Here is a 121896-nt window from a genome sequence, read left to right on the forward strand (position 1 = left end):
AACTCCTGTTTCACCACTAGACCTGGAAGACATGGCCACTCCATTGTTTGCTCTCCAGCCATGATTACCTTTCAAATGTACAGTATATGTTACTGAGGGATCCCCTGTGTGCGTCTTACAGCAACCACATCTGAATCCTTCAGTAAACGTACCACTATGTGGGTAAATTGATCTTCTGGTGTCCTGCCTCCATCCTTCGAGTTTTCTCATCTCTGTTCACCAACCCTGTCGTCCTCTAACCATGGCCAGCACTAGCCCTAACCAGTCACATCTCAAACATACACATTAGCTTAGTTTGACATTTTTCATACCTGTAACTAGATTCAAAGTATCCAAATACACACAAGCATATGTAACACATGCAGACACACATATGTATATGTGCATGTGCACAACACTTAATATATGCATTTTTTGCTTTGTGCATTTCATTTAGCACAAACTCAAGAAAAAATATTTTTACATTTACCTCCAAATGCGTCTATTCTCTTTCTGTCGCACAGGAGTGCCTTTTGTAATACTCTGCCTAATGCATCATAAGGATCATCAGTCCAAGCTTTTGCCTTTCGCACTGCAAAGGCTGTGAATCCTGTCCAATTGCCTCTTGTGCTGTTGTATTGCATCACTAATTTCTTGTTAAAACGCTCCATTATGGTATACTCCGTATCTTTTAAGCCTGGACCTTTCAAAGTACAACATGCAGTGGACTGCACAAAATCTCCATCTGAGAAAACTGGACACAAAAAGGACACAAAAGTATTGATGTCAAATTAATAATTATAAATAATTGACAATAAACAATAAATAATTAACACAACTTACTCAAAGAAAGAAATTTGTATCATTATTTCAAGTGGAAAGTGATGTAACTCACCCAAACTGAGAAGAGAGAAAACAATACAAAAAAGAAAATTCCCAATATACATGTTTTCACATAAACAAAAATCTATAGGAACGAAGCTTCTCTGTCATGAGGCATTTATGAGTCTACAGGTTCAGGACACTAGCAAAGAAACAGACAAGGAAATAAATGCTGGCACACTGATATGTCAGTGACGTGTCCAGTGATATAACAATATGACACAGAATGGCACCACCCTTTCACCACGGGAAACTCCCACTGTATGAAAATTATCATGATGATGATAATTATAGTTATATATATAGTTGGACTAAGGTGTTTTCACTCCATTGTTTCTGTCTGTTAGCATCAGGGACGTGTAAAGAGTTCTTCAGGGGCAGGTGCTCAAATGAAAAAAGGGGCATCTAACAGTGATCTATCAGTGTCAAACAGTCTGTGGAATAATCTCTGTGTTTTAGGAGTACAGCAATGCGGTGTTATATCCCTTTAATCATCTGTTTCCATCTCTTGTCTTTCTGTCTCATTGTCCTTTTCTTTCTCCCACTCATCGCTCTGCATGTCTGTCTGCCTGTGCTAAATATTAAATAAAATAAAAAATAAAAAAATTCTTAAGTGATTAATTCTCGATTATCTTATATTTCTATCATAATAGTACAAGCTGAAAGCTGAAAACAAAATGTAACAATCTTCATTGGATAGATTTTAAGATAAAGTCACTAAATCTATTTTTTTCCTTGCATGACATATGAAGGTAAGTTAGCTGCCCTGCCACCGTCTGACTGCCCAGTCTGCCTCTCACCTGTTGTCTTGAGTCCTTCTAGCTGCCTTCTGCTTTACTTTCTCTTTTACTTTCGCCCTTCTTGCTTTCGAGGGCGTCTTGCAGCCACTCACTATATAATATGTAAAATGAAAAAATAATGTTAGCAAACGAGAGAATCTGAGCTACTGGGCTAAGAAAATCACTATTAGCAGCAGCATCAAGCTACCTAGCAATAGTCAATTCGGTCCAAGTTTCAATTAGCTACATTAATTCATTGACAGCCTAGCATACATGCTTAAAAATAATTGCAGGATATGTGATATATCGCCATGTTTAACTAATGGCTGCAACTATATTTATTAAACTAACCGATACCTATCACAGTCGGTCTCCCTGGCTCGTTGTCCTCCTGCTCTGTGATTCTGTTGATAGCGCGGCGATGTCGGGAGGGGGGGGGGCGTCCACATGTGAGAAGCACAGAGAAAGGGGCAATGCACTATGCAAACAATCTCATTTGTGTTTTGCAGTTGCTCAAATAGTTTTGCTCGCATCGCTACAATTTATTAACTACTCGGAAAATGGCTAAAATAAAATAATAAATTTATATTGGAAGGGGTATTTTGTTCAATTAAGGGAAAAAGGGCAGGTGCCCAAGCACCCAGAGCCCCCCCCCCCCCCCCCCCCCCAACAAGTACAATGCTTCAATGCTAGAATTTGAACAGGCAGATCTCATGTCCCATTTCAGGTCCAGTCATGACAATGTGTTCATCTTGATGAGAAACAAGTTGGTAATGTGGCATGGAAGACATTATTAACTTTTGGTGAAAATCAGACGTGGAACTGGCATATATTGACAACTGCATAGCACTGGAGGAGGTACAGTATGTGCTCTACTGAGTGCCATCTAGTTATTTTTAATATCAGAATTATTGAATATAATTATTAACATTAGTATTATTCAAAAACGTTTCAAAAACTTAATGTAAGCATACAACATTTTATATGCACTCATGAGAATGATGATTCAGTGGCAAACAGTATTTATTGTGAACTGTATTGAAATAAAAGAATGAAAAGAAACGACTGCATGTAGTCTAATCACATCAATTAAATGCCAAATCAAACAACAACAAAAAAACAAAAGAAACATGGTCATCAAGTTAAAAGAGTGTGAAGTGAAGCAGAAGTAGTATATACTCACTTTATGTTCCTTTGAAAATCTACCAGATAATTACTCCATTTCATACTCAGTACTGGATAAAGATATTTATTTCACAATTCAAAAGATCAGTACAGAACTTGAAAAGTTTACCCCGACACAAACAAATCTTTAATGTCTGCCATTATAATAAAAGGATGGAAATCACAGATGTGCTCCTTCTTGAGCTTCATTCATAGTGGTTTCCTTTAACAAAAAGGTACGTCCCAGTAGCAACTCCCAGAAGTGCCAGACTCAGGCCAAGTCCACAGAAGACACCTGGACCAGAACTGGTCTCACCTACGTCAGGCTCTGGGGAGGACAGGAGAAAATAACCAGGGGTTACTCACCAGTTTTCATTTCTTGTACGAGAGGCTTTCACTGTCAACTTCCACCTCCCACAAATCCAAAAGCTATTTCATTTTAGAAATTGAAATGATTGTGGAATTGGTTAATTCTGAACCTAAACCTTCATATGATGCATTCTTATGCCAATAGTGACATTACTGAAATGGTGAGAAGTAGAGACATGTCTCAAAATGTTCCTCATTCATATAATCACAATAGCTTGTTTGAACCCATTTGGAGTGTGCACAGATGTCACTATTTGTTGATTTATTTGTACTCATTTAAAGCTGGGGTAGGCATTTTTTTTCAGCATTGTAATATTTGGTTAAATTCTCTTTACATCCCAACAGGTAGAAATAAAATGACTCCATACAACTCATGCAGCATAATCCAAGTCTCCTGAAGCCAATGATTGCACAGTGAGTGGAAAAGACTCATATTTACGCCATTATTTAGCACAAATCTTCACTAGCCAGTTGTCTTTGAAAAACGTTTGCGCATGCACAGTCATGTGAATCTCCTCCACTTCCGTGTTTACACTCCTAGTCATAGGGCTACGTCACACAAACTGAAAAAGCTTCACTCGGACCTAACATTACCTTTTCGGTCTTATGGATTTTTTTATGGATTTTTTAGGTCTTATGGGTTTTATGGATATTTTTTGTTCTTTTTCTGCTCTTTTTGAAACTCTAAAGTTCGGCCCCCAAAGACTTCAGTTTTTTTGAAGAACGCTGCTACGAAGTCGTGCTGGAAAGCTCCAGGATTGTTTTATGGACTAACAAACTTCACCTGTGTTTCAATTGGCATGAGGGTGAGTAGGTGATGACTGAATTTTCATTTTTGGGTGAACTATTCCTTTAAGATGCTTTTCGGAAACACCTCACAAACTAAAGAGGCTTTGTAGGATGGATACTACGATCATCTTAGCCTTAAGATGCCCCTGCCTGTCAATCACATGCACACAAACAGTCCTTCCTGCCCTGCAAACTGCAGAGAGAAAACTAATATATCCACAGAAGAGATGAGGTGAAACAGCCATAATCCAAACTGAATACTGGGACTGGAATAAGCTTGTTGAGGAAGGAAGCCAGTTATTTTCCCCACTGCACAAGACTGTTCATCAGGAAGGAGCCATATTCAGGTCAGTCAACCGGTGTTAGGTAGCCTACTGTAGCAACTGTGGTAGCTAATCTACTGTATGTGTCACAAAAACATATTTTTTTTTGCCGGCGAATATTTCAGTAACAACTAGACTGAGCTAGCAGAGCTGTGCATAAACTATTTGGAATTTATCAAGTTTGCCGGAGACGGCGCTCTCTCTCCAGTGTAGAGTGAACCTCGCTTGACCAAGGTTTGTAGCAATGTGTGTTTGTAGCCGCAATGGCTAATCTATACTAGCAAATGTTTTAGTACGAACTACATTAAGCTAGCAGAGTTGAGTTTTGTGTAAAAGATTTGGAATTTATTGAGTTTTACAAATGCACGCGCCTGAGCCTCATTTGGAGAGAAGAGTTACAGGAGGGATGGAGGGAGCAGAGAGGGAGGAGGGATTTTTTTTTGTAGACTCTCAAATTCTTGCTAATTTCTCCAAAGTTGCCTCCCCCAGCTTTAATTAAGAACATTAGTTTTTATCCATATTTGTATTCAGATAAAATTGGATATGGGAGTAGTCTGAAAAGGAAGGGTATCAGAAACTTTTACAAAAATAATTTATATTTATTTACAGTGGCTCTAAACACAATTCAATCAAATGTTTTGAACTTGTTAAAGCGTTACCTTGTTTTTAAATAGTTTTGATTGAGCAATGTGTTTTCATTACTAGAACAATATTGTCAGAAATGAAATGACTGCGGAATAATTTGAATGAGAATTCACTAACTTTTAATTGTCAGAACATGTTAGAATATTATGCAGTGACAATGAGCATATTAATCTGTTAAAATTCAATATCGTCTCATTGTGGATGTGGTGGCCCATCAATGAAATATAAAGGTATAGAGTTATTTTATTTTTACAACATTAAGTTTCTGCGTTCTCACCCCAAAACCTGGTTTGAGGATACTCCAGGGCCTCGTGTTCCACAGTACAGGCATAGATGTCTCCTTCTGTGGGGGTGAAGCGCAGGGTGGATAAAACATGGAACGTCCCATCAAGATTAGGTAAGCTTTGGATAAAAGATTCTTCCGCTGTTACTTCTTCATTATTCTTGGTCCACTTGACTTTGATGGTGGGAGGGAAGAAACGGTTGATAAAGCAGATGAGAGTATTCTCTACCTCCTTTGTCACTTCATCTCTGGGGTAGATGATGCTTTCAGGTGCATCTGGGGGTTAAATTAACACTGAATGTAATACACTTTAAAGTTTGCATACTTTTGTAAAAGATAGTTCTAAAATGATGCAGTACCTTTTGTCAACAGCGGATAAACAGTGAACCCTATCACTGACCTGTTGATTCAGTAATTTCACTTACCTCTAGCCTTTGTTACAGCTGACTTGTCTTGTTTCCATGATTCCATTTGATTTTTGCATGAGGCTCTGTAATACTCTGCATATTTGTAGGCCCAGGAAACATGAACCTCAGATGGGACCCGGCCATCCCAAACAATTTCTCCTTTCTTGAAGTCTGCATAGTAGATTTCATCTTCATTCAGCATCACAAAGAGTTCAGTATCACTTGAGTCAAAGCATCCATAGCTGTGACATAACTTAAGCTCATAACTTCCTAAAAAGGAATAATTATAACAATAATTAATAAAGAATGTGATCAAAGGATTATTATGAGAATAATTAAATAAACAATCCATATAAAATTCCAGCAACAACTTATTATATTACTAACATATTCCTAAAAAAAGATTTACAAATGAATTTGCTCTGCTCATTTTGGTCATGTGTGTTTTGTTAGATTTAAAATCCCACTCACTCCCGCACCTACTAAAAGGATTTGTAATTTTTCCATGATCTTGTTGAGGTAGGAACATGATAAAGTTTGAAATCACAGAGGAGCAGTAATAGGGAATAAATGTATACTTACTTTCTGCAGAGATGCAAACAGCTCCAGAGAAAAGAAGCATAATTTTGAAGTACATGGTAAAGTTAAAGTGCGCTGCAGTAATACGTCTTGTTCTCTCTGGTTTGAGAAGGAGGAAGCTACTTGAGGCCACTGCTGTGAAGCGAACCAAATTGTTTTCATTCCATTTTCATGCAAAGTTAGCTGAGGTGAGGTGATTTTTTGAGGTCATTTGTTTGTGTGTGTGTGTGTGTGTGTGTGTGCCAAATGCATCAAGTTGTTTGCAGTTCCTCATGCCTTCACATCACTGAGTGTGACTGATTAATAAACCAGGCCAATTTCCTTCTTCAGGACAGGGGAGAGTCCCTTGAGCACATCATTTTTTATTATTTTTTATTTGCATGTTTGTAAGTTTCTTTGTTTGTCCATTTATGTATTTATGTATTCATATTTTACTGGTTTAGTAAAATACCCAAATCATTCAAAATCGCATTTTAATATCTTTATTAAGTTCTATTAGTAAAATGTAACATACTTTAAAGGATAACCTGGGCGTTATTTTCCTAGTTTTTCCCATCATGATGATTGATTTGGCTCAAAATTTCATCACTTACTTCACTGTAGAGCGTTCATAAGTCCAGGTTGCCGGGAGTGCTGCTTTCCCAAGACACACACACATGGCAAACTGCAACCCAAAACTGCTTGATCTGCTCTTTTCCTCATTATTTCTGACCCCAGACTCTTGACACTGCCGGTACATTTGCAGGTCCTGTACATTTTGTTTCTACCTGTGCTTTTCTTCTGATCAGTGGGCATTCAAATGGCTGCATCTACTTTTTTTTTTATAGTTTCACCACTCAAAGATTATGAAAGTTGCTTGCAGTTGAACAGGGATTTCCAGTTAATGCTTATATGTTGGCCTTGCATTTTCCACCTACTGGGGTTGTGAGATTAGGAAATTAGGCCATAAACATACTTAACACAAATACACACACACACACCATATTACACTTAGCAACTTTTGCCAGCCCGTGCTTGTTAACATGTTCCCAATGACGATACATGCTGAACACCCCTCTGAAAAAAACTAATAATGCAAAATGGGAGAGACAGGTTAGGAACAAACTGTCCAGAGGAGCCAATCTATGAAAACTATCAGTGGAAAAGGAAAGAACATAAGAAGAGGAGCCACACTGGTCAAAGGAGCTCAGTCCTACATGGAGTTCCACCACATTAACACCTAGAGGAGAGGTCGCCGCATGTCACTGACTCTGATGAAGATGGGAGGTTATCGCGTTACAGGTGACAGGAGGCTTTAGAGAGGAATTATGCTGCTGGCATTGGCGGCATTCAGCCTACGATGTTCATTCAGTGTGTCTTCACTTAATACAATGAATGGGTATGCTATATATGTCATATAAGCTATATAAACACTCATGAAGCTTGAAAGCTGTAATAATATGTAGCCATTGTTATAAGTTATCTTCTGGTTCTATTATTTGGTATGACAAGAACATAAAATTTCAAATGTGGCTAAAAATATATATTCTACACATCAATGGACAAGGACACTTATATGGGAAGAAGATGACCGCTGTCATGGCAACAAACCAATTACCTGTGATAATGGTGGGTGTCTGACAGTAACAGCTTACTGAATGATTTAGTTTAGGGCAAGACAGTGATCCAGATTGCTAAAATACTATAGAGAGGCTTCTGTTAAAATGATGCACATGCACACAAAATGACACAAAAACATTTGGACCCAAGACCTGGGAAACGTGGGAAAGATAGTCTCATCAAATCTGCCTCTCATCAAATCCAAATCTTCTGATTCCATGCCTGTGCTTCACTGTGCTACAATACCGTCTGTGTGTCATATCTGTGTGTCGATGAACCATATGACTGATTGAAACGCCAACATATGGGCTGGCTAATTGGGTGTCAGAACGTGCAGCCTGATCAATGGTAACGACAGGAGGGGGTTGCTCAGGGAGAACGGAGCACTTCCCGGCTGGAGAGTGGCACAGGAGGCACCAGGGGAGGAGACTGCACAGTAAAGGCTCTGTCTCACAAACTCGCGGAAAGCTGACCTCTAACAGTAGCAGTCTGCATCTATGCTTTTAGTGAATATGTGTCAAAACGCGCAAGAACACTCACACACATACAGGCCTGTGTACCTGAGCATACTCACTGATGAACTTGAATATGTGCAATACACTGAGTTCCTCCTAAATGTGTTTCAAAAATGGTGAAACAAATAGTAATTTGCGTGCTCTGTCGGTCCTGCTGCTTTCTCTCACACACCACAAACACACACACACGCAAGCAGGATGCACAGATGCATGCAGTTACAGGTGAATCTTCATCAGTGGCACTCAATATTCAATCAGGTAGAAATGGGACTCTTGATGGAGCAGCGCTCTGCTGAGAGAGGAGAGTGGAGGAACACTGTGAGTGATGCTGAGGCCGGAGCACGCTTCATTACTACCCTCTGATTGAATGGGTCTGGATTAAGCAGCTGTCTAATTTGAAATTGATCAACCGAGGTAGTGTGTGTGTGTGTGTGTGTGTGTTCCCATATGTCTATGTTTGTGAGAACCAATTTGAGTTTTAAACCTTCAGTGTGAGGACATTTTTGCAATGTGAGGTGATTTTGGCCGATCCTCACTTCTTCAAGGGGCTGTTTTAGGGTGAAGACTTGGTTTTAGGGTTAAGGTTAGAATTAGGATTAGGTTAAGGTTAGGCATGTAGTAGGGTTGGGCGATATGTCAAAATTTTCCTACCGGCCACCGTCAGCCCAACAACGATTGCCGATATATTCGCCGGGTGTCAGAGCGGCTAAGATTGTCACTACAATGACAATAGCTGGTCCACCTTAAAGGTCAGTCCACCTTAAGTGAGCCTGGTCAGGTTAGCCATTGTCGCTAACTTCGGGGCTAACCCCCTTCATTTTAATCAAAAACTAAACTGTACATACTGTCGCTGCCCGATCTGAGTCAACCGTAGGTGTGAGTCGCGCACATCTCACAGCGACAGTCAACTTCTAGTAGGCTATGTAATGTTAGCTAACTAGAGAAAATGTCCGCTAGCCGTGATGCTAATTTTCGCTATGTTCAACTCCATTGACTTATGCTAAAAACGTTAGCGATCTAAAAGTCCGCTAGCTGCAACGCTAATTAGTGCCAAATCCCATTTAATTATGTTAAAGTGTTAGCGACTTAAAAACTGGATCTGAAATGGGTTTGTCGCTGCCCGATCTGAGTTGAACATAGCGAAAATTAGCATCACGGGCTAGAAGTGTGACGGTGAGGTCACACACGCATATATTTATGTTATATATAACTGGTTCTTCGGATCACGTCGGAAATCAAGTGTGTTTATGTTTATGGTTGTACTAAACGCCACTCTGGAAGGCGGAGTGAAAAGGCAACTGTCATAGAGAGGGTGGAGACGTGATGTCGTTTAAATACGGGATGACGGCGCCCAACTCCAACTGCCAGTTCCTATTCGCACACGCTTTGAATTGCGTTTTACAGGTTAATTATTTACCATTAAATTAGCAAAATAAAATGACAAAAATCGCCCAAAAAATCGCCCAAAAAAATCAACCAGCGATGGACTCAGCCAATCGCCGATAGCCGATATATTCGTCCTATCGCCCAACCCTAGCATGTAGTGGTCACGGTTAAGGTTAGGGTTAGGGGATAGGGTATGAATGTAGTCAATGGATGGACCTCATGAGGATAGAAGTACAAGGATATGTGTGTGTGTGTGTGTGTGTGTGTGTGTTTTGAAGTGCTGCATGTGGGCGGATGTCGTGATTCCCCTCTCCTCTCAAAAGGAGTGGTGTGACTGCATGAACACCCCTGGACACTGCCAAAGAGGCCCACAGGTTGTGTATCATGCTGCACAGACAGAAATTGCAAGCAGTGCGGGTGTGCACACACACACATACACACACACACTTATGTGACACACACCACCTCAGATCATACAGGCTTCCAATTCCACTGCTTGTAGGCTCACAGTACACCCATAAACTCTAAAGAGTTGGGTCAATTAATGATCAAAATCCATTAGCATTTGCTTTAGCCTACCTGGAGTGTGGGATTTCCGCTGTTTGGACAATCCTATTTGTTATATTGTGCCAGACAAGATCAGTCAGTCACAGAACAGTATCTTCAGGGAATTAATGTCTGATCCTCTCACTGGGGAAAGGAACCAATTGATTATTTTCAGATCAATGGCCATGCATTTGTTATGGATTTTGAATGGGATTTATGGGTCAAAGACTCATGAAACGTTGTGTAAAGCTTGAGTTCAAGTAAAAACATTAAGAAATCACCAAAATTGGAGTTGCGAGGTTTTTCCACAACAGCAGCGAAGTGGATGAATGGATGTCTATTACCCCACAGTCACGGCCTGGTGGAGCCTGTATCCACAGCCTTGGCTGACAGCGCACAGTGGTAGCTCAGTGTCATGACTTTACTGCTGCTTTCATTCAACCAACCGAGTAAGTAGAACAGAAAACAGAGGGCGGCTGCTGTTAGGAGACCAAGTCTAAATCCATTGTTAGGAGTCTAAATCCATTGCCTCTAATGAAGTATGTTTCAAGTCATGGAGATTCCCTGTTGGAAGTGATCTCTTTCTCAAGGAAAGAGAGGAAAGTGTAATCCAGAAAATGAAGAAAAATGCTCTGCGTGTGCTAGCTGCTTTTGTGCACTGGAAGCACGACACTACGCTACAGTAAATGGGCCATTAAATAAGCAATTAACATTATAGGTCTCAACTGTCAATTTACTTTCTGGTGAAACTTTGCTTACAGTGTGATATTAAGTCATTCAGTTAAAGAAGCAAAATGAAGGCCTATTACCTCTCCATGTGGTTAATGCGCTAGTAAAATTTAACACCATTCAAAAGAAAAGCAGAGGAAAGAATCACATTATGGATCCGAGTTATGCTTGTCAAGGGGATGAGCGCGGCGCAGCCACTGCCAAACGGGCATAGCAACGACAAAATGACTTCAGAGAGAGACATTAAAATAACAATAAATAAATAGGATACATTATACCTTATCAGTCTGGGTCTGTGTGTGACCCTGTGTGTACATGTGTAAATCCCCAGTTTCCCTAAAATTGGCTTTTCAATGATGTTTTGGATGTTTTGGGGCGTATACCATTTGCTGTGGGCCCTGTCAGGCGCAGGGAAGCAATAATAACAATGACGGAAAACAGAAATAAGAACAGTGAAGCTAAACATGCAGCAGACAAAACCCATCCAAAAACTATCGGCATTGCTTTCTTTTTTTCTTTTTTTTGTCAATCCCCTGCATTCGTTGTCTCCTTTAATGCCTTTACGGATTCCGGTTACCTCAGCTTCAGGCTGGATGCCGTCTCAAAGTAGACAGCTCATCAAGATGAGTGACAAGCGTTGGGGCGTGAACTTGACCAAGGAGGGGAAAGGAAGGCAGAACTAACAATATACTTACTGTCATAAGACGGAAAGTTGCGTATTGTAGCTTTACATGACCAAACTCAGTATTACAGTGATTAATCATTTCACCTTCATTTCATTCTCTCCTCCTGCTAACCCATAAAAACAGCAGGCCACACAGGCTACAGACACATGGACACACATACCAGCCCTTGTCTCTGTATCAGACCTCCCCACCTCAGCCTCCTACCAGCAGTCACCACCATTTACCCCCCACCATCTTGTTAGTTAGTGTAAATGTGAGATATGTGCATCTGTTTTCCCCATAGAGAACAAAGGAGAGAAATTGGAGAGAGGAGGAGAGAAATTGAAATAATGGCTGGATGGTTGGTTGGCTGGTTGGCTGGATGGATTGATGGAGATCAGCAGTTTTCTATGTAAATAAAAATTACAAGACAGAGAGAAACATGGGGGAGGGCAGTGGATACAAATAGTTAGGCTACTCTTGGCTTTAGGTCACATGGAGAACAGCAGCTGCAGCAAGGCCGTACAGCACCCTTTCAAACACACACACACTCATACACACAGGCACGCACACACAAATGACGAAACACGCACACACACACACACACTCTCACTCAGCCCTCACATGAACTCCACAGGCAGTCAGCCAACACTATTTTACTATGAGACCAGTATCCATGACCTCTGTGTCCGCAATAGCTGTCATACATATGAATAGCTGTGTGTGTGTGTCTGTGTGTGTGTGTCTGTCCACGTGAAAGCACACAACAGTGCGTGCATGACTTACACATGTGAATGCACGTCATGTGCTAGCTTTGTCTGGCACTGACCTCTTCGCACTTCCATCCTATTGCATGAACGCATCCATTGCATTGCTGTGATAGTAAGGCTTCTTAACTTAAAATTCTCTCTTATTATAAAATAACTCTTATGGAAGTGATTAATTACAGTGACACGTGGACACTGTTTGAGGCAATGGAAAAGTTGAAGATTTTACCTTAGCACCTTAGCAGAGATGGAGAAAAAGTATAATGACAAAATAGTAGTTCTTGGCAAAAATTTCAGTCTGCATTGCCCCAAAGTCGTCTCCATATCACTGTAATTGAACAGCAATTTGGAGGGACAAAACATGTCCCCAGATCGGTGTGGTCTGCTGTGGACAAACAGACAAAAGCAACAGATGCCAGAGGGAGGGAGTAGCGGATCCATGCTGTTGGCCACCTGCGCCCATGGCAGTAGCTGGCTGCCCAGGAACATTGAGTCAGGCTTTACTGTGTTGTGGTTGTACTAGGGCAAGCCAGACTGGAGGAAACGCATAATAACACACAATAACACAAATGTGACAGATAGTGTTTGGGGAGATACAAAAGGGAGGATAACGGATTTGAAAGCCTGCTAGCCAACAGGAACGTATTGACCTTATCTTCCACAAGATGAGTGGGTTTCAAAGTAGGTCTCAGTGATGGGAAAAATGTCCTTGCATGTGTGTGTATGTCTGTCTGAAAAATGTCTCTGACTGACTGTCAGTCACTCACAGAGAGAGAGAGAGAAAGACTAGTGTGGGTGGATTTCTGATGGTGTCTTTTGTGCATGTCTAATTCCAATGTGGGTGTTAAAATAGAGAATAGGCAGACACACAGACAAACAGACACACACACACACACCAGGACAAAGTCAAGGTGGACACACATAAACACACACATACTCAGACCATCTGGTGTATTGGATGTGGTTCCGTTGCCATGCTGAAGCGCTGAACTTTTACTTTCACTAATTTTTTTAGTGAAAGCTCCCAGGTTTGAGCCTTAGCTTCACACAGAGCCAGTTTCAACATGCTTCATTAAATACATTATAGCTACATAGTTACTGCGACATTTTCAGCAGCTGTTACAGAACAGATTTTCTTGTCTTCATTAATAATCGTTTAAATAACACATTAATAATCATTTAAAAATACTTTAATACTTTAAAGGAACACTTTGCTGATTTTCAACCATATCTCTATCTATCCGAAATCGATATCGGATATAGTGTGAAAAACAACAACAGATTTTTTTAATGTTCTCTGTGTCTCTGGGGCGCAGCTTCAAAATCTGTTGTACTTCCGCGAACCAGTGACGTCATTGGTTCTGGAAGAACAACAGATTTTGAAGCTGCGCCATCATTTGCATATACTACCGACATTGTAATGATACAAAGCTGGTTGAAAATCAGCAAAGTGTTCCTTTAATTAAAACACTTATGTGAAATGGTAATTAATGTTAGTAGTTTTGTGCCCTTCAGCAAAACCTCTGCTTCTGAGATGTGTCCATGGAAACCAATGTAGAATATTGACTTACACAGTCAATATTGTGTGTGTGTGTGTGTGGATTTGAACCCAACTGACCTACACGGTCAGTTGGGTTCAAATCCACACACACACACACACACACACACACACGCACACACACACACAGAAGACCACTTCATCATCAAAGAGATTTCTAATCAGTTGTGAGCTGCTGATGTTCCTATAGCAACCAGGGACACTTGCCTGTTGTCCCCAGTTATTTTAGTATGCTCACCATGTATATGTGCATACACACACACGTGGACGTATTCTTACTTCTGTTTGTGTGTGTGTGTGTGTGTGTGTGTGTGCATATCTCAGGTCCATACAGTAAACTCTTGATACACTGGTAACTCTACGGGCTTCACAGTTTGCCAAGAGCAGGGTGATTTGGCTGTGGAGAGGTAGCCTTTTGACACACCATGGCTTTCATCTATATATAGAGCCACTTGTGAGAGGGTTAAATGGGATATGCAGAGAGAGCTACAAGTCACACATGCTAATTGGGTCTTGGTGATAACCAGGTTGGAAGTTGATGGAGCTTACAGCAGTGCCCAATGAAATGTATTAGCTTTAGGAGGGAATCACACAATTGGTGTGTGTATATTAGAGAGAGAGAGAGAGAGAGTTTTGAGGTTGAGTTTGAGTTAAATTTTTTGTGCAATGAAAAAAGGTGGGGTTGCAATTTTCAGTTGGTCCATATTGATACTTTTGCACCACTATCCACAAAGTGAACATGCTAAATAATTAAACTAAATTGACCTACAGCAAAGCATCTGCAAAGATAAGCTCCCCCTCTACCACCTTACATAGTGCCCAGAACCTCTCAAAACCCTCCAAGACCCTCATTGCCAAATAATATTTAAAGTCCAGTTTGAGTCTTGCTCTTACCGATTGTTTATATACAGTAGCCTATGTACTTGCCCCTCCTCTCCCCTCTTATCATTCTTCCTGGTCTGGTGAATTGCCATTTTTGACTATCACAATATAACATTTAACAATTTACATCTTCATTTCCTTTTTACTCTTATGGACTCATTTAGACACAGACACCAGCATGATGAGGGTCCGACCCCTGTATGACATGCGTGGCATGAACCAGCACCACCTCTCCAAACTGTCCTGGACCCTCTTCAATACTCCCTCCTAGTTCCTTTGCACAGAAACCTCATTCCCCAGACATATCCCCAAGTACGTCACCCCTACTCTAGAGAAATCCATAGCGTAAAAAAAAGGGCCCCACCATTTCCCCTCCAGAAGTTCCACACTTTTCCCCCCCAAGTGAACATTGCTGAAAAGATCCCCCTCTAGGCTTCCACAATAGTTAGCAAATTATCAATATCCTGCTGCCCACTAATTAACACCAATAAGTAGGGATGGGACCATCTGCTTATCTCATGATACGAGACGATACGCAATATGGGGTTCACGATTCGATACAACCACGATACGATGTGATAAATAAAAGTTCAACGACAACAAAGTGCGACTGTGAAGAATTATGTTTATTTCTGAGCCACAAATCTTTCGAGAAATGGCTTTGGCTTGCTAGAATGCAAACAACTTAAAAATGTCATTACAAAGTACAAATAATATAATTTGGATGGAGAGCTTGTGAAATTGTGCTGGTCAAGCCGTCTAATTTGTGATTACGACAGCAGAATAAAATGTAGTTAATATCACGATTCATTTTACGTATTGTCACATTTTTCTATTACGATATATTGAATTTCGATATAGTGTCCCATCCCTACCAATAAGTCACCTGCATAAGCTCAGAAGTGGATGGAAGGCACCCCGGTCGTGAGAGTCAGTCCCTTGAGCTGAGCACGAATGCCATGCCACGAGGGTTCAATAGTGATTGTGTACAACATGGCTGACAAACAAAAGCCCTGTCTAATCTCTCTAAGCACCACGGAGGGGACACTCAAACCACTATTGACCTTCAGCACACATTCAGTGTTACTGTAGAGAACTCTAATCATGGCTGTAAAACCAGAGTGGAACCCCTACCCCCATCTCCCCAAAACAGGAATCAGATGCCCGGTCCTTGCCCTCTGAAGCCTGGAGCCCCCCTCCTCTGGTGCACTGGATGGCAGAAAATACTCACTACAGTCCTCTTCACAGACTATTTTACTACTCTGCTTTAGGGGGAAGGATGTTCAACTTTAGCTTTTGCTTGCTCTGCCTCTCTTTCTTGTTTTCTCTTAACAGCTGGCACTTAACACACCACTGATTCTCCTTCTCCTCTCTTCCTCTCTGTATTTGTATACTTTATTATCCCCGTGGGGAAATTTGTCCTCTGCATTTGACCCATCCTATACACACACTAGGAGCAGTGGGCAGCCGCAGTACAGCGCCCGGGGACCAACTCCAGTTCTTTTGCCAGTGCCACTGACAGGAGTATTAACCGTAACATACACGTCTTTGATGGTGGGAGGAAACCGGAGCACCTGGCGGAAACCCACACAAACACGGGGAGAACATGCAAACTGTTCGACCTGGGACGGACCAGGGTTCGAACCCAGGACCTTCTTGCTGTGAGGCAACAGTGCTAACCACTGAGCCACCGTGCCGCAACCAATAGTTGACCTCTGCAACCTCTGTAGCTGCTGATCTCCCCTCCTCCCTAGTACAACTCTTTGGCTCACTCCCTAGCGCTACAGACTTGCTGATACCAGAGGACAGTATAGCAGCGCTGTCATTTTCCTAATTTTCCTCCCCCTGCTCTCCTACAGCCGCTCTGCTCCCCTCCCTTTCTCCTGCTTCAATCCCGACCTCTCGGATGCTCCCTTTCCCAGCCTCACTCTCCTGCACTTGGTCATTTCCCCAAGCTCTCTTTGTGACAACACTTTGCGGCACTTGACGCTGCCTGTTCGGGCAAGCCTGCACCAAGTGTCTCTCCCTCCCACACCCAAACATTTCATTGTCTCTGTTGTCACATACACTGTGTAATCAAAGTCTTCAACACAATAAACAAATGCTAAATTTCTCCTCATCATTATTTTTCAAGATCACGTGAACTTGTCTTCTAAAAGACACAACATGTCCCAGTGGTGATTTAAAACCAGTATTAATCCTCTTAATTTGCGACACCAGCTGACCATGGTGAGCAGGATCCTTCGCCAAAGCCTCATCTCAGGGAGGGACATTAGAAAGTATTTCTTTCCTCGCTGAGTTGACAAGTGGAAACACTCGCATATGCAGGTTTTTTTTAAATGACACTTCGCTCCATGAGTGCATTCATCTTATCAACCGAGTCCAGACAGAGCACAATAGCACTGTTCATGCATGGACAGACTTAAAACTGTCATATCCAACAACAACTCCCACTGCTAAACTACACTCCTCCACTGAAGTCCCCTCCGGCACAATTTTGACTCCATGCCGCCGTGTGAGCCTCTCAAAACTCAAACTCCCCGCGAGTGGCCACATCAACCAGCAACAAGGCTGGCTGACACCCCAACTACCTACTCCTCTTGCTTAGTGATATCACATATAAAACAATGTGTAAATCAGAAAAAGCAGCAATGACAAAAGCACTTGTAAGTAGCACACACAAGCAACCAGCAGCCACATGCACTTTCCACCCACCACCCTAGAGAGAGAGAGCTGAGACTCAGACAGGATAACTGAAAGACAGACCTACAGACAGATAGACAGACACACTGAAAGACGGATGGACAAATGTGGCCCAGCCAAACATATTTCTACGATACATGAGTATACTGTGGACAACAATAATCAAAAAGGCAACAGTAAACAGTAATGTCGTACAAATGATGCAGTCCTGCTCTGGAACAATCAGTAGTATGTCACCTTTTTTGACCTGTAATTTTAGTGTCCTCCTTGGGGGAATCAGTGTAATTTTGCGAACACCAGAATGCAGTGGTGAGATGCATCATTTTGTTTGTAATTAAGTTTGGTTCGTAAAGATGGATGAACAAACAAACAAACTGAAGGAGACCCCCCCCCCGATGAAAACAATTAATGTCTGTTCACCTATACATCCTATCACCAGTCCTAGTGTATAATGATTCATGATACAATCTGATCACATTATAGTGTGGCATGCCCAGCTGCTCCCCTGCCCATGCTGCATCTCTCCTACCACCTGTCCCATAACTCTACTGACACATGCATAATGTGTCAGCGCTGTTACTATTCTCAGTAGCCATTGTTTCTTCTCGTTCGGACAGGATGTTGACAGTAAGTAAGGTTTAGGGTGTCAGGAAGAGAGGAGGAGATGGGAGGAAGGGGGACGAAGAGACAAGTGCGAGGGGGGGGGGGGGGGGGGGGTACAGGGAGGAACCGAGGGCGGGATGATGAAGAGTTTCCTGTTTGGGTGAGGTGAACGCTGTTAGCTCCCCATCAGACGGGTGGATATGCAGGCTAGTCCGTAGCACACACAAACATGCACACACACACACTAGACGATTGACTATAGACTATTGGTTGCTGAATGCAGGAATAAGTGAGTCCTTACAGCGTGACAAGCATACAGTATTGAGAGAGAGAGAGAGAGAGAGAAAGAGAGAGAGAGCATCTTCAAATTCAAGTGAAAATACAAGTTATAATAACCACCCTGTGCAGAACTTGAAGCAGCTTTGACAACTATCTCTGTTTCAAAAAGATAAAAGCAGTGATGCATTTTTAGCCTGAAAGGAGCCTTACATAAGAAACTCTCAGGCACTCCTAACTTGATCGAAGAACTACTTTTGATCTGCAGCAAGATAAGCCCAGAGGTCTACTATATATATATATATATATATATTTTAACCTTTATTTAGCCAGGAGTGGAGTCTCAGTGAGATTAAAAATCTCTTTTTCAAGAGTGTCCTGGCCAAGACAGATAGCAGCACAGTTACACGGTTGCAGACATAAAACAAACATATAACAATTTAAAACGAAAACAAAGAACAAATTACAGAATCATAAGATATCAAAAAACATTCATCAACATTCAAAACATCTACAGCCAGATGTGCTTGCTTCCAAGTCATTTAGAAACACTTTAAATCCAGTGAGACCAGCTCCCGAAGATTCAGGTAATTTTCCAACTGATTCCAAGCAGAGGGAGCAGCATACCTAAACGCCCTTTTTCCCAGTTCAGTACGGACTTTAGGGACAGTTAGTAGGAATAAGTCCTGGGAGCGAAGACAATAACTTCCCATACTTTTTTGAAGGATGTAGATCCGTAGGTATGGAAGCAGACCAAGAATAGCCTTATAAATAAGGATATGCCAATGGTTAAGTCTGCGGGTTGACAAGGCAGACCATCCAACCCGAGCATACAAAGAGCAATGGTGAGTAAGGGCTTTAAAATTTGTAATAAATCTCAGTGCTCCATGGTACACAGTATCCAGCGTGTGTAGGCATTGCGAAGATGCATGCATGTATATAACATCATAGTCCAGCACAGACATAAAGGTGGCAGCAACAAGTCTCCTTTTGGCCTCGAAGGAAAAACAAGACTTGTTTCTAAAATAAAAACCCAATTTCAACTTCAGTTTTTTCACCAGTTGCTGAATGTGAGGCTTAAATGAGAAAGAATAATAGCAAACAATTTGAAAATACCTATTTATGTTAGAGATAGGCTATATGACACATAGTTGATGTAGGTCTTTACAAAATAGAATATTTTGCCATAGGCTACATATTTTTAAGTGATGTGGCTGCATATGCTTAGATGCCAGTCAGAATATATGGTCTAAACAATTCTCTGACTCAGCTTTACTATGCTGCACCGCAAGTCCACGCTGACTCGAAAACTTGCGTACACGAGTTGAGACTTGACGTGAGATTTGATCGTAGCCTCTGCTCACGTCCAAATTGAAACACCCCCGCCCGTTTTGGGTCGGTCAGTCCTATATACATTATAACCATCAATGCTAATATCCTTGTTCAGAACAGATTTGCTTAGCCAAGTTTCAGATATAACAATTACATCAGCATCAGTTGAATGTGCCCAAATACGGATCATATCCATTTTAGTGATCAAACTGCATACATTCAAATGGATGAAACCAAGACCAGTCGGCAGGAGTGTTAAAACTTATACTTGGGTTGCACATTACCTGAAATCAGCAGCAACAGAACAATTAGACACCTCTGCTTAAGTGGTTTAATGGAGGATTCTTTCTTAGTATGACGGGCCAAGTCCACAGAATCAGAGGAGAAGAACAGAGGCAGGGGTAACGATTTGACGCCCGGCGGACAGCTAGATGCACACGTTCCCCGGCATATTGCATCTGGATTTGAGAGTACTGCACGGGAGTTGTCGGTCCCGTGCAGTACTCTCAAGCCGTGGAGGCTTCCACCAGTGCCGCACAAAATTAACAAAGACAGAACCGCAAAGAGCAGCGACATTGTCGTTTCAATCCCGTGAATCCGGGTAATCCAATAAGAGCACCGGAGATTTAGGCTGCCCAAACCCAACCAGGCGCCGAGTTTCAGACCACCACCACACAATGCAGCCAAGTTTAGCCTCTTCAGCACACAGTCGGATACAGTACAGTCAATAAAAGCAAAAGAGGTGCTGAAGGAAACAGGCTGGAGATCGACGTGTGGTAGGGAGCAGGTATATTGAAGAAATCCAGGTCAGTGCCGTAAAATCCGATCCGTGATTTTTCGTCCTCCTGAGTCAGCTGATGTCGTTGCGTGTCGTCACACGTAAACAGGAAATCAAACCCAGTGAAGCAACGCTGTGAATAAATGAATTAGAATCAGGACCAGCCGGGGTCTAAAACAATAGGAAAACAATTTAGAACACCAGTATCAGAGCCAAGAAAGAAGCACTTTCCTTTATCATGAGAAGTTTGGGCCCATCAAAATCAAGCGGCGAGTCGACATCCCAGCTCCGCGAGGTGAACAGGCTCCATGGTCCAGACAGACGGAGCGATCCAGGTCCTCCAGAGTCGGCGAGAATGTAAGCCACACTTCACATAAGATCCAAGTTGGAATCGAAACAGGTGTAAAGTGGTGGTATTAGCCGAACAACTCGCAGAATTGACTGGTAGTTTTTCAGAAACAGCGGATATCACTCAGTCACACTAGAAGAGTCACACAGACGTACGGACAGGTAGAGACAGGTAGAGACATGCTGCCATCGTGGTATGTTCTTATTTACTCTATATGTCTATATTCCCGGCTGAGGTCGATACTTTGTTCTAGGTTTAAGACAGATAAACATTAAGTGCAGAGCTGAACAGGGGGTAAAATCTCAAATGTGTAACCAGGCTTGCAATGTATTATCGAGTGTAGAAAATATCTTAGACAAATTACAGTACAAAGGCCAATAACTTTTCAAATTTTCTCGGAAAAGTATACTGAAAAAGCACACTGAGGACCTGCCAAGATTATCAAAACTATTTCTGACCTACAACTGTCACCCAGGAGATGAAACTGTGCGTTGGTATTGTAGAACATCATTTTCAGAGTTAGAATGGGGTCAATCAATCCCCATCTGCCCTAACTCCTTCACTGTTCCTCAAACAAAGAATTGAACAGAGAAGGCAATCTTAACACCCTGGGTCCCTGGGTTCTCAAGGTGTGCCAGTACATTGCGTGTGTGTGTGAGAGAGAGAGACCATTTAAAAAAACATGAGCGTCACTCCTCTCGCGAACCCCAGGACCTTTGGTTGGAGCTCAGCGCTGCACTGTGTGGAAGTTCAAACAGATAGCCAGAGGCAGCCAGCAACGGGACCCAAGTAGATGTCAAGCACTGCCTATAGACAGTTACTGACATGATGAAGGCTTTCAGTTCCTTTTCATGTAATGGTATCACAATTTCATTGTCAGGTCGTTGCACAAGAAAGGGTTGTTTTGCTTGGGCTGCAAAATTTGCATATTGCTATTCTATTTCAGTGTAGACCAGACACTAAAATAACATCCTCAAAGTCAGATGGCATGGCATGTTTATTTAAAGAAGTGAGTTGATCCTTTGGGGTTTTTGATTCAACTGGAAACGCAAAAGAGCATCCTCCAAATGCTGTTTTGAGTTTATTCTGTATATCCCGTGGGCATAGTCTTCTCACGAAAGTATTCACACCTTGGAGCCACACATCTGCATGAAATTGGAGTCGTGATTTACTGAAATGCTGTTCAAAAATGTATTGCTTTAGGTATAGAGCACCTCCTCCACCTCACTGGTCACACTGCAGCTGATTATTGTTGCAGCAGTATTTTCCACCAACAATCTCACATCCTCGTTTTCTCTCTCTCCTCCAGCCTGTCCATTTCCCCCTCTCCTCTGTTCTTGCTTTCTCTGTCATGCTATTCTCGCTGTTTTCCATATTTTTCTGATGTTTGCTTGGACATCCAAGATTCCCACATCTGTTCGTTCGTGTAGTCTCTCCTTTTAATTTCTTTTCTTTGTAACTACACCACACAAACTTTTCCTCCTTCCCTGATCCTTCTATACTTTATTAGACATTATTGTTTGCTTTGACTGAGGGTGTCCATGTATAGGCCTCTGACCAATTGTTGCTGGTCTATTTGAAGCTATATTGATGTTTAAATAGATCTTCTGAAGCAATTTATGTAAGCCATCAACTGATTGGAATCTTATTGACCTACTATCCTGTATGACCATTTTCATGTGTGGGTTAAAAAGTTCCCCATGCACAGACCTGAAAACAATCACGAACTCCACCATGTTGCTTAATGTGATACAACTTTAATGTGGCTATAGACTTCTCTGAATGCTATAATTAAAGAGATAATTCACTATAAGGGAACACATAATCCACAAGGTGGCAATCAAAGATTCTGTATTATGCTTGTGATGGATGGTGGCTGTGGAGATCCTCTTTTTTTTCTTCCACTCCCTCTCTCTGTGTGACTCTCCCTCTCTAAATCAGTCTCAGATTTACTCAGGCAGAACGCTACAGATCTAGATATAAAGATGTCCTCGTACAATACAGAATACCTTGTGTCAAAGATTCCTCCTTGAACTCTGCATCATGTTGGCTCCCACCCTCACAGACTCCTTGTCAACTTTCATTAGGCCACCCTCCGGGTTTACAAGCACAATAGAAAGATTACTCTGTTATGTTATTAAAGTTGCAATACAAGCCTTTGCAATACAAGACTGATCATCACTTCAGTGTGTGTGCTTTTTGACTCTGTTTTTTTTATTGGCTTGTTGCGCTGTGTATCTGCTTGGTCTGTTAGGGTTTGTTTTCTGTTTGCCTCTGTCATATGCTGCTTTTCCACTGCATGGTACCGGCTAAACTCGCCTCGACTCTACTCGCTTTTGGTAGTACCACTTGGTTTTTCACTGCAGACAGTACCCCCTCAATGTGCCCCCCCCCACAACTGGTCGTCATAGCGATGCCACATGAAACTGCCGTGACGTCATCTTCAACACGACACACACAGCAACAATGGAGGATATCGAAGGGATGGTGTTCTTGATTCTCGGTATGTGGCTGTTAGTCACAGCAAGGCAAAAGACTGCTCTCTGGTTGCTCAAAGGCGACGCAAAAGGGCAAGCTAACCCCTAACCTGGTAGCTAACGTTAGTATATATGTCCCGTATCGCGCAATGATGACGATTCTCTCTGACCAATCAGTAGTCTGCAGTGTTTTCACGTCACCTTTTGGTATCGCCTCAGGTCACTTGGAACCTCGACGGAGGTGCTACCAAAAAAAGTACCAGGTACCAGGTAATATGGTACCTGGTACTTGCCCAATGGAAAACCAAAAAAGGCGAGTAGAGTCGAGTCGAGCCGGTACCACGCGGTAGAAAAGCGGCTATATTCACCCTATTAATCAGCATGTTTGACTATGATCCTTCCCAGCTCACCTCCCCCTTTGTGTCTGTCTGTTATCGACCATGTGCCTCTAAATTAATAAACATGCATAGTGTGGACTGCGGTCCAGTCGATACCACTTTAGTGGAGCCCTTCAGGCCTAACTAAGCTAAATCATAGATTTAAATGCCTTGGCTGAAGAAGCACATAGCACTCACATGTGATGGTATAGTGGATAGGTTTTTAGTCTGGCTGAGGAGCTATGGGGCTATAATGAAGTAAGGTGAAAGGCAGAACCTAATGCAGAAGCATTTTGGCTTCAGCTGCATGGCTTTAATATTCCTACTCCCTACTGATTCACTCAACAGGGCTCTGTTTTAAAAAAAAAACAAAACTTTTTCTTCAACAAGATGGATAAGTATTCCGTGCATGGATTCAATGGATATATGAGTTCCTTATTTTGCAGAGATGGAGAAAAAAATGTAGCACAACAAATAATGAAAAAAATGATTTATTCAGACAAGTGTATTACAATAGAATCCGTTAACAGGCTAAGCCAGTGAAAGGCAGCCGATTGCCTTTTAAACGTATAGGCTTGCTGTTACTAGTGTAGGTGTACAACCTTGGAATCTGAAAAGTGAAAAGTCTGCAGGTCAGGATGTACAGACAGAAAGAGAGAGAGAGAGAGAGAGAGAGAGAGAGAGAGCATCTTCAAATTCAAGTGAAAATAGAGAGAGAGAGAGAGAGAGACAGACAGACAGACAGACAGAGATAGAAACAGACCACAAACACACACACACACACAAACAAGATAGATATCTTGTCATGTATAGGTGCAGCACATTGCAATTTTAGTAAAGTTACATTACAATTGGTTTGTCAGACATTGTCCAAGAGCTCTGAGTTTGCTGTGTGGTGACTCGCTTCTTACTGCTTCAATCCAGGCTGAAGCCTTATGGCCTGCAGCTGATTGCACCATAATCAGAATCCCCCCAATCGCCCAACTCATCAGGGACAACCAAACACACAAACTGAATGGCTCATTAATTAACCAAATTGCCCTCCCTTCCTCAGCGTGCGTCTATCCCGCATTACCTAGCTTGAAGCAACCTCAATAAGTAAGTGGATAATCTGGTTTAGAAGGCACTCATTTGGATTAAGACTAAAGAAATGTTTATAGGGGAGCTGACTGCATGGTGCTTTGAAAACTGCAAAAAAAAAAAAGAAACAAATTTGCACACTGCCAGAGGCATTGTTTCAGAGCATTATTTGGATTCATTCCAGGCACAAAAACATTAGCCGATAAATGGTCAGCACTCGAATGCAAAACCATTACGACAAACAACACTGACTCAACATGCTCAAATTAAAACACAAAATTATCTATCATCACTAATATTTACATGATTATTTGGCTGGCTTCATGACACACACAACTTCACAACTTCACACACACAACTTCACAACTGGACCAGGTGTTTCAAAACTATCTAAAAGTGTGAAATTATCTCTGCAGACTATATTAACACTGGCATAGTGTCAGAGTTAGGTTGACACTGACAATTTTGCTGTGATATTCTTTTACACCACACAAAACTGGCCCAAACCTCCTTTCACCTGTGTGAGCACTTCATCAGCTCTTTGTGTCTCCAATGCAGATCCGGGGCCAGCCTGACAAGTGAACAACAGCGCTGATTGAAAGTAGAACTGAGCCCCATGTTAATGACCCCAGGGACTCATTTCGCCCACTGCCATGATTAGCAAGATGGCAAACAGACGCTCCCCCTATCATTTAACAGGGCAACGATCACATCCTTGTCCCCGCACTCCCATGCTCATTACTGAGGAGCTGATCAAGCAAGGGGAAAGAACAATTCAAGTGCAGAAAAGCCACTCCCCGGTCTTCATCCAGTGAATGGTTAATTCATTGTGGAGGAAACCACATGATAATTGCCGACAGAGAGGATGAAAGCTCTGCAAAGTGCAGTCTGGAAATATGTTTGTCAGTATTCATTTTCTACTGTTGTCTCTGAGATCCATTTTATTGGTATTGAAGGAGTCATTACCCTTTATTAAAGATGATTGAGCAAGATGGCTATGGTCTGGTATGGACGATATCTCTCTCCTATTATTCTCTTTGAAGACGATTGTACAAATGCATGCAAAAGATGATTATGGTAAAATACTGGTCATGGAGTGGAGTGCCAAATCCTAAAATTGTCTCAATCTCTGTAACCTGTGTGCATTCAGTGCTTAACAGAATCACTGATTTGCCAAAGGACTACACTGGCCAAAGCAAAAACATGCTGACTTAGGCAGATTCAGACGGTTACCCAGGCTATCCATCATCTTGTCAAAAAAACAAAAACAAACACACAGGCATGCAAGTGTGCGACACACGCATGCCCCCACACACACACACACTGCTCTTGCACGCACACACACACACACACACACACACACACACACACACACACACATTTGTTCTCTTTCTCTCTCGCTCTCTCTCTCTCTCTCCCTCTCTGTCTCATCCTTTGACGTCTGGCAGATCATTTGAGTGAGCATGTTTCTTTCCATCTGGTGTGTGTGAGCCAGGTCACTGTCTGGCTGAGCTCTGAGCTCCAGAGGGAGAGTCGAGGGAACAGGCTTCTCGTTAGTCAGAGCACAGAGCCCCCACCCTGGGGACGTAAACAAGATCCTGGGTCTGGGCCTGGAAGCGCTATGGGGCAGCTCAGTATGCAGGGACACAAACAGACATATGTAAACCCCCAGAGTCTGACACTACACTGACTAGCTGATATCAACTTAATCACAACAGGTGTCTCTCTCTGTCTAACATTGGATGCTTTGTATTATTAGTGCAGGCACTACAACTATAAAGAAGAATACAGGTGTCACTTAGAGTCATAGCCATTTACTTTACTTTACTAGTTCACATTTCTGCCTATCATTTTGCAACGCATGCCATTTGTAATTCGATTTTTTAACATTTAGACATTTTTTTGTCATTTTTAAAATGCAAACTTCACAGTGTCAAACCTAGCTTGAAATTAAGCGCTGTCCCAGTTAACAAAGCCGCCCTAAATAAGAAGACATCGATGTGACAGTAAAGTTTTTAAGGCAACATATTTTTGAGGGATAATTTCCTGACGGAGACTTCCATTTCTTCCTGTGGGTGACAGTAAGCAGTGCGTAATGTAATCACAATGGATGTCAGCAACTGGTGAAATGTTTACATCAGTCTACATGTTTACATCGTGACATGCACGCCCTGCAGCCTCATCCAATCAAAGAGCCTGAAATATTCTCCAATGAGTCTGGTCCAATGAAAAGTCTTGGGCCATTTTCAAGTCTATGGAAGTTGTTTTTCATACTGTACAAAAATGAATGGCAGCAAACGGCTTCTTCTGGAGACAGGAAAACATGCCCTGATATCTTCAACTTGCTGACTGTGCACAAACACCACCAGTAATAATGTAAAGGAGAAAGGCACCCTAGACGATAGGCTATCCTTTAAATGCTCTCACAACAAAAAAGGAAATACACAAAACCTTGAGTTGTTTACAGTAAATCACATAAATACAAGTGATTGGAGTACCACTCTTATAACTATTTAGCCTAATTATTGTGCTGTCAAAATAATGAGGAGCTGAAGAAGTATGTAATGCCGTAGTGACATACTGCTGAAATAACTGCAAAAGACGCTTTTCCTGATAAAAACAATATAGATTTTTTTTGAGTCCAGTTATCTTGTTTGTCGACCTGATTCAGGTTTTCCAAACATGTTTCTTATTGTTTCTGTCTAGAGCAAGAGTCTGACTTCCCTCCTAACTCTGACAATGTGTTTAGTGTCCCTGTCTGGGGAAGTGTGGATCAGATCAGCAGTTTAGTTCAAGCTGTTCCGGGATGTAATGACGCCACTGTTTGTGACAGACCTGTCATATGAATACTAAACACCTCATTCCTCATAGGCCTCATTAACATCAGATTCCTTAACAGCTGGATCCCCTTCAAAGGCAAGAACGCACACATATACACAGGCACATATGCACATTTGGATGAATGGACCATACACACACACATATACCTGCCCTGAGTTATTAACCGTTGCATCAGTCAAATATGTCATGGGATGGTTTGCTGTGCTACTCCAGTGTGGCTCCACATGGCCTACAGAGCAGTGAGCAGATAAGAAGCAGTTTGTGGTTTGTGTTTATAAATCAAATACTGATGGCTTAGGGACCTGTGAGAGAAGCTAGGCACCTGGATCCAGAAGCCGCAAGGCAGAGTGTAAATTACTGGAGAAACCTCCACACTGGAGACCTCAACTGAGGTTTGTGAACAATGAGTTTCAAACAGCGCAAACAGGACTGTCAATTTCTATCCAATTTCCAGAGCAGACTGTGCGTCATACGCGTGTTTAACAAACATGAATGTAACAATGTATACTGACACATTATTCCAAGATACACTGAAGATATGCATATGAATAGAGACAGCTGGGTAACAAAATTCACAAATCAATGTCACAAGTTTATGTCAAAATAAGAGGGCACTCACCTCATGATTCATTTAAAGCATTACATTGGTTGCATAATAGTAAAGAAACAAGTAACATAGTCAAAACTTTTGCTCTAATAGGCAATTTGAATCACACTTGCCATGACAAGTTCATCGTGACAGCATACATTTACACATTCATATATGTATGAATTGAGTTTCATTGTTTTACCTGGAGGGCTTCAACTTATTGAGTCACTCTTCAAAGATTAGAAACTCCAAGAGAAGTTGCTGAGGACCGTTGGGAATAAACTTAAGTCCTTTAGAGAGGTGTCTAGTCAGGTCTTTGTGCAACAAAGCTGCAAAGCTGTGCAACAAAGCTGTCCAGTTCACAAACACAATTTTGTCTCCAATTTAGCTGAATAGGAGCCTTTTGTCCTCATGCTGCATTGCCAGCCGAGGAAATGTCCTGATTCATGACTCTTATAGTGTGTTGTGTAAGCAATGCGCATAATATAGACCACCCAACGCACTGACTGAATCATTACTCATCATGAATGCAAGGAAAGACATTTGACTGTGTGAAATGAAGATGTGTTCTATCATGCATCAACATGACATGAGCAAATGGCAATAAAACATGTTATTTATGCCAGTCCACATGATCAGACCACTGGAAAAGAATTTCTTTTTCTAAATTACATTGGTTGCTTGCTGCTGCTTTGAATTAGAAAAGAATGGAACTGTTTAGCTGCTACTTTGCATTAGAAAATTTGCATTAGAAAAACATTTTCTCCCTGCACTCAGAGACTTCACTCACATTCACTCACACATATTTTGACTATTCTAACATTATGTCGGACTATTAAATCATATTGTCATCAGTATCCTGTGTGTGTGTGTGTGTGTGTGTGTTGAAAAGTGGAAAAGAAGAGAGAAAGTGAGAGATTGCATGTATGTGTGTGTGTGTGTGTGTGTGTGTGTGTGTGTGTGTTTACAGTATATTTATTTCATGCTGCAATAATCATTGCATTGCAAATGTTCATTTGTCACGACGATGACAGATCAATAGAGATGATGTTCAGGTTGGGTCTCATTATTAACATTGCATCAACAGATGTAGCCATTAGCCGGCCACAGTGCACAACAACATCTTCAATCACCAGTCAAGCGAAGCGGTAGGGCCAGTCAAGCTGTAGGACAAGATGTGATAAAGCTGCATCTCTCTAATTATAAACATGAAACTCACAGAAACCATTTAAGGGTCGGAGGCAGGACGATCAAGCATGATAAGGATCGATAGATTTCAGGAGGGGCCTTTCAAGTCGGCTCTCTCATTGGTTAGGATGGAAGGAGGCATGGCTGCAATTTCATCTTCGGTCAACCTAAAAACAGTACAATGGTGATTTGCTTGACCGGACTAATAAAGGATTGTGCGTTCACAAACTGCAGTTGACTATACAATTTAATGGTGCCCAGCCTTTGAACCACACACTATGGCAACGCTCTTATTCAGAAGTGCACTCACTGCCTGAAAACAGCAGATCAAGCTGTCACATGTATAAACTGGGTTAAATGACGTGTAAAACCTTTATGACACAGTAAAAACCCAATAAACATTTCAGGTGGAACATCTGTTGTTTATCTTAGGGAACACTGGTTGACATCCCATACCGCCATGTTGTTTAAAACAAGCACATACAAACATGAAACATGGGTGTCCATTCATGTCATTAATGTCACTCCCGCGCACGGTAATATAACAAGGCAACACTAACAGGTCGATAGAGCGGAAAAAGGAGAGAGGGGAGCAGGATTTAGCAAAAATCCTATAAATACAACCATTCACAGGCCAGCTGAGCACTGAGCATAGCGTCATATATGCTGCCTAAGATGTGAAAACACAATAACATTACTTGAACAAATCACTGTTCCTGTGTCACTGTGACCAGGAAGGAACTTCACCCAGACAAATGCATCTCTCTCTCTCTCTCTCCTTCACACTCACACAGTCTTTCTCTATCTCTCATACACACACACACACACACACACACACACACACAAATGCACCCCCCCTCCCCTCCCCTCCCACACACGCCCCACACATACACTATGTGTGCATCTGTCTCTACAAATGAAACATTCTCAGAAAGGTGAGAATTCACATTTTAGTCATTTAGCTGTGAGCCAGAGGGACGTACAATGCAGCAGTAGAATACGCTTCAATTCCAATATGAAAAAACTACAAGCAACCACAAGTGATAATGCAAGACAGTAGTACTTGGAAAAGAAACTGAATTAAACCTAAGAAGAAAGTAGAAGCAATTATTTAAGCAATTAATTATAAACAGACACAAGTCAATCACTCCTTAAATCCTCCACATTGCAAAAGACTCCACCGCATTGCTTGTACAATGACAAAGCAAACAATCACAATCTACTATTCAAACAGAAATCGATGTACATGATTTGTCCTTTGTCGCTCTGTAATAATTACACCAACCCCTTTGCTTTATCCTGTATCCCCATCTCCTACCAAAAATGCTTGACTTCACTTGAACCCACAACAGTAAAACAGAGACAACAGCAGCTCCACCCCGCGGTGGCTCTCTGAACGCACCTGGCTTACAGGAGTTCACTATCACTGTATCATTTGGTGCAAAATGGGAAGCGCATCACACTGTGTTGACCACTTTACAACGAAACAGCTCCGCAACAAAAACTACAGTAAACCAAACAAAACGTGCTGCCCGGCTGTTGCTTGGTGGTCGGCAACCGCAGGTTTGCGATGGAATAAATCAGTTCAGAGGAGCTAGTCGGTATGCAGAGCAGGTGCAAAATATAAACTAAATAAAGAAAACTTCACTTACCTCCTCGACTGTGAGAGGCATGCAGATGCGGTACTCCTTCATCAACATAGTCCTTGCACAAATGGTGGCGTCAATACAAAGGAGGATGTAGGCTGTCGGGGTTCCCTTTCAGTCTTGGTGGCGTTCCCGCAAGTCAGTCATTTGACAGAAATCATTTGTTCAGAGAAAATAGTCCGGGCGACTGAGTTCCTCAAAACCACAAAATCCTTGTCCACCTCTGCATCAGCAGCACCTCCTGCAATCGCTCCGCTATGTGCCTACGTGAGTCCAGACACTACCAGGTCCGAAGTAGTGCGAGCAGAAGAGGGGCTTCCAAACCCTCTGCGAAGTAAACAACAACCGGTTTTATGTAGCTGCTTCAATTAAATTAATTAGGCCAATTGACTATACTGTAGAAAGTTTCAAGAAATCTCAGCAAACTCCAAAACAGTCAAATGGCTCCTTGCAGCCGCTTGCGTCCGGGACAAGGATGGAGCTCCCCGCCGTTCCCTGTCACATTCAGACCAAAACGACTTTTCTTCCAGTCTGTGCTTGACTATGTGCAGCCTGCCAGTCTATCCGACGTTTCATCTGCTCCCCTGCACCTTCCACTTTCCCCTGACAGCGCCGTCCAGGGATGCGCAGCAGTGTTAAGTACCAGCCAAGCGAGCCAGAGATAGCAAGGGACGGCCCGGAAGAAAGGCGATTAGACCCTCACTATAAAAGCGTCATTGTTCCGCAAAAACCGCTGCAAAGCATGGTCAAGGAGGCTTTTATTTTGAATGATTTGACCGGAAGTCTCGTTGTGTATTCTGGTTGACTTGACACTAATGTCTGAAGTGAGCGTCTGCCCTCCAAACGCGCCGCGCAGGAAGAAAGCTTTTTGGGTCTCAGGGATTTCTATTCATAGAGACACGATGATAACCTTTGTGACAGTAGAAAAGTGAATCGGATTTTTAACCATTCATAAAGGATAGCCTATTATAGCACATATCTCACAAAACCTGTTAGAATTAAGCCGATGAACTGTAAAAAATAAAGGGCAGCATTGCATAACAGTAGATTTCATAATTATGCAGCTGATTGGACTTGTGAGCCTGACGCTTTCCCCCTCTCTATTTTATATACTATCAAAGCAGAGTTATAGTTTTATTTGGCTCACCAGAACCACAGATATAGTAACTTTAGCCCAAGCTGCAAGAGAGGAATTACATATTTAATAGTGGATTATTATTAGGACCAGTCAAATAACCAGTCTCCTTTAAAATTAAGTTGCCCGATAAATGAGGAGGTAATTGTAGTGGAGTCCCAAACTAACCTTTATTCGCTTGTCTTTTTTTTTTTTCTCCCGATATTGCCCTCTCTGTCTTTGCGGGCGCTGACCGTGGTGCTGAAGTTTAGCCACGTTTTAACTGCTGGCTGTTTGAATACCAGAGGAAAACATTGCCTGGGTTACAAATAAACACAATCATACTTTCAGTTATCAATGCATTACCTGAGATTATACCGTAGCCTTAGCTTGTGCCTTAAGAGTGTTGGCCTACAGCAACCTATAATATTTCATATTCGTAATATTTCCCCCCATATAATCATTATCCATAGCCACCATTTGTCTTGTAATGTTGTACAGTATTGTCACCCCTTGTCCGGTACTAGCAGATTACTTTTTACTTTTACTTTTATAACAATCGATGCTAGCTTAATACATTTTGAACAGGTGTTATGCTAACATTCCCCTATTTATACCTTGTGTATTGTCTATTGCCTGAGTATTATTGGGCACTCACCATTTTGTTTTGTTTTATTATCAGGTATGCACTCTTTTTTTCTGTGGTTTGGCAGGTTCTTGTTTTTGTCCGGTTTTTGTTTTGCAATGTAACGTACATCAAGTTGTTGCCGGCTAACTTTTTTCTGCACGAGCATAAGCTAATTTAGCTTGCTAACGACATTGTTTGAACTGAAATCAGAGACCGTATCTCTATAATATCTCTGGCTTGAGTAATTGTTTTTCATCTCTGTTATTGCATGTCCCTTTTATAACATTTCATAAAGGAAGAGGAGATGAAGCGTTGTTTCGCACTCACCAGGATCTGTATCTGTATCTGTATCTGTTTTGTTCTGCTTTATTATCAGATCATCAACGGTCGCGCTGACCTACGACATTTCTGTCTGGGTCATTATTCCCATCAACAACTACGCAAGGCAGAAGTTACATCGGTTACACTTGGTCATTGCAGCGAGCAAGCTATTGATCTGAATTGATGGTGATAATGCACCGAGTCATATACTGGACTTTTCTATTGTGTTATTGATCCCAGACCCCCAGGCTTTTCTCAGAGACTACACGGCGTTCTCATTAGCAGAGCTGATCAGTAGATTTAACATGCAGTACTACTTTCTAACGGTAGATGTCACAGGTGATCTTCCTTTCAGTGATGGAGGGAGGAGAGTTGAGGAGAACAAAACCTGCTTGGGACAACCACTTGTAACACTGCTGCCACATTTCTTTGTGTTTTTCTCTCTCAAAGCTCACACACTGAGAATGTCACAGGTGGATCACTGAGGTCCAGAAGCAGTGAGCGCTTTCACTTTTCATTTGCACACCTGAAGAAGTCTGTGGTAAAAAAAATATACATTACTCCAAAATCTGTGTTATTCACTGCAGCCAGGGCCTACTACAGCATGTGTTTTTGACTGTGAGATGTGTTGATGTTTTTGTTTGTCACTTTGGATTTCATAAACCAGGGACTATGAGGTTAGAAGCAGTTAAATTGAGGTCTGCATGCTGAATACTTTAACATTTAAGGACATTCTTCTCCTCATGAAAAACCATTAAGAGGAGTGGAACACTTGTTGTCATTGATAGTTGATTCCTCGCAAAAATCTTTTTGTCATGTTCATGTGTTCTCTTATTAAGAATATAACCATATTGCAGTTCAGTGTGTGTAGTGTACCAGTGACAACACATTTGTAAAATCTCTGTCTTCTCTCTCTTGCTCTTTCTCTGATCCTCACCACCTTCTTGTTGTTGTTTAGTCTTGAGTACAGTAGATTTACTAGCCATGCAGTTTTGGGCCATAGCCTGCAATCCTACATTTTAACCGAGCCCTGTCTTCCTCAACTTTCTGAGTCACCAGCCTCCACTGATCACTTCTTAACCCCTAACCCTTACAATAATCTTAAATTAATTGTAATTGTACCATACTCCTTTATTCTAAAATAAGCCTGATTCCTGAGATGCCATTAAATTCCTCAAATTAACACTTTTCTGGGTTCTCTGGTCTTGTGGGTACATTTGGACCCCACACACACACAGACACATACATTACATATTTAGCACGAGGCCTGCAGTGCGGCCAAATGATATCAGTTGTGCTCCCCACTAACTCCTGCGCTAGCGCTCATTATTAGGAGGCTTAATTGAATTGTGCTGATGGAGTCCCAAGGCCTCAAACACACTGCCTCGGAGCAGTCAGGCTTAAAACGACAGGCACTGCTGAAGATTAAAGAACTAAAGCGACAATGAGCTGCACTTTTTTTAGTCACATCTAGCTCGCACCGGGTTGGACCCCCTCTTGCCTCCAGAACAGCCTGAATTCTTTAAGTCGTGGATTCAATAAGGACCAGGAAACGTCCCACAGGGATCTTGGTCCATGCTGACCTGATAGCATCCAGACTTTTCAGCAGCACATTCAGCTGCTGCTCAGTTGGTACTAAGAGGCCTAATGTGTGCCAAAAAGATATTCCCTACACCATTGCACCACCAGCCTGTGCCACTGACACCAGGCAGGATGGATCCATGGATTCATGCTGATTAAATGAAAATCCCTGTTGTACTGAGTTGTTACTTGTATACTTGGCCCGCCTGTTAGCTTGAACGCGTCCTGCCATTCTCCTCTCTCATCGAGGTGTGTTTTTTCCTCATCTTCCTCACCTTTTAATTATCACACCATTCTCAGCAAACTCACACTACAGTAGACAATGTAGTGTGCAAAAATCCCAGGAGGACGGGCGTTTCTGAGATGCTGGAACCAGCGTGTCTGCCACCAGCGATCATACTACGTTCAAAGTCACTTTGATCATGTGTCTTCCTCTCATCCCTGTCAGCAAGGTTTATATACTGAGTCACGGCTATGCGACTCATGTGACTGTCTGGAGGAGCAAGCTGTTTGCGTAAATGGGAAAGTAGAATAATAAAGTGTAAGTGGTTGCTGAGTATGTCTAACTCAGGCAGCGATGGATTGTTAGCGTTTTGCTTGTGGGATTGCGAGTTGGTGAAAAAACCTTTTCCTCTGTACCGTGAAGGGAAGAGACAGACAAGAGTTCTCAGGTCTCAACTCAAGAGGGTGCAATACACTCTCATATTTTGTGTATCTGAAATGCATTTCCCACACTGTTAGCAGTAGGGAACAAGAAAGCATGCATGTGTGTACACAAGTGCCCCCCCCCCACCCCCACCCCCCACACACACACACACAATCACGCACATTTCACATGTACACAATGCACAAACATTCACGAATGCGCATATCCAGATGCACTCACACTCATTCAACCATAGACACAACACCTGCACCCACACACACACATGCACACACACACACATCACAGCTACATTCGCTAAAGAGCCTAAACAGTTGACACAGATAGGCTGATGATGCACTCTGTTGGAGTGTGAAATCTCTCCAGCATACTGTATTCCAGTTGAATTCATTATAAACCCAAACAAGGAACACAAGGAAAACATGAGAGGTTTATGTGACTGTGTTGCCACAAGACGGCTAGAGAAGGAAACAGTAATTGGACTGAAAAAGAAAATAGGGTGACATTATGCGAGGCTGTTTGTAGTATCAAACTGATCACTCCTGCAACAGATAGGCAGACACACACACACACACACACACACACACACACACACACACACACACACACACACACACATCGAACTCTGTTTATTCCAGCCGGTATCAGTGTGTCTGCAGAGAGAAGAAGCTGTTGCTAAGAGACCCGGCTTCCTCGCCTCTCACACGCTCAACATCATTAGCTGGCCTGTACCCTGTCACTTCCTTAACCTCTCAGCCCAGACAGTCCTCTGTTTCTGGGGAGAAAGGAGCTCGTCTCTGCACTTGTACAACCTTAGTGGGACAACAACTCTGGGAAAGAAAGCACTGGTGCTAGATGGGCGTCACAGGTCGCCTTAATGATTGCATTTCATCCAGGTGAACAGGCTGGGGGGTGGAGGGGGGAGGGGGGAGGAGGTGTCTTCTACAGCTCTTTTGTGTGGCCAGTGCACTTCTGGCGACTCTGGTAGGGCCTGATTTAGACTGTGTAAAGTCTGACGTTTGAGCTACTCCTTTTCAGACTTGGGCTATTCAGTGTGCATACTGAGGATTGTGGGCATGCCTTATAGCTTGCACCCAGGTTTATTCAAAACCTTGGCTTCTTTGATCTTCCCGTTGCTACGGTGGAAAATTGGGCTATGGGTCGTTCTCCTTTTCATGCTATTTTGCTTTGGCATTGCCTTTAAAAACTGTGCACCTTTAATTCAGTTTTCTTTAGGATGATGCCGCACTAAGATTGAATTGAAAACTTGCCCCTTGGGAAAGTAATTGGATAAAGGCATCACAAAATATACTTTAGAAATTGTGAAGCATATTTGTCTTTAAGAAATCACAAAGAATTTTAATTGCCTATGACATTTTTCTTTTATTGCATTGAAACTGTGCTAACCCACATAGCCATGTCTGCATTACATACCAGTTGAATGTTCATGGAATGCTGTCTTTTCCGCACCCTCATGGTAACATTGCAGAAACCACAACACAATGGAACCAGTCCTTGATGATGATGAATTTTCCTGCAGCGCCACCTTGCCTGGCTCTTGCTTCCTGTGTGCTCCGTATGAATGCTGACGTACCGTGTAACTTGGCATTCATGCTTCTCGCGCTGTCATGATATATGACAGTGAAAAAAGAAAAATAACAAAGAAATAAGAAAAAAAACAATCAGTCACAACAGCTTCACAACAGCTTTTACTGACCTTCTCTTTACTGACCCATAACACTTCCGAAGCTATGTGCACGCTCTCACATGCAGTCAACCAGGCGTTAAGCACCACAGCGATGCACTTATATGAGCGTCTGACTCTGGCCTGTATAGAACAGTAAATGGAAGCCAGTTCATTAGTGAGAGGTGGCTGGTGATGAAGTGGATGGAGATTATGAGGCGATTATGGCATGTAATTAGTAAAACTTGGAGGGCGGCGCTCTCAGCTGTGTGTGCTTTCACCGCGAGGATTCACGCATCGAGGTGACTGCTGCTCATCAGCCATATGATACCTGCATGGATACACACATGTACAGACACACATACTGATACATGAAAACACACACACACACACACACACACACACACACACACACACACACACACACACACACGTAGGCACACACACAAACTTCAATAAACCAATTCCCCCCTACACTCCACACACACTTTCTCTAAGGTGTGCTGTCAAACTCACACCAGTGAGGAGGCAATTGGGAGTTGAGAAGTGACAATAACAGTGACACTGACAGCAAGTCGAAGATATAACACCTTTGAGGGATTTATGAGGTGAGGCGAAAATAGTTTATCTGCAGATAAATTGCTGTCTGTCTCTGTTGCGATGCTGGGACCGTCAATACCGCGCTTTTTACAGCAGCATCTGTTCATTACCCACGGCCTTATGTTGTTAGAAGTCTAATGAGACTTTGACCTTGATTGGTCATCACAGGTACTTAAATCCTAGTTAATATGGAGATTTAGGGGCTTCCAATCAAAAATACACCGAGCATCTGTTTATGGTGAATGCTTTAGCATGAAATTTCCATACATTGCTTGTGTGGTGAGAGATTTGATTTCTTGCTGAGTTTTTTTTTGAAAGGAGGCTGTGCTGACTTCCCTCAAATAGGATAACTGCTGGTAGATCTGTGGAATGAGATCCTTTATGAAAGTCACTAATGAAAGTCAAACTAAGAAAAGAATTGGACCAGGGAAAGAAAAGCACATGTTTACAAACAGACTGAACCGCCATGGAAGACAGAAAAAGGGCCATGAGAATGGCATCATCAAGTGGTATCACCCTTTAACGCTTTCACGTGTGGATAATTTACAAATTGATTGAGATGAGCAGTTCTGAAAACATGTTTTTCTTCACTCTGGGACTGTTCATTGCTTACAACATTGCTTACAAACGCTCTGCTTCTGTGGCCACGTCTGCGCTCATCCTTATCAATCATGCAGATGTAACCTTTTACAGCAGTGATTGACGCTTCTTGGTCAAGACAGTTTCCATGGCTACACTGGGATCCAATCTAGTTCTCAGCTTTCCCTATTGCAGGTCTAAAACCCAAACTTGCGTACACTGCTCGGCGCTTCAAGACCGGCATTACTGAGAAAAAAGCGCAGCAGCCCCAGAGAAATGAGGTACTCATAATGTCTCTTGTTATCCAGGTAATTTCAAACTTCCCTTTTCCCAATCTAGCAGGTCAGACAGCCATCTAGGTGTCATGGGCATTTCATTTAGAGCAGAAGATTGTCTCTTGCATAATGTATAATGAAATCTGAACTTATTGCCAGAGGGGAGATATTGCTATTGAGGGAGATGGCATTTTAGAATCCTGGGGCTCAGCTTGCATTTCTCCTTGATTATACTACAACCATTCAATATCACAGCTATTAGCGAGTGGTGTTTGAAAGGAGAAGAGTGCTTTGAGATGTGTATGTGTGTTCGAGTACCGGTATGTGTGTGTGTGTGTTTGTGTGTGTGTGCATGAATATGTGCGTGCAGATTTTTGTAGACGTAATGTTGTTGCCTTGACTCGTGCATTTCAGGCCTTCTGATCAGCCACTGCGCCCAGCCAAGCTGCAGCTTCCAGGTCACTATGGAGACGTGGGTTGCTATACATCAGCCAATCACTGCAGAGTAGGAGAGCTGAAAAAGTTGGCAGTTTAATGAGCCTCTGTGTTGTTCTGTGCACGCTCAGGGAGTTGAGTTAAGCTGTCTCTGTCTCTCCTTCTGTCTGCGTCTCTCTGTCACTTTAGCTGGGTATCGCTCCAAGTATTTTTTTTTTTTAAATGAGAAATGTTGCTAGAATTGTTTCTCCCATGTAGGTCTCCATCTTCTCTGGTGTTGGTCTTGGTTGTGCAGGCATTAGTCGGTGCTTTATATATAATATTGCAAAGTGCATTTCTTTGTTTTCATCTTTTGATGACATTAGCTGACAATAACTTGCCCAGTACTAATCAATTATTGAAAGACACTTTACATTTATTTGCTTCAACCCAACAAGGAAACACACCTACTTCACTATTTCTTCTCTTTTTTTTTGCAGCATTTCAAAAGTTTGTTTAAAATTCGACAATTGACAATTGAGTGGAAACATATCTTCTGTCTTTGTATCTCTGTCTCTTGGTCCTACAGTATTTCCAGACCCTGTAACCAGTTTCGTGGTGTGTGTCCACTGAACTCAGATCACAGCCCTCGTCTGAAGATGGTCGAGCCAGACTAATGATCAGACCGCTTTAAAGTATATGAAGACGTCCTGGCATGAGATAAACAAGGTGAGGCGCTTTAACCAGCCCAATTTCATTCTCCCCATGACTGGATTTTTCTTTTTTGCCTTAAATGAATCAGTCTTTCATACAAATTTGTCTTCTGATTAGTACCAGAGTGAAGAATGGAGCCAAAAGAACGGGGAGCAGTTGAGAAAAAAAATGAAAGGAAAGGAGAAAAGAGTGGGGTAGAGAAAAGCGAAGAGGAAGAGGATAAAGGGGAAGGGGTGACAGGAGTTCAGAAGAGCAGGAACGAGAGAGGAAGAGAGGAAGAAGAGAGGGAAAGGTGAGTTAATGAACCTTCAGATGGAGGCTAATGAGTTCATCTGAGGGGCTCTAAGGTGCTGTCTGATGAAAGTTAGACACACACACGCACACACACACACACACACACACCCACACACACACCCCTCCCCTCTTCCCTCACTCCGCTCCTTCTCACCTGTGGAGTGGGAACAAAGACACACCATGAATTGATGAGTTCCTTCCTCCGGTATCAGTGATGTTAACAGCTTGCCTCTGGCTGTTCAGGCTCTGGCACAGACAACCATTGTTTCTAATGAACAGAATTCAGGTGCACCGAGTCCGCTGAAAGTTTCAAAACCAATACTGCGGTGTGACAAGAACTCTTTCCCCTCATTGAATTTGATGCAGTCGGTGTCAGCGCGATGGGACAAAAAGAAATATGACCTCAACTCTATATTGTGTGCTTTGCTCAACCTTTTTCATCTACCTTCTCTATCTCCACTCTATGGTATTTGTTTCTGAGCGATAGGCCAACGCAGCTCACTTGCCTCGCATCTAACCTGCATCTCAATTGCCTTGTCTTGGGGTAGTGTAGTGCTCCCCTGCTCTCCAAATTGCTTCTGAAATTAGATTTGCGCGTATGAGGGCGAGGTGGCAGGTGGGCGGCGTAGGTGGCGGTGGGGTGTATGGTAGCCGTCTCTTGAGTGGAAACGGTTTGTTGTCTTTGATAGCCAGGCTCACTCACCCGCGTCAGCCCCAAATGCAGCGGATTAATAATGTAAGCGCACCCCCACACACCCACCCCCCCTCCCCTGAGGGACGCCACTGATTGGATGGAAATAAGCCTGTCACTCAAGGCGCTCCGCCACTGCTGTGCTGCTCCAATTAAACGTATACAGACGCACACACACATACACATGATTATACATTCACACAAGTCACACATGGAAAGACACATACTTAGAGATGTGAGCAAGTGCATACACGTGACACACACACACACAAAGGCGTACACGTTCTTGTGCACATATGTACACAATTACACATGTGACTGTCAGTGTCTCTGTGTCTGTTTCTTCATGGGTGTCATCATCATTTGTCTGACTAATGCCAAGCAGTGTAAATATTGGTACAAAGGACTTTTTCACAAGTCTCCCTGCATCCCTTTCAAATGACTAACATGAGGAAATTTCCACCCAATAATAAAGCATAGCAGAACAGCAAAGGTGTCATTTGTCACAGAGTGACAGCTTGACCCTTGAGCCCTCCCATCTGATTCCATAGCAAATAATGAGATTGGGTCATTGGAATGTGTGTGGGAATGCATCCAAATCATTTTGAGTGTGTTATACATCACATAAAATACCTCTACTGTCTCTAAATATGAGTGTATATAATGCTCCAATGTACAGCATTACAATTTAAAAGGGAGAGAGATTCCAGAGACTGGAATGACAGCAGCATACGGCATAGATCTGAGAGAAGGGCAATAGCATAGAAGGTGACGTGTATATACTCCCGTCACTTAGACGATTGGCTCTTTGAAAAAGAGAGGGAAGTGACGGCTAACTCTGATTGGTTCTCTGGAAAAGAGGGAAAGTGTTCACCAACTCTGATTGGGTAAAGAGAAAGCATGAGTGAATAATAAGTAGTCTTCCTGATTGAAATTACGTAATACTTCACATAACTGACTTCACTTTGACAACATTTTCAAGTGCAAAAAAAGTAATGTCAATGGCTGTCTCTTGTCAAGGAGAGTTGAGCTTGTTGAAGAATTAGAACTAGAAATAGAGAGGGTGGGTGGATAGACAGCCTGGAAGCAAGGAAAAATACACACCTTGAAGAGGCAACGTGCAGACAGACGGAACTAAACACATGTAAAATAAAGAGTCGGGCACACGCTCATCGCTCTGACGCACAAACTTGATGCGTACTGAGACAAAGTAAAAATAAAACCAAAGCTTGAACAGCCAGGCTCAGGGTTAATCATGGCTGGGCAGGACAAAGCAACATGACATAATTGATCCTATATACAGTATATTTTCTTTATTGGATATCAGACAGTATATGCACTCTGACAACTTTCTGTCCTCTTTGACATAGCTATGCCTGTTATGGAGGAAATGTCCTTTAGGCACGGCTGCCATGCCCCGGTCGTGGGTGACAGCGGAAGCTAAGGGACGGCTGATGGAAGTGAGGGGAGCGTGTCAAGCTGAATCATTACAGAGGATGAAGGGACTGGCGGTGTCAGCGCCACTAACACACTGCTCTGATCAGCTGAAGGCAGCGGAGAAGGGGCTGGGGTGTGTTCTACCCTGAGGCGAGCATCACTGTGTGTGTGTGAGTATCTCTGACTCTCTCTTGATCTCTCTCTCCCTCATTCGCACACAAACACACAAATGTTCGACCTTTCTGATGCTCAATACGTCAGCCTACGTCAGCCAGTCACTCCGCTCTTCTCCCTCCCTCTCTCTACAGAAACTCTAACTCTGACGTTAAAAGTTCTCTCAAGGGAAACATCTGCCAGAACACAGTGACCAGCGCGCCCTTTCCTCCACCCAACACAACAGTAGCTTCTCTCTCTCATGCTCCCTCTCTCGCTGTCGCCATGGTGACTGCCAGCTCTTACCAAAGGTGAAGCATATAGCCTATAATGAGGGAAATTAAAATTAAGATTGAGAAAACTTTGGCTGTACTTCTGTGTTTCACTCCTACGTAGCATGTGAGTGAGTCACAGGCCTGTATGATGGAGGAGATGGGAGCTTTTACCGAGTAAGTAGGAAAAATGGTTTGACTGCTGGCGTCATTCAAAGGTACTTTACCCAGCTGCCGAGTGGCATTGCAATTTTTTTGTTGTAATCAACGAGTGGTACGAACATATGAGCATTAATATACATTTTGTTTTTTGTAAAATGGTGTATTTCTTACCTCTAATATGCTGAGATTTCCATGATAAAAACATAAAACAAGCATGAGTGACACAATGGCCCGGCACTGAGCCAAAATGAAATGAAACTTGAGTGCAGAAAAAGGTTTGGAGAGCTGTCACGGCGCTCGCTGGAAGTACCCGAGCTCACTTAGTCTCACGGGTTTTGTCATGGAAATGTCACTATGCTCTTAGTCACTTTATGTTTTTTTTTTGTACTAGCATTATCTGCCTTCAAACAAGTTAGATAACGAGAGTGATGCAAACAGTAAGCCACAAACGCAAGTCACAAGTCAAACGGTAAAAATACTAAACAGAACAGTTTGGGTTTTTTTCTCTTATGATGTAATGCAATATGCAATCCTGTTAGCCCAGTTACAAAATGTAATATCAGGAGATTAATAAACAAGGCTAATATCAAGCTCCTCATAATAGTCATGAAAGTCATTAGCTGCTATCTCTTCATATATCTTCCAGGACAAAATGTTTGGGGGAGACATCAATCACCTTATCATCACCCCTTATGAGAGGAAAGAAAGAAAGAAAGAAAGAAAGAAAAACACACACACAAACACACACACACAAATATACAAACAAACACACAACCGAACAGAATGGTAATGGTAAAACAGTTTTATAAAATTTGAAAGAGCAATGAATAGAATGTGAAGGTAGAAGGAAAGAAAGAAAGAAAGAAAGAAAGAAAGAAAGAAAGAAAGAAAGAAAGAAAGAAAGAAAGAATGAAAGGAAGAAAGAAAGAAGTGCGGTTGAAGAAAGTGAAGTGCAGCAGAAGAAGAAAATAAAAAGACAACAGGTAGAAAATAAGAAATTAAAGCTAGAAAAAGGCAGCAAAGAAATGATTATCTCTCTATTGCAGTTTGCCAGCAGCTTGGAGCAGTCGGTTGCCCAGAACACATTGTTGTCCATGATTACCCGACGCTGCTGTGTCAGAGTGTGAGTGTATTCATTGTCTTCTCTTCCTGTCTCCCCTCTTCTCTTACATAATAGAAAAACATAATGGCCGTGCTCAAATCAATTTTTCCACAAGGGCCGGACTGAATACGTAACGCCTCCATGCTCATCATTCTAAACAATTGCTTCCTGTGCGTGTGTGCGTGTGTGTGTGTGTGTGTGTGTGTGTGGGTGTGTGTGTTTTTGGCAATTATTGCCCGACCTTTTCTTCCACAGTGAAAACAGACTTGGATTAATTATTGACAAAAAACTGTGGGAGTTTTGACTTTTCTTGTTGCCCATGGCAGCAAGTATGTGTGTGCGTGTTTATGTGTGTCTCTGTGTGTGTTTGTGTGTGTCTGTGTGTGTGTGTGTTTGTGTTTGTGTTTGTGTATGTGTGTATGTGCATAAATGTGCGGAAACAACCATATAGTGATTGTTTGACCTGTAGAAGTTCCTCTTGACTTCTGCCTCTTGCAAACCCATCTGGCCATAGCTCAGCCTGGCCCAGAGTTCTCTAACCATGTGCCAATGAATATGTTTACCTGCACACTCATCATATATCGTCACATGATCTTAACAAAATCAAAGCAATCCTCTTACTATTTAAATTGTCATGTAAACGCCTTAATCTGATTATCTTCATTGGCGTAAGGTCATATATCAGAGTACGCATAACCTGGTTTACACACCTAGATTTCTGCTCAATCTTTTGATTTATTGGAGCATGTAAACGCCTTAGTCAGATTTCTTTAGTTTTTTTTCCTGGATGTTGTATTTATAACGCAAGCAACATGGCCCAGTGCAGTGGAGTGGCGGGAAATTTTGTTCTTACGTAAACCAGGTTATTACAGTAGACAAACTGCGTTACTTCAAACCATGTAAATATTGTAATCAAAATATTGGCCTAAGCCTGTATTGGTGTGCATGTAAACGCACCCAGTGAGAGCCATGCAGGTTTCCATTCCAACCAAACACTGCAGCAGCTGATCTTACCGATTAATCCACCTTCAACCAGAGAGGAGGAATTTATCAGCAGTTATGGTGTGGCTGGAATGAAAACCTGTAAACCTATACTACACATTATGAAATTCCTCCTTATCTCTTTATCTTCATCCCCTTCAGAACAGTCACCTATTAAAATGCATTCCTCGCCCTTATTGAAATCGTACCACCTGACCCCCTCCTTTTTCTCCAGCATCAAAGCAATAAGCGCAGGTGATTTAGCTAAGCACACTCAACCCAAAGGACAGTCTGTACAGATGAGGAGCTGCTAGTGTGTTGCCGTCTCTTGCGCTGGGGCCGGATTGCCTTATTACAGGTCTATCTCTTCTCAACAGTCACTACCGATCCAAGTCATTAGACAGCGGAGCGCCCGCTTGAGAGAGCGCTGGAGCGGAAAGATAGAGGGAGGGAGGGAAGGAAGGAGGGGAGAGAGAGAGAGAGAGGGAGAGAGAGACAACAAGGGAGACAGATAAAAAAAAGAAGGTGGAGATGAACCCATGGCTCACTGTCACTGCCCACAGAAGGAGAGATAAAGAGGGGAAAGGAAACAGAGGGAAGGGAGAGAGAGATTGGAGGAGGAGGAGAAAAGTAGAGAAGATTGAAGCGGACTGAGAGAGGGGAAAACAAAGAAAGAGGGTGATTGATGAAGGAGACAGGAGTGGAGAAGGGGGAGTAGAGTTTGCTGCCAGTCAAACCTGAGAAAGAGACTGAAAGAGAGAGATGAAGAAACAGAGAACAATACCAGAAAAGGAGATGTGAGACAAAGAAAGTGATGACTGAGAAAAGAAAAAAAAAAAAAATTGTGATCGAAGGGATTGAAAATGGCAGCGATAGGATGTGTGAAGAGAGATGAGAGATGACAGAGGGGGATGCGATGGTGAGAAGAGTAAGAGAGTAAAAGAGTGTGGGCAACACATGGAGAAAGACAGAGAGAGAGCGATAGAGAGAGAGAGAGAGACAGGCAGAAAGAGAGAGAAATACACATATAGGGCAACAGGGCGAGGAGGAGGAGGAGGAGAGAGAGAGAGAGACAAAGCAACAAAGAGAGAGAGAGAGGCAGGTAGAGCGACAAACAGCGGCAGGCAGAGGCAGAATGACAGAGAGAGAGAGAGAGAGAGAGAGAGAGAGAGAGAGAGAGAGAGATGGTGAGAGTAGTACTCCAGGCTAACTTGAGTGTCGATATCACTATCTCCCTGGGGTGAAGAGCTTAGTTCAGTAGAGTGGATCAGTTCTCCTGGCAGACACCGCTCTTTGTCTCTCTCTCTCTCTCTCTCTCTCTCTCTCTCCCCACACTGTTGCCGCTCCTCTCTCCTACCCCACACTGTGCCCATCATTTCAATTTCTCTCTCTTTTCATGCTCCTTCTTTTCTCCCCTGCCCACCAGACCTGGAAGAAATCAAACCCTGTGATTTTGAACCTTTATTCCGTTCTCCAAGGGCCTGCGGCTGAATGGAAAATACTTGTACTGTACTGCGCTGTGCGGAAGCCGGTACCGGCTGTGACAGGACTCAGTCAGAGGTCAGTGTAGGGGCTGACAGCTTTACATTCGCAGCAGTGACTCAAAGGACCGGATGACTCCTACAAACCACACGCTTTCCTCATCGACAAAGTGACACGAGGTGAGAGAAACCGCTGGAGTTTCTGGGATGGCCGTTGCCCTCGGTGACATCCTATAAGATCTTGATCAACAGTAAAGCACTGCACAGCATTTATTATTTTTATTATTAAGTAAAATGTTTAAAGAGGCCATAAAAATAATGAAAACATTCAAAAGAAAATAAAACTAAAAAAATAAACGAACACATGTCTACATGCCTAGACACATATATACATAATGTACTGTAGAACTGTTAAGGTGAATAGGAGCACATTTTTGCTGCTGCTGATGATACTACTGCTGCTATTCTGCACATCCTGTTAAAGGAATAGTTCACCCAAAAATGAAAATTCAGTCATTATCTACTCACCCCCATGCCAGTAGAAAATCGGGTAAAGTTTGTTTGTCCATACAACAGTCCCGGAGATCAGAGAAGTACATTGCAGCTTTCTCCAAAACAACTGAAGTTGCAGGAGACCTGACTTCAGAGTTAAAAAAAATAACAGAAAATAACCATAAAATGGCTCCATGCAGTTCTCACAGGATAATCCAAGTTTCTTGAAGCCAACAGATCCCAAAATGACTTGAAAAGACCGACATTTACATCATTATTTAGCTGAAATCACTACTGCAGCTGTTGATTTCAAAATACGTCACGTTTGCGCGCACCCCGGCCTCGATAGGTAAGACTAGCTCGAATTAGCAGAAACAAGACTTCCGGTCACTTTACCCGATTTTCTACTGGCATGGGAGTGAGTAGATCATGACTGAATTTTCATTTTTGGGTGAACTATTCCTTTAATGCTGGAAGCCATACTTTTTTGCACTCACAGTACTGAAGAATAGCCAGTTCAGTTCCTTCGTCATCCACCTGTTGCAGGCCAACTATTTATTCCTCAAGGCAAGATCACAGAGCTTTATTCTGGATCCTTCTCCTCTTTTGTGGCCTTGCTATCTCACATGAACACAGAAAACAGAAACTGTCTGTAAATTCACTTTCGGAGTCTCTTTTACTTTAGTTTCGACAGCATTAATATAGGAACCTGCCTGTTGGGAACCCAGTCTAGGGCTTGTTCTTGGTCCGTTTGCATCATTACACTCACTGTTTGTCTGCTGTCTGTATGAGTGTGTACGTGGCTGAATATGTCTGCTCCAAGTGTGTGGGTCGTGCTTAGTATGGCTGCGTGTCTGTGTGTGGGAGTCTGTTTGTCTATCCTCTCTTTCAGAAACCTCTCACATGCAGTGATCTTACCTGCCGGTGGACGTGGGTGCATGCCCTGGCTTTTGTGGATGCCGGAGCTATACTATTAACTCCTAGTCAAGAGTTAATAGTATAGCAGTAGAAGTGATGTGACATCCATCTCCACTTTACACAGAGTACTGTAGAACTGGGCAGTTAGCATCAGCAGTGACAAGGAATAGGTCGGTTTCTACAGAAACTCGAACTCCATCAACAGAAAATCCAAGAAAAAGTGGTTTTCATGTCGCCTTAATTGTTTTTGGAGAGTGAGTCATTTAATTGTCTTTATGGAAACTGTCCATTACCGTGGATGAACATTAGGCAACTCAGGACAAGACATTTTTGTAATTAATGGGCTAATAACGGGCCTACCCAAGGACACAACTCAAGTGTCACCTATGACTCAAAGTATCAAATGTATTAGATTCAGAGACAACAAGGTGGGAGAAGGAGGGAATGAGAGATCTAAAACTCAGGCTACTGGCTTTTGGAGAGGTGCAGTTTGTCAAATAATTATGAATTATTATGAACTATTAGGCCTTTCTCTAAGCTCCCATGGATAGCATGGTGAGATGTCAGCACATCTCCAGGTGAGCGTGCATGGTGATGTTTCCACAAACCTAACATTGTAATAGTTTAGTACAATTTCAAATTGATGTATATTCCAACTGAGCAATTGTTATTGGTCTATTATAGATGTTAAGTAAGTTTAGGCTATTTGCCTGATACCTTTGCCATGCTTGCTTATGCACAAAGTTTAAGACATGCATTTCCTAGTTCTTAAATAGTGCAACTAACATTCACACAAAATCAACTGCAAGCCTCCGGCGTTGATAAATAACATCCACTGCCAATTTCCATATTTTCCGCCCACTATTTTTGCCTTGGAACATCTACAAATGCATAAGGCAGAAGGGCAAAGAATATAGTTAGCCAGATGGACCCATTTTTTTCAAGCACAAATGCCATGTGTAATGCCTTAGTTTTTGTGACCGTTATTTGATTTGCGTAAACCTTTAGCAGAGTCGGACCTATACCTCTCAAACCACTCAACACCAGAGTCTGCAAAATATTAAAAGCTCCCGTTGTTTATTACCTGTCTGGATACAGGTATTGTGTTTGACCCTGTAGCCAAACAATATGAAGCAAAACCACGAGGGAATTCCAGGGATAACACCTGTGTTGGAGGCAGAGAATATATGTGCTGGGCTGTGGGTCTAAGTGCGCGCTCTGCCCAGGCTGTTATCATCACTCTGAGGCAAAAGGTCTCATGAATGATTTAGGGAGCTCAGTGCATCTATTACATCCCCTCCTGGAAAGCCCTGACCTGCAGTGTGTTAGGTCTCTGGAGCGCTGCCAGTACGTTTGTCTCTCAATTCAAGCCGGTTTTCCGGGTGAGAGGCTCCGGCAGCTGGAGGGACTCTGGGAGTGTGTGAGAGAGATGACACAGGGATGGGTGCTGACAGGTGAATGCTAAATAAGGAAGAGAGTTGAGTTAATATTTCACCTTGGTATAACGTTTTTATTTTCCCAGTGAATGTGTATTCAACTCAGGTGTTCATCTCCACTGACTCTCTTTATTGATGATTGCCTACTGGTAAAATTATAAACGAGAACAAGGTATAGAGGGAAAAAAAATATATCTTGATCACTGTAACCCTGCTTTATTTTATATGTGTTCGAAGAATGATTTTCACAGTAATGGAAACAGAATGACTGACGTGATTATGGATCAGATGAGCAAATATTGGTGGCAGACTGTTGGTAAACACACATGGGAATACAAATGTCATACCTAAGTGGGACATTGCGATAATCACATACTTTATAGAGTTTACACAAAAAGTCATACCAACAAAGCATTATTGACGTTTTTGGTGGTCAATGTTTATTTTAGTTCCTTTGAAAAAGACAATCATAGACATATAGTATTAATCAAAGCACTTACAAATCTGAAATCAAATACCAGTGTATTGTTTACAAGAAACAATATATGCTGTTTGGGTCTTTTCACAAAAAAGTAATATGGTCATTTTGCATATGAAATAAGAATTTTTTCACTGGTTTGTAGTACATGTTGTATTTAACAACTCTTATTTCTTCGCTGTTGAATATCCATTTAAACCACTGCGATTTGTTCTTGTCCAGCTGAATATGACGGCAGTAATCATGTGGTCATTGGAGAATAAATTACAGAGAGAAGCAATAAGGCTAAAAGGAAACACATATAGGTATATTTCCAATTTTCAGGAATGCAAACATGTGCAACAACCAAATAACTGTGAAATTGTGATGAAGAAAGAATATGGAGATGTTGCTCTCAGAAGGACATTAAAGGCAAATGTAATCATTCTCTCTTGTGTTCCCTTGTGAAAGAGCGTCATTTAGGGAACTTTAATTTGAGTGCACCTGCCGCAGCTGAATGGCTCCAGGGCCAGAGTGAGTCGTGAAAAATAACATGTTAGACTATGGTGATAGATTTTTTTTTCTTTTGCTAATAATATACTACCCTTGTGTAAAATCTACATAAGAAAAAGGGCTAAGTAATAATCTCTGCTGTCACGTGAAAACCTTGTAAGTTAGATTTTTATGTTATCCATAATTTTACCATCTGTGATTTTGACATGAAACCAATTAAAAAGCCACTTAGTAGAAATCAAGACTTTCTGTCTTTCTAAATTCTTGAATAGATGATTTTTTTTTAATTTTTTTTTTAGTTTTCATCTAACAGCAACACAATATTTGTACATGGAACAGAAAAATCTTCAAGCTCCAGGTACCATTTTACAATCAAAGGCAATATTTAAACATAAAAAGTAATCTGTGCTATGCATCTGTGTTACTTATCCTAAACATTGTAGCATTAGACATATATGACCCCAAAGGAAAATGCAGTATTGCAAATAAAATTGTTTTACTAAATTGCTACAAACTCTCTTTTGCATCTATTTTATTTTTATTTTTTTTGTTTTTTTTTATTTGGAAGACCTTGACCTGATGTACTACCATAAACGTAACAAACCCCACAGTTATGTAGCATACTCTCAAATGTTCTTAAAACTTTTTTGGTTTATTTTTTGAGTTATAAACTATTTGTTTAAAATTGCCACTAAAAGCAAATTCTTTTGATAACATGTAAAGCTTAACCCCCAGGTCCTGCAAGTGTTATGTACAGTATTTTACATATTGGATCAGGGCTCATCAGGGGCCTCAAAGGTTGGCATAAAATCAATGAGTGATGTCAACAAGGGAGTCGTATCAGGTAGGCGATCTCTCTGGACAGTCAGTGGCACAGATTGATTGGTGAAAATCCTCGGAAAAGACTGCGGTGACTTGAGCCCAAGAGGACGATTTACAACTTCGCTTTGAACACTTCAGACAAAGCGTTACAGTGCAATGGCTTACCCTTGTCATCCTGGTCTGGTTTAGTCTAGTCTTACTTAGTCCAGTACGGTCTTAATAAGTCTGATGCTGTAAGGACTAGTTTGGTCTAGTCCAGTCTGATTTTAGTGTCGTTTAGTCTAATCTTCTCTGGTCTGGTGTGGTCTTATGTTGGTTGATTTATTCAGTCTTAAGGTTTGATCTGGTCTTGCCTGCTGTTTCTCGTTGCCTTTTATCCACTCGTACTGCCTGCCTCTGTCCTCCTTTCTCTGTTATGGTCATAAATTGTCTCTAGTCTACTCTGTTTTGTTCTAGTCTAGTCCAGGCCTGGGTGAAACAGCATTTGCAAATAATTTTAGCCTGCTTAGAGTGCCAGATGTGGTATGATTTACTGCAGCGGGACAATTCAGATGATGTCAGGTAAGCTGTCACTAAAAAGTATACTAAATTTCACATTAAATACTTGAATGTGACATTATGCCACTTATTGCACCACCCTTTGTGTCAAACCCCTTCCATCTGGCACCTAAGAAGGCAAATACTATCTGACCCGGGTCTTGTCTAGTCTAGCCTTAAGTAGTCTGTTCTGATTTGACCCTGGTCTGGAGCTCTGTTGGGTGTGTCAGCAGTGGCTAGTCTATGGTGTCTGGCTCAGCGTCCATGCAGGTCTCCCAGGGGTTGCGTGGCATGTGGGGCATAGAGATGAGGAGCAGGGCGACTCCGCTGAGGAGGAGCAGGGTGAAGGAGGCGCAGGCACAAGTGAAGGACCAGGAGTAGTAGTATTCAATCCAGATGGTCTCGTCGCTGTCAATCATACGCTTGACAGACTGGCGCATTACCTCCACAGAAATGATGATGCAAAGGCCTGCGGTCAAACACAGAAAGGAGTGTTTGTAATGGGTTGGAGCTGCTTTTCTTTGCTACAAACCGAGGTTGCATTTATGTTACCTTTCTTTTCATAACCATTTGAAGAAGCATCTATACAGTTCTACAGCAAAATCGTCAGTGTCAAGTCTGAGAGTGTGAAAATCAACACTATGTCAGTTAATCTAGCCCAAGTCCACACCCATCAGAGTTAATTTAACACCTTTAGATAGTTTTAAACACTCGCCCCAGAGTCATATCAGCTCTGTATTTGGCCAAACAACGGTCCAGTCAACACTAGCCAACTCCAAATAATTGTCACTGAAAAACCAACTTTATTAACACTTGAAAATGCTCTGTTAATATAATGTTCTACATCAAAAAAACAGATGTATGACCGCAAAATGATGATACCCCTCATTGCATGTTCAGCCGTAACACTGTAAGAGATCTGTGAGGCTTATTCAGCCATATCTGACCTGCAAAGGCAAAGAACATTCCAGCAGGCCTGAGCAGGTAGTCCCGCCCCTTCCCAAAGGAGAAGATGACACAAAGCGTGCCCAGGATCATGAAGAAGAGGCTGAAGATCGCGATGGCTGCTGCTGAGATATTGTACTCTGAAGAGAGAGAGAGGAGACACAGAGAAAAGAGGGAGGAAATGAGGAAAGGTGACAGAGCGAGAGGAGAGAGACACAGAGAGGGAGACACGATGAGGAAGGGAAAAGAGAGAAAGAGGAAGAGAGAGACAGAGAGAAAAAGTAAAGAGGGATGAGAAAGAGAGAGAGAGTGAGTGACAGCGATAAAACAGGAGAGAGTGGGTAGGAACAGAAGGGGCAGTTGCAGTGTCGTTTACATAATAATTGCTTCAATAGTACGCTCAGGCGAGTTATGACACAGATAATTAGCCTTTAAATTAGCCTCACTTAAAAAACAACAGTCATTTATCCAAACTGGAGCAATAACGGCATCTGCATGACAGATAAGATGCTGGAGGCTTATAACCAGGTGATTAGAACATCTCTCTCCCCCCCTCTCCCTTAGTGTCTTATTGTCAGATGAAGATAAGCGGGTTCCCCCTCCTCTCTAACACTCCAGCTGTGATAAAAATGATCCTCGGAGCTTCCTATTCCATCTTAGCACTCCAACTGTGGTATAACACCAAGTGCAAAATAACCTTACAGTCAGTCTCTCCAGCTGAGGTTGGCTTCCTTCTATCTCCGTTTGAGAAAACTGTGTGTTGCGTGGGGTTAGGGTTAGGGTTAGGGTTAGTGCGTGTGTGTGTGTGTGTGTGTGTGTGTGTGTGTGTGCATACATGCATGTGCACATCCTTGTGTGCGTATGCTTTCACGCATCCATGTGTGCATGTGTCGCCTCAACCCTGTTCTTGTACACTGGAGGCGATCACTTTTCAGCCACATGGATGTAGGTTGTTCAATTCTGATCATTTATTCTGGTCAGTCACTATATTTCCCTCTACAGTTGCATCCCTACTGTACATTACGCTGCCCTGAAGTACATATTATACAATACTGAATGTAGTTTATACTGTATGTATAGTGTTCTGTCCATAGTATGTCTTGCACTTGGTACCATATATGTATGTAATGTGAAACTCTCTAAGTTGTCACTATATCTCTTCACCGATGTCACCAAGACAAAATCCTTTACATTTCTTGTAGCCTACTTGAATCAAAATGACTTTGATACTGATGTCTATTTGAATATGTATGTTCCTTCATGCTTCCTTGTGTATGTGTGGCAGTATATCTGTGTGTTTCTGTGTCTATCTGTCGTTGACATTGTGTCTGTGACTATCTGTGCAGATCTCTGTATGTGAGTCCTTGTGGGCATTTTTACAGCTTAAAAATGCACAAGCTGGAAGAGTCAGCCGGCAGATATAGGCATGAATGTTATGGGTTATTTAGTATTGAAGTTAGGAGTCACCTTAAGACATTTGCTTATAAAATACTTCATTTTGAGGACAGAATCATTTATGTTTTTCAAATATTGCCTGGTAAATTTCAGGCAGTACATTTTTTCCAATATGGATATATAGCGTTTTCGAATGATTTTGTTTGTTTGCCTCCATTTCTACCTTCTTCACTTTATACTGGTGGCTTCTGTGTCACCATGTCTCCTCGTCACAGACACATTTAAGGCCTGTATTTCTTTCAAGGCAAACTATCTTGGATCCCGTCTAACATGTAGGCCAACCGCAGGCTTTCTGGCCAAGCCCTCACCCAGGAGGAGGGAGGAAGAGAAAAGGCACCCACCTTTCTGAGTCTTGACTTCAAAAAGCTCTGCTTCTTCCCCCGATGTGAAGTGTTTGAAGTAGGAGCAGTTTTTTGCTGCAGAGTAAGACAGGGGGAGAGATGGGAGGATGACAGAGAGACAGAGAGAAAGAGAGAGAGAGAGAGAGAGAGAGAGAGATGAAAACACCGATTGAAGTGGAGAGTGCAGGTGGCTTTGGTTGTGTCTGTCCCCCCCATGTGTCTGCACTACCAATGAGTCTAGAAGTCACATCTCTCAAAGGATGCCATTACCAAGAGGCATACACAGCATTAATGAGACACACACAACACACACACAACTCTGGAGGCAACTTTATTATGAGAAAAACTGTGTAAAACATTTTCTGGCTATATTTAAACCATGTAGTACATGCTTGGTGTTTCACACCTGAAATACACCATGCTGATTGGAATACACAGTACTAAGTGCACTATGCTGGCCTTGTTAATTTGCTTGTACCTGTATGTTCAGTCACTTGGAAGCAAGTACTCATTTGCCAGCTACCCAAGTTAATAGTTCATAAGACTGTATCACAGTTCAAATGTCTAAACACCTCATGTCTTACATCTCACATCTCTATAAACCTCATATCTCTGAAAAAGCTTTTCAGGGATTGAAAAAGCAGCCTTATTTCCCTATTTACAACCATTCATTTTTTAAAGTTTACAATGGATTCTGAATGGATTTCATGGGCCCAATAGTCATTAAAGTCATAATGAAATGTAAAATGGCTTTTTCACATTGTTAGCTAATTTTTCTCTGTCATAATATACACATATTTAACAATAAATGCCAAAAAAAAATTCTTTTATTTTCTTGTATTTTCATGTAAAATCCCATTTACTTCTTGGAAAACCGTGTATTTTAAATGATTATCTCATTGTGTACCAGTAGGCGTAAATAAAAATTCCAACCAAAAATACCATCACAGATTTTTGAACAATCTCGCCCCTCACATCAAATAAAACTGTCTTTCTCTCCCTGACTGATATCCCAGTGGTTTACGCTTTTAAATGCTCCCCTCATGTGTTATGTCCCCAACATCCTGTTTCAGCAGGATATACATCAAATTAAGGAAGCAAGATGCTCTCAAAATGCTGTTTCATTGGACTTTAAAGTTACTCGGTACAAAGGAACTTTGCAGTTTAAGTAAAAAATAGAGAGAGCTGGAGATGGAGCTGATTCAGTGTCTGACACTTCAGCAGGGCGGCTGCATGCCGACACAGGGGCTCGAACCTGGGTCCTCCGGTTGAAAGGACATTCTCTATACTCACTACCACAGAAAATGAACTATGCAGTCAGTGCTGGTGTTTACATGAATATGTTACATCCACACATGAAAGAGAAAGCTATTTCCAAAAAGCTATTTCTAAATTGGTAAAGAACCAGCATGCGACTGAGACTGTTGCAGATTCTCTCTGGCTATTTGATCACTGGGACGTTAAACACCACCCCCAAATCACAGCAGTGTTCTGTGGCTTGCTGTTGTCCTAAAATAAAACATGTCCTAAACTCAAATCCTTTGCTACCTTTCATGTTGGCCACTCTCATTTCCCAGAAATCAGTTCTCACCCAGTGCCAGCCACACAAACAGGTTTTTTGCACTTTGCTCGCCCAAACTCTAGTCCTATAACTAATCTTAAATATAGCCTCATATAGAAAAAACATTGTATGGTGCACTCATCTTCTGCACATTCATCTACGTATTCACTGTCTCCAAGGTAGTTAGACAGGGAGGGAGGGACGGAGAAGAGGTAAAGGCCGAGTGACCATCCCCTCTTCCCTTCCCTCCACCCACCATCTTTTCTTTCTGAGATTAAACCCATAAAGCAGACAGGTCTTGTCCACACAGAGATGGACAATGTTTGTGTGTGTGTGTGTGGGTGTGTGTGTGTGTGTGTGTGTGTGTGTGTGTGTGCCAGGCAACAGAGGAGCTGTTTGTTACCCAGGATGAGAAAGAATCACCAAAGAGGTAACCTAGCAACAGGGTGCTGCTGGTCTTGGCTAGTCTTATCTATTTACCCATGTAAAGGCATATCGAGAGAATACGTGTGTGTATGTGTGTGTGTGTGTGTGTGTGTGTATGTGTGTGTATGTGTGTGTGTGTGTCAGGGGACAGGTTAGAGGTAAGGAAAGATGGAGGCAGGGTCACAGTGCAGCTTGAAGCTGTAAATATTAGTAATATTGTAATATTAGTTTCATTAGCCTATTCTCATTAGGTCTCTCACCTCTGGGGCTGAGCTAATATGTGTTTGGGTCCAGCTGTAAGATTTACTCCAGTCTCTATGAAGACATTATCTGCCCACCACACAAAGACAAGATAGCAAGACCTATAATTTATCCAAAGGGAGCTCCAAGAGATTGAGCTTCTACTTATCTTTTTAAATCTCTGTTTAGATAAGAGGTATTATATGGAAAGCAGACAGAGAGTGCTTGAGTGATGGATTGAGTGCTTGGCTAGTTTTGTTGCTAGGGTGATTTTGCCAAACAAGGTTGACCTATTTCACATACACTGGTAGAGTAAAAACTGATCTGCTAAATACTATTGTGTGACTCTTCATTTTCAATATTTCACATCATTTCAAATAGGTGATATTTGCAGCAAATATTTAATATAATTCGCTCTGTAAATGAATAAGAAGCCAAAGCAGGGAGCTGGAATAGCAGGCAAACCAAACAGCAGGTGCACAAACATACATGCTGCATTCATTTTGTTACTTCTTTCGTCTTCACTGCCACAGTAGCAGGTAAAAGTTGGAAAACTTCAACTTTTGTTGCCAAGTCTTATCTGTAGGTGGCACCTTATGCCATCGTTGGTGGAGTTTTCTGTCATTCTCCCACTGAAAAAAAGAACATCTGCTTTGCCATCTACTACATAATGTGAATACAGCATAAGCGCTCACCTCATGTGTGCTACGCTGTCCAAAAAAGACAACATTTCAGGCTGGAAACTTAAATCTAGATGGTGAAACTCTGAGTATGGACATGTAGTATGCAGTGAAGAGGGGAATATTTGGGTGCATATCATTGACCTTGCAGGCGGGCTAATGGGGATACTTAGTTCCAGGGAGGAGGGTGATTAGAAGGAGGCATCGCCTGTCACTTCAGTTTTGCCTCCTTCCATTACACTCCGTTCTTTCTCTGCCGCCTCCTCTCTTTGATATCCAGCGTCTCCTTTCCCCTCCCTTTCCACACTTTAACTCAAACGGTGCCTCTCCATCCTCCGCTCCCCACCTGTCGTTATGCCATTGCATGCATTTTTTTAAGCTTTCCCGCCTCTCTCTTCCACCTCAACTTTCCCTTTCATCCTTCTTTCAGTTTCCCATGGTCTTCCTTTCCCTTTTCATACAGTTCCCTTCCTCCTCCTCTTCTTCAAACCCTCTTTCACTTATCCTTGAAATTTTGGAGGATAGATGAAGTGCCATCAAAAAAAATCACTTTTAACTGACTGTTTACAGCATTTCCATGTTGTTGTTTTTTCTCTGATGACGAATGACAAAATGCAACTGGGCGGATCCAACTTACATCCTGGAAATAGCTTCTTCTTTTTTGCAGTGGTATTAGAGGAGAATGTTTATTTTTAGGGGATGGGAGGGGGGGGGCGCTGTTCTTTTTCTGGCCACACAGAATGACCGACTGATTCTGGGTCAATGTGAATCAGATGGTATTTGAATGGCTATTCCATCAGGAGCGCTCATAACTGGGACACAACAGCACAGGAGAGTCCTCACGGCCCTCATGACCCTGTGTGTGTCTGTCTGAGTGTGTATGTGTGTGTGTGTGTGTGTGTGTGCGTGTGGGTGTGTGTGGATTGACTTTTATTACAAAATTCAAAAAAAGAAAAAAGACCATTATCAGCATCATCATCGCCACAAACAGCACCATCTCTATCATCGCAATCTGTAAGCAGTGACATCAGTTAACTCTGATGATAAATACGTCCTTTAATATATTTGAAATTTACGTAATGAGTAACGATTCATTCTAACTATGGACCTTTAACTTGTTTGCTGCATGCTAAATTAATCCCACACACCCCCACAGTCTTGGCTCTGCACTATAAGCAGGAGCCAGACAGGCCAGCGAGGAAAATGACTAGGTGTCTGGGAAGTGAAAAGGGTGGCTCAAGGTGACATCGGTGCTTTTGTGGCTGAGAAAGGGGGTATGAATTGGGGGCACCAGCCAGGCATTGTGTCCCTGATACTGTTGGACGGCGGCGCTGGAGGACACACAAAAGCAGAGGAGGCAGAAGCTCCATTTAGCGCTGCAAATGTTACGGGGCTAATCTCTTCACGCTGTGCTTCTCCAATAACTTGCAGAAACATGGGATGCTTCACAACTCTGACACTCTATAACTTCTCTCATAATGAACTCCCACTCCTTTGCTTCTTTGCAACACGTATGTACAGCAACACACACACACAAACACACACACACAAAAGTAGCCTACCTTTTATTTCCCAGCCGAGCAACATCATGTAATTCATAAAGGGTTTTTGTTTGATTTTTTATAGCACTCGAGCTGTCATGCGTCATTTGTGGGAAGGTAATTTCAAAAAGTCATTTGGGTTCACTGCCTTGCTGCTGTTATTATGCAACCCCTTCACAAAAGCAGTGTAATTGCGCCGGTATGAAAAAGTGCTTGTGTATGTGCCTCTTGATGATCAACTCCCCCTCTATTTGGGAAAACGCAAAAGCATGTTATTAAGTCCAATCACCACTGCTTGCCATGGGTATACATCAAGGATGTAATCTGTTATTGTTCTCCGCCAATTCACTCCGGGGGCTTTTTCCACAGCAGTGTGTTTTGGTTATGTGCTCAACGCGCTCGACCTACAACACACACATTATATTGAGAAGCGGATAAAGCAACGCTGGTGTGGCGCTGTCAACCAGTAAGCCACTCCATCAGGTTCTACAGTCAGTGGCCAGTTTGTTAGGTACAACCATCAAGTATTAGATCGCCTTTTGTCTCCAGAACCCCCAGAGTCATGGATCCTACAACAGTAGCTGTTCAACAAAGTGTCACTTGCCTATTTGCTGCATTTTCTACATGTAACCATAAGCCTGGCTTCAGCCTAACCCTAAACCTGACCCCATTTGTAAACCTAAACCTAATTCTAACTTGACCCTATTTCTAATATTAACATCTAAGATTAAACCTAGCCTAGACTACTTTTCACACTATTATGAGTATCACTTGAAACTCAGCAGACTTTTTAGTGACACATTATTGTCGCTTGATAGGAAGTTGAGTATCAACATTCGACTATCCAAATAAAGTGTGACCAAAATATATCTTTATTTAAGCCAAGTTTGTGTGCAGCAACCCCCATTTTCACAAGATAGTTTCTTACTCTGCTGTGGCTAGCACCTCTCTACTGGTGTGTGTTCCTTTTGTTCCTTGATGCCTTGTTTGCCTGTTTGTGGCCCATTTTGCATGACTCACCATTTTCTTTCAGCATCTTTAAGAGTGCCATCAATTTTTAGTTTAGTTTAGTTTTATTTTTGCACAATTTAAAAAATAAAATAATAATAAATAATAAATAAAACAAATAATATACAGTGCAGGGAGAGGCAGAAAACCCAATGGGCTTATTTGAAGCCTCCACCTAAAAAATGTTAATCTAAATCAATCTATTCACCCATCCATTTTTCTGAACAGGATTGTGTATCTATTAAACTGGCATCTATGTTTGTCACTCTATTGGGCCTCTCATGGCCCAGCAACCCTTAACCTGAGTCAAGGTGCTAGGCACTTATTTAAATATGATTTTCTTATTAAGGTATTGCTATGTAATTAGTTCTGAAGTTCTAATGCTAAAATGCTGCTGAAAAAAGATGGATGTCCCCAGTCAGGGGTTAAACAGAGGTTTCCAAACGTCATCAGGCAGACTATACTCATGTTATTTTATCACTTCTTGATGAAATTAAAAAACAAACTGGAACCTTGGGCCAAGTGGAGTCGTGCAATACTTGCACAACAAAACAGTGGGGAATCACAGTCTGCTCTCTCCTCTGTGCAATGTTCAAATGGCTTGACATACACGTTTCACCTGGTAGACATGCACACTCAGTGCTGAAGGATTTTGGGGATAAATCAACACCAGACTAAATGCAAGACAGTCAAGGAATAACATCCACTATCATTTTTACATAAATAAATATTAAAACAATTAGGCGGGATCTTTGCCAGGATCAGGCTGTCTCTCTCCTGTTACTAGTTCCTATATATTGGTATATTGGCATGCTAGGGATTCCCCATATAGTTCAGGCTGTCACAAACACACTCATTTTACTTTTTAAAGAATGGTTCACTCTATTCCATTCAATATTTTAATACTCGCTAATCTATTCACTCATTTGAATAATTATTATATATTGGAATATATAAATATTTGCTAACCTCCCTGAACTTACAGTACTTACATCTCAGGTATATTAATTGGAAAACTGTGACTGACCTGATTTGCATAAGTGGTCTTAATAAATCCAGCTCTAAACTGGAGAAAGCTGCGTCCATTAAGATTTAGTACATAGAAGTAATTAGGGTGCCTCTTAATAAATATGGCTCTAAATGAGTTGTTATATAACAATATTGAGATGTGAGTGAATTTTATTCACTAGCCTGCAGCGATGGATTGATCGATCATCATCAAGTATTTTTCAGTCAGGACAGTTAATACATGAACTAAGGCTCTATGGATTATATTGCAGCTGATAGACAGTACAGAAAATACAGAGGACTGAAGCCTGTTGCTTGGCTGTAACCACACAGAGCAAAGATAGTTACCACTTTATATTGAAACTTTGGGTTGTGAATGATAAAACAATCAAATTATGAGAGAGATAATTAAAGGCTTGATATACTGCTTATAAAACATAATATTCAGCCCCACCGCCTGCCAACTCTGTGAATCAAGGCTCCTCTACACCACAGATCCTAATTTAACCCCTGCCCCCATTACTAATGAGTGACCTGGATCATGTTTTCTTTTCCTTCAACCAGGGGCGTTGTTAGAATTTCAGAACATCCAGGGCTCAGCCCAGAGGAAGTCACCCCCGCCCCCCCCCGCCCCCCCCCCCGAGAATTTTTTTTAAATTTAAAAGCAAAATGCATCAATCTGGTGTAATTTGACAGGAACATACATGGGTGTAAATGAAGCAGCACAGTAAACAGTTTGAGCAGCAGTCTGTACAGGCCAACAGTGAGACAGTATATTGTAGTCTGTCTGTCTCTCTCCTCAGGCTGCCTCCTGAATTCTTCTCTTGACACTTATTTGTCTCCTCCCCTCATCTCTCTTTGTCTCTGTCTCCTCTCTCTTGTTCATTTCAGGTTTTGCAAAAAATGAACAGACACAGTTATCAATTAATATATAAAACTTTAAATATATATGATATACAGTATGTGCTCCTCACTCCTCATCTGTCTCTTTGCTGTGAAAAAAAAAAAGGTCCAATCCAATCGTAATCCAGTGAGATATATTTAATCAAAAGTTATATTTCTTTATATTTCACTACCTATATCACTATATTACTACAACCTAATAGTGAGCTACTTTGGTTTGTTTGTTACGTATGGAAACTTAACTTTAAGCATAACTCATTTTAAGAAGTAAATTATTTAACCTGTGATGTCCTTCTGTTAGGAAGCTGATATTTTCAACGCCACATCAAAGATCACCATGAAAAGCCTAATCCATTCTGAATGGCTGGAGGAGTCTACCAGCATAGTAAAATATACAGAGGCACAAATTAAAAATTACATTTTTAAACATTTTCTCACGTTTAAGGGAAACAATGTCTTAAATTGAAAATAATGTTTAATGTGAAGAGAATTAGTTAAAATATATATATAAAAATATAAAATATATATATATATATATACATAAATATTTATATAAAAGAGAATTAGTTTTTGCATTTAATGTTCAGCAGCCCACATAAGTAGACCTGAATGGGAGGATTCAGTAACTAACTGACTAACCAGCTGACTGGAGAGAAATAGTAACATTTTGTTTACAGTGATCCAATATTATATTGAAGATGTTGAGCTAAAAAAAAACAACTGCTGTAGCTTGTAGGCATCTAACCATGAAGCTATCAACCAAGTGTCAGTCCAAGCTCACACTCCAGTGCCCATCTGGCCGCCTGTCAGTCAACTCGCCACCACACAGCTGATTTTTGCTGTCTTTCCAGATATGGATAATCAGTCACTTGATTAAACTAACCTATAACATATCGTACCTTTCTTCCTCTTTTGAAAACGTGAAGAAGATCCATAACCTGTCTTGTCTTTTCCTGACATTGTGTTTCCTGGCTGTAGCCCACCTTGCCTTCTCTGACCTAGACTAGGGCCGAGCGATTAAAATCATCCATAACGTAGCCTATTCCTTTAGTTCGACTCAAACTACACGATGACAGATTGGCAGAGCCCGCTACCAAACAGACACACGTAGCAAGCAGCGACAGGTGAGTTCGATTTGTGTCCCAGCATGTACCTCGATGCACCCAAAGACGGGCTTTAAAGCTGGCTCACGTAAAATAACCGGCCCGCTCTGACTACTAACTAAATTTTTATTTTTTTTTTTGAGATCCGGGGCTATTCATAAAACATTCGGGGCTGTAGCCTTGGACGCCCAGGCCTAACGATGACGCTGCCTTCAACCAACAGCAAGGCCCGTATAGCCAAGTAGTCACAGCACTGAATCTGCCTTAATGAAGTTATTTGTTTTTAATTTGTTTTGAAATGCAAAACAGTATATTTGTAGGAATAAGGTATAGAGGTGAGATCCACTGTTGGGTCTTCCTCAAAGACTTCTGTAGTCATTGCGTGTCTCCTCGTCCCTTTTCCGTTTGTGAGCCATCACTCTTGTCCCCCTCTGTGTGCTCTTCCAGCTGGGGGCGTCTGGTTTGATTGGAGAGAGAAAACTGTCATCCATCTTTAGGAGCTTTGCATTTCTGTGGCTGCGCTCTTCCTTGGTCTCCAGGCTTTCATCCCGGTGGCGTTTGGTTTTGGTGGCTCGATCGCAGGCGGGTGGGACCCTGGCAGGCCGCTCATTGGGATGGACGTTACTGTCGCCACACCTCTTGTCTGAGGATGTGGCCTCAGCCCCGGGGGAGGGCAGGCTGTACGCACTCACGATGGCAGAGTGGACAGCCCCACAGCCCTCCAGCGGTTTGTACAGTCTTTCATTAGGGACGGGTGCGCTGATAGCTGCCTGCTTTGAAGCCACTTGATGCTTTGGGGACCCTTCAGCAGTGCTGCTGATGTGTTCAGCTGACTGTGTGGACTGCAGAGGGCCATTTTCAAAAAGCCTGACCCAAATCCTGGTGTACATGGGAATGGGGCTGTTGTCTTCTTGGGCATCCTCGTTGCTTCTTGAGGGATCACACGCTACTTTGTTGCCAGAGCATTCACGAATCTTCAGGAGAAATCCAGTAGTCTGCTGGTTCCACGGAGCGCTGTGGCAGGCTGCGTAGTCCAGGTACTCTGTTTCCTCTGGAGTGAGCGGCTTATTAGCTGTTTGTTCGTTGTGCAAACAGAGGGAAGCAGCTGGATTGTATTCCCAGATGTTCACAGGAGTGAAATCATCTATTGGGTCACAGAAAACACAGTTAATTAGAAAAGAGGATGGAGATATATTTGAAATAAGGGGCACACTGTGACAAAGTAGACCAAGAAACATAAAATCTACCCGCACTGCTATGAGCTTGAGTCTTACTATTTGAGTTGCATTTAAGTATATCTTTCTCTCCCATCATTTTTGTTGCTCAGTGTGATATAATACTGAATACCATATCATCAATAGAAATACCATATCATTAAAAATACACTGAATTGTCGTAAGAGATGGCTGACATGCAACATAGGGCATAAGCTGGATTTGAACTAACTTGTTCAGTAGATGATATGAACTTCAGCTTGCTGTGCCACCAAGTGCTTCAGAGCAGAAGTTTTTACATTACATCTAAATTCAGCTGGTGAGGATATTTAACATTTGGTACAGACAGCAGTTTAGCATTGTAGAGTGCACATCATCACTCCAGCTTCCTTAACACTCTACAAATGTGCTGCAAATAACCATGTTTCATGCTCTTCCATTATGTAAAGTGTGTGTGTGAAACCAGGCCTACCTGGACTGTTCACCATATGTAGGTTGTGAAAGGGAATCATTCTTGTTGCAGATTGTTAGAGTCCAAGTTTAGTTATAACTTGTTGGAAGTCAACACTAAAGCAATGTGTCAGTAACTCTTTGGCTGATAACCCCTGTACTGCAAGGATGACATTACAATGCTAGTGCCTATGACATCATGTGCAGCCCTTGGACTGTACAATGTGCAACATGGCAATAAAATGAAAAATAAATAAACAAATATATAATTAAATAATGGTTTAAATAAGCCAAAACACTGAACAAGTAAATTGAAATATATGGGTTTAAATATCCAAACATTTGCATGTGTGTATGAATAAATATCATATGTATGTGTGTTTGAATAAATATCATGTGCATGTGTGTATGCACGTCCTTGTGGATGTGTGTGTGTGTGTGTGTGTGTGTGTGTGTGTGTGTGCTGATGTGTGTTTGTCTATATCTGCGCACACGTGCATGCGTGAGCGTGTGTTTGTAATGCCACGTGTGCACATATCAGTTTACTGATGTCTCAATTAGCATTACAAACAGGTTATGATTAGGATAATCATCCTCTAAGGAGCTGTCTGGGGACACGTACCACTGCAATACTTTCTAACATTAAAATGATAAGGTTATTAGAATACCAACAATGTCCAACTATTTGTTTTGGGTAATCAATCATTGTAAGCAACTCAACAACAACACCAGGTTTTTATTAATAAAGCTACATGATAATGAATCTAATCACACAGTTTCCTTCAGACTCCACAAATGCGTTGCAAAAGCCTTGCTCTATGCTGTATCATTTAAAGCTTGTGTGATTCTGTGAAAAGAGACCTACCTGGGTAGTTTACCCTTTGTGGGTAGTGAAATGGAATCATTCTTGTATCGTTGCAGGTTAGTTGTTGAGCCTTGTTTTTTAGTTACAAGTCCTTTGGAAGTCAGCAGCAGTGACATGAAGTAGGTAAGTAGGTAAGTGAAGTGACAACAGCTTTTGGATCATGAACAGAACTGTAAGAATTCCATGACAAAGGGACTGTTTATGACATCATGACAATAGGCCTGGGAATCTCCTTGAGCCTAGTGTAATGCCAATGCAGCAACAATAATAATAGCCTAATAATAATAAGTATAATAATAATAATAATAAGAAGAAGAAGAAGAAGAAGAAGTACAATAAATACTTAACTAACAATCATGAAATTTTTAAACTTTTTGTATTGAAATACATGTAATAAAAAGTTCAAAGCATATGCATGTGTACATGCATCTGTATGTATGTGTGTGTGTGTGTGTGTGTGTGTGTGTGTGTGTGTGTGTGTGTGTGTGTGTGTGTGTGTGTAATGATACAAGAGAAGATTACTTAACACATCATGATTAGGATAAATGTCTGTTAAGGGCTCTCTGGGCATATGCGTCACTGGAATTGTTTACAACATTTAAATGATAATGTCAATGAAATGCTTTTTCAATATGTCTTTATTTATGGCAATCAAACTGTGTTAGTACCTCAACAACAGGTTTTTGCAAAGATAACAACACCACATGAAGCCAATAGTAATGAAGCCGATTTTTAATACCCAGGTATCTCTTTTCACACAATCACACAAGCTTCATTGCTCCACAAATGTGTTGCAAGGTTATTGCAACACATTTTTGGAGTCTTACGAAAACTGAGCGATGATTTATAGATAGGTGTGATTAGATTCATTAACATGTAGCTTTATTAATAAGGACCCAGTGTTGTTGTTGTTGTTGTGCTATAAACCCTGTTGTTGAGTTGCTCACGGTGATTGGATGCCAGAAACAAATAGCTGGTCACAAGAAAATGTACATATATTCTAATGAACTCTAATGGAAGACGCTCTTCCCTGGCCTTTCCCCTTTTGTCTCTGAGTCAATTAGATGGCCCCTCTCTCGCTCCCATCAGTCCCCTCCAGTCCAGGTCATATTGAGTGGTTGAGAAGCAGCTGAGATTCTGTACAGACACCCTGATACAGTACTGCTGCAGGCCTACAGCTGATAAGCTGATGCTCTTTGATTGAACTTATCCAATCAAAAAGCAGAGATTCTGGTTATTCCTGTGATTGTGGTGCTTTTATATCAGGCTGCGGCCACATCTGTCTGTCTGTGTCTATATTGTCCCTCTCTGTTTCTCTTTCTTTCTGTCTCTCTCTCTGTCTTCCCCTCTTTCACTGTCCACTCCACCATCCAGTGACACTGGAGTGACGCTGGATCCCCGAGCCTGATGGATCCAACTTAGTACAGTATCACATCCTCCTCCACTCCCCTCGACAGAGGCATCCCTGCCACCATCGACCCCCTCCATCCCTTTCCCTTCTCCATCCCATCCCTTTCATCCCTCCTCAGCCTCCCAGGTGTACTCTAACTCATGAGGTGGAGCTGGAAGCCACACTTCATTAAGGCCTGTACTGATCCTGAGGTAGTGGAGCCGGAGGCTAAATCGGTGATAGAGCCGGAGTGAAATCTCTCTGTTAGGCTGCAAGGCACGCACACACAGCTAGAGGCCAGCTAGACACTGTTTACCCCGGCATTGGCTCCATTTGACGAGAGCTTGCAATTAAGTGAGAGTCTGGCCACTATATACAGGTGCATGTCAACATTGTGCAAACCATGGATTCTTTGGTAGCATCAGAAAATACAGCTTAAATTAAGTGAGTTCCCTAAAAACTGCTCTCCAGACTGTCCAGTGTCTTGTTTGATCAAAACAAACCTCAAATCCACTGTGATATTGCACATCAGAACGAACAAAAAATTTAGAGGTTAAATTCTACTTTACATTTTAGTAAAGCAACAGTCAGAATGACAAGTGATGTAATGTTCTCCCTGTGACCAAAGAGCGATCATGTAAGAGAGAAGTGCCAGTAAAACAAGAGAAATCAGAGCTAAGGTGAACGGTACAAGGGATTTTCTTGCAGATTTTACAATGAGAGTCCGTCAGCCCAGACAGAACAGATTCATGTTTTTCTCATGTTAACTGGACACTATAGCAGCGGATACCCTTCCATTAGGCACTTGACTTCAGCTGTTTAAGCGCGCTTAATTGGCAGTCTGTTCAGAGACTTCCTCTGTGGAAGATAATGATGGTTCAGGGGAAAGGCTGGGCATAGAACTGTCATACAGCCTGGCCTCAGACACACAGTCCAAACATGTGTGTGTGTGTGTGTGTGTGTGCGTGTGTGTGTGCGTGTGTGTGTGTGTGTGTGTGTGTGTGTGTGTGTGTGTGTGTGTGTGTGTGTGTGTGTGTGCGTGCGCACACATGCATGCCAGCACACATGGTGTCTGCCATGCATGTGTGTGCGTTTGTGAGAGGAGAGAGACACAGAAGGAGAGGGAAAGAGAGGGAAAGGCACACACACACACACACACACACACACACACACACACACACACACAGAGGGAGATAGACAGAGCAGAGTAGGAATTGGACTGAGAGAGAGGGAGATTATCACATGGCTGACCAAGCCTGCTCACACCACTTACTCTGACTTTGCCTCCTGTTATCCTCTGGCTACATACTGACAGTGACACAGACTCTCAGCCCCTTTCCCTCCTTCCCTCCTTCCCTCCTCCCCTTCCTTTCCCTTCCCGACTTGGCAGTTCCTACAGTATTTTGTATGTTTTCCTTCCTGTAGGGCAATGACGCTTGATGTTTCAAGATATATTGAAAAATTGAAGCCACTTTGCTGTGTTTTCAGTGTTTATTTGTGGTGAGAGGGCGAGGGTTAATGAAAAGTGTGGGTGGCGAAGGGAAAACACCAGGCGGTCCCACAGCGCTGAAAAGTCAGGATGCTGTTTTTAAAGGGGCTAAGTGCAAATTGAAAAAGAAGAGAGCAGATGAAATATAACCAAGAGAGACAGAAGGGCAAAAAAAGATGATGTTGCCATCATGTTGTGCTCTCGAGTCCAAGATTTTTTTTGTGTGTTTGTGTTTCTGCCATGACCATGTTTACACAATTAGTGGACCAACAGTATAAAGACGTCCTTACTGGTTTTCAATTCAGTTTCCACCATCAAACCCCCCCCCCCCACCCACCCCACCCCACCCCACCACACCCCACCCCACCCCACCCCACCCCACCACACCCCCAATATTTCTAAATCTGGCAAAGACAAACACCTCACCCTAAAATAAACATCCAGGCTATTATCATATTTCAAACCAGGAGAGCTAACAGAGTTACCAACCCTCAGAACAAATTCACTTGAATTACTAAGAGAAATGACTCACACAGCAGCACACACTGAGTAAAACCGGGAGTTTTTCTTTTCTCTTCTGAGGACACCAGGAAGACTTGTTTGTCACTAATGGCATCAAACAAAAACACAAAGCATCACACAGCCGGTTTTCCTTCGGCACTAGCGAGACAGAGCAGGGGAACAAGCTCCATACCTCCAGGTAAGCTGATGGGGCCGCAGCCTTTGCCCTGGGGGTCCTCCTCCACCATGTAGATGCTCTTCTTGCAGAGCCTCCAGAGGCCGAAGTGGGCTGCCTGGCAGGTGGTGTTGAGCTTCTCCACCCGGGGGCTCAGCACGGCCCAGTGGTCAGTCACCACCGCCGCCAGCATGGACGACATGCCCACCAAAATCACCAGAGACGTGATCTTCACCTTCGTCGCCTGCTCTTCAAACATGCTGCCGCTCAGTGTTTGTGTATGTGTAAAGTTACGGGTGGGAGGGCGGTGTGTGTATGTGTGTGTGTGTGTGCGTGTGTGTGTGTATGCGCACGTGTGTCTGTGTGTGTGCGACAAAAGTAAATGTGAGTGTGTACGTGTGCTGTGTATGGAAGCGAGCGCGCGTGATCTTCAAGAGTTTCCAAGAGCGTGCGTAAGAGAGTGCCGGCTGCGTTAGTTGTGTCTCTGTCTTCCTTGACGCGGGCTGCCGACTCCGGCGGTTCCCCCCGTCTTTCTCCACAGCTTCAGTCGAGTTCTGATGTCCTCTCTTCTCTCCTGTTCTCCCGTCCACAGCTCTTTCTTCCTCTATCTCTGCCTTGTGCCTGGTGCTTGGTGAAAAAGGGGCCAGATAACAGTGCCCTAGTTTCTACCTCTCTCCTCTCTTCCTCTCCCTCCCTAGTTGCCTTTGGTGAGCTGGGGCCGTTCAGCTGCGAGATGAAGATGTATTGGGAAGCGTTTACACCTATTACACACTCCTTGACCGCTCTGGAGTCGGCAAGAGTCGGGGCCATCGTGGCGGGTCAAGATCAAACAAGATAATTTGAAGTTCAGACAAGGACGCCAATCGGTTTTGAACACTCCAGTTGTGCGCTAGTAACTAGACAACATGAGAGAAAACATGATCTAGTGAAAACTTCAGCCAAGTTTTGACAGGGCAATTCAATATTTCAGTGCATACCAAATACTGACAGGATGAATCTATCATTTATCTAGAACATTCTCTGCCACATCTCCCTGATATTCTTATTCAGTCCAATCTGTTTCCAGCTCAATCGTCTCAGGCGCTGCGTGCCAAGGGATTCCTGGGGGGAGAGTTCCTTTATTAGTTGGCGTCTGAATGAGCTGATCTACTTACTCAGCCAATCAGCAGTCAAGATCGGAGACAAGGGTCCCACCTGATGGCAGCACCTGATCCAGATTTGGAAAGAGGGAAAAGGGCTTGAACATAGGACCTCTAAAAGTTGAGGTTCATTCAACAGTTTAAATATGCTCGACTAGGAAGTGCAGCTGAGAGACTACTGAGTTTTCTGATCTTTATACATTCCTGTGTTTATAGATGAATGTTCAACATATTCTTGACTGTATTTATATTCATACTATAATTTGGAGCATAAAGCATTCATGCTAACACAACTTGAAGTCTTGCAAGTGGCTGTGAGATGTACTAGGCATGTATGTTTGCTGCTGTGTTTTTCCTGGTTCCAAACTGACCTCTAATGATATGTTGAGAGAATCATCAGATTCAGCACTGTAAAAACCTGATACATCTCAGAGGCACAATCAACCTTCTCCCTATGAAATACTTGAGTAAATGGACATGCTTTTTATAAACCACTGTGCCCCACTTTAGACAGGACTCTGGCCCATTTTCAGCCCTGACAACACGCACACGGCTCTGGGTTTTTAACACACTAAGTGGCGAGACATTTAGAGCAGGAGCAAGGTCTAATGGGGAACTCTTTGCAAGACACTATGGTGCTGGAGCTAGTGTGTGTGTGTGTGTGTGTGTGTGTCTGCGGAGGGTTTGTGTGTTTATGTGTGTAAAGGTGTATATGTATTTATGTTTGTGTGTGTGTGTGTGTGTGTGTGTGTGTGTGTGTGAGAGAGAGAGAAAGACAGTTGGACAGCATGCAATCTGAAAACACCAAAGTGAGTGTGATGTCTCACACGTTCAGAAATTGAATGCAACTTGATAGAACCAAAGTGCTTTTCTTAAACACCATCAGCAGCTTGCTGAACCAGGAAATTGGTCATCAAAAAAAAAATCACCTCAACTCACTAGCTTTAAAAAAAAAAAAAAAAAAGAAAATCCACAATGGAGGTTGAGAGGCGTCGAGAGGCGGGTGTGTTCATTATCACGTTCCACCTGGATGCATTTGCAGTGAACCTGCCTTTTCTCTCCGAGGACGAGTGTCTTGCCGAGGCAGCGAGAGCCGCCGCCTGCCTCTGAGTGTGTAATAATAGTCTCTTTTGGCACAGCCCGTCTTACTGGGCGACCCTCTGACCCGCTCCATTTGCTCATGGTCCCTCGGCGACCGCGGAGGAACCAAACACCTTCCAGCTGCAGAGTCTCCAAGCAACAGCCGACAGTGTGGAAGGCTGTGGCAACACGTCATCGCCGCTGATGCCGGATTATGATGGACGGTGTCATGCGGGGAGAACCTCTGTCAACCTGCCAGGGAGGAGAAATGCTGAAAACAGACCGTAGCATCTGGCCAGGAAGCGCCTCTGACTCACCTGAGTGCCACTCACTGGATTGTCACCAACATCACTGACAACATCACTGACAAGCTTTCAGTGCCGTTAACACTTAAGAGTCATGACAGCGACGTTCAAAAGCAGTTCTTCTGAAACCAGGATTGACATGGCAAAGCTCAGCCGTGATTAACTTCAATTATCGCCGTCTCCTCTGTTAGAATTTTTTTTGTTCCAGTATGAAAAACAACCTTAATTGGCGGCTAATTTTACCCATAGCAGAATAGATTGCAGAGCCTTCAGAGGGACCCGACTGTATTCATTTGCTAATGACAGGCAACATTACTCAAGCTAAATTAGATTATCCATGCCCCAAGGCCATTTCTATGAGGGTCATGTTAATATTCAGCTATAACACAATGGGATCAGTTAGCATACATGTTAGCCTCCGTGGCGCCGGCCTCACTCATGCAACCTGTTATTGCAAAAGCTTTTGGCCATCGATCTACACGAAGCAGTGATTATGTGATGTGGGACAGCGAATTGTCAGTTAATGAGCACAGATTGAAGAAAAATGAAATTAGATGGAAATTACAAAGGCTGATGTAGCTGTTGTACTGCAACATCAGATATTAATATGGAAGGATAAATTCCCCCAGCTAGATAAACAGCTCTGATTCCTCTTTTACCAAAAATGAAACCATATGGGTGTAATTACATGTATGTGACAGTAGGAGGGTAATGTTTCTTTTCATGTGAGGCACAAACCTTAGCCTATCTATAGCTCCCTGACTGGTAGTGGTATATAACTGAATTAGAGTGATCTGTGTACAGGTATGATATAGCTGTTCTTGGTACAGTTTAGAACCATGCAAACAATCATTGCAATTGAGGTGATAAGCTTGTTTTCCCCTGTGGGTTTATAACAGCATACAATGACAGACCCTGAAGGACCCTTTGAAAAGCAGAGCCAACAGAAAAAGAAGTCATTAATGTGAGAAACCCCTCCTCCTGCTCTGTGAATCACTTTGACCTTTGGCCCCTGGACTGACTGAACCTATTCTATTCATTATCTATGCTTTTCTTCTATCTTTACATTATTCACAATCACAGACTGAGGAAAGAAGGGCTCACTGATTGATTGGACAAAACCCCATGAACTGTGGATGAAAGGATCACTGCCCCTTCAGCACCCCTCTTGATCCTGTGCCTCAGATGGATCTGACATCAGCCAGGTGCCATCGTTTGGTTTGCTTCCATCTCTGGGTGAGAGTGACTGCTTTCTGACGTTTTGATCTAAGAGCACTGCCATTAGTGCAATGCTGACTGATTTATTTCCTTTGCCAAACAATGCGGAGACTCCGAGGCTGAAGTGGTTCATAGCTCATCCTGAGATGACAGTGATTCAATCTGGTGCAGCAGAACTGAGGCACTCAGGAAGCCTCAGAGAAGTTCAGATGCAGTGCAGCCAAAGGTGTTGAAAGGAAAACACGTTCCACTGAGATTATGGTTATGGTTGTAATTATTTGGTATAAATACTAAACATTTCACCTGCAATATTCCTTTAGTGCATGGCTGGAGGATGCTTGTCTAAATCACTGTCCAAAGGCGAAATGGTACAGTAAAACACTGTAAAAGGTTAAAGACTTTAAGTGAACACGCTGGAATTATACTTGGATTTTGGTCAGATAGAAAAAGAAAGATGAATCAGATGAATCAGACATCTCCAAGAATTTCTATAAAAATAATTCAACAGTAAGTCACAACAATATAACCCTGATTTAGTTTATTTGTATTAACAATGTATGTTTTCGGTGGGAACTAAAAAGCGACAGTGAGTAAATTCAGATTAAATAAAAACACTTATTTGAGTGGAACAATAAAAAGAGGAAATATCATAGCAAGAGAAAACCAAGGCACTCTACCATTCTACATCAAAAATGAAAATACTTTTATTGTGGCATACCAACAATGGCGGCATATTTTAGCTCCATTCTCCGGTGAAGGTTTTCTCCTTTAAACACAGTTAGGAAAAGGTTTTTTGTTTTTTCTGATACAGTTAGACAAGTGCCTCAGTTTCTTTCCCCGTGCTTTTTAATATGCAACTCATCCAATTAGCACCTTCTAACTGCAGTTTCTTCTCTGAACCCCCCTACACTCGAATGTATAGCTGTTTTCTTGAAAAAAGAGAATGTGTTTATTTCACAAAGGCGCCTCTAGACAATAGTAAGCCATAAATCAAAAATCAATATAAGCACACACAGTACACCTGCCACATACACATGTAATATAAAATATAGGTTCTTCTCCTACAGTACTTACTGTGCTTCACCTTACAAAACAGAATATACAGTAGATTAATGTTTTTGAGTGCTAACAGCAAAATCAATGCATTTTACCTGAATATGAAAAGGTAAATTGAATTGTACAACCAGTGCCAGAATGCATCAAGGCATTATTCCATCAGCCACTCCATCATTTGAGATATTGTTCAGTAAAATAATGCTTTGAATCCTTTGTACATGTTTTTGCAAATGTTTTATGTTTAATATTTTTTTGTAATTTTTTTTTTTTTTTTTTTTACTGTACTTATATACAATTTTGAACATTAAAACCAAACACATTTGGATAGGCTTCTACACTGTAATATGAAAGTGTAAGCTCCACACTCATAATGTTTTATACTGATGGCTTTCTTTTACATGAGCTCCCCTGGATATAATGTCTCTATAATGGAAAATCAACCACACCAAATACAATCAAATGCTATTGTGTGATTGATTGAGCTTGCTTGGCAGAACGGAGCCAGTGGAGTATAGCCCTAAAACTGATAAAACCCCACCCCAGCTGGCTCTTGGAGCAGGCTCAAGCAACCACTCAGAGTTTTTTCTTAAATACAGTAACAGTATTTTTCAAATCCTTTTCACCAGGTCTATCCTTATCACCGGTCCAATTCTCAGCACCACCACGAAGCAGGGAAAGGACCTCAAAATGGTTAAACCTGCCACAACACGATATTTCCTGAGAGAACTAAAAGAAAGAACAGTGATGGACGAGCAAGACTGCAGCGCACACACACGTCTGGATATTAGACACAAATCCTTCAGGGATGGAGCCGCAGACAGTTCCCTCTGCTTCTGTCAGGGGCTTCTGTTCGACATGGGAGGGGGAAGGCAGCCAGACAGACAGACAGACAGACAGACAGACACTCATTCTCTGCCTGGCTCTGATCCTTATCCATTCAACACTCTGGTCTGGATGCTGGGGCTCTATTCAGAGCAAAAGGAAGTCCTGACCTGTGCCTTTTCACAGTTCTGGGCACCCCCCTTTTGTCAGCTGCTCTTTTCTGTGACAGGCACATACACAGACAATGTCGCATCCCACGGGGGACGGGGGTGATGGAAGGATGACGGACTGATATGGAAGTGAATAAAAGGGGCCAGTGAACAGAGGTGTTCCACTGACAGGACAGCCATTTTGTTCAACTGACAAATGTCAGAGAAGAATTAGGACTAAGGAAGCGACTGAGAGGAGACAAAAGCTTTTCTACTGTTTGGGGGATTGGACGGTCTATATGTACAATCTGCTAAGATGATGAACATTCAGCGATGCAACATTATGACTCAACTAGTCAATAGTTTTGTAAAGACACTGACACTCAAACCCTACTCTCGTGATGAAAGATAAATTCAAAAGATTAATAATTTGAGTTTAAAAGGCCATAAATGATTCTAAAAGACAGTGCTGAGAGGAGTCCCTGTCGTCTCTATCAAATCTATGACAGGTACACTAGAGTAAGTAAGGCAAGACCACACTGGTTATGAGGACACACAAAACACACAGAAGGAGTCCACACTTGATAGCATCTGCACACACGGATGGAACACTGTTTCAAGTTGAAGAGTACATTTCATTTAGCACCTTGTTATATAATTTACAGGTAGAATACTGCTGACTGGCACACCTTAAGACTTCACTCTCAGGTTTCCCTGCAAAGTGTAGAGATCATTACACGGACAAGTGTTGTGATCCACACACGGCTCTCTTAAGCACTTCGACACAATTGAAAGATAACACTGATCTCGCATTGGCTACGACACGGACAACGGCAACTCTACTCTGCTGTGATGCTCTCTAAAAGCAAGGAAACGTGACAAAAGAACCGAGGTTCTGTTCATGGGTTTCGTCTTCAGTCCAGCTGACTGTAGTCCCTTCAATCAGGACAGTCACTCTCTCTGGCACCCTTTGCGCCTGTACAACGGCCGGCTATCGCAAGCCCTCCAACAGGTCGGCCAACAGACTTTCATCTTCTCCTATCCCTCCAGCTCCAGGTGAACCTTGAGCCCAGCAACACGCCACTCACACGGGTGTGGTCCTGCGGTTCACCCCGTCCTTTAGGTCGTTGGGGAAACAGTTATGGACCTGGAGGAACTCAGCGGCCGCCTCGTGCTCGGGGCTGTACGCGTTCTCCGTCACGCTGTCCCTCGCCAGGGCGTACATGGACAGCTCGCCCAGCGGCCCGCTGGAAGACGGCGCCCCCTTCAGCCCGACCACCGGCGAGTTTTCCCGCGACGCCTCCGTGGAACGAGAGCTGGAGTGTGACGTCCGCCGGCGGTAGCGGAAGCTTGGCATCCGCGAGTACGGGGAGGAGGAAGAGAGCGAGCGGATGAACTCGCGCCGCGCCCTCCAGCGGACTTCCTTGTTTTTCTCGATGTAGATGTTGATGGCGAGGACAGCCACCGTTTCGGCCACGATGAAGGAAAGGGCGCCAAAGTAGAAAGACCAGCCGTAGGAGTAGGTGTACTTCTTGTCATCGTCGCGTTTGTCATTGGGGTCGCCTGCGTTGCTGGAGATGTAGACGATGATACCGATTATGTTGCTCAGGCCTGGGAAACGAGAAAACAGAGAGGGAACAAATGAGGCAGAGAGATAACAAGAAGGAAGGCGAGGATGGAGTTAAATCGAAAGGATGAAAGAGTGAAGACAAAGACCAAAAAGAGAGAGGGAACGTGAGAAGACAAAGGAAGCGAAAAAGAGAGTGGAAAGAGTCAACAATGGTCAATCATGAACCCATGAACCCACAGTGTGTAGAAGTGTTCATCAGCCAGTGATTACAGGTCTCCTGCCTCTATTGAGTCCCTTAATGTGTGTCAGTGCCATAACAGTCTCCAGCCAATTGTTTCTCTGCGAGCTTTGTGATGAACGGAGATCCTGACCCTCTCCGGTGGGGAATGAAGTCCATCTTTATGATTGCTTTCTATGAAACAAGCCCCCCCCTAATGCGATTTCGCTCACAATGAGATTTTTCCCCACTATGGTTGAATATGTGACCGCAGGTGCCGCATCAAGCTGCCTTTCTTCATTACAAAACCCTAATCCTTGCATGTTTGCGCCTCACTGTGTGCGTCTCTGACTGTGTAATCCCCCCAGCTCACCTGCGGCCACGAAGAGGATGCCTGCGCTGAGGAGGATGTTGTTCCTCTTGCTGTAGACGCGTCCCACCGCCACACACAGGCCGCCCAGCATCAGCAGGATGGTGCTGAGGAGGGGGAACACACTGGAGGCGCGCACTATGCCTGAAGAGACAGAGAAGGGGGGACGAGGGTTAGTCGCACGCAGGGGCAAAAGCACAAAAAATCTCCATCTTAGCAAGTCATTTAGTCTGTTATTGAGTATTTTCTCAAAGCAAGTGAAAAAATCTGCAAATGAGGTTAGATAATTTCAGTTGTTTCCAATGCAAATCTATTAATCTAATCTTTTTTGTAGAATTTTGTAGAATCAAGTGTCATTTTCTTGAAAGCAGTGCAGAGATCTGCCTTATTCCACCAAGATATTGACACTCATTTCTAGAAAGTTCCTGAAACAAGTGGAGTTATCTCACCTCACTGTCAGAATTTTTCTCTTGTTTTAAGAAAAATTTAAGAAAAATGACTTGTTAAGATGGACGATTTTTGCAGTGTGGCAGAACAACATACTCTTTATGAGGCATAACACTTGATTTTGTCAGAAAACCAATAGACACGGGGTGTCTTGGTGTCACAGTCTGATAATGCTTGTAATTTGGGACTGAATGGATTTGAATGCCGGCTCGCTGAATACCGTCACATTTCTCTCGCTCTCTTTATTCCTTATCTAACCTTCTGACTAAACTAATAAAACCTCAATCTCGGGGTGCGTGAGAGTCGCCCTGTAGGAGACAGTTGTCAAAAGACAATAATGAGGCTCTGAAGGTCGGCAGACTGCCTGCTCGCCATTCGAAATAAAGACAGAGAGACAGAGGAAGAGCGGGCACTTACGCAGGAGGTATTCAGAGCTGTCTGTGTCGTAGTCATTGTCGTCAGGGAAATGGTTGATCCTGTAGCAGCTGCCTTGGTTGATGCCTGCAGGACAAAGACAGAGACAGACGATGTTGATGGCCGAGCCTCCATATCAATGATAAATAACAGTCCACTAACCCTACTGTCATTACCACTATGTATACACTACCAGTCTAAAGTTTTGACACACTACTATTTTTCACATTTTAGAATAATAGTAAAGACATCAGAACTATGAAATAACACAAATGGAATTATCCAGTGACCAAAAACGTCACTGCATAATTCTATTCTATCTTATATTTTAGATTCTTTAAAGTAGCCGCCCTTTGCCTTGATGGAAAGGCAAAGGCTTTGGAAAGAAATTCACACATAGGCATCAACTTCACTATTTATATTTGTCTAAAAAACAAATTTCAAGCATTTAAGCATCAGCCTTTAGATCATAGGATTGTTTCACCCACAAACAGGATCCAATCCTATCCAATTTCTGTACACGAATCCCCTTTTGAGGGAAGTTGAAATTGATGTATTGGCTGTCCAGGGTTTGACTTGTGATGTGAATTTATCTACTTCCAGTTGGTTCCATCTGGCTAACGGAGTTAAGTGAGGGTGCTGCAGTCAGAGCCACAGTCGCTCCTTCCCCAGTGACCTGTATTTGTTAACCCGTGTCCGCTGCGGTAAAACACTGCTGCGCTCCTGTCTCAGATAAAGGAGAGTGGAGTGGGAAGTCGCGTCTCAGGTGACTCCCGGTTATTTTTCATGTCTAACGGCGCTGCAGCCTGAAAAAGAGGAGACGACAGGGCATTGCCCTTCCGATAGAGTCATCTGAACTTTACATCTTCCATTCAGTGTTATTCATCGTGTGGAAATAAATAGCACTGTCAGGCGAGGGCATGTTTTATTCATAATGTTTAATGCAAGAATTTTAACATTGAGATGAGACCTTGTGGAGTGTGAAGCTGTTTCTGCTCTTTTGGCGAATACATTATTTCAAAATCATTGTTCCTCTTTCAGTGTTATAAGTAGACACTCCAACTTAGCTTTAGATGGACCCATATTGGACTCATATGCATTAATTGCATAACAAAAGCAACAATCTCTTTAATATCAACTTGTTATCCTCTCTGTGGTTTTGACTGCCAAGAAATGAGACTTTGACCCTTTTTCGGCACCAGTCCCAAATGTAGCCACTGTGGAGCCCAGCAAAATGAAGATCACAGCTCAGCGCACACATATCGCAGGAAGAAACCAACGAGGGGAGGGGTATAGTTTGCGTTTTCGAGGGGCAGCGCTTACACTACAAGGTGGTGTGATTAAGAATGCATTACCCAGAGGGATTTGGTGGGTTGTGGCGCGTGTCCAAATCCAGCTCAGGTGAATGGATTTGGAGTGCTAGGAGGAACAAGAAGCCTATTTGAACAACAAAAGACCATTGGTGCTGGCAGCTTTTAGTGCCTAGATAAGAGAGAAAGAGAGAATGGAAGAGTGAGAGGGAGGGAGAGAGAGAGAGAGAGAGAGAGAGATGTAAGCATTTAAAGCTAAGAGAAGCCTGCGGACGTAATTGTGCAGGAGTGTAAACAACACCTTGTGTAGAAAAAGGGGGAGAAAGTTGGGAGTTAATGGATATACACACACTGCAGTGTTGGTAATGCTGGAGGCTCTTAGGCTAACACTCATTCACCATTAGAGCTGTGAACACCCTCACCATCCCTCTCTTTCAGGCTACAATACCCACGAGATTAAAGGTGGGCTGTCGCTTTGTTCATCACGGTGAAGTTGTGTGTGTGTGTGTGTGTACATCTGTGTATGCAAGTGTGTGTATGTTTGCATGTGTGTATACCTGCGTGTTTGTGAGCATCCCAGTGTTGGGGAAATCAAATTCATATATTCAGTGGAGTAAGCCTCGAGTGAGCTCCGCTTGCCTTTAAGACTTTCCCTCATCCCACCTCAAAAAACACCCAGTCTCTTTTGTTTCATCCCTAATGGCTGAAGCCGGGATTAGAGCTGACCTAGCCCCGCATAAACTATCACCTTATATCTGTGACAGACACCTGTCAACTCCATTTCCCAGGTGCCCCAGGGTGAGCCACACAAGGATCACGGTCTGTGGCACAGCTTTTAAGAGCACGCTTTGCTTTTCCATTAACTAGGTCTGCCTCTTAATAAGGGACATCAAATTAATTAGCGTCAAATCAGTCGGTGGAAATGGAGCACATGTTTCTGTGTCTAGTCACTGATGGAAAAAAGGGCGCTGCACTATTTAAAGCAGTGATGTGAGACTTTGTGCCGTGTGAAAAAAAAACAAAAAAACACACTGAGATCTGGCTCACGTGGCTAGAAAAAGAGCAGCTCAGATAACAAAAATACAAACACCTTTAGTGGCCTGTTAATTGCTGTGTAAATTCCTAATCATGCTGCATACCTGCAACACCACGACTCAACGTAGCCTTTGTATGTGTGTGTGTGTGAGTGTGTGTGTGTGTTTCTACTGAACTGAAATGGTGAAGAGGTCAAAGACGCTCAAGACGTTTACCCTTTTCCAAAACTGAATAAAAAACAACACCTTTCTCCTTGCACCCTGTCTGCTCATCCTTTTTCTACTTCTACATCATGTTCTTCCTCTCACTCTCATCTATTTTCCTCTCTTCTATCCTCATACAGTCGACACCTCCCTCTCCTCCCATTCTGCTCTGCTTTCTCTGCTCCCCTGTTCTCCAGACTCTCTCCCAGCACAGACCCCAGCTCCTCCAGCCTGTCTGACGCCTCTGTCTCCTCCCATGTGTGTGTGTGTATGTGTATGTGTGTGTGATGGAGGATGGAAGGAATAGAGGCAATATTGCAACTGATTGGGAATCTGATTATAAGCTGAGGCCTCTGGGCTTGTGATTTATGAGTGACAGTTATCAGCTCAGTGTCTAAGGTTAGTGTGTGTGTGTGTGTGTGTGTGTGTGTGTGTGTGTGTGTGTGTGTGTGTGTGTGTACGTGCGCATGCAGAGGCTGTCAGATGGACCCTTCATGAAATGAAATAAAGTCTGAATACTGACTAGCTGGGAGGGAGGGAGGTAGGGAGGGAGGGAGCGGAGATTAAACAAGGGAAGGAGGTACAAGGAAATGAAACAACAAAAGCAAGGAGAGCTAAGGAATGAAGGGGATGAAAGCGGAGTGAGCTGGGAAGATGGGAGGCCACATATAAAAGGGAGGCTTAAACAGAAGAGGAGAGGCGGGAAGTAATGAGAGGGAAATCAGGAAAATAGAGAGAGAGAGTGAAGGGGCAAAATGAGGGTCGTGCAAACAATATTAGAGGAAAAGGGTACAATGTAGCAACAGTGAAACATGCAGTGAATTGGACAAATGGAGAAACAGACAGACAGACAGACAGACAGACAGACAGACAGACAGACAGTTTGTCACCCAAGTTAAAGACAAACAGATGCGTGTAAGGTGTTGGTGACAAAGAAAGGTGTTGGAAAAAGTGCAACATCTTCCTGAATGTTGCTGAAGCATCAACACATTGCTGCTTATCAAGAAATTTGGGGGATGTGGGTGATATTTGAGTGTGTTGTCACAGATTGGGAATTAATCTTACAGAGTAGATGGGTTACTTGGGGGGTAATTTGACATGGGCGTACATGGGTTTCCCCGGGCCTGACTGGAGTAGCAAAGCGCCATGCTGAGCTGCTCCTCCTCCTCTCCATGGCAACCCCAGTTAGTCTTTAATACGCTCATTTACATAAACCGTCTCCAAGGATGCCTTTGACAGCTTTGTTGTATTTTGATAGCCGCCAAACAACCGGCGGCACTTCCTCAGCAAACCCCCTTCCCCTCACAGATCTCTAGCCACTGCACATGACTGCTGACACAAATGTAGACATACACACACACACACACACACACACACACACACACACACACACACCATATGTGAGGCAGCTGTCACAGCGGCGGTGCTGCCGGCAACAGGATGATGCACGTCGTCATTATTGTGAATTAACTCAGCTCAGCCAATAAGGCAGCAGCCTCAATGGAATACACCAATAGCACTGTTCCATCAAATCCAACACTTGCCTCCTCTTGTGTCTCCAGGAGTACAGTATATCATGACAACGAGCTCTCCACACCTGCCCCCACTCCTTCATTTTCCCACTTCAATGGCTCTGCAAATAGATTGATGAATAAACCTCTCAAAAGTGACATTAATATTGCATACCACTAGAAGTGCATAGCCTCCGGTGGGTGATATCCATTCAATAAAGCTAGGTAGAAGCCCGCTGGCTCCCCATAACAGATCTACAGCAAATGGGAGTAGCAGAAGCTTTGTTCTGCTTTGCCATGTATTCCCATCCACAGTCCTTTCAGATCTGTGAGGGAGAGTGTGAACACTGATGAGAGAGCATCTCTGTGGTGTGGTTTACAGCAGGTGGGGTAATTAGGTTTTATAGAGCTGTAAACAGATAGAGTACTGTTACTGGGGCTTGTTGTCAAATACACACACACACGCACACACACACACACACACACATACATACAGTTACTGTTGTGGAAGCAGGGAATGCCAGAGCAGAATACAAAAGCATCCGTGTAATTATTCAAACCTCTAGATTTGGACTCCATATGAGGATGAAAGAAAAGCAATTTGGCGACGCATCAGCGATTCAGTGTTGATATAACTGACAGTTGGTTAATTAAATTGTCACCGGGGTACGATTTCTTCAAACACAGCTCTGCTTGGGGTGTACTGTGCATATATACAGTATGTATCCATGTCTTTGGAGGAAAATTGAGATATTTCACCCCATGTAGACTGTTGGGTGTGCTGCAGATTGTTATACATCTGTAACATACATTTGTAATCACAACACATACATTTATGGTGCTGCCTCACCACAACGCTAAAGATGCGAGGACAATGACCAAAAAAGACAATACATTGTGTTGCACCCCTTTCACAATATGGGCATTTTTTTTAATTATAGCTATATGTTCACATCTGTTTTTTACATATTGCACAATTCATATTGCATATCTGTTCTGTGAATGGGACCACAGATTAAGAATAATTTGCATAAGATCAAACCACACCTAATAATATTTCATGTACTTGATAAAGATTTTATTTTTATTTTTTTATCTTATTTCCAATTCTATTCTGTCTGGGAAATGAATCAGATAATAATCCAGACACTCATTGCCTCTTTGAGTTTGTCCCCAAACTTTCCCACAAACTGCGAACCAGCAGAGTCCAAGATAATGAATCTTTTCACATTACATCAGTAGGATAATGGCTACTGGCCAAGTCTGCATTGTGTTGTCTTGGTCATGACCTCCAAGGTAGACTCCCCAGAGCCAGGCTGACAAAGTCTGGACAAACAAGAACTGGCCTGATGTGCATCTGCTGCCTATCAGGTGGAAAGAATGTGATATTCTAGTATTGCAACAGTAGAAGCACTGCTACTTCAGGAAACTTAAAGGTAAGGGTCCTTGAATAGCTCAGTAAAAGTTACCTATGTTCAAATGCCAAGAGAGGAGAGGAGAGGAGAGGAGAGGAGAGGAGAGAACAAAGGAGAGAGGAGAGGAGAGGAGATGAGAGGAGAGGAGAGGAGAGGGGAGAGGAGAGGAGAGGAGAGGAGAGGAGAGGAGAGGGGAGAGGAGAGGAGAGAACAAAGGAGAGAGGAGAGGAGAGGAGAGGAGAGGAGAGGAGAGAACAAAGGAGAGAGGAGAGGAGAGGAGAGGAGAGGAGAGGAGAGGAGAGGAGAGGAGAGGAGAGGAGATGAGATTAGACCACACAAGAAAGGGAGGGCATCCTTTCGTTCGTCGGCCAGCCGACGAACGAGATGAAAAGAGAGCGCACATCAAGCGGCGGAGAGAGGGATGGAGTGACTGAGGAGGAAGTTAGGGCCTGCTGGCTAATTAGTGCCCCCGCATGGCTTTTCAGTTGTCGCATTTTAATTACAGACCTGTGGAGCATGCTGGGAATGCCAACGTGCCCCCCCCCACACACACACACACCCACACACACCCACCTTCCCCCTTTTTCCTCTGTTCATCCCCCTTCGCACCTTCACCCTCTCTCTCTCTCTCTCTCTCTCTCTCTCTCCGTGTGCAACAGCACTTCCGTCCCCCAAGAAAAGAAAGAACCGCCTCGCCGCTCACGCCAATCTACCGCCAGCTGGGTTGTTTTACCGTAAATAAGCACCTGTTAATTGGATTATTAAGTCCATTTTTTAAATTCCTTTTCAGAGTTGTTTTTATTTACTCAAGTCACCCATGAGCAACAGCCTCTAAAGCCTCGCCGATTCGGATGCAAATTAGGTCCGCTCGAAGCACTTAGGGTGGCTAACCTGGCCTCGTCATTTTTATGTGCAAAAACAAACACTGAGAAAACACTGAGACAGCTATTGAGAAATGTGAAGTATTCCATAATTGAGGGCAATGCTGACCTAACTGTAAGGGAGCCTCATTCAGCTCCCTAAATGTCATGTTGGCCTGCTGAAGAGGAGGCAGCACTTGTTGAGCAGGACTAGAAAGGACTAGAAACACTGTGAGACATTCATTATACTGCAGGTTTCCACTCTAGGCAGGGGGTTGAGAGGGGAGCTGTCCGGTGCTGAATCTGCCGTTCTGGACTCCTGAATGGCTGCTGTTTCTACAGAGATGTGTGTTACAGGAGTGTGTTGTCGCGGAGAGAAACATACAGAGATGTGTGTTACAGGAGTGTGTTGTCGCAGGGAGAAACATACAGAGATGTGTGTTACAGGAGTGTGTTGTCGCAGGGAGAAACATACAGAGATGTGTGTTACAGGAGTGTGTTGTCGCGGAGAGAAACATACAGAGATGTGTGTTACAGGAGTGTGTTGTCGCAGGGAGAAACATACAGAGATGTGTGTTACAGGAGTGTGTTGTCGCAGAGAGAAACATACAGAGATGTGTGTTACAGGAGTGTGTTGTCGCAGAGAGAAACATACAGAGATGTGTGTTACAGGAGTGTGTTGTCGCAGGGAGAAACATACAGAGATGTGTGTTACAGGAGTGTGTTGTCGCGGAGAGAAACATACGGAGATGTGTGTTACAGGAGTGTGTTGTCGCGGAGAGAAACATACAGAGATGTGTGTTACAGGAGTGTGTTGTCGCGGAGAGAAACATACAGAGATGTGTGTTACAGGAGTGTGTTGTCGCAGAGAGAAACATACAGAGATGTGTGTTACAGGAGTGTGTTGTCGCAGAGAGAAACATACAGAGATGTGTGTTACAGGAGTGTGTTGTCGCGGAGAGAAACATACAGAAATGTGTGTTACAGGAGTGTGTTGTCGCGGAGAGAAACATACAGAGATGTGTGTTACAGGAGTGTGTTGTCGCGGAGAGAAACATACAGAGATGTGTGTTACAGGAGTGTGTTGTCGCAGAGAGAAACATACAGAGATGTGTGTTACAGGAGTGTGTTGTCGCAGAGAGAAACATACAGAGATGTGTGTTACAGGAGTGTGTTGTCGCAGGGAGAAACATACAGAGATGTGTGTTACAGGAGTGTGTTGTCGCAAAGAGAAACATACAGAGATGTGTGTTACAGGAGTGTGTTGTCGCAGAGAGAAACATACAGAGATGTGTGTTACAGGAGTGTGTTGTCGCAGAGAGAAACATACAGAGATGTGTGTTACAGGAGTGTGTTGTCGCAGGGAGAAACATACAGAGATGTGTGTTACAGGAGTGTGTTGTCGCAGAGAGAAACATACAGAGATGTGTGTTACAGGAGTGTGTTGTCGCAGGGAGAAACATACAGAGATGTGTGTTACAGGAGTGTGTTGTCGCAGAGAGAAACATACAGAGATGTGTGTTACAGGAGTGTGTTGTCGCAGGGAGAAACATACAGAGATGTGTGTTACAGGAGTGTGTTGTCGCGGAGAGAAACATACAGAGATGTGTGTTACAGGAGTGTGTTGTCGCGGAGAGAAACATACAGAGATGTGTGTTACAGGAGTGTGTTGTCGCAGGGAGAAACATACAGAGATGTGTGTTACAGGAGTGTGTTGTCGCGGAGAGAAACATACAGAGATGTGTGTTACAGGAGTGTGTTGTCGCGGAGAGAAACATACAGAGATGTGTGTTACAGGAGTGTGTTGTCGCAGAGAGAAACATACAGAGATGTGTGTTACAGGAGTGTGTTGTCGCGGAGAGAAACATACAGAGATGTGTGTTACAGGAGTGTGTTGTCGCGGAGAGAAACATACAGAGATGTGTGTTACAGGAGTGTGTTGTCGCAGAGAGAAACATACAGAGATGTGTGTAGCGCTGGGCGATATATAATATCGATATTGTGATATGAGACTAGATATCGTCTGGTTATCATAATATTGTGAATTAAGTTGAATGTTACTTCTTCCTGGTCTTAAAGGCTGCATTACAGTAAAGTGACACAATTTTCTGAACTTATTAGCCTGTTCTGGCTGAGTCAAATGAACAATGATTGGCTTTACCTGCTCATCATATCCACATTACTTATTACTGATTACACATCACTGATTACTAATGAATTTCACATTTTTCTTGTGTGTAAATATCTCATGAAAGCAGGAATACTCATCCCCAAAATATCGTCACATTATCGATATTGAGGTGTTCAATCTAAAATATCGTGATATTTGATGTTGTCAATATCGCTCCCAGCCCTCGATGTGTGTTACAGGAGTGTGTTGTTGCAGAGACAAAGATTGTGTTGCTGCTTCAATCTGTTTGTATGTTTTCCCCAGCAGCGGTGATACACACAGAGCCGTCCCCGTCAATAACCCAGTGTGCGCTTGTCATTATGACCGGGGGGGTGACTCTCTTCCTTCCTGGTCTTCTCCTCTATACTTATGAGTCTCCATGACAACAGAGCCACTGTCCAGCGGCCTGTAGTTTCTAACGGGGGCACATGAAGTGAAACTATTAACACCGGAGAGACTGATGTGATAGGCTAGCCTTTGTTTGGGCAAATTATGCTCTCAAAAAGAAGTCTTATTGCACAGACCTAGTCTTTGTCCCCAGCCTCATCAACATCAATTCAGTCTCATCCACTGTCATTAATCTGGGTTCATTATTCGCTTCAAAGCAGCGATGGGAAATCATGCTTGGTATAACATTTGGCTGCTATTAGTAATTCCTCGCTGTTCCTTGGGGTCTCAAAGGACGTCGACTGTGAGTCTGTCCACATCACAGGCAGGTGCCTAACCAAGCATGACTCTCAATAAATTGCAGGTGTCATAACGCAGCAGGGTGTTCAACACGGATGTCTTGTGCGTCCGTCTTCAACAGAGGCCAAGCCCAGAGAAACATTAATCACTGATGCTGTTTGACAGGTTGGAGCTCTCGCTGTATGTGAGCCGTGGGTTTGACTGACGCATTTAAGTTCATTGCAAGTCACAGCTTTGTCTTTTTTTTTCTTTTAAAGGTTTTGAAAATGTGAATGAAAAAGATGTCACAAAGAAACTGCGAACAGAAGCCACTGATGCACCACTGAAACAGGATTTACGCAGGAAATGAAAGAGTCCAGTGTCCAGGCAACGAGTGTTTTGATGGTTTATTCCAGACAGCAAAGCAAACAGAGCTTCAGCTGCCTCTCTGCTTTGGGAAAAAAAAAGAAACCTATGTCCTCCATGGTGCATGCTGTTTCTAAAACACCTACCTACCCACATTAAGGGCTCTCTAAAGCTAGTAGTGTCAACAAAAGTCAAAACAAAGCAAAGAAGATACATCCAAAATAAATAAACTACTGAAAAAAACGAAATACGCAATTTACTTAAGATGTGACACTTACAAAAAGTTTCTGAGCTCATCCCAACCCACAAGACAATTGGATTAAGATTTTTTTTTTGCCACTCTGGTTTGTCTATTCCCCCAGAAATGATAAGTGTCACGTTTCATGGCTGTGTGGTGGAGGCTCTGCTCTACCTGCCACAGGAACACAGTGTGCTGTTCAGGATCAACACCTCCCCCACCTCCTCACAGCTCTCTGCACCTCTGAAGTGCCTACTTGTGGCTATGTTCTCCTTCATTTCACCTATAGGCCTACTCAAGATTAAAGAATGTTTCGAGACATGTTCCAAAATATACCAAAAAATAAATAAATAAAAAGATAAAAATCGCCAAAAATGTATTTATATGTGCAGATGACATTCATTCAAAATATAGCCTATATTCGATTGGCCAAAATAGCCTATATTTGGGATTTTGTTGCACATATATGTGGGCAACAGCGCAAAAGAAGAAAACATAAAATAATAATAATAATAATAATCTTAACACTTTCTGAAGTAGCCTATATGTGAAATGTTTTTTATTATTATGTGTTTAGTATGGGAATTGATTAGGGTTATATGTAGCCCTGTTTCTTTTTCTTTCAGTGACTGTTTCTTCGAGGACAGAAGTTTGTGATTTGAACAGATCTATCCACAGCCACATCGATTCCCTCGTTGATAGCTGAGGCGAGAAGTCAAGGGGTGGCCGCGAGACAAATTGGTCAATGAATGAATGTCTGTCTGCTTCTGAAACAAGACGTCACTGCCAGCGCACATCCTGTGTAGGCTGATAAACATAAACAACAAATGCTAAAAAAAGATCAACAGGTGAAATAGGGGATGTTCTCCGACAGATAATAACATTTGCTATCTTGCTCGGACATGACGTGAACTCAGAGTCATCTATTTTTAAATCACTGGGCATGTTTCCATAGCAATTTCAGAGATGTTGCCAAGCAACAGCATCACATACAATGAAGATATGAATGAAGGTAGACTAATAGCGCGCACATTTCCTGGCAGCAGCCGCGCCGGGACATAATTCATTTGTTTAGGCAGTGTCTCATTAAGTTGTAGCTCCAGCTAGTCTACCGGTGTGAGAATGCATAGTTGTGTGCTTCCATGCTTTCTCAAGCTTTTTATTACCTCTGAAAGTTTTATCCCCGTTAGAGTCACTTCCCCGTTGTGTTCCCAGCTCATGATGGAGACATTTGGCGTGCGCAAAGGGAGCGCGTCCCTTTGTCTGTTCAAATCAATGCGCGGAGACTATTCAACTCACTGAGAAACAAAAGACTCCTCCTTGAGAGAGAGAGTGTGTTCAGAGTATTAACTCTACAAAAAGAACATGCACACATATAGGCTGAATTATCTTTCTTGTTACGCTCTTTCACCGGGTCCCATGCGTTAGAGCCCCAAACTGAGACTAGTTGGAGCAGGCTTACCTTCAATACAGCAGATTCTCCACAGCCCGGAGTGGGTGAGATCGCCCCTCTTGGTTCTGGGCTGCGACTGGGTATCGTCTGCGGTGGCATTGGTGGCGTTGCAGATGTACGCCCGCGAATAGAGCCAGTAGTCCGTGCCGATGGCGATGGTCATCAGGCTGAAGGCGGCGAAAGCCCCCACGGTGGCCAGCAGCGTTTGAACCCCGCGGTCACACCAAGCCATGGCGCTTCATACTAGTCCACAGACCGGTCCAACACGCGCACACACCGGAGCGCGTCAAGGCGCAGATGCTCTGGTCATACTGATGGAGGTGCGTCCACTCACTTCTCTGCTCCTCTGCTCTCCTCTCCTCTCCTCTCCTCTCCTGAAGCTGGAGTGTTCAGAGGAAATATCGGCTCACCTGATGCTCACAAACAACTGGTTGCTGCTGTGAACATGAGAGGACACCAACTGTGCCCACTCCACTGACTCCACACCGGTCTGAGGCGCACAGGACAGCACGACAGCAACATCATGTACCATTCATACCACTTCAACCCCTCCAACCCCACCACTACACTCTATGATGTTTCCCTTTATCTTTGTCCTAAAAAACACTTTCCTCTGTTCCCACACGGACTGCGTCTCTGGTTAAAACTCATTGCCAAAGACGACTACGTCAGTGGTTCCAAATGAGACCCCACCCTCACCAAATCTAACCAATGGAGGAGAAATAAAGAAAAAACACTCTCTCGGTATTAGAAATTTAAATTCAATCATCGCATTCAGTCATGCATTTAAAAAATGTTAATTCTTTGGGGAAGGATTAATTAGCTAAACAATCTGTCTCTCACTTGAGACAGTTGGTTAGTTTTTTTTTACTCTCCACTGAATTCAGAAGCTATGAATATTGTCAAGCTCGCAGTCAGCTGTCACAAGGGAAGGGGGGCAGGGAGAGAAATAATGACTGCTTCTCTCTGCGGTGCACCACCGCCAACCAATCCCCCGTGGAACAGACCATTAAAAAAGCAATTAGATGTTTACTGAGTGTGTCTTGCCACCAAGCACACTGTAAACCGAGCCCCAGTGACAGAAAGTAATCGTTTATTACAGCGGGTGGTTAAACAACACTCGTCGATGACATATTAACAAACCTGTACTTCTGAGCTGACTTCTGAACGGACTTCTGCAGAGCAACAGACACATAGATGCTCAGATCTAATAGTAAAAGTCAACACAGTGGGCAAGATTTACAGCTCAATAGCTGAAAGAGCAACAGGGGAAGCATCAGGGACCATTCAGCTCCCTAGTGAGGCATCTGATTGGCTGCTTTCCAGGTCTGGTGGATCTGGTTGGTGGGTTGTTTGTGTGTGTGTGTGTGTGTGTGTGTGTGGGTGTGTGTGTGTGTGTCAGTCGACGATTGTGCAAATATATCACTTGTTGCTGAGTAGTGTATTTAAGTCCAACCAAGCTCTCTCTCTCTCTCTCTCTCTCTCTCTCTCTCTCTTTCTCTCTCTCTCTCTCTCTCTCTCTCTCTCTCTCACACACACACACACACACACACACACACACACACAGCTGACAAACTGCTTTACTAAACATGCAAAAATGTTATCCATGCCAGTGTAAACATATCATGCGTAATGCGTCTCCATGCCAGATGGAAGGTTATCAAGCCAGCAGAGAAACATTTTAGAAGGGTGCTGCTTGGGTGGCTTGCATTGGCAAGGTGCCTCAGGCTTGAGAGACATGTAGGCTACTTCTGATGTTGTGCCAGCAAATCGGGCAACCAACTGGCTGATTGCACCTATCACAGGTATGCAAGGGTGGAAGTAATTACATTTATTCTCCTTACTGGAACTGAGTAGTTTTTTGTGTGTGTACTTCAGTCAGTATTTTTACCTTTACTTGAGTACGTTTTTACTGAAGTATTGTATTTAGCTAGATTTTAAATCTCGACCATTTGTGGCTCTCCATAAGCATCAGAAACTGGACCATCTTAAACTGGCAAATTGTGGAGCCGTTCACAGAGAGAAGAGTAATCTGGCTTTACTTTGTATGTGCCCTTTATTTTGTAATTTCCAAGTTTTCCAATTTAAAGAATCAAGTTTGAACCCTGTCCTCTCATCCTTTTAGAATTGTATGGGAAAGGTCACATGTAGCAATGTTCTCTTTTCTAAAAAAGTAACGCAGTAACTTTTACTCTGAGTACATTTTAAAATGTTTTACTTGGACTTAAATAGATTTGTACACCAGTACTTTTACTTCTACTTTTGTAAAATATCAGCAAGTAAAAAATACTTATACTTGAGTAGGACATTGTAGTGCCATTTCCACCAGTTATGATATCAGAAGCAACACTTATTGACAATAGACCTACAATAAATGTACAGGGATCTGCCTTAGTGGCATTGGTGCAGAAGTAATAGACAGCTACAGTCAAACTGGTAACTTACAGGTAACAGAGTTGGACAGTGCAAGACATAATGATGTGTGAGTTAGGACAGTTCTTCAGAGGGTTGTTGTTGTTGTCATGTTTGATGGTGTATGCGGAACAGTTGGTAATAATCTGATGAATCACATCAACTTCTTTGTCAGCGGATCTGGCTCTGATGTAGCTATGTGATGTAATGCCGAGGTGCTTGGCTTTATGCCTCTAGTGCCAAGTTCCCCACGCTGCTAGAAGAGAAGACTAAATAAACACCACTGATGATCTGTAGTGTATGAATTCAGATCAGATAATTCCAAATACATCAGACGTAAAAAGGCTGAATGAACCATTTGAGGTCGTGTATGCCTAATAAGTGCAATGTTTCCATTTAGAAACAAAATCAGCAAGAGCCTTCAGTATGTGTCACTTTTACTTCAGCTGCCCTCAAGGTGGCGCTAACTCCCTTTTGATGTCAAAGCATGGAAGTCCCGAAGAGGGACGGAGAGGAAATGGAAAGTCTCGGTAAAAAAAAATCCTAGTAGGAAAAATGGCAAGGAGAAGACTGTGACGTTTTGGCATGGCAGCACTAATGGTAGGACGCATGCGTAGTACAAACCACAGTGCCTTTGCGCATTCTCTCATGGGGAGATGTCGCAGACTTGCACTGCGCATGTGCCCTGACAGGTAGTGACGACACTGTCTCCTCCTCGTTCGTCTCCTAGGCAACATCTGAACAAAGGCCTGCCCCTTTTCATGAGGATCTCTCTGCCGCCATCGTTACTTTACATGTAATCGCGATTACTAAATCGGATTACGGTACTTTTGTTATATTTTAAAGCTTAAATAACAGTAGAGATAGTGTCCGAAATGGATATGGATCACAATGAAACCAGCGTCGAGACCAAATCGGCAATGCATACTTGGCGTTACCGCCACCATTTTACGTACAAGGCAGATCAAGGAAAAAATATCATCGTCCAGTGTAATCTGTGTTTACCGAAGGTTAATTTGCTGTCAACGTCGAAGACCTCAACATCAAACCTAAAGAAGCATTTAGACGTAAGTTCTATCAAATAACTTATTCGTTTTATAATGATCAATCCCCGCCAGGTTAATGTTTCAAAGAGTCAATGAATGAGTAGCCGACCCCGTGATTAACGTTACATTTTAGCTGCACGTTGATTAGCAACTCGTGGTGTTGGAAGCTCTTTTTTTCCTTCCTTACTGGAAGAAACTCGGAATAATATTATTGCACTTAGGAATATTTAGCTTTTTTTTTTTTGTGCTTAAAGTTTCAAAACCTATGTAAACTAGAATCGCTCTGAATGATAGACCAGCAGTATCCTACTTCAACAACTAACGAGTAAACAAAATCATGTTAGTTTGAATAACAAAACGCTGTCTGCGTGTGTTTTTATTGTATTTCAGAGAACACATCTGGGCTGTGACGCCAAGCCTGATGGAGTCAAGAGGGGCAGGAAGAAAGAGGAACACAACGGCGAGGCCAGCAGGCACTGTCAGCTCAAGAAGCTAAAGGCGGAAATCATTTCCAAATGCATGACACAATCCAAGATAGATGATCTTATCTTCAACTTCATTGTGGAGGATTGCCAGTCATTTTATCTGCTGGAGCAGCCTGGCTTCAGGAAACTGATCGCGGGCTTAACTGAGGGGCTCAAGTCCATGGACAGAGTGACCTTGTTCACAAAGGTGGACCTGGGCTTCTCCAGCATGCGAGAAGAGCTGATGGCAAAACTCAGCAACGTCCAGTATGTGTGCACCACTGCCGACATCTGGACAGCCAACAACAGAAGCTTCTTTGGGATGACCTGCCACTGGATCGATGCGGATTCTCTGGAGAGGAAATCTGCTGCTCTGGGCTTCGCTCGCCTCCAGGGCAGGAACACGTACGACACCATCGCTGGACGGATACACGACATCCACGTGGCCTACAACATCGAAAGCAAAGTCCAGACCACAGTCACAGATAACGGCAGCCCCTTTATCAGCGTGTTCAAAGAGTTTGCAGTGGACAACCAGGACAATGACGACGACATCGGCTTCTATGAGAATGTGGGCACTATACTGGAAGGTGAGCCAGAGCAGGACATGCTCCTGTTCCTGCCAACCTTGCAGCGCTGTGCATCACACACCCTGGACCTGATTGTCACTGAGGACTTTTGGCAGGCCGTGTCGCAGGGTTCTATGTGCCAGCTGCATTACAGTACAATGGCCAAGGTGTTCGCCATATGGAGCAAATCCCACCATCTCCACGTTGCTATGGATGCAGCAGAAGACATATCGAAGATGGCGCTGGTTGTTCCCGCTGTTATACGCTGGAACGTGGAGTACTGTGCTGTGCAGAAGATCGTCTCCCTCACCGAGAGAGAGCTGACGGAGCTGTGCGCCCGCCTGGAGGTCCCGCGGCTGCAGCCGGAGGAGATGGCCTTCCTGAGAGAATACGTCGCTGTGTTCCACCCGCTCGCTTTTGCACTTGAACTCTTCCAGGCTGAGCAGAAATGTTACCTGGGTCTGGTCATCCCAACCATACTCAGTCTGAAGAACAAGCTGAATGAGCAGAAAGATGGGGCAAATTACTTCAGCGAGGTCATCAACGCCATTGTAATGGCGATAGACGTGCGGTTCCAAGAGCTGTTTGCCAGCACAGAAGCGAAGATCGCCACAGCGACAACTCCTCAGTTCCGCTTGTGGTGGATGCCCGCTTCGGACAGAGATGAAATGTGCTCGGTGCTGGCGACGGAGGCATCCCAAATGGAGCCGTGCCCCGAAGCCGAGGCAAACACCAGTCGGAATTTGTCAACCATTGAATCTGAAGACGACTTCTTCAGTTACGGACCCGTGAAGCCCGCAGGTCAGAACCAGCAGCGGGGAGTAATGGAGGAGATCCGCAAGTACCTTGAAGGAACGGGGAAGAGTCTGGAGTGCCTGCAGGACTTCCCCAGAGTGAAGCAGCTTTTCCTTAAATACAACACCACCTTGCCCTCCACGGCCCCCGTCCAGCGTCTCTTCAGTCAGAAGGGAAACCTGGTCACCTCGCAAAGAAACTACCTGACTGACGACTACTTTGAACGCATTCAGCTGTTGAGATACAACAGCAACGTGTGCTCTTTGGTCACCGAGTGAATACAGACATTTTCGGTGACTCTTTTCTCATCCTTTTAATTGATGCAGAATCAAAACACATTGTGCTAAAATCTGATCATAATAGAAAAAACCTCAATAGCTTAATATTTCAAACAATTTAGCCCAGATGTGTTTTCTATATACCTAGCCCTTCCTGTTTTGATAGGCATAGCAGATATCTCGCACCCCGAAATGGCGTACATGTATTATGAAATAGCCAATCGACAATCATGGACAATGACATCTAAGGACTGAAAAGAACAACAAAACCACAACATCTTTTTATCTGTGCTTTATCGTTGTGATTTTAAGTAGCCACAGGGGTAAACTGAAATGATTTTATCTTTCAGTTAGGCTAGTTTGTTTTTTCTACCGCTGTTTAACAGATTGCATCTCCTATCTGTATGTTTTATATTATATAAAAAGAGACAAGGAAAGACTGTTTTTTTGTTTCTTGATTTTTTTTTTCATGAAATCTGTTTGGAGCCCTAAAGTAATTAGATTAGTGATGGGATGGGATTACACCCATGACCGCCTGATTTGCATGCAGTCCCGACTACGCCGACAGATTACTGATTACTATTTCAAAGAAGCCCGTGTTTGTCGGGGTGTGTGTGAGGGAGATGGACGCACCATCACTCTGGTGCTGCTGGGTCCTGAGTGTATTCCTTGCCATGCGCCCAGATGTCAGCGAAGAGCTTTTCTTGTCAGACAGCCGTCTGGAGACCGTCGGGAGGCTGTGAGAGCATGCAAACACACACACATACACAGGCTCTGTCTGGACCCAAGCTGTATAAAACATGACATTTAAGAAGATGCAAAACCAACCCTGAGAGAGTATTGAATACACATTGAGACTTCCTCTTTGAACATTGTTACATGTATGCCTCTGTATGTTTTAGACCTGTGCCATTCTACAACCTGGTTAGGGGCAGTCAGAAAGCATTAGGCAGAGATTATATTAAATTTAGAGGTCCAGCAGTGGGCCACTGCTACCCCCTACCCCCCACCCAATATCCATTCAGCATGAGAGATGGGATATAGGGATTCTGTTCAACAACACATCAGCTGATTAGGAGAAAGAGCAAAGCTTGAACGACTGGTACAGAGAAAGAGAATACGAGGTGTAAAGTCGGAGGATTGCTATAGAAAATGGACGAACTATCATATCAAATTATAACAGATATAAGTGCATAACACAGTTGAAGCGGTGATTTTTAAATTAAAATGGTGCAAAGCTGATCAGGGTTGGGGAGCAAAGCATTACATGTAACGGGATTAGTGTAAACTGATTACAAAGAAATTGGGAACTGCAGTCTGTTGTGGGACTGAAAAAAAAAAGCCACAGTAATCATATTACAGATACTTAAAAAATAGGTCATTGCATGCTAGATGTCTCAATCAGTGATAAGGTGGACAAACATTTACACATTGTGAAATAGCGCATCTGATTGATTGTGGTTGTTGAGTAATTTGCAACCGTTTCTCTTCAGTGCTCTAACTCACCACTGCTGGAAATGTTCATTAGTTTACCCCCTTACAGTTTAAAGGCACCTTTCCTAACCCTGAGGTCTATACCTATTAGAACTTACAAAACCGTTTTAAATGTTTAAAATATCCTGCTGGGCATGCTTGATATAGGACACCACTGTGGGGACAGAGTGTTTATGTTTCAGTAGCAACATGCAGACTGAAGGAGGCAGGAACTACTAACTGTGCTTACCTACTCTGCATGAGGGCCTGTTTATTCCATTTACAGACACTTTACAAATGCTGATGTAATCATTTTAAAAGGGGATTTGGTTTCAGCTGACCACCATACACAGCATCTGGATTATTTACAGTCCTATTCAGCCTTGACGATTGCATATGAAATAGTAAATTTGGTTTGAAAATGGACACATAAATATGTATCAACTCAAACTAAAACATTTTCAATAAAAAAATATGAGGCGGCACAGTGGCTCATGGGTTAACACTGACAACAAGAAGGTCCCAAGGTACCAAGTTCAGGTGGAGTGGAGACTCTAACTTGCCCATAGGTGTGAATGGGAGTGTGAGTGTGTTAGTCTATGCGTCTGCCCTGTGATGAACTAGCGACCTGTCCAGGGTGTTTCCCAGCCTCCCACCCAATGCATGCTGGGATAGGCTCCAGGCTCCCTATGACCCTCAATAGGATAAGCCAGCAAAGACAAACAATGGATGAATAGATGACAGTATAATTGGAAATTGCCATTTCAAATTGTAAATGTCTATCCTGCCACCTGTTGGACACATAGAGGTACACTTCAGATCAGTTGTATCAGGTGTAGTTACTTGAGATAAATAAGGGTTTAAGTAGCTTTGATCCAAAGTGGAAGTTTTAATGATTTAAGAAAAATCACGGTACAAAGTATTACTTTTTCATACTGCACATATCACAACAGTAGGTCCTGCTTGCATCACATTTCCACTGTTCAGTTTGAAAACGATTTGTAATACCCACGACCACACACTAACACACAGCATCTAGAACAGGATCGTATTAGGCACAAAGTGGGTGGAAGATGTACAGTGTGTGTGTGTGTGTGACTAACAGCATTTGTTGTTACCCTTGACTTGATTCATAACCAAGGCCCTGTCTCTGCAGTCCTCTCATGCTTCCTTCCTCAGAAAAATAGCCTAGAATCCCTTTTGTTATATAAAAGCAGCATGGTGGAAACAAATACTATTAAGTTACTTTAACCCTCAACCATATTGCTTCCACTGAGTCTTTGTCAGTTCAGTGCCAGATTCCGATAAGGAGGGAAGCATTAGAAGGCATTCCAGACATGGCCCGTATCTTTCAATATTTTCAATGCCCTTCTCTCACTTTCTGTAAGCACAAAGCTGGAGCTAGGGTAGGACACCCATCTGGGGCAGGCGTCTGGTCCCGGGACAGCCCCGGTCACTGTAGCAGGGGCTTGGCGGGGCTGAAGTGACCCAGGTTGTCACAGGCCTTGAGCCAGCGCTGGACGTTGGCGGGGGCGGAGGAGGCCGGTCCGCTCTGCAGCACGCAGCAGTAGCAGGCAATGTCGGCCAGCGAGAGCTCGGGCCCGGCCAGCCACGTGTCACGGCCCAGGGCGCCGTTGAGGGCACGGAGCACGGCGGCCCGCTCCTTGGCGCTGCCCTCGGCCAGCTGAAAGAAGGCCGTGTCCACCCAGCTGTCCACCAGCGTGGCAAGGGCCGGGTCGCTGGGGTAGGGAGCCAGCAGGCGGAAGAGGAAGCGCGCCACATTGGCCTCACCCTCGATGGGGCACATGTTCTGGACGCTGAACTTCATCTGCAGTTTGGGGACTGTGGAACGGGCAGAAGAGAGAGTAAGGCAGGAGAGAAACGTGCCTAGTGGTAAACAAGGACACCTTCAGAAGACTTTACAAATTATTATTGAATGGAGTATGGGCATAATGCCTGTCTAAGTTAGAATGCAAGGACCTGTACTAAGGTGACCCACCTGTCATCACATTAGGGCCGCAAGGAATACTTGATCAATTCTAAAACTATTTTTTTAATTGAAAAATTGTTTTGGTTTTCGAACTACATTTATATTATGATTCGCCCCCAATCCCCTTTATAGGTAATCCGTCATTAACTTAAACAGTAAGAATAAGAATCACCTCCATGGATACATTTAATGAAATCAATCGGCTTGCTTGGCTGCAGTAAGAACAGTAGCAAACACCCCACTGCATCCACAGTACAAGTCCAGATTAGATAAATTAAAAACTAAAGTAATTGATAGTTGCAGCACCTACATCACATCCACCAAAATAGCCAAGACACTTAATTTCTCAGTCTGAGTGTGGCCTCTTGTTATTTTCAATTACAGTTATTACCATTTGTTGTTCTTGGAATGTGACTAGCTGAAAGGTATTTTAATTAGTTCCATAATCTTACAACAATAACCACAAGGCAGTGCACCGCCTAGTCACTTTCACTTTCACAAGGAATTACTTTTAAATTAAAACACCCCATCTGCTGTTTATTTAACTGTTTTTAAAGGATGATGTAGCACCATCATATAAAATTGATAATGCCATCGGGGTCGAGGTATAACATAGATTCTGATTCATCAGCAGTGCAGCAATCTTCCGGCGTGGCACTCCCTCAAGCATTACTGCTTAACTTCTCTTCTATTTCACTTTCAGCCTTCTCATTTCTCTCTCACTCATTCATACATTCCTTGTCCTCTCTCCATCCCCTAACCCCTGCTGTTTGTCCTCCTCTGTCCTCCCTGTGGCCTTACCATCTTTCCATATGAGGGTGAAGCCCAGCTGGAAGCGATGGCGGACGTAGCTGTCCACATGGCGCGGACCCAGGCAGGACAGGAGCTGTGGGGGCACATTGGACACGGAGGAGTGGATGTGGACGGTGGAGAGCACCCGGTAGCGCTGGCAGAGCAGCCCGTGGAGCACCAGCAGGGTCAGGGGAGGCTGTGCCGGGTTGGCGTTGATGACGATGTCGCGGAGAGCGCCGAGGTCCTGTGGCAGAGAGAGGGACGGACATACAGTGAGCAAGGACGGGAATGGATCTGGGATGCGGTACCCAAGTTTCTGGGGATAAATACTGTATTAGAACATATATTTATGAAGGTAAATGCAGCCTGCAACAAAAATAGTCTGAAAACGCGCCCTGATATCTGCCAGATAAATTCCAACTGGAGCCGGTTGTGCTTGTTTATCCTGTATCTGTTGCTCCTTAACAGTCAATTATAATGGGTGTGATGTTGACAACGTTTAGGAAAGACTGCTACTACCAGGTAGATATAGCAATAATAAATATTTAAACTGCAAATGTGACAGTGCTTCGTCTTCAACATTTTCTGTGCATGGTTCACGCTCAGAAATGTTAGCATTTCTGATTAACGACGACTCATGTATCTGTGACTCCAGTTATGCAAGTGCAGGATCGTGGCCAGTCGTGGTGCATCTCCCACCTTGCCCAGTAGTGCGTCGAGGTCTGCGGTCCCTCTGAAGGTTGTGGAGCTGGGGCTGTGGGAGCAGAGGCTGCTGCTGAGGTCCAGGTCGGCATCTGGGGTGGTCACCGTCTTGGCCAGGCCCTCCACAGCTGCCTTCAGCTCATACAGTTTCCGCATGATCTCATCCTGCCGGGCCTCCAGGGCTTTGACCGCTGGGTCCACCTCGCCATTCTGGAGACAGAGAGAGAATTGCTCAGGTTGAATGAAACCACAAATGGGTAAAAACAAGTAACTTTTACAAGGGTTAGCATAATATAAAGACAGCATTGGAAAGTTATCCAGCATATCCCCAGTTTACTGATCTAGGGATTGTCCCCAAACTACAAACACACACACTCTCACACACATACAAACAATGGGTGACATATCTGTCACAGCAAAGAATCATGCAGTTCGATTATTGTTAGACAGGCAAAGTCAACAAAAGGTCCTGCTATTGCTCAAGTGTCACCATATAATATTAGTATGCCAAATAATAATAATACCTTTATTTATACAGCACTTTTCAACAGTTACAAAGTGCTTCACAAAAGATAAGACAAAAGTAGAGAACACAAGGCATAATAATAATAATACAAGGCATAGAAGGAGGGATGCGGTGACATTGCATCATCCAGAAGTAAACCGATGAATTGCTCTGTCCTGACATGCTAAGTTAGCTAACTTAGCTAGCTTGGCTGGAGACTGTTAACACGCTGGGCGGATATATCGCCACTATGTGAGCAACACAAGATGAACTATGGGCGACGGCGTGAGGAAGATACAAGTGAATCTGTTGCTAAATTGACCTTGTCAAGATAAAATCAGTTAACAGTTACCTGAAGCGCATGTTCGGAGGTGCAGCTGCTCCCGTGCTGCGCGTGGATATTTGGTAACTTGTACATGCACGTTGGCAAATCAACCTTTATGTCACCCCCACAGATGGGCTTTACCTGGTACATGGGCATGGTGGCGGACGGCTAGTGCCCTCTGACAGATAAAAAAATTAAAAACAATATCCCAGCAACAGCTGACTTCTGGGGCTGAACCTTGACAGACAGCAGCAGCAGCAGCAGCAGCAGCAGCACTAGCCACACAGATCCACACACCGGAAGGAGGCCGCGCGTGACGCCACATCCGCTGAAAGTGAAAAGGAGCTTGATTTAACTGCACATGTAGCTTGGTGCTGAATGTTAGAAAACGTATTACATTATTATTGTAATGTAATGCAAAGGTCCTGAAATCATTCAGATGATTTCACAAAATGTCACCTTTCACTCTGCAAGTATCATCCCAAATACACTAGAGGGCACCACAGCATCATATCTCACATCCTATCCTGTCCTGTCCCTAAAAACCAGGCTGTTCGAGGTCAGGGGTCAGATACATAAGCAGGTTATCTTAGAATCAGGAGTGGGTTCTACTGATCTGTTGTATGAACATGAGAGCTGAAAACTACAAAAAATGTCCATCAAATAATTGTACCTTGTATTCAGTCTTAAAATCATATTTTTCTTAATACTATTAAAATAATCTGCCAATTCTAATCTAGAATCTGCTGATTTGCCAGTGATAAAATGTAACTTTTGCTTTTCAATACAATTAACTGTGTTTCGAGCCTAATTTTATCCAGGTTGATTGTTTGTTCTTTCACAAAAGTAGGATGTTAGGACAAGATACAAGATTACTAATTATAATACTCTACTACATTATTTAATGATGTAGGTATTTTCAAAAGATTGATATCTAATTTTTGAACTCTTCATTTGAACCCTGTCTGCGTGTGTGTGTGTGTGTGTGTGTGTGTGTGTGTGTGTGTGTGTGTGTGTGTGTGTGAGTGTGTGTGTGTGTGTGTGTGTGTGTGTGTGACTGCATTCCTGTATACTCATGTGCCAGCCATAAGGAACTGAAGGGCAGTGTCACCTGTCTACTATGACAACTTAGTTGGCTCTTTTTAATAATGCTGAGGCCATGGGGCTTTGTGTGCGTGTGTGCGTGTATGTGTGTGTGTGTGTGTGTGTGTGTGTGTGTGTGTGTGTGTGTGTGTGTGTGTGTGTGTGTGAGTTAGGGCTGCAAATAATGATTATTTTCATCATTGATTGATCTATCGATTATTTTTTCAATGAATCAATCAATCATTTAGTCTATAAAATGTCAAAAATAATGACGGATAAGGATACAGCAGATAAAACTCAGGACTTATGTGCTCAACTGTCTCTGGGCATTTTCACAGCCTACCACTCCACTCCAGTCCTACTGCTTGCTAACCAAATGACAATGACTTCCCAACAGTGTATGGCAAATGGAGTCTGTAGTCTGCAGTGGAGATGCACATAGAAGTGCAGTAGGGTTTGCCAGCCATCTGTCTGTCTGCTTTCTGTTTTGTGTTTCCTCGTGTCTAGTGCCTGCCTTTTAAGTGACCAAAGGAGATACACAAAGACACATTTAAAATCTGACTGGCCAGGTCCTACTTCCAACAGCCATTCCACAACTTTCTCGTCCGCCAGTCGGAATCAATTAATTCAGTCAATTGTACCCAAAGTGATTCAATCGAGAGAGATCTTTGGACCGAATCAGACCTGGCAACGCAATCCTACACCTACAGGAAGCACTTGAAGAGGCCGCGACTCAGCCTGATACCAAGCACTTCTCCTTTGACATGTCCCCTTGCGTTCACCTTCCTCTCTGTCACCTCCCTGTCAGAGGGATTGGCTTCGTAATGTTACACACTTGATCCACATCCTCCCCACTCCGTCCACCGCATAGCAGGACAGAAACAGTGAGAGAGAGAGAGAGAGAGACGACTACGACAAGAGATTTAATTAAAATGTACAATTGAGTTTGGTGTTCCAACAGCTTGTTAACCCTGAATAATTCACTGTTCGCTGAGGTCCGGGAGGAGAGAGAGAGAGAGAGGGGGGGAAGGGAGGGGGGCAAACTACAGCCAAACTAGCAGCACTGTTGAGGTAATCGTCAGATCTGATAGCCAGACTGAGACCTGGGCTAGAAACTGAGACTGGGGGGTTGAAACCTGACAGTGCACAATAGTTCTCTAAATCATGTAGGAACGGGGGAAACAGAGTCTGTCACGCTGGGGTGGGGGGTGGGGGTTGGGGGGTGCAGAGCATCATAGGCAGGCACAGTCTTACTGGGTCACTGACAGACAAACAGGCAGTGAACAGACAGAAGGCAAGGGATGCTTCGCTTACAGTTAATTGCGTCTTCAACACAGTTCATTGAGTAAATTGCCGCGAGAAATACAGGTTCAGTGTAGTTATTGAAAGTGGATCTGGCTCACTTTGATGATTGATGCAACACTTGAGATGATAGTGTGTAGGAGGCTCTTGATCTTGTTGGACATAAATTCACAGGAAGGGGGGAGGAATTTATCATAATACTGGGGAATATTTAATTTATGGGTGTGCAGTTTATACAGCTAAGAAGACTAAGGGCACATCCTTATTTATATTGACAACCTGTAAAATATGGTATTAAAAGGTGAAGGAAAATAAAAGGACAAGAATAATACAAAATACATGAACACAAGAGAAACATATCAGTAAATAGCAGCAGTCAGAACAGATGTTGACATTGATCAGTGAAGACATCCTCCAGCACGTTGATGAAAATGTTTATACAAACAAAGTTATGTATGTTTAGGACATTTTTAGGGGCAGAGACTTGGAGGGTATTTTCTGATGATTGGGCTTATGAAATTATATATTGAGATTCCTGATACACATCTTTCAATTCAAGCAGCCAGCACATACACACTCCACATATTCCACTACTTGGGCATTTATGGACGTTGTACGTTTTTTACACAATCTCCATCCGGTCACAGTCTTTGGTAGTTTTTCCATTCCCAACCCAACCAGACAGTGTGCCTCCATTATCCAGCCAGTCAAAGTAGGTGGGGCCTGGACGACTCTGGCCATCTTATCTGATGGTGCCTTCTCATTTGGAAAAGTCTCCAAAGTGCCTGTCTACCTCTCCGCGACAGCCATTACTCAGTCTGAGGGTGTGTCAGCACAGGCAACACCTGCTCAGGGCTTTAGGTGGGGTGTGGCGCTAACCCTAAGTTCAAATTGCAAACTCGCATTAGTCTGTTTAATGAACACAGCTCAACGTATATGTGAAAACCTATCAATTATCATACATCCAAACAACAGGCTCAGGCCAGGGTGGAAATTGATTTTGAGAAATCTCCCTCGCACGAACACCCTGCGCGTATCAATAGGAATGGCCATTGATATGTGCATAGCCTATCATTCTTTAATGAAGGGCAGCTACACACAGACATCATAAGCAGAGGCGCAGGACTAATGCTTGTTGGGGAACAGAGGCAGTGCTGTCAGCCCCTGCATTATGAATAGAGTTCCTGCGCTCATGAGCTCACAAAGCCCATTCAGTCATCCTAACACGCCAGTTAAATCTTTTACGACGTTCCTCCCTGTTCAGACTATCAGGTGGCACATCGCTGATCCCTCAGGGCTCCGAAAGACGGAGAATGAATCAAAATATGATCAGTGTTTGTTGTCCCAGACTGTGCTGTATGAACAGTCGAAATCTGAATGGTTTAGCCTCCCGTTTCCCGCTTTGCCCCACCACATCAATTTGTTATCAGTTGAAGAAGATGGGGTGCACATTAAAGTTTCACACAGACTTAATAAGTAAGGTGAGCCTGACACTCCTTTCTTGGTATGAGTTTTTGGTGACAATGAAGCGAGGGCATCAATTATTGAAGTGCCAAGAGACAAGCAGAGTAGGCATATGTGTCCATCCTAGAAGGCCTATCCAGTCCTGTTGCATGATAATAGTGTTCAGTGTTTTTGTTAGAATTAATTCAGCAAAAATGGACAGAAATGTGCAGTTCTCCATCCATAAAAGTATATTCCCAATGGGCTATAAGCTGAAAGGGAAAGGCAGATTTCTATCCTGTGTTGTCCATGCTGTAGGTGCTTGGGATGCAGCGTATTACTTTATGAACACTTTTTGCAGCACCTCCAAGATTTGGTATGTTACACTGAATACCAGGTTAAGTTAAGTTAAGTTAAGTTAAGTTTATCAAACAACAGACACATCTCTTCAGATGCATGATGCGTTTCCGGTTCCTTGCTTACCTGGATCACTGCCTATATAATAGTAAATCCTTGTTACATACGCTGCATCATAATGTTTCAATCTGTCTGTTTTGTCTGTCTTTAATTTGGTCTAATGTTAACTGTTCATGAGAGAGACAAATTAACCTAAAACCTGCTGTCCCAGTTCACCTATTGTCTGAACATGGCAAAACTGCAATGTGAAAGGGGCTGATTTCTAATATGCAGAAACAAACGTGACATTTATTTTGTTATTGGAAATATTTATTTTTCACAATGGGAAGTTTATCAACATGACATGTCAACAAGCAACTGCACTTTTTTAAACAATTAACAATACTTATAAAAGTATTCCATTACTAGTCCTAGTCATTTTCATTTCATGGAAAATTGTGACCATCATGGCAAACCTCCTCTCCATTACCTCAGAAATTACATTTTGCAATACAAGTCTACTACATAATTTACCACATTACTTGAATTCACCCTACAACTACTGAAAATGATGTGGACACTGTTACACATGTACTTGTGTTTTTTTGGGCTTCAACAGAATATACAAAGGCACCCTGCATCTAATGATACATCAGAGGCCCTTTTTGTATATTGTGTCAATTACACTGAGTAACAAATAGCAATTTTAGCCTCTTGACATAATAATAGACAACAAGCACTGCCCTTTAAGGCCAATAGATGAGACAGCATCATCAACTGATCCATGTTCACCTTGTCATTTTTCTCACATTCGCACTGTCTGTGTCTATCAGGGCTGCTGAGTGTTGTTGTCCTGTCACAGAGACACAACGACTCTAACGTCACTCTCTCTCTCTCTCTCTCTCTCTCTCTGTCTCTCTCTCTCTCCCTCTCTTTCTCTCTCCGTCTCTGCCCTTGAGCCCAGGTAATCTGCTTGTCACATTATCTTGCAGTGCGCAGCAGTCAGCGTCGACTTGTTGGCTCACATTTCCTTCCTGTTTACCAATCGCCGCTCCTGACCCGCAGGGGTCACGGCTCCATTGTGTGTCCCCTGGCTTGTGTTACCCATTGGCTTCCCCAACCTTGTCCCGCCTCGACCAGGTCCACTCCTCCCCCCGTTCTCTCTCCTCTCCCCCGCGTCTGCAGAGCTGAGGGTCAGAGACTGAAACGTCAGATGTGGACGGATGATGACCTCATCGATGCTCTGTCTCTCAGCGCTCCTGCAATGTTTGTCTGTTGGATGGACAGTCTCTTGGCCTGTTGCTTTGTCTGCCATTTTGTCCTTAAATGTATTTGAGTAACTAAAATCTGCATATCATCACTTCTGCATATACACTTACCTCTGCACTCTGTCTCTTTCAGGCTCTCAGTTTCACTTTACTGGGTACTTGACCTTACATTTGACTGTAAATATTTCTGGCTTAGTCCCATTGCTGCACTTTGATTGCAATGGTGTTCATCCATCATCTACATTGGTATTAAACACATTCTGGGAGGCATCATCCATTTGTCAGTATTCAGAATTCAGCGGCTTTGGGACATCCAAAACCCCTGTGTGGCATACACAGGGGTTTTGGATGTCCCAAAGCTGCTGCACCAGGTAGACAGAGCCAAATCCATCCAGGGTGATACAAACATATAAATTAAGTACAATTATGCCCATTTCCTTGATTTATTGTCTTACGTGGTTACTGATATTTGCATATAAAATGGTTTAGAAACAAGAATGGCTTTTAGCTCAGAAAAAGGTCTAAAGAATTCAACATATTGGTATTATTTTGTTGTGCCAGTGGATTTTGCAATATGATGCAACACACAGCGCCTTGCCACAGGTACAGTATGGGCGTGGTCGAAGAGGCAATACTCTTTAAACCTCTATGATTATCATGGCACACCATGTGAATTGAGCAGCATTAGGTATTACTTCACATCCTACATTTGGGACCATGACCTTATGCTAATGCCAGGGTTTGCTCCGAGGAGCAGGTGTCAGCTGTAATAGTCAGGTTCTCACTATAATATACAGATATTTGAAATGATGCTAAGGTGCCACCTCCAGAAGAGCGTGTGGCACTCTGTATTTTGGCTCCTCTAGTGGGTGGGTGAAGGGGGAGGTGGTTGTTAGTTTTAATCTCATGAATCCTGTAAGTGCAGAGAGTGAGCAAACTGCATTCCATTTACAGGAAAGTCTCATGGATGGAGGAGGGCAGAGCTGCTGCATGGTCACACTGTTGATGATGCTGTTGTAATATATTGTGATCTATTCTATATAGATGTTCTCTGTCAAGGGGAGATCTACAAGGGAATACATGTAGGGCCTATCCTGAGCTGGGATTCTGCAGTGTTTGCATTTCCTACTGTACATCACACACACACACACACGCACATTAATTTACCCTGATATGAATGAGTATGTCAATGTACATACAGTATGTGTGACAGTGTGTGTGCATGCGTGCGTGTGTGTATATGAGTGAGTGTGTGAGTATTTGCATGGGTGTGTGTCTGTGTCTGATCGTGTTTGTGTTTTGTGTGTTCATTTGTGTGTGTGTGTGTATGTGTGTGTGTGTGCGTGTGTGTGTGTGTGTGTGTTGTTGCCCCAGCCTGAGCAGCACTAAGGTTCAGCTGGGTTTATTTACAAAGCTGAGGTCAGGTGTCACTCGATCCAGCCGCGGTGACACTCAGGTGGTCATCAAGGTCACCTCCACTGCTCTCTCCCTGCTCTAGCTCTATGGCTCTCTAAACACACACACACACACACACACACACTTGTATACACACACAGACAGAAACTCTGTGTTTGCAGGACATGTCCCACTTCTCCTCTCAACTGATACCATGCTGCCTGACATTCAATCTCATTTATTAGTGGATTAGATAAGGTTAAGTGAAGATTAAAGGAAACCTCAGAACTGTAAGGAAAATGGACTCTGTGTGTGTGTGTGTGTGTGTGTGTGTGTGTGTGTGTGCACATGCATGTGGAGGCATGTGTACATCTGGTTCAGTGTTTGCATGCACACATGTACAGTAAGTGTGGATACACACTTCCTCTATATGCTCCATGGTTAATTACACTTTCATCTTGTGCACATGAGACATTAGTGAGAAGCTTCAGTGTGTCAAGAATCATGTTTTGTTATATTCCTCCTTATGCAACTTCCTCCCTCAAGACTTAACTAGCAACATATTATACAGAGTTAAGGTGTTAATGCCATTTCACACTGTGTCATCTCAAACCATCTCTGAGTAAAGGCCAGTAGATTAAGATGAAAATAATTACACTTGAGTTAAAATCATGAGAAACAGCAAGCAGACTTGGGTTTTATTCATTTATTTTCTCAGTAATTTGGTAAATGGTACATTTATTTGGGCAATACAGCATTATGTTCTGTCTAAAACATATGAAAAAGCCAACTAAAAACATGGTGAGAAAGTGGATGTCTGTGGACTGGAGCGAGTCTTGCAAAATAAAAAGAATCGAAAGGTTTTATCTAACCAGATGGAAAGGTGACCAATGCTAAACTAATAGAGTCCTTGTAGCGGTGGGATGGGGGGAGCAGACAGAGTTGGAGAGGAGTCCAGCTGTTTAGGACAGGACCATGGCCTGGAATTCTGTGGACAGAAGAAACTGCATTAGAGATATGATTTGTGCTTTTTTCACCTCTTCTGTCTGACATCTGCCTCAATACAACTCTATAATACATGATACAAGATACCTAGACACAATAATAATATACTGTAAAGCGACAAGACAAAGAGCTAGTATTGTGAGTCTGAATTTCAATTGCACTGTTGCATTGTCAAATTAATAGCATGTCATTGACAACATTTGTCAAATCAAGGAAATAATTCACAAATCTCTAAGCTCAAGTTCTTTGTCATTGTACAGCTGCCATCTTTTATGTGCCTGCTGAATTTAATCCTGCTGAAGGTAATGCAGGATAGAGGTGGTATATAGGGATTTGATGATGGTGACTATGATGGCTACTTGGTGGCTACAATAATGTGGAACTGAAATATTTAACTGTCCCTCTTGTGTCATCCTTATTTTTGAAAATGTCCTAAATGGCTCTGACAAATGCACTGAACCCCATACTGATCCAGGAATACAGCAATGCAGGTCAATATGCATTCTCATTGGATATGTGTTCTTTCTCTCCAAAACACACACACACACACACACACACACACACACAGCTTGCATATCCACAGAATGGGTATATAAAATAGGTATCTCACCATCTGCTCCAATCCTGCCATCACTGTCATCATCGGCAGCACACAGGAAGGCCTTGGTCTCTGTGTCGGTCAGAACGCGGGCGCCAGGAGTAAACCTCTGGAGGAAGAACCTGGGACACACACAGCACCAGGGTTAGGGTTAGTTACACAGCTACAGATAATAACACTCCCAGTCAGTGTTGTTCCTTACTTACAGCAGGCTAATTCACCAGAGAGAGAGAGAGCTAGCCCCGGGATCTAACACAGAGGTCCAGTCAGTTCTCATCCTCACATTTTACACAAGACAAAAAACCTAAATGCACACAGGTGATAGCAAAGCCTGTGATGTAAAATGAGTAATAGGAAAGAATTTGAATTTCGCTGTCTATCAAGTCACTTGTCTAAGCCTTATCAAGCTTTGGTGCTGAATGATGTTGCTGTACAGAATATGACCCCCTGTGAGGGGCTAATGTCTAATAATCCAGATCGATCAAATGAATGATGTTGGTGATGTTGATACAGCAAAATCTTGCACAAGTTTACAGTATTGCTAAGACTAGTAGTATCCAGTAGGCTTTCATCTCGTATCTGTTATGTTATCAAAAGTGGTAAATAAAAAGGTGGGTGAACTATGACCTCCAGTAGGTGATCATCATAAGGTAAACAACCACCAATAAAAACAAAAGTCAATCATATTTTCAGAAAAGCATTAAATTCTGTTCTTTAAGACTGTCTTCATATAACTTACATCAGTTTGATACTCCTTACGCTTTGACTTTATGTCATACATTTTTTGTCAGCCCAAAACATTTTAGGCGGGCTTCCCCTCCACTACATCACTGATCTAACTATATGATAATGAATAAATATGAATGGAAATCGTGTCCAGCCACACAAAGTTGGTTGTCTTCCAGGAGGTCATCTGACACAAATCTCTCCGCCAGTTGGAACAACTGACAAAAAACGTCCACTGGCCCGTTAGTACAGAATAATCCAGGGCAAAACAACAAGCCTGCCCACTCACTTGAGCTCTTCCTCCTCGATGAAGCCGCTGCCATCGTTGTCCAGGATGCCGAAAACCTTCTTCACATCCTGGGGGCTCTTCTTGGTCAGACCACACAGCTGGAAGAACTTCTTGGGGCAGAAGGAGTCCGGTGCTGGAGGCGAAAGAGAGAGGAGGGGAAACGACATGAGGCGGGGCTGCACGTTTAAAATGAGTACTCTTTAAAATGTTTTCTTTTTTTAAACTAACACTTGCTGATCGACCAAATTGGATATAAATTTAAATTAGAATGAGTCACGCGAGTCTAGTTTGGAGTTTGTCATAATGATGCGAGGCTCAGGGGCGTCAGTCCACTACAGTAAAACCACTGGCAGAGTCACTGTAGGATAATATCATTTTCTGGAGACAAGTGGATCAATGACTGCTGACTGAAAAGATATTATTATTTGGTCAGTGTGATAAATGATTATAGGTCACCAGACGCACATAGCTTGGAGACAGCATTGGTCCTGTTGTTAGATATATAAAGTTTCCAGATTTCCAGATAGACTTCAGACAATTTTACTCGATGTTTGCCTTCCATTGTAATATTAAAACTACAAGATCAAATTTGGACTCACTTGAGTTTATGGCAAGTGCCCAATTGACGCCCATGAAATCTCTGAGCTAAGATTTATCCCGGGCTGAGTGCCTTTTCAGGCTTGGGCCTATGCCTCTACTACAACTGTATCTTTTCACATTTTGACATTTGCAATACCACTACAGTATCCTACAGAGCGGAGGTACTCTGGTCCTTGTTAGGGCTGCGCAGCCTCCAATTTCTACTGTATAGAAAAAAAAATGTAATGAAGAAAGCAATAATGATATTAGTGGAAGACGATACCTTGGCAGTCCTTGATAGCACTGTCGATGGCATCAGCGGAAAGGATAGATGAGAGCGACATTTTAATCCTGTCAGAGGAACAACCATAGTGAATTATTAACACATTTAGCCAGGTACAGTAGCAAACCTTCTAACTTGACACTGAGCAAAGGTGTTCAGGTGACAATATTATTTCTCAGCAGTCAGTGCGGTGAGGGCCAGGAGAGCACAGTGGCGTTTTACATATTGATTGTCAATAAATCCTCTCTCAGTTCTGTATGAAAGTCAAAATATTCGCCCAGAACTGTCCCAACAAAACAGTATATCCAGTTATTGTTGCAACTACAGATAGTACAGTATCCATTCTCCCCTTGCCTATAGAGTCAATACTGTCACCTTACGCAAAGAAGTTCTCTCTTTCTCCTTTTACGCATGCAATTACTTCACCTGCCATGTAGGTAGATCGCCTTTGAACTGCTCTAAAGTCGGTGTAAACGACATACATGAGAGAAATGACTAATATACACTCCTAGGAGCCAGAGAATCCGACTCACATCTACAAAATGATTTTAAACCAGTAAGAAAGCAGTTACTTCCCACCGAGGCGACGAGGTAAAGCCTGTCCTGATTCCACACTGCAACTTACCGCGTTGAGGTTTTTGCCCGGTCGGTGATCCAGCAGAGAGGTAAGGCTATGTGGTGACTGGTGTCCGTCAAGGCGGATTTATATAGGTCTGATTGCAGTGACAATGGGGATTGCTTGAGTTACCTGTCTGTGGATCAAATTCTAACTGCCCGCCCCTGATCCAATTTCTCAGCTAACTAATTAACCTTTACTATTTATAACGCCCAGGGGCAGAGAGATTGGACCGTCGACATCTGTAACGCCCTTGTAAATAGCAAATTAAGAAAAAAAAAAAAAAAAAAGTTCATTCTTTCTATCCACCACTCCCTCCTTTCAACCCAACCCTCCTCCTCCTCTCACCTCTATAATTATATAGTACAGTAAATGCAGGGAAGCAGTAATGTAACTGCAATCTCTCTCTCTCCTTCTCTCTCTCTCTCCTTGTACCCCCCCCTCCTTCTCCATGCAGATATCCCTTTACAGGCAGCAGTCCCAAAAGGAGCACATCTGAGCCACATCCCACTGCAAACGTGCCCCTATCATTACATTTGAGGTAAATTATGGGAAATAAAAAGTCAGCTGACATTGAACCTTATACTGTGTCCTTGTCAGTTTGTTTTAGCCTGACAAAAGGAGCATGGGCTTGATGTGTTGGTGACTTCCCCCGGTTTTAAAAAATTAGTGTGAGATCATTGAGTCAGCGAAGAGGTCAGCCCATACATGACAGAGGCTCACAACCTTCTGTGTGTCTGCTACTGGCATTCTGGGGCGCTTAACCTGCCCAAATCTGCCACATTGCCCTGGACTTAACACATCTGCCCAAATGTGCTCCCTTGCCCTGCTGCCACATGCAGGCTCACAACAGATGGGGGTCAGATTATCCCCTCCCAAATCTAATATAACCCCCCATCACACACACACATAATCGCATGCTCATCACGGAATGTCATGGACGTTGATGCTTTAACCTTCTCGCTGTCTCACACCGCACAGCAGCAGCCCAGCTATTGCTTTGTCAACTGTGCTGATTAAGGGACCCGAGGTCACCCTCTCCTGTCGCTGTCCCGTCCCGCCGTGATGATTCGGCATCATGGACAGTGTCAGTATTCAAATGCACCTGTTTAAACAGAGGTTTTTGGTGGAGGAAGGGGTGGCGTTGTGTCCACAGAGGTCATGCAGGCCCTGACACACCGGAGCTGAGCTTTGGCTTTCATGTCTGTCTGTCTCTGTCTGTCTGTCTGTCTGTCTGTCTGTCTGTCCATTTGTAGAGTGACCAATGCAGGTTGCCTGTTCAGAGGACATTCATTGCCCCCAGTGGATCTGACACACAAACAAATTCAAGGGTCGTTAAGCATATTCCTGGGAGTTTGTTCACTGCAGCAGGTTTAAAGGAAGGTTATTTCTCACTACTGGACAATGAGGTAAGGTTAGTTGAAGGTGTGCATATGCAGCTGCACGTGTGTGTGTGTGTGTGTGTGTGTGTGTGTGTGAGAGAGAGAGAGAGAGAGAGATCACTGACTTAAATGTCTTTTGTGCAAACACATTACACACACACACACACTCTTAATGGTGGAACAATATCAAACCACAATTCTGGATGGACAGACAGCCTGAATCAGTGGTTTTCCACATGCCAAAGTACATAACACTGTAGTTATACTATATCATTGGCATACTTCATTAGTCTATATAGCCTATATATGTCTTGACAGAGAGAGAGAGAGAGAGAGAGAGAGAGAGAGAGAGAGATCACTGACTTAAATGTCTTTTGTGTAAACACATTAAAAGAATAATCCTTTGTTCCTTTTCACAGACCAGCCCAGTGGTGTTTATTTGAAAACAGGAGGGTTTTTACTACTCTCCTGACAACTGTGTGAGCTGCAGTAACTGGAGCCTTCGATCTGCCACCTGACTCTTTGAGGGATATCCTTGAATATGCCCACAGCCAGGGGGGCCGACCAGACAGGGACAGGCAGGCAGGCACAGCAACTGCCAGCAGTAAAACTCAGCTACTGTAAGCGCGCGTGCACGTGTGGGGCACGCGCGACTCTTGGCAGTGTTGTGGCTCTCGTGCGCGTCAGCTGGCGAGCGTGAACATATATGTATATATACGTATACAGCGGGTAGTGTTAGCGCGTTTGCCGTGTCATGCTATGTGCATAAAGGTCGACTGGTGTGAACATTATTTAAACGCGTGATTTGTCCAGGTGGAATACGGATATTTTCACATAATCAAGTTACATCGAATTTAGTTTTGGTGCGTATAGGCCTATAGGTGCGCAGCTCCATAGGAAACGAATTGTGCCTTTAGAGCCTGTGCTCTATAGGATAAAACGAATCAGTATTTCTGTTTCTGTTTTACTTTTGCTCACATTACTGTTGATATGCTGTAGTTATTTCGAAAGAAATTTAACCAACAAAAATGAGCAGGTGCTTTGCGCATGCAACCTCTCCAAGTATTTTACGCACGGGTCACGCACAGTGTTTTCTTTTTGTTTCATTCACTGGCAGCTTCCTGGTGTCTTTCATTATTGAATAAAAGCTTGTATCTCAGGTTGTTTGTCATTGTCAACCTTCCCTAACCCTTATCCATCTGAACCCGGTGCCAACTTGTTAATGGGGCCCCTGAACAAGCGATGTCCGATAGTTTTCTTTGAGGTTCCTCTGTTGAAGGTAAGACTCCAGAGCAGATAGAGAGAAACTCAATCATCTCCTCCAGGCTCTGCGTGAAAAAGAGACTGAGGACACCGGATCGAGAGCAGCGGTGCGGCTTTACCCACAGCCGGTGCATGATGTCATGCGCCATGTTGATACCTGGCCGCCTATACAGTTACTGGGCGATCATTTATTCATTTACATTTGCTAATGTTCTTTACAAGCCTCACTCCTGGACATATAGGCTGGCTGAAGGGATGATCCCCCCCTCATTGTCCCGGGAGCCTGGTGCGGACAAAGGGGAGGCTCCGTAACTGCTGTCTTCTTGGAAATAAAACATCTATGCACAGGATTTACTTATACAGTTTTCAGCCCGTCCCTCTGCACCGCAAATATGTTCTTCATGTCAATTAGTCTCATATTCAGTCTTAAAATCTTCTTGAAAGGATAAAATGAACTGAAATGAATAAAAAATAAATTAAATCAATCAATCAATTGGGTGAGATAATTCCACTTGTTTCCAATGCAATTTCACATTTTTGCGTATTTTTTCCAGAAACGAGCGTCAGTAACTAGAAGCAAGGCACAGTAAGGCGGATCGGTCTGATCCGCCTTACTGTGCCTTGCTTCAAGTTACTGACGCTCGTTTCTGGAAAATGTATCTGGAAAATGATTGAAGAAAACTCTTTAAACCAGTTGATTTGGAAATTAGTGAAATTATCTGCCCGATTACAGATTTTTAAAATTGTTTTAAGAAAAATCTGATTTTAAAACTCAAAGATGACATGTTGAGATGGATGATTTTTGCAGTGTACATTTTTTAAAACGTTCATATTTTTTTTTATGTCGTTTTACTACATGGGCCAGTGTTTTCACGTCCTATGCTACAGGCTAATGAGTATCCCTATGACGTGAATAATGTCAATGTCATCTAATCACATGTCTGAAAAGCTTGAAACGAATGGATGTGTCGACAGAACTGTTGCCACGCTGGTATTTGTCTGTCCGGTGCATCTGTCCAAACTATACTGACAATGGATTTGCCACCATCTAGAGGCTCTAGAGGGAAACGCATCTCTCTCTCTCTCTCTCTCTCTCTCTCTCAAGACATATATAGGCTATATAGACTAATAAAGTATGCCAATGATATAGTATAACTACAGTGTTATGTACTTTGGCATGTGGAAAACCACTGATTCAGGCTGTCTGTCCATCCAGAATTGTGGTTTGATATTGTTCCACCATTAAGAGTGTCTGTGTGTGTGTGTGTGTTTGAGAGAGATAGATAGAGAGAGAGAGAGAGAGAGAGAGAGAGAGAGAGAGAGAGAGAGAATGCACGTGAATTTTTCCTATATGTGGCAGGTGTTCGTGACATGAAAGGGCGTCAGAGATCAGTGTCTTATGGCATCTATGAGGGAGAACAACTCAATAAGACCGTAGCAAAAGAATATTTATTCTTTTTTATAGTTCGTTCCTGGAAAGTGCATCATAGATTTTACAGTAAGCAAAATTCATATTTAAGACATGAACACAACCGAGCTACATTCACAATCATCATTTTTGGACAGTGTGTTGCATAGGAGGAAACGTCTCGTAAGCAAATGTAGTATAAAAATTATTTATATTCAGATGAAAAGGGGAGGTCGACGTGGGCAATGTTGTTCCATCAGAGCAGGTGTTGGTCAGTTGCCATTTATGCCTTAACCATGGAAGCGAACTCTGCGGGAAGAGGAAAGAAACCGTTAGCCGCCATGTTCAGCTCTGTAGTTTCACTAAAAAGGGCATTTGCTGATCTGCATTACGACATGGATAAAGGAAACTCGTACCATCAACGCCAATCTTGCCGTCACCGTCGGAGTCACCGGCCTTGAGGAAGGTCTTGGTCTCGGCGTCGGTCAGTGCGCGTGCACCTGCGCTGAAGTTCTGCAGGAACAGCCTGTGATTGGACAGAAAAACATTCGCTTATAAACGGATATTTTCGGTTCTTGGCTCTGATTGGCCGAGCCATATTTGAAGGCGTTGTAAAATATCCAATGTAACCGCATAACAGTTAGCCTAATATAAATATTAATGTTAATGCTGGTAGCTATTTATGTGTTGCTGAGCAACCACGTTGTTTAGCCACTGTTCAATTACCGAACAATGGGGCTATAGGCTATCTTAGCAGAACAATAGCCTAACATTTATTAGGCCTGTTTAATTGCTATCGATTAAAAAAATAAAAAATAAAAGATTAAAATTTCCACTCTTTCTTTTAAAATACAATGGTGAGTAAATGCATAAAAAAGCATATGAGCAATACGCCTACTTAAGTTCACCATCATTTAATTAAAGTTAGGACATGGAGTGTGTGTGTGTGTGTGTGTGTGTGTGTGTGATGTCTAGCTCCAGCAGTGTCCCTTACTTCAGCTCATCCTCCTCAATGAAGCCACTCTTGTCCTGGTCAATGACGTAGAAGGCCTTCTTCACTTCTTCGGGGGACTTTCCAGCCAGACCGCAGGACTTGAAGAACGTCACGTGGTTGAATGAGTCGGCGGCTGGACATCATATCACATCGTTTTGAAACACAAACACGTTATAATGGACCACTCCAAACAAAAAGAGAGATGGTGGCCACACACTTTGGTTTTTGTGATTTTGCATCGTAATTAAAAAGACGTGAGGAGCCTACCTTTGCATGCATCCAGGGCTTTAGTGATGTCGGCATCACTCAGTCCTACACCTGCGAAGGCCATTTTGATCTGTACAAATACAAGCAGTTGATTATTAAACTTACGGGATAAATAGCCTACTCTGCCTTGTTAACAATAGCTGGGGAGCCCATAGGCACTTTTCAGCATCGCATACTGAAGCATACTGAAGACTAGGCTATAGCCTAAGTATATGCATCTAATTACAAATAGGCTAGTAGCCTACTACAAGACTGTTCATTTTAATTGTGATTTCAATGTGATTCGCTATATGCATCCTACAAGATGAAATCATCATTTTTGTATTCAAACAACAATTAAGCGCTCAAAAACTTGCATAGCCTAATAAATTATGATTAGCCTGTCGGCAATAAATGTCGGCAATATTTCCAAAGATAAGAAAAATATCTTAGATTTCAGAAAGCCAAAATGCGCATGATTTAATCCACTTCTTATTTGAATGGTAGATATTTGATGCTGCATTTCCAAAGTCCCATTTGAGAGGCTGAAATTGACACGTGCTCCCTATGGCAACTTTAGATGCTGGTGGTTTCAGTCTCTAATCCATTTCTTCATACAGTTGACTCCCATCCCTCGCAAAACCAATCTCATTCTTTGGATGACTGCGATGCTTTGCGGAGTCCTTGTTAAAACGCAATTAAAGCGAGATGCCAAGCCTGATGCTGCGGCTTTGTCTGCATGGGTCCCGGGTTGCTTTGCGTCTTCCATGGAAACTCACCTCTGGTGCCTTTGCTTTGTACAGATGATACAGACAAGAGTTGAGTCGACTGCAGTGATCTTGCCGGTGTTCCTGATGACCTTTTATACTTTCGCTCCATCGAAATCTGAGGCACAAGATAACTGACACCGCCGAGAGGGGGTGGCGAACATTTGTCCTGCAGCCAGAGACCAGGCTATTTTAAGTTTCACAAATGAAGACGCTTAAAAGGTGCGTTTGAAAAAGTCTTTAATATCGCCCAACGCTAAGAATATACACTGCTGAGGAGGACAAATTGGACTGCTGCTGGTAACACACAACCTGGTATTCAAGTCTGTGGGTCGTGAGCACACTGCATTAGAGCTTTGATAGGCTAAGTGGAAGTGATTCTTTATTTTTCCTTTTTTCGTGCAACTTTGTTGAAGTTGGACATAAACTAAGCTATTCACAAATCTACTACAAGTCTACATGGCTATGTTGGGATATTTTGCCAAACATATCTTACTTATGAATTTGATAAATCGATTAGTCTGTAAAAGAAGCCTTCAATGTATTGTCTAGACATGTTGTCCTTTGTCTTGAATACCACTGTCTCTGATAGCCTATAGCCTACCTTACAACTGTAATCGAGCGAGTGTATAGTGTGATATTGTAATTGATAAAGAATGTAACTTTTTACTTTCTGATGTCAAGATACAGGCTATAGCCTGCGGGCGGATTTTATTGATAATTGCCTACTGCATATTTCTTATATCATTCTTGTCATTCTCAACTTCACATGTTTAAAAGCACAAGAAATGTTTTTGCTGTTGAGTAAATCTTTTATAAACTTAAAACAATGTGAAATAGGGACATTCTTAATCCCAGTCGTGCAGATCCACTTCGCAAAGCTCCTGGAGGTGGCAGCACTGTCCTTTGGGAGGAGAGCGGCAGGAGGGGTGAGGTAAACAGCAGACTGCTGTCACAACACTTCTCTCTGTTTTGACCACTAATTGATGGTAACATGCTTATGCTGCCATTTGATAGGCTAAAAGGTTTGCGTTTTGCACTGCAGACATGCAGGTCGTGTACTATAGTTTGTGCAACTAATAGCCTTACATTTTCCCCCTTGAATTGTAATTAGTCTATGATTTGACTGATCAATCAAATTACTTCCGAGGCCAATATCTGTATATATTTTCAAAGGGAATGCGGCTTGCTCCAAATGTGACACACACTAGAAGATGACCATAGGATGATTTGTTAAGACCCCCTCAACCCACCACACATAAAGCTGCATCCTTGCATCCCTGCATTTAGCCCGCTAAAGGTCCTGCTGATGCAACGATGCCTATTCATAGCCCTCCTGTTGCAGTCTGCTTGCCACAGCACTTCGTCCAATTGACCACACTGCAGTTGGTCGGGAGAAAACCCTTGGAGCAGACACCCTAATTGCACTATGTGTGAAAGCAATCCATCGCGAATCCCCCTAGATCCAGGAAGTGTTCAAGCAAAGCCCCAGGGCCTTCCCCACTGTATGTTTGCCAGGTCCTGGCCTAAGACCAGCAAGACTCCCCTTCCCATCTGGCTATTATCAAAACAAGTGCTGGGCAGTTCCATTCAACCATCCCTCATTCCCTCCCTAGCCACACTGGAGCATTCATGAACGCTGGCTGCTGGACACTCAGTTTGTTCCTTTTCATACCATCACACCACAGTTGACCAACGCACAGAGGACTGACCTGAACGAGATGATTTCACACCAAAAGAGTATTTATTCCTGGTTTTTCACTCTTCCTCAAAAGTGCAGAAAGGATGGTACAATTTGCACAAGTCATGTTTCAAAACATATCACACATTTGAGTAAAATTAACATTACACTATGTGTTCAATGTTGAGACATAGTCCGCAGGCAACTCATAAATAAGATATAAAAAATATTCTTTCAGCTGATGATTTACTGAATCTTGCAAGGAGTTCCCTCCATGAGTTCGTTCCATGAAAGTGGATCTTGGTCAATGGAAACTTATGCCTTTACAAGGGCAGCAAACTCTGTGAAAAGTAGATAGAATAAAACTGCCATTAGTATTGAGCAAAATGTATTCAAACTCTTGTCATTAGGGTGGTGTACTCTAGACTAACATTAGTTGGACCCAATTGTCTGACCAAGAATTTGAGACTCTTCAGATATTCAACTGAAAGTATGTGAATACATGTTAAGGAATAAATTGTTATGCAGATCAACCAAGAGTCCAATGCTAATAGGCATCCGAATGAATCTGATATACCTGTGCAAAGTGCTCTGCTAAACAAAAAGATATCTAGGAAAGTGTAATGTATTCAACAAAGAACTCTACCGTCAACGCCGATCTTGCCATCACCATCACTGTCACCAGCGGCGAGGAAAGCCTTGGTCTCTGCGTCAGTGAGTGCTCTGGCGCCAGCGGAGAAGTTCTGCAGGAACAGCCTGATAGGTGTTGGACAAAGGAGCAGGAGTAGAAATCAGGACCATGATACATCTCAGATTGTATTGACTGACCAGTAGTAAAACACTGCAGAATGTGTGATTCTGAAACGATCGTAACACAAAACTGAAATGATTCTGAAATGGAGTCATAAATCCTTCAGGTTTCAATAGACAAGGCCTTAAAGTTGCTGTACACCTAGTCAGTATGCTGTTTTACCTTCAAATTAAAGCCAAGATAAGTCCAAAGTGAAGGGGAAAGACAATAAGCTAACCATTCATCTATTTTTCTGAATTAACTTGGACCACTTTAGGACTTTTCTATTCACATAGGAGACATCAGTGAAATGCCCTGTTGCAATTCACTCAGACACAATACAATGACCTGGGATATGGTGCATATTCTAATTGTTGAGTTTCCATTTGAAGTGTGCATTGATTAAGTGTCCCTTACTTCAGCTCATCCTCCTCAATGAAGCCACTGTTATCCTGGTCAATGATGCCGAAGGCCTTCTTGACCTCATCAGAGGACTTGGCGGCCAGGCCGCATGCCTTGAAGAAGGTCTTGTAGTTGAAGGAGTCAGCAGCTGTAACACATGTTTTAACACCATAAACAGATTAAAGATACAGGCTGCACAAGCACCACACAGGACCAGATACAGGACCTTGGACAGGGACTGAAGGATGTGGAGGGCTAATTGTGGCCGTCAGTGGTGTGTGCCGCATTTTGAAATTGGGAGTTGAGTGTATTCTGATTATTCTGATTCAGTACTCCAGATTGGTTTTGCATTGAAAGTTTATTAAAAGCAAAAAAAACAGGTTTAGGGTCACTGTGTATTGCATTTCTGAATGCATCTCTGCTAATATAGGAGAGACCTATCTTACCTGTGCATCCATCCAGAGCTGCTTTCATTTCAGCATCATTGAGAACACCAGCGAAGGCCATTTTTTAATCTTTGAGATGAGAGAAGAGAATCACATGTTAGTATCAGACAGTGTAAATCCTATTCTACAGTTCTCTTATTGTGACATTTCAAATATCCTCCTGTAGGACAAGCAAGAGTTGCCTGCAGAGAGGGATTTGCATAGAGAGGAAGTTATGTATTTCTCGTAAAGGACAGGTGTTTCCCAGAGTTCTTCCAAGCATCTGGCGCATAACTTTACAGTTGGTCAACATGTATCAGATGGAGCCTTGCGTCAGTCTGCGGGCTCAAATTACGCGCATCAAGTGGATGGCCATGAACGTAATTAGTGTTCAACCACGCTTCCTCTAACGTCTTAACATAATAAAAGACATCATTTATCAGATGTAACTGTTGTCAACATCGTATTGGAAAACAGCTAGAAAAACAAAAATGGCAATATTTTCAGCCACTTGAGGATTCTAACGACTATCACGACTGAACTTGGCCAATTGTTTTGAGATTAATTGCCTTACATTTTCACAGCATCACAGGCAGCATCACCACTCCTGTTTTTATGGGCTAAAGAGATACTCTTCGGCTCCAGATATCTGACCCCAGCACGGGCCTGACTGTGTTTATCGCAACACTTAATGCTGCTAAGGCTCTAAATAGCCTAGATGATGCTCCCACGGGAACATGAATCACTGCCACAAATAAACGATGCAATTAGGAAAACGCAGTGATGACAACAGTGTGATGGCTTTAGATGTTTTTCTTTTTAAATGTCCAGTTATAAGAAAATGTTGGTAACACAGCGAAATTATTATCCACAAACGTTGTTCTTCGGAAAAAAAAAGCCTCATTTGAACTCCTCTCGCACTGAGTGAATGATCCCGTGGTCCATGTAGTACTTTGGCTCCATATCTATCTACAATATTATAGTCCACGGAAATTTCCTGGTCTGAATCCCCTTCCTCCCAGTGTGAGCTGCCAGAAGCCGGCGGCCTGTACGGAGCGCACATCCCACTCACCTTTGAGCTGCGTTGAGGCGAGTGAAAACCGAGGCGGACTGGAGTGAATGTCTGAACCCCGTTTCCCCCTCTCTTATATACCCTAGAGCAACACCATTTACAGAGCTTTGAGTCTCAGTATCAGGTACCAAGATGCATGGGTTTCGAAAAAATGTGTCTAGTAGTCTCAAGCTATTTTTAGGTGAACAAATGAGGATGCTACCATGTGTGCGAAGGCCTATAGCGAGACGTGTGGAAGCGCCTTGAAACCCGAGCGGTCCCAGCGCGCAGTGACATCTCGTCTCAAATTATTTACTAGGCTACATTAACAAACTTTGATCTTGTTGTTTTGGCACTTAGTTAATCAGACAGTGTAAATGAGAGGCGTGGAAGTGATATGAAAGATGCACATAGGCTAAATAGCACATAGGTCACTG

The 121896-nt window shown here is 42.9% G+C and overlaps 9 protein-coding genes across 10 annotated transcripts in view; 1 reads left to right on the forward strand and 8 right to left on the reverse strand.

Moving 5' to 3' along the window:
* LOC139921929 (rano class II histocompatibility antigen, A beta chain-like) overlaps positions 1–1017 on the reverse strand; it is a 2903-nt gene extending 1886 nt beyond the window's left edge. The window contains exons 1-2 of the mRNA XM_071912336.2: positions 875–1017; positions 470–733 (exon numbers count right to left, since the gene is read on the reverse strand). Coding sequence (XP_071768437.2) covers positions 470–733; positions 875–926 — 316 coding nt within the window. The 5' untranslated portion in view covers positions 927–1017. The remainder of the gene's footprint in view (positions 1–469; positions 734–874) is intronic.
* A 1671-nt stretch (positions 1018–2688) lies between these two features.
* On the reverse strand, positions 2689–6342 carry LOC139925378 (H-2 class II histocompatibility antigen, A-Q alpha chain-like). Its single transcript, XM_071916728.2, has 4 exons — positions 6203–6342; positions 5639–5890; positions 5208–5489; positions 2689–3132 (listed from the first exon to the last, which is right to left on the reverse strand). Exons 1-4 carry the CDS (start codon positions 6255–6257, stop codon positions 3011–3013), a joined length of 711 nt encoding a protein of 236 aa, XP_071772829.2. The 5' UTR covers positions 6258–6342; the 3' UTR covers positions 2689–3010.
* Positions 6343–51643: 45301 nt separating this feature from the next.
* Positions 51644–68961, reverse strand: cacng1b (calcium channel, voltage-dependent, gamma subunit 1b). Its single transcript, XM_071916730.1, has 4 exons — positions 68721–68961; positions 54149–54223; positions 52355–52492; positions 51644–51876 (listed from the first exon to the last, which is right to left on the reverse strand). The coding sequence occupies exons 1-4, from the start codon at positions 68959–68961 to the stop codon at positions 51644–51646; spliced, it is 687 nt and encodes a 228-aa protein (XP_071772831.1).
* A 6594-nt stretch (positions 68962–75555) lies between these two features.
* On the reverse strand, positions 75556–88948 carry LOC139925379 (voltage-dependent calcium channel gamma-4 subunit-like). Its single transcript, XM_078284717.1, has 4 exons — positions 88726–88948; positions 77493–77576; positions 76632–76772; positions 75556–76082 (listed from the first exon to the last, which is right to left on the reverse strand). The coding sequence occupies exons 1-4, from the start codon at positions 88946–88948 to the stop codon at positions 75556–75558; spliced, it is 975 nt and encodes a 324-aa protein (XP_078140843.1).
* A 2951-nt stretch (positions 88949–91899) lies between these two features.
* zbedx (zinc finger BED-type containing X) lies at positions 91900–96121 on the forward strand. Its single transcript, XM_071921233.2, has 2 exons — positions 91900–92195; positions 92565–96121. The coding sequence occupies exons 1-2, from the start codon at positions 92004–92006 to the stop codon at positions 94278–94280; spliced, it is 1908 nt and encodes a 635-aa protein (XP_071777334.1). The 5' UTR covers positions 91900–92003; the 3' UTR covers positions 94281–96121.
* Positions 96122–96618: 497 nt separating this feature from the next.
* aimp2 (aminoacyl tRNA synthetase complex interacting multifunctional protein 2) lies at positions 96619–100341 on the reverse strand. 2 transcript variants are annotated; one of them, XM_071921230.2, is made up of 4 exons: positions 100209–100341; positions 99235–99447; positions 98545–98779; positions 96619–97595 (listed from the first exon to the last, which is right to left on the reverse strand). In XM_071921230.2, the coding sequence occupies exons 1-4, from the start codon at positions 100221–100223 to the stop codon at positions 97207–97209; spliced, it is 852 nt and encodes a 283-aa protein (XP_071777331.1). In that variant the 5' UTR covers positions 100224–100341; the 3' UTR covers positions 96619–97206. The 2 variants fall into 2 exon arrangements, with proteins under 2 accessions (XP_071777331.1, XP_071777330.1); XM_071921229.2 differs by having other exon boundaries at positions 100095–100341.
* A 7304-nt stretch (positions 100342–107645) lies between these two features.
* pvalb8 (parvalbumin 8) lies at positions 107646–111215 on the reverse strand. The gene is made up of 5 exons (XM_071921190.2): positions 111060–111215; positions 110435–110502; positions 109573–109705; positions 108570–108679; positions 107646–107942 (listed from the first exon to the last, which is right to left on the reverse strand). The coding sequence occupies exons 2-5, from the start codon at positions 110493–110495 to the stop codon at positions 107917–107919; spliced, it is 330 nt and encodes a 109-aa protein (XP_071777291.1). The 5' UTR covers positions 110496–110502; positions 111060–111215; the 3' UTR covers positions 107646–107916.
* A 3910-nt stretch (positions 111216–115125) lies between these two features.
* On the reverse strand, positions 115126–117166 carry LOC139928636 (parvalbumin alpha-like). Its single transcript, XM_071921252.2, has 5 exons — positions 117123–117166; positions 116365–116434; positions 116098–116230; positions 115520–115629; positions 115126–115412 (listed from the first exon to the last, which is right to left on the reverse strand). Exons 2-5 carry the CDS (start codon positions 116426–116428, stop codon positions 115387–115389), a joined length of 333 nt encoding a protein of 110 aa, XP_071777353.1. The 5' UTR covers positions 116429–116434; positions 117123–117166; the 3' UTR covers positions 115126–115386.
* Positions 117167–118864: 1698 nt separating this feature from the next.
* LOC139928627 (parvalbumin alpha-like) lies at positions 118865–121555 on the reverse strand. Its single transcript, XM_071921242.1, has 5 exons — positions 121481–121555; positions 120430–120498; positions 119999–120131; positions 119438–119547; positions 118865–119132 (listed from the first exon to the last, which is right to left on the reverse strand). The coding sequence occupies exons 2-5, from the start codon at positions 120488–120490 to the stop codon at positions 119107–119109; spliced, it is 330 nt and encodes a 109-aa protein (XP_071777343.1). The 5' UTR covers positions 120491–120498; positions 121481–121555; the 3' UTR covers positions 118865–119106.
* Positions 121556–121896: the final 341 nt, after the last annotated feature.

Source organism: Centroberyx gerrardi, chromosome 7, assembly GCF_048128805.1.
Source record: "Centroberyx gerrardi isolate f3 chromosome 7, fCenGer3.hap1.cur.20231027, whole genome shotgun sequence".
Lineage (NCBI taxonomy): Eukaryota > Metazoa > Chordata > Actinopteri > Beryciformes > Berycidae > Centroberyx > Centroberyx gerrardi.

Coding starts and splice junctions, on each gene's coding strand:
- zbedx (XM_071921233.2), top strand. CDS start 92,004: ATGGATATGGATCACAATGAAACCAGCGTCGAGACCAAATCGGCAATG. Junction 92,196..92,564: donor ACCTAAAGAAGCATTTAGAC/GTAAGTTCTATC, acceptor ATTGTATTTCAG/AGAACACATCTGGGCTGTGA.
- LOC139925379 (XM_078284717.1), bottom strand. CDS start 88,948: ATGGCTTGGTGTGACCGCGGGGTTCAAACGCTGCTGGCCACCGTGGGG. Junction 76,773..77,492: donor CAGCTCTGAATACCTCCTGC/GTAAGTGCCCGC, acceptor CTGTCTCTTCAG/GCATAGTGCGCGCCTCCAGT. Junction 76,083..76,631: donor CATCCTCTTCGTGGCCGCAG/GTGAGCTGGGGG, acceptor CTCGTTTCCCAG/GCCTGAGCAACATAATCGGT.
- LOC139928636 (XM_071921252.2), bottom strand. CDS start 116,428: ATGGCCTTCGCAGGTGTAGGACTGAGTGATGCCGACATCACTAAAGCC. Junction 116,231..116,364: donor AGCCCTGGATGCATGCAAAG/GTAGGCTCCTCA, acceptor TATGATGTCCAG/CCGCCGACTCATTCAACCAC. Junction 115,630..116,097: donor ATTGAGGAGGATGAGCTGAA/GTAAGGGACACT, acceptor GTCCAATCACAG/GCTGTTCCTGCAGAACTTCA.
- LOC139928627 (XM_071921242.1), bottom strand. CDS start 120,490: ATGGCCTTCGCTGGTGTTCTCAATGATGCTGAAATGAAAGCAGCTCTG. Junction 119,548..119,998: donor ATTGAGGAGGATGAGCTGAA/GTAAGGGACACT, acceptor AACACCTATCAG/GCTGTTCCTGCAGAACTTCT. Junction 119,133..119,437: donor TGGCAAGATCGGCGTTGACG/GTAGAGTTCTTT, acceptor TACTTTTCACAG/AGTTTGCTGCCCTTGTAAAG.
- aimp2 (XM_071921229.2), bottom strand. CDS start 100,223: ATGCCCATGTACCAGGTAAAGCCCATCTGTGGGGGTGACATAAAGGTT. Junction 99,448..100,094: donor CCTCCGAACATGCGCTTCAG/GTAACTGTTAAC, acceptor CTCTGTCTCCAG/AATGGCGAGGTGGACCCAGC. Junction 98,780..99,234: donor TCGACGCACTACTGGGCAAG/GTGGGAGATGCA, acceptor TCTCTGCCACAG/GACCTCGGCGCTCTCCGCGA.
- LOC139925378 (XM_071916728.2), bottom strand. CDS start 6,257: ATGTACTTCAAAATTATGCTTCTTTTCTCTGGAGCTGTTTGCATCTCT. Junction 5,490..5,638: donor AGCTGTAACAAAGGCTAGAG/GTAAGTGAAATT, acceptor TTTAACCCCCAG/ATGCACCTGAAAGCATCATC. Junction 3,133..5,207: donor TCCTCAAACCAGGTTTTGGG/GTGAGAACGCAG, acceptor TGTCCTCCCCAG/AGCCTGACGTAGGTGAGACC.
- cacng1b (XM_071916730.1), bottom strand. CDS start 68,961: ATGTTTGAAGAGCAGGCGACGAAGGTGAAGATCACGTCTCTGGTGATT. Junction 54,224..68,720: donor CCCCATCAGCTTACCTGGAG/GTATGGAGCTTG, acceptor CTTACTCTGCAG/CAAAAAACTGCTCCTACTTC. Junction 51,877..52,354: donor AATGTTCTTTGCCTTTGCAG/GTCAGATATGGC, acceptor GTTTGACCGCAG/GCCTTTGCATCATCATTTCT.
- pvalb8 (XM_071921190.2), bottom strand. CDS start 110,495: ATGTCGCTCTCATCTATCCTTTCCGCTGATGCCATCGACAGTGCTATC. Junction 109,706..110,434: donor TGCTATCAAGGACTGCCAAG/GTATCGTCTTCC, acceptor TTTCGCCTCCAG/CACCGGACTCCTTCTGCCCC. Junction 107,943..108,569: donor TGGCAGGATTGGAGCAGATG/GTGAGATACCTA, acceptor TTCTGTCCACAG/AATTCCAGGCCATGGTCCTG.